Raw genomic sequence first — 144,179 nt, 5'->3', positions numbered from 1 at the left:
TGCAGCACGAATGCAGAGCCACAAAAAAAACATTTCTTTTTCCGAACTGCCCCGGACCAAATCCATCTTTGCCAGAAAGGCCTGTGCTCCAGCCAAATCCTGTGCTCCAGACTACAGCCTCCACTAGGCAGGCAGGGAGACAGGAAGCCCGTTTCCTGTCATGCGCAGAGGGGCCGGACAGAAAGTAATGTTCTAGTTGCAGCGTGGCGAGCGCCGCGCTGCAACTAGAACGTTACTTTCTGAAATAGGAGCGCATGGGAGCTGCGACTTCAGAAAGAAATCATCGGACGTCTTTCTGAAGAGCCGGCGGAAGGGGCAATGCATTGCACCCTTTATGTTCTGCACGACTGTGCGCCTGCAACCATTCAATCATCCCTTATGCTGGCCATGGCTGAGCCTGTATCAAGGCTAACATGTCTTTTGTCATCGTGGCACTTTTCATAGCTGCCTACGGGTGATGTGCTTTTTCTCATTTGCATTGTTGTGTTTGGGTCACTAAGAAAGCCATCCATGCGGCTGCTCCTGCTATGGCACCTCGCAGCTATGCTATGCTTTGGAAGTCGGCTTCCACTAGTGTGATCTCATGACAGGGGAATGTATAGTTTCCCCTGCCTCTATGGTGGGGTGTGGAAGTAGGGAGGTGTGCCGCGAGGCATGACTCCAGGTATTTCCCTTTGACTTTGGCTGTCTATGCTTCCCATGTGCCTCCCTTTCCCACATCTTATACTACTGGGCCCATGCACAACAATCAATTGAAGGTGGGCACCTCGTAACTGCAGTTGAACCCGTTGGTGGAATACATTGCCACTGTTGATAGTTACCCATCTACAATTCGATATATTTGTATCATTTGGCATAACATGAACGTTGATCTCTGCATAGCTTCTTTAATTGCACTCCTTGTCCTTTCACTCTATGCCAGCTTTTCATGTATACTTACAATACCTAAATGAAATACATGCATATGGCATTGTTACTCTGTATGTTTCTGTGAAATATCCAAATCCAAGTCTTTTTTTTTACGGAAGACTGCCAGACTAGATGGCTAATTATTAAGTCAGAAAGTTCGTGTAGAGTGCCATCGCTGCATTGGATTTGCAAGATGTATAACAGGCTTGGAATGACCGCTAAGATTAAAATGTGTTAGCAAGTATTTTTCATGAAAATATGTTCTATCTGCATTTTGAAACAATAGTATTCCATTTTTTAGCCCTGTGGAACTCTCCGATTAGTCAGTCAGAATGGTACTGATAAACAAACTGACGTGCAACTGCAACTATCTGACACAAGGTGGCAATAGCACACTGTGACATAAAAGAAATGTCAAGACTGTTTTCCAAGTACTAAAACACCACTCTTTTTCGGGCTACATGTTCTCACATAATTATGTTCTGCAAGTTATTATCGCCGAAACTAAAGCGGTACAGTGATTAAAGAGTCACTGGGCAATGCATTAGTAGGTTTTCTTTAGGAGTGAATGACTAATTGCTTAATACAATAACCTCAGCAGCCCATTCCATTTACACGTATAAATAATTTGTTTTTGTATTTATTCCATTTAGTTCTATTGCCTGTGAGTGCATTGCCTTAATTGCTTTAATACTGTCAGTGCTCTAGATTTTCATTATGCTCTAATTTTCCTTGTCATATATATCACCGTATTTTTTCTTTCTTCTTTGTAAATTACAGTGTGTTGCTTAACATTCCTGGGACGTGTTCTACCGCCCACCACCTCCCAGTGTAACAAAGTGGCTCTCCTCACCGCCTGACGCATGGCCACATCAATAACATATGCCAGAAAATACACTTGCCAATAGAAATCTTACCATGCACACGAAAAGTACCGGAAAACTGATAAAGGAGACACCACAAATCTACAAAAATAGTCAATTCTCATAAATGTGGTATTAGTATTATATATTTTTATAGCCAACACTGTACATGTCATAGAGTAAAACATTGGAAGCTCCACCTCACTGAGGAGGCCCAACAAGGCGGAAACACGTGTCTGGGGTTGCTGATGGTACTCTTGTTCAAAGGAGCTTTGCCTGGCATTTCAGTGCTGGACTGGCCTTGTGGGCGGGACAAAGACTGATATGCAAATAGTTATTCCTCCTTTGTGAAAATTACAGTGAGCAAAAAGTGATGGCTGCGGACTCTCAAAGTGGGAAAAAAACCCCACAGAACTGGTTATCATGGCATGTTCTTTTAGGGAGGTGCGCCTGCTACCCTTTTTTGTATTTTTGGAAGCGATTAACGTAACACATTATTGAGTAAATATTATTTATTATTATTATTATTATTATTATTATTATTATTATTATTATTATTATTATCACTATTAAGATGGGGGTACACACAAGCAGGTGTGGTCAACTGGATGAGACCGCTGATACCGACCAATCAATTCCATGCAATTCTGATCTGTCTGCACACTCGGCAGAGTCTGATTGGAGAGTCACCCAAATCTTGAACGAACACCCCGATTACTGGACCTTCCGCAGCACACAGGCAGTGAAAGGTCCAGTGAGATCATCGCAATCTCGTGACTAGATGAACAGAATCAGGACCTTCTCCCTCTCTGTCTGTTTTGCCTCCGTGGAACTGGGAATGATTGGATGATTCGCTGCATGGAGGGTCAGTGCGAGTCTGTGAGGTGTCCATAGAGCGTTGGTGGCCGGGCCCTCCCTACTGAGCATCACACGTAGAGCTTAGAAATGGTCATGTCATGGGCAAAACTGACCAGCGGAATCACGGGGTCAGGCTCAGTATGAGCAAAGTTATGAGAGTGTTTATGTTCGTCCTAATTTACATCGGGCATCATTCAAGGCCTGCACTTATGAAGGTTACATTTGACAAACCATAGCTCTGCTTTGAAGTGTTGATGGATCTGGTTTATGTGTGGCTGGATGTGATTCGAGTTTTGTGCAAAACAAGAGGTCCCAAGGGACACAGCGATCATTAGAACAAGCATTGACAAAGCCAATAGTTTTTGTATTTGCCTTTGTTTATTGTAATTCACAGTTGTAGGTACATTTGCAGTAAATGCTGGGGACCTACTTGCCCAATATTTCCAAACATGTCTGCAAGTTAGTTTTTGGAGACAATTAACACTAGTAAGAGACCCAGTAGAAAGATTCATTTTCACTGTGTCATACTGGCATCCTTTTACTATTTCTATTAATAATCTTAGGGGCCAGCAAACACTAACTTGCCAACATGTTCGGAACTGTTTGGGCAAGCATGGTGATTTTAAGGGTGATCTAGAGTTACGGTGGTGGGAGGAAGAAATGGTGATCTAAGTTGGGAGGCTACAATGGTTGCATTTGGTGGGGATAGGCAAGAGTGATGTATGGTGCGTATGGTAGGGTGGGTGGTCAGTGGTGAGGCGGAGACGGTAGTTTTGGAGTCGAGTCAGGGGGTAGTGGTAAAGAGGGGTAGAGTATAGACAGGCACTGTAGGGCAAGTGGATAGGCAGGACTGGGGTAGGGTGGCGCTTTGTGGGGGTTAGAGAAGTGTGAGGCAGGTGGATGGGTGGGGGGTAGAGACGGGGTAGCCATGGCAGGTATAGTGAGGGGAGTTGTATGGTGAGAGGGGGAATAGATGGGTAAAATAGGGTGGTTGCTGGGACAGGGGGGAGGATGGGTAGATAGGTTAGAGGCATGGATAGTCTGGGTGGCGGTAGAGAGGTGTGGGTTAGAGTGGGTGAGGATAGTAGGGGCAGGATGCGAGGGGTTAGTGTGCCTGAGGAGGAAGGGGTGGGTGGGTGTCTGTATTGGGGGTGAGGATGAAAGGTAGCTGGGGTATCCAGTCAGGATGTGTAAAATAAAACTATACTTATATTTCTTTTGCTCCTCATGTTTCTATAATGATTCATACATTATCATGGTTCTTTTTTTTTTTCTTAAATGAATGTACTTTTCAAGGCACTGCTATAGAGCTTCTATCAAATCTCTTGAAACCCACACCTTAACAAATACTTATATTAACTATAGCTGGGAAGATATGTGGCCAGGACCTGGGCCCAAATCCCATTTTCAACATGTAAGCAAAGTATGTGATTCTGAGCAAATCAGTTAATCTCACTGTGCCAAAGATGGGAGTCGCTACAAGTGATTTAGTGTGTAGCTTTTGCTATTAAAACAACTTGGCCCTCATTACAACCCAGGCGTTAAGGGGTTAACGGCACCGTAAAAGGTGGCGGCGCCGTTAAACCCTTAACGCCTGATTACGAGGTACCTTTTCGGGTTGGAGACTTTAACGCCTGCTTTTTGCAAGCGTTAAAACCAACTCGCAAAGGGACCTTGGTGCTAAGTACGGATCCGCAATTTGCGACACCGTACTTAGCGCTTTCCCCATTCCCATTGAGCCCTATGGGGCAAAAATGGGAATGGGGAAGGGCCATGGCGGCATGGGGAATTTCCGCCCCGCCAACCTCGGAATGGGGTGGTAATTCTCCATTCCGCTATGGCGGAGTCGGTAAGTTACCGGCATGGACCATGGTGCTATTAGCACCATGGTCCAACGCCAGGGTCATAATGAGGGCCCTTCTCTCCTGGTCTGTGCACAATAATTATAGTGACCATTCATGTATTGCATCACACTTATTTGCCTCTTATCTTACACATGGAAACCTCTTTTAATGTCACTTACAATAATACCCTGGAGTATCAATGACTCATGAATGCTATTTTCTGTGTTGTGCCATCTCATGATGTCAATACATACGTCATTTTCTACATGAGGGATTGAAGAGAAATCGAAACAATTCAGTGCCCTGTATGTCTCAGGAGGATGGCTCAGGAGCAACGTGCTCGCCTTGGACTACACGGAGCAGCACAGGTTCGATCCCAGTGTCTACGGTCGATATAAATAACCTATCATCTCATATGCATAACAGTCCTACATTTTTGCTTGGTTTTTTATGTTGTATGCTAATACCTTTTCCACTAATCTTACCACAAACGTGGAATGAGGAGTAAGGTGGGCAGAGGTGGGAATGATGCCATGTGAACCGTGCCCACCACAAAGAGTAGGTGTGTTAGGTTGCCCTCAGTAAAATCTGCAGCGCAAACCATTAGGAAGATTTGGTTAGAAGTTAGGTCATCCATCTATAAGCTCATTGTTTCACTGATGCATCCATCCTGTGTTCCTCAGTTGGTTTCAATCAGGATTTTGAGAGTTTATAGGTGACTTTTCTTTTTAGGCACCCTTGTTACCTCATATAGCATGAATATTAATTTAGTATTATTTCTGGCACTCCTTCCTCCCAAAGCCTGACAACTTTTAAACATCACAATAATGGTGACAAAACTGGGCAAAACACGACTTTGATTGATCGACGTCTTTGAGAGATGCCTGTATTAGGCTGATAGATTCCACTTTTATTTGAATCACTCAAGACTACACCATTATACTGAGCTTTTGGTTGGAATCTCTGATTTTAATGCATCCCTGTGCCATACTCCCGGGGCACAGGCTCAGAAAAGAAAAGGATGTGTGCAGAGAGTAAAAGAGAAGGTGTGAAAATATGATTGGAAAGGAGTGAGTATGCTTTTGGTGTTTTGCCTAAGGACTTGGTGACTACCCGGCGAATTTTGGAAAGAGTCTCTCTTCACTGCAGATTGTAGGAGGGAGTGGTCTACCTCCTGCACCGCTGCCATTGCCACTGCCACTCTTAAGCCTCACTCCACGCAGAGCACGCAGAGTGAGCAGAGTGTTTTGTGCTTTGCCTAAGAACTTTGTGACTACCTGGCGAATTTTGGAAGGAGTTTCTTTTCACTGCTGATTTTAGGAGGGAGTTGTCTACTTCCTGCATCACTGCTGCTGCCACTCTTAAGTCTCACTCCACGCGAAGCGTGCAGAGTGAGCAGAATGTTTTGTGTTTGGTGCTTGGAGCTGCAACTGCAAATATCAACGGAGAATCAACATTAACACCAGCATCAACGGTTGCGACTGCTTTTTCGGCAAGACACACCAACGTGGTAAGCACACTAAAAGGGAAAGCTCTCCTTCCTTTCTGTGGCTCTTTTTTGCACAACTATAAAGTGTCGAGCTAACGGACCCATTGCAGCAGGGGCTGTTAAGTGCGCTGCAATGGCAGTGGACAGAGCTGGAATAGTTACCAAACCAATGGGGACACGCAGCAACACCAGTACTGCTACCTTAGCCGTGCACATCTGGTCAGCTCCAGCAGCCACACTGATCGTAGAGTGCCTCCTGGTACTCATGAGCTTGGCACTAAAGCTATTGTTATTGACTTGACTTATGAGGGTGGAGCTTCCAACAGCAACACCAAACTCATTTTAGGGTTGGCAACCACTTGTGAAATTGCCTATGAAATTTGAGTAGCTGGAGTGGGCGGGGCTAACTCGGGAGCTGTCCTCACCGATGTTGTTTCACCATCAAGAGTGGTTATTAATCCTACCCATGGAAGACTTTTCACATAGGGACAGTCGGAGATTCTGGCCCTGATATGAGCGATTTGTTATCTGCAACTAAAGTGATGGGGAAAATCGATTTGCTGATATCCACCTCTCCCCTGTTGCTTATCCAGACATTTTGTCTAATGTTTCTTTTTGAAAAATGGTGAATGCCCATGTTTGAGTGCACACCTCAACTGAGTTCATCAAGTTCACTAATCCTAATAATACAGGCATGCCTGAGACGTTTATTAATACAATCTTACCGCTTCCCGACTCACTTTCAAACACATCATATGTCAGTAATATAAGCATTTCAAGTGGCGATTCAGCCACTATGTCTGGGGTTTTAGAAAATCTACTAATTTTTATTTTTTATTATTTATTTTTATTTTTGTGTATAATCAAAAGAAAATGATTTTTTACAAAAGTAGTCATCATCAGTTTTGTCAATTGAAACGCTCTTATTTAGTCCTTTTGTAACTGAAAATCTTGCTTAGTCCCTTTGTATACCCTCAACCCGTCACCCTAGTTTCAGTTTTTAGTCTTTAGTTGGATGGCAAGAGAAGCTCTTTGTTGTTTCTGTCACTTCGAATCTTGAAGGGAAGATACCAAGGGCGACGGTACATTTAAGCTATTCAGTGTCGCTGTTATTTGTTGTAGGCTTTTGAAGGTTGCCAGTAACCAAGTTGTCTTATCGCCGCTCATCATTCTGTACCACCAGACTTCTTTGTTGTCTAGCAGAGGATTTAGCAAAAGATGTTTCATGTATGACATCCTGATCTTCCTTGTTCCAGTACAATTTAGGAGTAGGTGATGTATTGTTTCTTTTTTGTTTTCCTGATGGCAGAGTCTGCAGTTGTTGGTCAACGACTGGCCTCTTATTTCACGTATTTCATTGGTTGGCAGGAGATTCAAACGTGCTCTCAAGAGGAAGTTTCGTGCCATTCTGTTTGGAAATCTTTTAATGAAATGTTGATGTTCATTCAATTTTTTATATTAGGAGGAAGATGCTTGGTCAGTTTGTTGACTGAAGCTTTTTCCAGAGTATTGATTCAATCTTGCTCCTTCCATTTTTTTATGACTCTGGTTGTATTTTTTTCTAGTTCTTCTTCATCACTTTCCAAGAGTCGAAGGCGTTGGCAATTTTCGACTTTCCAAGATTGAAGCATTTTACAGGTTGAATTTTGCATTTCACTGTTTATCAGTTTGTATAGCAGTCGGCTCTTGGTTAGTAGACATTTTCTGAACAGCATAAACGAGCTGCAGTTTAAGCAACCCTCAAGGGAGAGGACCGCTCTCCAGAAATAAGCCTCTAACTTTAGCCAAAGTTCTCTAGGTAGATTAGGCATCGCTTCCGCTCCATAGATGAATGAAGGGACGACTTTCGATTTATAAAAATGTATTACCGGGATTGTTGAGAAGTGTCCAAATTTACTTTCAATTGCCTTTCCTTGGGTTGCTAGTTTTCTGATTTTAAATTGAAGTGTAGCTTGAGTGGCTGACTCCTGTTTAGAACTGTCCAGATTCATGCCGAGATATCTGATGGTTTTGACCCTCTCGATCTCGGCTGTATGCAGATGCCATTTGAATGGTTGTGTTCTTTTCGGAGATTTCTCTAGCATCATAATTTTAGTTTTCTCCTGGTTAATTTCTAAATTGTTTATTGCTGTATATTGCAATAAGTTGTCCAGTTGCCGTTGTAATCCTATGGGCGTGTGGTCCAGGAGTATCAAGTCGTCTGTGTACAGTAGTCGACTAATCTTATTCTTGCCAAGCTTTGGTGGAAACAAAAGGATATTGACTTCCGTTAATTGGTAGTCGCCTAAATAGGCCAAGAATAGTGCTGGAGATAGGGGACACCTCTGTTTTACTCCCCTGAGTGTGGGAATCGGTTCTGATACAGAGCCTTGTTGGTTGAGTCGCACTTTCATCTCTGCATTTGTATAGAGCACCATTATGGGCTCTAAGATTTCCTTTTGGCACTCCCAATCGATTAACTTGGTCCATAGGCGAGCCCTGTCCACCCGGTCAAATGCTTGTGTTAGATCTATTGACACTATGTAGAGTTTAGGACCGCCTTCCAACATCTTAAAATCTACTAATGTAGTTGCTCGCCAAGTCTGATGTCATCTTGATCTAATAAAGAGCTCAGGAACCCTCCAAATACAGCCACTGCAGGCACGTGTCTTGCTGTGGCTCAGTCCATATCTAAGGGTAATGGTTCTACTGATAATGCATTTACCAGTGCCCCCCATGCAGCGAAAAAAGGCAACTCTGTCTGGCTGGGTGAACAAGACTTGGTTAGGGCTTTACTTCAGAATAAATGCGTATTGCAAAATCCTTTTGTGGTAGAGACTGAGGGTGAATCTCTGAAACACAATGATTTGATCTCCACGTGTGCCTCACAAAGAGCAACTTATCAAAGGAATCAGGTGGAAACTGCTGGTTTAACAACTGTAGACAAGAAGAAGGGTCAAGAACTGCCCAACACACATCGAGAGGGGACCAGCAGCTCCAAGCGTATGTGTGATGCAGCACCAGTGTATTATCTCAGGCAACTGTTTACCACCCTTGTTTTCCCCCCAATTCTGATGTCTGCCTCTCCATCAGAACGAAAAACTGCTGTGACTGTTGAAGTCCAAACAGATGCACTCTCTTATATGGAACATCTAAATGTGCATTCTTCTGACATAGATACCGACACTAAGGTGAAGGCACTACAAGTTAGAAGTCTCTTTCGTAAGGCTTGGGGTGATTATTTGAACCGCTCACAAATAATGGATTTTTTTCAATCGATTATCCCATTACATACTGTTATGAGCAATGATATCCGAGTAGTACATCAATGTGAAGAGGAAGAGTTTGTTGCATCATTAGTTTAGGTCATCAAGGACGCCATGACTGATTGCATTTCAGATCACTGTCAACTATTCTTTCGAGTCAGTTATGACTGTTCGGTTGTGAAACGTAAGGGATTGTAAACTTGGGGAATGCAGTATTTTGTAGTCGACCGCATAACATAACCACTGTTAAAAAAGACAATTCTGCTAATATAATTTGTTCCTCTGGGCAGGCAGTTAACTCATCTGGCGTTAGATTCTCAAATGATCATTTCGCTCCACAAGGCTTGGTGGGTGTTAGGCAGAATCATATGCAGTACCCTTTGGGAACATCACACACACTTAAGACTACAAGTGACAGTATAAATTCACCTTTGGTACACGCCTGTACTACACAGTAAAGTCGTAGCGATGGCAGAGCAGCCAGACTTATCTCAAGAGTAAAGTGAGCAGTACCAATAGTTACACAAAGGACAGCAATTACTATGGTTCAAACAAACACTGACTCAAGGTTTCTGAGTAAAAGAATATACATTTATTTACACACCAGTTACAAAACAATTCACTAAAGTAAAGCAGAAAAATCACACTCTTAATATACTACATACCACCCAATAGATTCTGGACAAGTTAGGCTAAAAAATGAAGTGTGAGCAAAATAGCACTCCGGCAATTAAAACGGGAGGGAAAGCCAAGGGTAGACAAAAGTTGAGCAGCACCAACAAGTAAGCAAGCAGGGAAATCTAGAGAAGGGAACTACGGTGAGGAAATCAAATCAAGAGGCATGGGCCAAAGTCAATGGGCCAAAGTCTTTGCAGAGGATCACGCAGTTCAGAGTAGTTTGCGGTTAAGTCTTTGCCAAGAGTTTGGAACAAAGTTGGTCGGAAGAAAAGTTACTTTAAAGAATAGAGAAGGACAAGCCCTCGGATTGGCGAAAGATTTCAAACACTTTCACCGCGGTTGGACGGAACAAACAACCGTGTTTGAACAGTACCTTAAATGGAGAAGAAGGCTATAGATGAGGCTGACGTTCCTGGCAGGTCCATCAGGCTCACGGTTCCTGAAGCGACTGTCGGACTGACACGAAGTAGGAAGACTGGAGGGTCCTGCACTGCCCAGGGAAGAAACCAGCAAGCAGCAGAGCAAAGCAACAAATAAAAGGTGCGCTCCTTAAAACCCAAGCAGGGTCCAGTCCTCCTGGCTAACCGGTTCACTGTAGCTTTGCACAGCAAATTCAACCAGAGGAGGGAGGCCTGGCTTGCAGTATGGTGAACTGGTTGGTCCCACCAGCTCAAGGGCACAAGATTCCTTGCAGATCTTCCCTGTCGCCGAAGTGTGGAGTATCGGACCTGCAGCCGGGCTTCACCGGGAGGTTCAGTCATGGTAGAGTCCCAGAGACCTGCTTTTTATGCAGATTTCCCCCATTCAAACAGCCTGGTTGTCAATCACACAGCACGGTTGCTGTCCTGGTGGGACAGTCACCTAGCCAATCAAACAGGAGTGCACCTTGGGTTACCAAGGGAACCCATGGCAGGGGTTCTAAAACCCCTCCCTCACATCCTGCCTACCCAGACTTTCAGGCACCTAAGGAGGGCACTGTGTAGAAGCCTGCCAAAGGACCGTGAACAAAGGAACCAAACCTGGTTTAGCGCACATACTAAAACACGAGAAAGACCTTTACAAAAAGAACTGGCGAATAAACCTAGCCGGAACCAAATAATAGTAAATGTGGTCCAGCGGATTTAAGTTCGAGGCTACTAAGGTAGCCTAAAACACTACCAAGGCTATTTAAAATAACCGCAGTAGGAAAAATAGGGTAGATACCACTGACACCAGCCAAATCTTAATGAAAAAGGAATGAAACAATGTTCCAGGACAGACAGACGAAAAGGGATAACTATTAACCCTTTCCAATACTCTATATAAGATAGTTTGTACTGGGTCTGTGGTTTTTAAAAAAAAGACTAATAAAGTCAATGGCAACTTTACATGTTCTTGGAGACAGTAGTCAGTCCCAGAATATGGAGTTTGAAGTGGGAAGTCTGAAAAAAACAACCCTGTGTTACTGCACTAAAGGTGCTGTGTAACACACAGTAAAAAGATTATGCCTATGGAGTAGGTGAGGCTCCACGGTCTATGAACACAACAATGTTAAAAACACAAAGCAAAACACATGCAAGAGTGGGAAAAAAGGCTCACACTCTTACCAGGTGAAAAAAAAAAAATCTTAGAAATCCAGCAAAGCTGCTGAGGGACTCAGTAGGTAAGGGAAATTAGCCATTCTGGAGAATTCTCCCTAACAGTGGATATGGAGCACGTATTGATGGTGAAGCAAATCCTTGAGAATGGCTCGCTGAGATGCTAAAACAGAATAAGCAGCAGTCTTCATAGCTTCCCCTTTTTGTTTATGTGTTGGAACACCAGAGGTCATCAGCATTTGTATGAGCAAGATTGTCTCTTCGATCATATCGACAATCTTATTGTCATTGCCCTACAGGAGACCTGGCTGGTTGAACTCATGATATTGGATGGTTGGACTATTATTAAGAAACTGGCAATCAAAGGAAAGGTTGGTAGGCCTAACGGAGGTATGGTATTGTGTGTAACAAAACCCCTTGTGCTGATTGAAATACACTATAATTCTCCTAATATTCTCGCAGGTAAAATGATTTTTCTAGATGCAGAGATGAGAGAGGAAATTCTTCTCATTAATTTATATGATTCATGTATGCCGGACCACATGCCATTGTTATGCAAGAATGGGAGGCCTTGTTTAGCAAAGTGCCCTCTGCTCTACCGATTTTTGTGCATGGCGACTTTAATTCCAGGATTGCCAGAAATGTAAATACTGACAGTCAATTTAATGACACTTTCCTTTCCTTTCCAGTATCTAAATCTACGTCCCTCTCTCCCTCTACCTCCTCTTCCTCCTCCTCCTCTACCACTCATGGCCTGTCTGAGGCCATCTCTCCTCCTCCTTTCTCCTCCTTTCCCCTGTTCACCCCATACGAAATGTCTAGACAAGTCCAATCTATGAAATTCTCATCACAGCAGGTTCTCCCCTGCTCATCCAGAACAATCAAGGACCACATCGACACCCTTGCTCCAGCCTTGGCCAATTTCTGCAATCACTCCTTTGCCACTGGAACATTTCCCTGCTCCTTAAGCCCTCTATTGTGCTCCCTATCGCTCGATCTATATCACGCCTTTCCTGGGCAAACTCTTGGAAAAGCTGGCCATCTCCTAGCTTAATTTCCACACTGAATCTGTTGGTTGCCTCCATGACGACCAGTTTGGCTTCAGAGCTGCCAGAAGCACGGAAACTGCTCTCCTGAACACCTGTGAAGACTTGTTCTCCAATCTTGACTCTAATCTCCCTTCTGTCCTCATTCTCCTTGATCTATCCTCTGCTTTTGGCACGGCCAACCATGCCATCCTGCTCAATCATCTCTGGGACAACCTTGGTATTACTGATCAGGCCCTGGCCTGGTTGACCACCTTTCTCACCGACTGACCCTCTCAGGTCCAACTGGGCATTTCCTCTATTCTATCCCTCTCTCTTCTTGTTGTGTTCCCCAGGGGTCGAACTTCTATCCCTGGCTCTTCAACCACTACCTGGCACCTCTTGCCCACTGCATCACTACTTTCTGCTCCAATTTTCAATGTTATGAGGGTGAAACTCTGCTCTCTTTCAGTCTCCCCTCAGCCACCTCTGCTTCTTCTCTCATTTCAGACTGTTTGGAAGCAATTCAAGAATGGTGTGCTGCCAATGATCTCCGCCTTAATGCCAGTAAGACTGAGATCCTCCTCCTTTGGGAAACCTGCTCCCTCCTATCTTCTCTATGTCTGCTAACTCTGGGCCCTCTTCCTATTCCTTTGTGTGAGGCTAAGAACTATGGTGTCATCTTTGACTCTACCCTCTCCTTCTCTCCTCACATCTCTGACGTCTCTAAGAAGTCAAACTATCCGCTGCACCTCCTCAGAGGTATTGTTCCTTTTCTCACTTGCCCACAAAAGCTCACTGTCTCCAAAGCTCTGGTCCTATCTAGGCTGGACTATTGCAACAGCCTCTTTCTAAATCGTCCTGCCTCTACTCTTTGACCTTAACAATGTATCCAGGACAGACTTGTCCTTGGCCTCAAGCCCAGGGATCGTATCTCTCCAGCTCTGAAATCTCTTCACTGGCTCACAATGGCTGCAAGGATCAACATCAAGACCCTCTGCAATGTCCACAAGGCTTGCTGGGGCCTGGGACCACTCTATCTCCAACGCTCTCTTTGAAAACATCTTCCTTCTCCAGCTCTCTGCTCACCCACCTCCAAATCTGTGAAGGTCAGACGCTTCTCCAAGCAGAGAATTAGTGGCAGATCTATCTCCTCGGCTGGGGCCTCCCTCTGGAACAGCCTCCCTGCCTCTCTCAAACTTGAGCAGAACCACCTCCAGTTCTGGAGGCAACTCAAGACCTTCCTTTTCGCATTTACTTTCTCTCTTGCTCTCCCCTGCTAATGCACCTCACTGCTCCGAGCAGTGGTCACCTGGTCACCTTCTACACTCGGACCCAGGCTCCTGCATGTCCAGTTGCTCTTGCACTGCCTCCGGGCTCCCCAGCACTTAAGGGTCTGTATCTGCAACACCACAGTCCCTTCTTTCTGAACTTATCAGCCACCCGCTAGCTGCACTTGTGGGTTAACTGCATTTCCCCCTCTCACTCCTCCTGGCACTTCTCCCCTTCCCTCTTCCCTGCCCTTGCACAATCTGAATGACAAAAGGCATAGTAATATTTTTATTTTGTTCTCCCTTGTTTCCCGCTCCTTGTCTTGTCATGCACAGAAACATTTGCCTACAGGTGCATTACAAATGCAACATCATATTGTATCATAGGTTAGATTGTATCTGTCCCCGTGGAACCAGTTGGGCAACCCTGCCCTATTCAAAGGTGTTGGGTATGATCAATGGGGGGAAACCCTCGGACTGCCCGCCTCATTTTACCAGGACATCAATGAATAGCTGCAGCATTATTGACAACACCTTGGTGGCAAATGACCCCTTTCTGGCGGCTGACATGAGCATTTACCATTGAAATGAGAACGATCACTTTCCAATAATACTTAATCTCTTTGTTAGCCAGAAATAACTTGATTATAAGGTAAGCATTTTGCATCCCACTATTTGCTGAATATTTAAATATTTAAATGTTTAAATAACCCTTTGGACACTATTTTGTTGACTGGAAGTGGTTACTGTAATATCCCCTTTGACACTCAGGCCAGCAAATTCAAAAATACTAGAAAGTGGATTACATATACTGACCAAAGGAATAATCTAAAGAAAAATAATTAACAATGAAGAACTTTGACATAAAATAGGTGAGAAGCCTTTCTAGAAAAAAAGCAAGCTAAACTATGAGCAACCTATCGAAAATCATCAACCGGAATCAAGATTTATTTTTGCTCTCAACTACTTAAAAACTTTAACTACTTGTTGAGTTGGCGCAAAAGGGGGATACACATTCTTTTGGATCGTTAACGTTTTTATCTCAAGCAATCAAGATAATATTATAACCCCATTGCAGAAGACTCAGATTCATTTACTTTACCATAATTGAAGATTGGATTCGCCCAAAGTCCTTTAACTGGTTGCTTTTTCTGTATAAAATCGATATTGAGGGTACTGAGTCTCACATTCATACTTCTGGGACTCTTTTGATTAATTTAGCGTCCATTAGAGTAATGTGGACATCTACCAAAATGGAAGCAGCTGCTGCCACCCTGCAGAAGGTATTGTAAGGAAAGAATGGTATCAAAGCAAGACAGACACAAGTGGTCACAGTTCAATGGTGTTTATTAAACTGTAAAAATAGGAGAGATCAACCCCAATCTAATCCTAAATCTAAGATCGGAGCAAGTGGCGACCATAAAATAATAATAATACAGTCCTAGTGGAGTCTAGTCAAATAGAAAAAAGGCCAATACTAAGAAAAACCTATCGCCAGTCCTTAACTCTAAATATAAAATAGTGTGGGATAATGTTAACAAAGAAAGAAAGAAGTGTTCTCAAAAAGATAAATCAGGATGTTATAGCCAGGGTCTACTTTCCCTATGTTTGAAGCACAGGACAAGGCAGGACTCTCGAGCACAGCACACTTCTGGGCTTCTCTTGCCCACACTCACACTTCCTTTTCCAATATCAGGGCCTTCTGTACCCAAGTCTCTTTTATGCAGAGTCTCTTGCCCAGTGGTCGAAGTGTACGAAAAGAAGTAGTGGAACTATGTTCCCTACTGGCCTGCACCGCTCCCCACAGACCCCATTGCAGCACCCCCTCCCATGCACAATAAAACCCCCCAAACACATGTGCCTGCTCTTTAAGGAAACGTCCTGTGCAGTGCACTGAAAGTGCAAGTTTCAACTTCTTCCTACACTTTTATTTTAAAACTAAACCGTTCCAGAACGGTTTCTTTTTAAAATAAAAGTATAGGAATGGTAAAACTTAATTTAAAGAAGTACAGGAGCACCGCTCCTGACCGCTCCCGCCCACTTCGACCACTGCTCTTGCCTCAGAGGGTCTGATGTATCATAAACAACAAACAAAAAGTTCCTTCTTTAAATCTTCATGTTGGGTGATTACTCTCCACCCTAGGATCCACCTCAGCCGGGCTCCGATCCCTTTCCCAATTTTAGCCTCCCTCAATTGGGCTCCGACCTGCAACTCACTGTTGATATCCCTCAGTCGGGTTCACGTTAGTCATCAAAATGCAGTTCACTTAGCTTTTCAATTCACCACATGTCAAAGACGTTTGACTTTACAAGGGGATTTGACTTGAACTTTGTATGACCATTTTGACCTCTCTCGCTGGCCTCCCCTGGGGCCTCTTGGGTCTTGTAGTTTTCTCAGTTCAACATATCCACCTTGTTCAGGAGTGGGGCATTTGTTAGAGTCTTTCGAATGAGCGCCCACGCGGCGCCAGACTACTCTAACCCTAATACCTCGGTTGTTCACAAAAGACCTTTGTCTATTATCTTCTTTCCTTTACGTAAATGTTGCAACTGCATCCTTGAGTTTAACACCGTCCGGTCTACTATCAGTTTCCTCCGACTCACTGGCTGTGCTGGCTGTGCTGAACTCGGTTGCTTTTCTTCCGCTGGAGTCAAGGATGGTACCACAGTGGCAAGCATATGTTCCTGCCCTGGCTATCAGTGTGGGAGGGCCCTGTGTGCCCTTGACATCTGTCCCACCAATTGCCAGTTGTGATTCCATGTTTTATGGGTTCTTTTATCGAAGGCTTCATGGGTCTGGGTTGAAAAGAGCAAGGGCGAGTCCCTCCTTGTTGTCCATTCAGTTTCCACGTCCAATCTGCTCTGTTTGAACTGCTGTCCTCGAATAGTTGCTTTCTCATACATTTTGCTTTGCTCAAAGTGTTCTCTCGTGCTCCGCCTTTTATCCCTATGGGAAAGGGAAAGGGCAGTCAGGTGTGTGTAGTTATTGACAATTGCCTGACTCTGCCTGACCCTTCTGTTGGGACATGTCAGGTAAATGGCTCTGGTGTTAGTTCAGCATCTTAGGTGGTGTGAGAAAATGTTTGTGTTGGAAAAGGGGGGGTAGAGTTTTTAAATATCCTACGGGATAGGAAGGGGATAAAGATATCAGAAGGAAGGGTGTACTGCATCTCACCCATCGGTGTCCCACTTCCACGCCACAAAGACCCTCCAAACAGGTGATGCTTCCACACTGGTCCACCCCCAGGAACTGGATCCAATAGCGATGGCCATGTCCTGGCCACCTGGATGACAAATCCCCAGGGACTAGTAAGTGAGACACCTGCAGGTTTTTCCACAGTATTTAAAGATTTTGTATGAGTTGAGTGTCTAATCCTTTGTTAGGTGGTTTTACTCTGATGAAGTACAAAATATGTTTATTGTCTATCTGCAAGACTATTTTACCTAAAACAGCGAGTAAGAGCAGGAAGGCCACTGGTCAAAGTAAAACACACTGACATGGATTCGACAAAGTGATTCAAGAAAAAAATTAACTAACCATAAAGAGATACGTGCCCTGGCCCATTCGGAATCTGACCCCTCACAATATGCTATTGGCCAGAAGTTAATTATTCCATCACTATTTGGTAGAGTGTCAATGGTGGAGAAACTTATTTCAAACCACATAAACCAATGATACTCGCACATTTTGGAACATAATTAACGGGAATCATACTTGCCCTTACTAATTAATGGGGCTTCAGAGTCAGATTGGATTGCTTATATTAGCAGTGTGCTGGGAAGACAAGTACTGGGAGAGCCTAGTGTAGACTCTGTTTTGGGAGCCTGGACTTATTCTAAAAACAGAGAGGAGGTTGAAAAATTGATTAATTCAAGCAAAAACTCCCGAGCTTCAGGACCTGACGGTCTATGCAATTTGTTAATAAGAAGTGATTCCAACTTATGGGCAACTGTCCTGCATCAGCTTTTATTAGTATAGCGACTACTCAGTCTATCCCTCAATCTTGGCGTGATAGTATTTTAGTAGTCTAGTATTGAAGAAAGGGTCCCTTGCTGACCCCCGCAACTATCGTCTATCGTCTATCGTTCAATCGTTCTCCTTGAGGAACTCAGTCTTTGCGTTGAGGCTGAAAACATCATCCCATTGAACCAAATTGGTTATAGCAAGGGTTGCAGCACCACAACCAGCCCTTACAATGGTGATTCAGCAGGCATGGCTCATAGGCAACAGACCGGTCTATGTGGCATTCATAGACTACAGTGCTCCCTTTGACACTGTCAACAGAGCAAGACTCTGGGGGAAGCTACTTAGCTGGGGGATTCCTCCAGGCCTATTAAAAATGATTGTGATGTTGCAAGATCAGACTAGGGTCAAAGTGAGGTTGGAGGGTAATGGGGAGATGTCCAGTTGGATTTATACACAAAAGGGAGTTATGCAGGGTTGCACTTTGGTACCAATGCTTTTCAAACAATATTTATTCGACATGGGGAAAGCATTGGATCAGGCTTGCATAATGCCTAACGGGGTAATTCATGGAATCAGGCGCAGATGTAGCACACGTGGCGCAGAGAGGGAGCGTGCGCCAGCGTGCACCAGCCGCGTGCGCCAAACAGCATTTAGGCGCACCGCATATTCATGGATTTCCCAATCCATTTGCAGCTGTGGTGCAGTGAACATCCAGCAGCGCCAGTAACGCCCTCAAGAACGCCCCTTGTGCCAGAAAAATCCATAGAAATCCCCAAGTCGGCGCAAAGGACCTCTCTAACCCTGGCCAGCTTACAGCCCCCCTACACCATTATCGCAACCAACACCCCTGACCATGCCCCGCAGGCAGCCCACACTACAGGGGACCATCCAACACCCCTGGCCATGCCCCACAGGCAGCCCACACTATAGGGCACCACACTACAGGGCACCACACAACACCCCTAGCCATGGCCGCAGGCAGCCCACATGGCACCATGCACCTGCAAGCCCCGACTCATGACTCCCCCCAGTGATGGACACCTGCCAGCAGGCCTGACTCATGACCACCACCAGTGATGTGCACCTGCCAGCAGGCCCCGACTCATAACCTCCACCAGTGATGGGCACCTGCCAGCAGGCCCCGACTCATGACCCCCACCAGCGATGGGCACCTGCCTGCAGGCCCCGACTCATGTCCCACCACCAGTTATAGGCACCAACCATCAGGTCCTGACTCATGTCCCCCCCACCAGTGATGGACACCTGCCAGCAGGCCCTGACTCATGACCCCCACCAGTGATGGGCACTGGCCAGCAGGCATCGGATCATGACCCCCACCAATGATGGGAACCTGTCAGCAGGACCCGACTCATGTCCCCCCACCAGTGATGGGCACCTGCCAGCAGGCCCCAACTCAAGCACACATGAATGCACCCAAAGACATGCCCGACATGGCCACACCGCAGTGACACATGAGTGAGGCAATGCCGACTGACACATGCACCAAACAAATGAGAGCAGACAACACAAATATATTAACTGATTAAAATGATTTAAGAAACACAAATCTACCAAACGAAAAGCAACCATGACAACGAAAAATAAATGAATGTGAACTGAACAAAAATGCAAAATCCCAAAAATGGATGTGATGCAAAAAAAAGCATATCCTCAAAGTGGTCCATGTCCAGAGTTAAAAAATGAGAATCCAAAGGGAAAATCCTTCATGGGTGTAAAAAAAGAAAAGAAAAAAATCCACAGTACCTGAACTATTCACAATGAAACTCTGAGGGTCCATGATCCCAAAACAAAATGAAACTTACCAAAAAACCTACAGGAATACAACTATATAGAAAAAGTGGAGCAATGTCCGTGGACTCCAAATAAAAAAACAAAAAAAACAAAGGAAATCTAAGCCTAAATAACTATATACCATGGCGGCCGGCTAGTCCTACGTCTCTGCGTTCTTACCAAGAGTCTTGGCCAAGGCATAATCGAACTCTGAGTCTATGGCACGGAGGCGGGACTGGACTCTGTCCTCGAGGGCTCGCAGGGATGCTCACATGCTGTCCATCAACTCCCTGCGAGTCTCTTCGAGAAACTCTGCCTGCCTCAATGCCCACCCCATGGAGTTCTCCACTCTGACCATGGTGAACCATGCCCTCTCTGCCCACCGCCGCTCTGCATCCATTTGCTTGCCCATCTGCTGCCGCACGGAAGACACACATTGTCCAGGGTCCTTCTGCCCTTCGGCCGATGCCTGGCCCCGTGATGTTGTATGCCCGAGTCCGGATGCCTTCTACGTCAAGCCTGGTGCTGCTGCCTTGATGTCATCTGCCTGTGCCACCACGACTGCCTCCGGGTCGCTGACGACCCCCGGGGTTGTCGTGGATGTGCCCTGCTGGAAGTTGCCTGCACATCCTCCATTGCCAGGGATTCTGTTGCTTGGCTGACCACCTCTGCTGAACCTCCGACTCCCGACTGTGGAAGGGATGGGATCTCCACCAGCATGGCCGCGGTGAATGAGGCAGGACCACCGGGTGCCTTGGTGGCATCTGGGCTGGAAGATGGCATGGAGGACAACTGGCGCGTAGTGGGTGCAGAGGAGGAGAGGGTCACCAGAGGGGCCAGCACATGCAGGAACCCTGTGACAAGAAGCCATCCTAGCCAGTTCAGGATGGCACACAGCTGTTCGTAATGACGTGCGTGGGCCTGGCAGGAAGCACGCACATCATCATGAATCACGTGTGTGCTCATCGCGACACCGACTAGGACGGGCTCAACCTTGTCACGGATTGCCTGGTCCGCAGGTAGAGGAAGGTCAGTTGACTTGGATACATCCCGTACCGCGGATGGGCCTGGAATGAGGCATCCCTGCCCGTGCGGAGTGATGCAATCGCAGAATTAGGGACAGGATTACTCACAGACACCTCCGTGTTGACCTGTGCTGCCTCCTGCCCCTGTCCCTGGACTGCACCACTTGCACCAGTGGAATCAATTCCACCAGGCCCCATGTGTGGCTCTAATGCGGCCTCCTCGTCCTCCTCACCCACCACTGACATGTATGCCTCGACACCGTCTTCCCGATTGTCCTGCCGCTGTTGGGGCCCGCCTGCCCCTTCCACTGCCAAGGAGCTCACTTCCAGCCTTGCCCTCTTGGGCCTCCCCTTGGCAGCTGCGGCCGTGGCACCAGTCCACTTGCTCCTGGAAGATGACAAATGGTAGGAGGATGACTGGGTCCTGCATCTCCGCCGGGTGGAGTCATCCCCACCGCTTAGCTCCACAGCACCATCTGCGCCCTCTTGCTCAATCACCGCTGTAGATAGGGAAAGATTGAACACTCGCATCAGGTTATCAAACAATAGCCTGCTAGACACAAAGAAATTGCACATGAGTGTCACTGTCAAACGTCACCCACATCATTACCCTCCAAAACAAATGGGTCAGTGCAAGCACCACAAACAAGCATGGCACGTGCAACAGACATTTGCATACATGTCAGAGGCACTGTGTGGTAGTTAGCTCATATCAAACAGTCTACAGTCAGTATACATTAAATCAATGCTGTAGAGAGTACACAATTAATCATCTTTTAATATTGAATTACTTAGAAAGAATACAATTCAAATTTTTAAAAAAGTGGTGGGAGAATCCCATTCACTTCACATAATAAAACATTTATACACTGTCTAAAAACAGACAATTGGGTTGTGACACATGGATTTAAATGCAATCTGACAGAAAATATCTATTAGGCTATTGGTAGGTTTAATGATCTCTGCAGGAAACAGTTGCTACCTTGCCTTGATCTAAGGACCCTCTTATGGGGTAGTTATTTTATCAAACTAGTAGGTGTTGAACTAGTTAGGGAAGACTCAACATGTTTCAGTTCTCTGATTATTCTCAGAGCTTTCTTCAGGAGTGGTATCACTGTATCTAAATAGTTACAGTAAAAAACAGTAAAAAATAGCAAAGAACAGTAGCAGCAGGAAATGTTATAAGTACATATATCATTTGACAATTATTCATGTTGGCAGTGTTAGATGACACACTTGGATATTCTTTCTGTAGCTCTTGATATGGGACAAAGGAGACAAAAGAAGAAAATAAGCTATAAATGCTATGTGAACTTCTGCGATAGTTTGATTTTATCAGACAGTACTAGGTTAATTAATTACCTAGTCTTGTCAAGACGAGTAGTTGTTTTGGAGGTATGTTCCTGAATATAGCTGGGGTTTATCCTCTTGGTCTGTAGTGGACTCTAGATTGAGTTTCAAAACGACCTGCAGATTGTATTTGCATAGTTTAGTTAGCATATTAGCATGGAGGTTTGGCTCAAGCAATACAGTGCATGAGATAATACAGTAAAAGCTTTCCACTTGATTTGAGACTTTAAGTCTTTGTGGAGGGGGTCCATATGAGTAGAGACGCTTAGAAATTTTAAGAGTGATGAATCATTTGTCTATTAATACATTAGACACCAGATTGTGCCTGTCATAAACCGCAAAAAGGGTTTCATTAATGCCACTTATAGAGTTTGCTTTAGGCCAGTGTCTCTGATACTGTCTCTGATACTGTTAAAAGGACAAAAGTAGTCAGAATTGGCGCCGTAAATAGGCTTACCTTTCACGAGAAAAAACTTGACTGGGCGGTTGTATTCCCTAATCTATTTTCTTCTGCTTTACTCTTCAGTTTACTGCTGTCGTAGCGATCAGTGCAGGTTAATACATTTATGGCACTAGAAGGAATAGGAGAATGCATTATTTAAATAGTTTCTCCCTGCGTTCGTAATTCTACAGCGGGCTGTGTTTATATTTGTACATGAGTTAGACCATGTGTTTAATTTTAGAAAAACGCCCGTTCTATATAAACTATAGTTAGTTTTAACGAGCATGCGGGAAAACCGCGTTGTTTTAAACCGCACGAAATGTATAGTTACTAATATATTAAGGAGCAAAGGCTTACCTGGGTATTGTTTGGTCTGTTCACTCGTATTCCACAGCTGCCTCCACAAGCTGGGCTGCACGTCATTGTGATGGGTCGCCATCTTGGATGGGTGTAGTTATAAGGTATCGATAGTCCGTATTTCGTTTTTACTGTTTTGCTTCGTGATACACTAAATTGGCAAAATTGCCGTTTGCACTGAATTAGTTGGGTGAATAATCTAATTATATTGACGATTAATTATAGCAGTAGTTTCAAAGTGCTACTATGACTCTAACGTTGTGCTTCGTTGGTATAGCTTTGTTTTTGGCTAGTTAGCATATTGTGGCACCAGCAGTCAGATGTGAATATTAAGCATCTCTTTGGTCGGACCTGTATTAGATGTATGTAAGGGAGAGTGTCACAACTTTTATTAAAGTAATTTATATTGGTACATTGGCTATGAGTAAATCACAAGACCTACTTTTTATGTGGCTATTTAAGGATGGGCATGTTGTTACTATTAGGGTCAGCCTGAGTGTGTATAATACTTTTAGTGATATAGCAATAGACCTTTTACTCTCATCCTCATGAAATTTACGGGTTCATCGCTTGTAGTTAGATTTTATGCCATTCAGTGGCTTCGTTTAGCCGTCTTTGGTCACTTTTAGTTTGGGAGATGAATCTCTGTTCGACTGAAGTGTGTCTAAATGTGCTGGGCTGTTTGGCTGTACTCGCTCTTCCCCAACAAGCAGTCGGCAAGGAGAAGGTCGCGAGAAGCCGTATCATGTTTGGACACTGTTGAAAAACAGCTTATCATTGGATGTGGTCTTGTTATTTAGTGCTACCAGCCTCTGTTTTGATCCCACCAAAGGCCCTGCCCACGTCCCACACCGATTGGAGCACAATTGCTTCAAAACACACAGGCAGGCACACCGCACGCGCGCCGAAGTGTGTCTAAGTGTGCTGGGCTGTTTGGCTGTACTCGCTCTTCCCCAACAAGCAGTCGGCAAGGAGAAGGTTGCGAGAAGCCGTATCATGTTTGAACACTGTTAAAAAACAGCTTATAATTGGATGTGGACTTGTTATTTAGTGCTACCAGGTACTCGTTGGAATTAGTGAACTTACCGACTAAAGAGGATATTGTATCGTGCACTTTGTGCACGACAGCTACTGTCTCCCTCTTACTGCTTTCTGGCTCCTGACTTCCCCTTTTTTTTTGTTTGCAGCCTCTGTTTCGATCCCGCCGAAGGCCCCGCCCACGTCCCGCACCGATGCTTCAAAACACACAGGCACGCGCACCGCACGTGCACCGAAGTGTGTGTGCTGGGCTGTCTGGCTGTTCGGCGGGTCGACAGGGAGACAGGTAAATCTTGTGGGAAGCCTTTAGAAATGAACAAGAGGCTTATGTGAATGTAAACAAAGTGATTTCCTTATGCTGGTTTCTACAACTGTTTAGTGCAATAAATTGACCATTTGTTTTTCTGTTTAGTCAATGTTGGGGTTGTAACTCTAAGTGGGTAATATTTCACCCCAAAATTTGCAGGTGTAAATTGGAGTGCTTAACTACAAACAACCACCACGTGTTGCCTATTAGAAAGCAAAATGATGGTAAATTTACGTAGCAGTAAAAGTCTTGCCGAAGGGAACTCTCATATAGGGATGAATGCCACAAACCCGGTGTTGCTACATGACTCTGATGTAGAATTAAACCCAATTGCACCACAAGTATCTGTGCACGATGATGGCAAAAATGATATGAACAACATCCCGTATAGCTTGCAACCATTGGCAACAGAACCCAATGACAATATAAAGGAATGGCCTTCAAATTCGCATTTTCAATGAATTAACTGCTTATGCAGTAGTAAATAGAACTCCTGACAGTGCAAAAATTACCACCGTAGCACTTAAAAAAAAAAAGACACTTGGGATCTCGGTATTTCCCAATCAAGATGATACACCTTATGCGGTACCAAAAATCATTTCAGATGTTTCTTTTCTGACTCCGGCACTAGTGAGTGAATGGGAGAAACGCTGTAGAATTTCTCTCACCCCGCATTCACCGGTAGTATTTCTACCTTCTGAAGTTGAACGAATATGCTTGCACAATTTACAAGAGGGTCATTCTATGCACTCCTTTGCTGGCACTGAACACTACCATCATGAAGGAGTGACAAGACCCTCCTGCAGCTTTCCCATATTTTGCAAAACATCTAATGGGAAAGGGCCTACTTCTGAACCCTCACAAATGATGAATGACATTTTTGATGAAGATATCTGTCATGAGGTAGGGGCGGGCTCTATCTCCAACAAAACTCCAGCATCTAAGACCCAGGGTCACAATGACGATGATGATTCATCCAATTTTCTGGTGATTTCTTCCTTACTAAATCTACTGGATAAGGGCCACGATTTAACTGATATGCAAATTAACTCCTTAAAGGAAGTGATGTTGTCCCTAACTAATAAGGTTTCTAAAATTGAGGGTATGTTGATAACGCAATCTGCTGTGCATTCAGAAAAACAAGAACTAGTGGATGCATGTCTATTGAAAGCTCTTTCATCCAATGCACATATGTGTAGAAATCAATATACCCAAACAATCGTATCTCCACAAATAGTGACCTCTGACTCACAAACCTATGCTAGAGCTGTTGCGGAAGGCCCAAAGGAGGTTGGCACTCCAATGGAATCACTTATGACAACTACCATAATGGTTGAAGTCAAGCAGAACTCACAGAGATTGGATGAGTTATTTTGCTTCATAACAAGACAGCATTTGGAATTGAAATTCGGTGGGGGGAGACTTGGGGAGTATGTAGATGCAATTGGTTCAATGCCAATGCCACAAGAGATAACACCAAATAGCCCCTCCTCATTGGTGAACGTTATCAACGAAGCCGAAGTAGATCAAATAAGAAGCAATTTTATAATTGCTGAAAATGGAGTGGTAGTGAATAGCGAGTGTGAGGACAACGATTCTGAAGAGCCACAGACAATATTTATGTCTCGTAAAATGAAGCGTGCTCATAATAGGGCATTAAAAAGAGAAAATAAACATAAAAAAGAACTCAAATGTACAAATAACTCTGGACTCAAAAGAATTGAATAAGGAAAACAGCAATAAGTATAAGAAAAACAAAAAAATCGAGAAAAATGCTGAAGATATAGATGAGTCTCAATCACCTAATCCACCAACAGGATCTATAAATGAGTCAAGGATTGACTTGACGCAATTGAATGAAGAATCCAAGGCTGTCTTAAATGTGGTTCCATCTATCGGTACTCAGCCTCAAATAAAAAAAAGGGTTCCAATATGATGAAACCAAGGGATGATCAGGGGATAGGAGACCTATTGAATTCGGGTCAGTTGTCACAAGGCCGCCTATCGACCTTTTACCCACTCATTGAAAAAAAAACACGGTGAAAGGTCTGGTGAACAACCCCACAAGTAACACCGCCAACCTTCAATCTATAGAGGGTATTGAAAGTCACAGTATACATTCTGGTAATTCTACAGTAACAACTGAATGTGATGGGGGAATCAATCTTGAGGGAATGGGAGTGGCAGGTGTCAGGGAACCAAAAGAGAGTAAGTATCTTTCCCGAGGCAGTTCTGAATATGATGAAACTGAATATTCATTCAATAGAGATACAAGGTATTTCTTGGGTTGGTCTAGCGATCAGGCCATCAATGGGAAACAAAGGTTGAATAGATCCTTCCTGTTTAACATATTTAAGGAAAGTCCCCAATTAAGGACCCTTCATACGGATGATATTGAGTGGTTGAGACTGGCGAACCATAATAACCTCAGAATGATGTGTGCTCCACATTCTGCAATGATACTCAGGTTATTGTGGGAACACAGAGAATACTTTATTTCCTGTGGTCTAACACTTTATTTGTTTAGAACCATTGAGGAGGCAGAAGTATTTTTAAATGAAGTCTTAAAATCAGAGGAAGAAAGGAAAGTCACACAAGCCAACTCATTGGCTGTCCCTGCCCAAACTGTTGAACTAATATCTAAAATCTCAGAATTGGTGGGGGCAACTTCTAACATCTCTTGGTTAGCCCCTTTAATGACTTCCATTCTTGAATTCTCAACTAAACAAAATAAATCATAGACAAGTAATGACCCAGTCTCTATTACAAAGAGCCTCGAAATTCTGTCTTGGAATTGTTGTGGGAAAAGGAATTTAGAGAATTGGTCCTGTAATTATGTAGCAATGGGATCACCCACAATCGTCCTATTACAAGAAACTATGTGTGTCCGCGAGTTGAACATTGAGGTATTTTCTAATTTTTGCATACCGGCTGAAAAACGCTTAATTGGTCGTCCGTATGGGGGAATTGCTATACTTGTAAACTATGCTATAAATCATAAATCAAAGGTTGTTTATGCGAAAATTGGCATGTTGGCAATTGAGTTTTTCCCCATTGGTTTAACGACTTGTGTATTTTTAATCGTGTGTTTGTATATCAATCCCGCTAATTCCGCGATTGAGGCTGTATTTGATAATATGGATGAGCTACTTGAGGAGGCTATGGTCAGAAACCCAAACTATTTGATTGTCATCGGGGGCGACTTCAATGCTGTATGTTTACCATCAATGTCCAAGACAAACCTTAAGTATAAACCATCAATAGGTACCTCAGTAACAATGGGGAAGCGTTGGGTTTCCTATTTTAAAAAATGGAATATTCAATTGTTGGGCTATGAAGTTGGTCCTCACAAAGGGACCTGGAAGAGGGGGCTTCGAACTTCTTATATTGATTATTTTTTTGTCTCTTCTTCCTGCATGTCCATGGTAAACAATGTTTTAATCAATATGCAGACCCAGAGAGATCATAATCAAAGAGGTATAAGTATAAGTTGCGATTTAGCATCTCTGAACAAAGATGTTGCTTTGGGATTGGTGACCTCACATTGAGCGCAGACTTCTGTTGGTTGGCATCCAAAAATGTGTAGAGAACTTTCTTTTTTGGTTCAAAGAGATGTAATTCAGGTGTCTCATACTGTAGATCTGTTTCTAAATGCACTTAGTAGAGAAGAATGGAATTTGTATATAATGTAAGTACATTTTGAATATCTTGCACAAAAAGCTAAAATCCATTATTCGGAAATAGCGAAAGTTAAGAGGGAAAAAAATCGACTTCTACGTGCATTGAATCAGAGTCACTTGTACTATTCTAAATATTATGCTGCCAAAAATGTGATAAATAACAAATATAGGCATGAAATAAAATCCATAAAATTTAATACGAAACTTTCTGAGAACCAACAAATGATGAAGTATCTCATTACACATAATACCAGAAACACCTGGGCAATTTTGAATAACAAAAAAGGGGCGTTGGCGCATGATCTAGGTTCGCCAATTGCAGCTTCTACATGGATAGACTATTTCAAAAGCAAATATAGTCTTCCCTTGCAATTTGTAAATCGTAACTCTGGTATACTTAAAGACACTTGTAAGGAATGTATATCCTTTTCCATGAATGAAATTGTTGATGCAATTAATTCACTTAAGTATTCAAAGGCGGCCGGGCCCGATGGTTTGCCTGCTTGTATTTTAAAAGATGACCCCTATTTTTGGGGAGCCATTTTCTATACTAAGTTTGCTTACATACTTACGACCAACTCATTCCCGAGGTCATGGCTAAATGCCATTATCATTCCTTTATACAAGAAAGGCAATCTGAAATCACCATCAAATTTTAGGCCAATTGCATTGATGGATGCATCAGAAAAAGTTTTTTTCTATCATTTTACTACAGCGTCTTAAAAATGTTATAGAAACAAAGAACATATATTCCAAATTTCAAACAGGTTTTCGAAAGTACATGGGGACATCGCCAAATGCCTTTATCATTTCACACATTTTTGCTCAAACTAAAACACCTGACACCGGGGCAGTCTATATGGCAGCCTTAGACATGAGCAGTGCATTCGACACGGTTATAAGAGAATTATTATGGACAAAACTATTAAAACTTGGTTTCCCAAAAAGATTGGTCCAATTGGTTGCAATGTTACACAATCACACGACCTTCCAAATAAGGATTAACAAGGATGGCGTGCTCACATTTCCTGTTGCCACTGAGACAGGAGTTAAGCAAGGCTGCAACATGGCCGCCACATTGTTTAATTTGTATCTTTGTGATATGGATATGCTATGGAACGAAAGTGGTATGTATCCTGTAAAACTAGGGGATTTAAAAAATGTGTGGTTATGTTTCGCAGATGATATTTTATTGTTTGATCGAACCCCTAGTGGGTTACAATCAAAACTGGATACATTTTCAAAATTTGCAACATTCCACAATTTAATACCAAATGCCTCCAAATCACAAATTGTTGTCTTTCGAAATTATAAAAAAATCAAAACCTATAGCTGGCAACTGAATGGCAATGTATTTGAATGTGAAAACTCAATTCGTTATCTTGGGTACCCTCTAAATGTTCACTATTCTCTTAGATTTTGGCAATCATATTTAAAAATGAAGGTGCGTCCATTAGTATCTATGATGAAGGTTTTGATAAGAACTGTCTGTGAGTTTTCATTGTTACCATTGATTAACTTCTATTTGATGAAAGTCCAACCAATCCTCTTATATGGTTTGGACATGTGTCTTCTTGATGTGGGGGGCATATTAAATCAAATACAGGGAAATGTATAGAAAGATATTCTGGGACTATCTGCCTCGATCCCAAACTCAATTATTAGACACAAATTGGGTCTATCTTCTTTAGCAGCTAGATGGTCATGGAGGAAACTATCAAGATATGCAGATATCATGGCTCCTCACAAAAATTCCCTTTACCTTGATTTAAATGGGTCATTTGTTTCTCATAAATTACAGTCCATGAATAAATTTGATAATGAAATGAAGAACACCTTAGATGATTGTGATTGCACTATATTAGACCTTGTCAAGCAGCTTCCAAAGGTTAATAGGAACCTATATGATCATGATTGGTCTGCCACTTTGGATTGTAACAATTCCTATAAGTCATATTTGGAATATGCTACAAGACCACAATGAAGAGAGATTAGATCACCTTATCTGACCCAATGCCCTTCAAGTAAGATACGATGAGCATATTTGAGGTTTAAACTGAATCAATACCATACACTTGAAAGAATTCAACATTGGCGAATCATTGATAGTGTATCTACAAATCTGCACTGTTGTTTTTGTGACTGTGGTACTGTTGAAATTTTTAAACATCTTGTAGTTGACTGTTCCTTTTTCAAACAGGACAGAATTAACTTTCTGGGGACTTTTGCCCCAAAAGACACAGACATCTCGAAATCTTCTTTTTGGGAAAGATGTATGTATGGTGGGAGCATTGCACTCATCATATCGCTAGTATGCTTGTTGGGTAAAATTGAATCTGTATTGAAAATTGTAAATGACAACTTAACTGCTAAATGAATTTCTGTATATCAAATTATTGATCAACAAATTTTAGGTATGAATTTTGGCTAGGCTAAAAATATGATGTTGGTAAAGTAAATCTTATGTAATGTGATGATTAATGAATTTACCTTATGATTGCCTTCTTGTTGATTATAATTTTAAATGATCATGTTCTATAAAAATGTTTGTAAAAGTTTTCTTTTGTAAAACTATATACAAAATATTTTAAATAAAAAAAAACTTTAAAAAAACTACTCGTCTTGACAAGACTTTATGACCCAGGCGGTAAGTTACCGCCTGGGTCGTACCTTTACCACCATGGCGTAAACTACGTTTACGCCATGGTGGTTGGCGGACTTACCGCCCCATTCCGAGGTTGGCGGGGCGGTAAGTCCCCAATCCCCATTTACCCTTCCCCATTCCCATTTTTGCCCCATAGGGAATAATGGGAGTGGGGAAGGCGTTAATTACGCCACCGTAAATTACGGTGGCGTAATTAACATCAAGGTCCCTTAGCGCCATGGATTTTAACACCTGCTAAAAGCAGGTGTTAAAACCTCCATGGCGCTAAGGGACCTCGGAATCAGGCGGTAAGGGTCGGCGCTGTTTACGCCGCCATAAACCCCTTACCGCCTGAGTCGTAATGAGGCCCTAGGTAATTAATTAACCTAGTACTGTCTGATAAAATCAAACTATCGCAGAAGTTCACATAGCATTTATAGCTTATTTTCTTCTTTTGTCTCCTTTGACCCATATCAACAGCTACAGAAAGAATATCCAAGTGTGTCATCTAACACTGCCAACAGGAATAATGATCAAATGATATATGTACTTGTAACATTTCCTGCTGCTACTGTTCTTTGCTGTTTTTTACTGTTTTTTACTGTAACTATTTAGATACAGTGACACCACTCCTGAAGAAAGTTCTGAGAATAATCAGAGAACTGAAACATGTCGAGTCTTCCCTAACTAGGTCGACACCTACTAGTTTGATAAAATAACTACCCCATAAGAGGGTCCTTAGATCAGGGCAAGGTAGCAACTGTATCCTGCAGAGATCATTAAACCTACCAATAGCCTAATAGATATTTGCTATCAGATTGCATTTAAATCCATGTGTCACAACTAAATTGTCTGTTTTTAGACAGTGTGTAAATGTTTTATTATGTGAAGTGAATGGGATTCTCTCACCGCTTTTTTTTAAAATTTGAATTGTATTCTTTCAAAGTAATTGAATATTGAAAGATGATTCATTTTGTACTCCCTACAGCATTGATTTAATGTATACTGACTGTAGACTATTTGATATGAGCTAACTACCTCCTACGTCTATAATACTGCCTCACCCGATAAAAGGTAGAGCTACTACTTAAGTAGTAATATTGGGGTTCCCCCTTTTTCTGTGCAGAGGCACTGTGTGTACATCAGAAGGGGAGCTGGACCTTACATGCATTGTGGGACATGCACATCAAATGCACACACACCACCGGACAGTCATGCATCTGCCTATATCTACTTCCTGTCACAGAGCACACATCGGCAACTGTGCTGCATCAGTCAATCAGGCATTGAGATGGCCATGTATCATGCATCCATGACGTTTCCCAGTCACACACCCACCACTCACACACACGCACATGTACACCGTGCACGTCCATGAAGGTGAAATAAGGATCCATGTCTCACGCCACAGACATGGCCCAGTGCAGACACAGGCATGCAAACATGTGTGTATCATCACATGCTGGTGCTCATCATGCATTGCAACACAGACACCATGGATGTGGATCACACTTGACTGCACTCACATGCAGCACCATCATGTCCCAGCACACAGACATCCATACATGGGGCATGCTAACCATACGGCTGAGGTGCCCACTCCTGCCACACCTCAATATGCTCTACGCTGCAGATGAACACAAGGACACTTACCACTTGACTCCAGATGGGTCTGCAACTCGAGGACATGGAGGTGACGTACTGGGCGTGTGCGCTCCAGGACCCACATCTGTATGTTGGTCAATGGGTCCCGGCGCCCCACTTCTCCACAAGCCTGAACGAGGTGCCGAGCCTTGGTGTGGATCTTGGAGCTGAAGTCCTCCCAGCACCTCTGAACACATTGGTAGTCACGGGATGCCATCCCCTCCGCATTGATGGCATCCACCATGTCCGACCAGATCCTCCTCTGTCCTTCCTTGTCGCGGCGCGATGTCGAGAAGAGGGCATCATAATTCTCCAGGACTTGCTCCAACAGGATGTCAACTTAATTTGCAGTGAAGCTGACAGCCCTCTGCCTCTCTGCCAGGGGGTTGTCACTGGCCCCAGATGGTCTTTGGTCCAACATGGCAACCCCTGAGGCAGGTGTGGGTGGGCAACTGGGTCCTGGGGCTGGGCTGTGGAGCAATGGTACACCAGTCGGGAGTCTTCTGGGTCAGCAGAGGTTGTCTCAGGAACCGGATCCCTGTCAATGGCTTCTGTGCAGGCACCAAATTGCAGGGCACGTTGGCAGCAGGCAGGTTGACGGCAGCATATGGCTCATTGGAGGCTGCTCTGGGGGCAGGTAAATGGCCTTCTGGGCAGGAGCGTGGTCTTCCGTGTGTTGTTGCGTGGCCAGCTTTATGTAGAGTGAGTCCGCATGTGAAAAAACAGCACATGATCGTGTAATTCGAGGAAAGGCCCTTAGCGTGTAAGTGATGTAACGCGCGCGGCCGTAACCTTCAGCAGGGGTTAAAGGTTTGTGCGGGTAAACAGTTCGCTGTTTCGTCTTCTTGTGGGTTCACACGCGATTTCTTCACAGCACTTAAAGTTCATATTCTTTGGCGGGGCTTTGCCTACGCGCACAGCCACTTGTGTTTTTCGTTTCCACGCAAGGCAGACGGTGTGTCAGGTGTATTGACCCATTTTCGAGTTATTATGCTGCAACATTTGGTGCTGTGGGCTTAGAAAATCCAAGATGGCCGAAATGCCTACATTTGCGCCAGAATCCAGTAAGACCACGCAGTTTTTGCGGACACCAAAATGGTCACCTGACCTGCCACCCACCAGTGTGAGCGTGATGGGCCAGAAGCGCCATTAGTGAAACGTGGTGCCAAAGGAAAAACAGCAGTGCCTGTTAGCTCAAAAAGCGCTTTGAAATCACCTTTTTGTTTCTCTGAATGCAAGCTCAAAATGCCTATTCCAAACATTGCAAGATGTTCAAAAATCTTACTGAACACCAGCAGACGTCTGGTAGAATGAAGTCTTGTGTGCATACAAAATCTGGAAAGATTAAGAGCCTAGAATAATGTTCATAACAAAACTGGCTGAGCTGTGGATGTCAGCAGCTCAAGTGAATTGGATTTAAAGCCACCAAAAATCGAAATGTTTAAAATAAATGAGTGACCTACTTTTGAGTGTCACATAGGTTGCAACTGTTTAGATGTCATAGTTTTGAACTTAGAATCAGCGTTCTAGCTGCATGTGTAAAAATTGTAAGTTTGATTTGAATGAAGAAAAATTGAAACAAAAGTACCCTTTGGCTGAAGCCTGGCTTAAAGGGATTGAATTCTGCCCGGCAACTACCCCCGACCGGAGTTGAAACTTGCCCAGCAACTGCATTCACAGGCCTGGCCTGCCTTCTGCTGCCCCCACCAAAAGGAGATTACACCTCTCTGATTGAATCAGGGGAGGGGTACCGGGGACTGCAGGGAAACAGAACAATGAACTTCCCTTGGCTCAAAGTAATTGCTAAATCAGGAGGTTGTAAATGGCTTCCTCTTGGAAGGAACTGGGAGGGGCACTGCCTCTGTGAGCCAGCTGAGCTTGGAGGAAGTGGACAAACCAAAATTCCCCCATGTGCTTTGGGAACTTAACCACACCCATCTGGGCCAGAGCATAATTTTAAAAAGAGGGATAATTCATAGTACAAAATTGTCAAAATTATATAAATAATAGCGGAGTTGTGAGCCTGAGGTGTGAACCAGTCTGCACTGCCCACATCGTTTTGTCTGGAAGCAGCAGGAAGGTGCTATTTCTTCCCTACGACACAGCGGAGCTGTGAAGTGGAGTTGTGAGCCTGAGGTGTGAGCCAGTCTGCACTGCCCACATCGTTTTGTCCGGAAGCAGCAGGAAGGTGCCACGACACGGACCTCGAGGGGGAAAAAAGTTGTCAAGACGAGGGGAAAATCCGGCCCAAGGTTCCGTGCCTTGAGAGAGAGCCTGGAGATAAAGGGAGAAGCACGGACACTGAGATCGATTCGGAATCAGAAGCAGAGGGCTTGGAGAGTGACAACCAAACGGAGAGAGAACCGGAAGACTCTAATAAAGAAACGGATGGCGAGCAATTGAAAACAGGAGCTGGGGCCCTAAAGAAAAAGAGAAACAAAGGCAACACCCCAGCAAAAGCCAGAGCCCAAGGAATGAATAAGAGGATAACTAAGAGATCCGCAAAGCATGAAGGGTGGACGGAACAAAAAGCAAGAAAAGGTCCCAGCAGAGGTGGCCGTCTGCTACAAGGGCTCCCCAATCCCTTGTTGTCCTGCCCACTAAAAGCCTTATTTACACAACAACATAAAGGAAAACAGAGCATCGAGACAGAAATATCAGACGCAGAGATGCTGGAAATAGCAATTGAACCACAGCCCGCCCAAAAACATAGGAGGACAGAATCGCCAACAGCACCAACAGAAAAACTAGGGCATGTGGATCGCTCCAGGGAAGTCTGTGCCAGGATACCCACAAACAACGCAGGTAGGAATACGGAAAAAGCCAAAGGGGAGGAGAGTCCAAAGTGTAGACAAATGGACCAGAAGGGCCTCCCCATAAGGAGTCCAGAGAACAAACTGGCCCAAAGTCCGACTAAAGGGGGCCCACTAACAAGAGAAGAGATAGTGATCCTGGAAGATGACAAAGAGGAAGAGAGTGGAAAAGGGGTAGTGGCGGACTGTGAGCAGACGTCACAGACACTCAAGAATAAAGAGGACCGGTGGGCCTGGACAAAGCCCTACCTAACTAAGGGGCACCATAGTGTATCGTCATTAGCTAAAGAGGTTCAGCTAAAAATGAACAAAGACAACCACGCGAGGATGTGTGGACCCCCGAGAACGGTGGGAAATATTGATAGACATCAAGGATTAATAGAAGAAGGCCCCTCCATGGACCTTCAAACTCCATCGAGAAGATCAGAGAAAATACCAGCCTCTCCAAAAAAGAGACGACTCAGCGAAATTGCAGTGGCATTACAAAACAAATCACCCAATAAGAAACCAGATATGATGGCTATCATGTCAGCAATGACCATTGTGCTAGCACCTTTTTGTAAATTGTACGAAAGAATCAAGGAAAACGTACAAGATAACACAGCAATCCTATCAAATATGATGGAGAAATTGGCCCGGATGGAAACTCTCCTCCCAGCAACCGTAGAAAAAATGCTTATTCAAAAAAAGCAATGGGAAGCCAAAATCGACACTGTTGAGAAAAAAATGGACACCATGGGCTCCCAGGCCGGACAAACATCAATAAGATCCTCAGTACCAGGAGGCCTGCAGAACGGTCTCAAAACAGGCAGAAAATCCAGCCCAGAGGGAGTGGGACGGGGAGAATGCCATTCCAACTAGAAACCGACAAGAGGGTAAGAAACGACCAACCGGGAAAAACCTCCCATCATCCCCGACAACAGTAGACGACTTCCACGAATGTACAGACTTAATGAACATATCCACTTACTCGGAAAATGAGGTAGAGGAGCCAATGGAGCCACTGACAATTCTGGTTGGAAAAAAGGAGGGCACAGTAACAGGTGAAAATCTCACCGCAAAGGCCAACAAAGATAAGGAGGGGTCAATCAGGTTGGTGAACAGCGGAGCAATAAAGAGACTGGATCAGAGACCCGAGGACAAAAAGACCCAGAGCCGGGCAGTGAGACCAAGAAGCGGTTCGACCGATTCGATTGTGGCCAAAGAAGAGGCAGCCAGGCGGAGAACTCTGCGAAAAGATCGCCCAGCTAAAGGCGACCTAGAAAAGGAAAAAAAAGAGATACAAGTTTTTAAACTTGAACAAATGGAGAGAGACAAAAACTTTGTAATTCTAAACAGATCGACGGTGCTTCAAATCACAAAGAAAGTGAAAATTCTAAAAAATATCACAACGAAGGATCTGGTTTTGGTGGAACCCTATCATAGGGAAAAGAAGGCAAAAGCATTTCTCCATTTGAAAGAAGCGGCTATCAAGCACATTAATGAATCAGTTTATCAAGATTTAGTACAAATGGGGCTTCGTCTGACAGAAGTAAAAATGAGTAGCGGCAGTCAAGACCGGGAAGAGGAAAAGGCGGACAAACAAAAAATCTATTACCGTTATAGATCAAGAACTGAAGAGCTATACCGAGACAATCAAGGCTTTAAACCACAAGAGAGTCAAGAACCCCGCAGACGAGCATATCAAGAGAGGGGAGCAAAGTGCCCAATGGAAACAATGGAGAGAGGTGTCACTAACTCGACACAATTTGGTCACATAAAGGACCAGCCGGAGCAGAGTCGATATCTTAGTAGTAGGCATAGAGAAGACCAGAGACAAAGGGTCCTTCCTGGCAACTCTGACCGAGAACGCTGAGAGGAGAGGAGGAACCCCCCCAAAAATCCCAAAGAAAAAAGGAATTATGAAAAGCAACAACCGATGGGACCATGGAAATGGCTAATGTCGTGCTGGAATAAAAAAAACAGGCCAAATAGCAACGACCAGGGCCAGCTTGCAGCGACGACAACCTGGAGGAAAAAAGTAGCGAGCGACCCATAAAGGAAACATACTCTCTAGGTTCTTGGAATACGAGAGGCCACATGCACCTTACCACTCTGGAAGATGTGGACCTAAGCCAATTCAACATCATATGCCTACAAGAAACCTGGCTGACAAAACAACCAGCATTGGATGGGTTCTCAGTGGTGATCGCGCCAGCAGTTAAAGGCCTGCTGGGTAGACCGTCATCAGGTCTGTTAACCACGATAAAATCCGGCACAGGCCTAAGTGAACCCAAAATGTGGAAACAGTCATATGAAACACTGGTGATTGTGACCCAACAAACTCAGCGGAAGGCAAAGTCGGAAAATGTGTTCCAAAACAAGGTGGCCATAGTGAATTGTTATTGGAATCCACAGCAAACTTCTATCAAAACTTTCTGTGACAAAATGAGTGCCGTGATCGACCAGCTGTACGTAGAATTCGACAATATCGAATTGATCATCTGCGGTGATTATAATGCCAAATGCACGGAGATCGCGGCGGACCCCAAATGCCTTAAAAATCATAGGGGAACAATGGAGCCCACCGTAAAGAGAGGAAAGGCCTGGAATGAGGTCTTGAGGTCGAGAAGCATTCAAAATGTGGCGACACTGTTCACCAACCAAACGAACATACCGACATGGGAATGAAACGGCTCCAAAGCAACGCTGGACTATATTTTCGTGTCAAATGGCCTCACACATGGTCTAACAAGCTTCAACGTCGAAAAACCATCAATAGTGACCATAACCTATTGACCTGCTCATGGCAGACCACCAACTCGAAAGCCAAAACTTATGATTGGTCAATCGAAGCGAATTTGCAACAGACTCGGCTCAGACTGACAGAACAAGACATCTTAAAAATCAAGCGACGTTGGGAAATGCAAGGGATTAACCAGGCCACGATAAACAGCAAAGAAAGACCTAACTACTTGCCCTTGCTACTTGCCTTTCAAGTTAAGGGATCAAAGAGAGCAAAGACAACGGTGGATACGGCCCATACGTACGATAAAGAATTGGTAAATAAAAGAAAAGGGGTCCGGAGATTGCTAAGATTAGCAAAGAAATCCAACGAGACGGAGGATTGGGCGACTTGGCGCCTGGAACTAAAAAGGTACAAAAACTGGCTCAAACAGCATAGACCCATTCAATACCAAAGAGATGCAAAGAAGATGATGTCCAAACTATACTCAAAAAAACCGAGGGAATTCTGGACACTTATAAAAGATACGAAGGACAGCCAAAATGCCACCCCCGCAAATGCGGTATCCGAAGAAAGGTGGATCCAATATTCCAAGACTGAATTCCAGAGCCCTTTGGGAACCATGGAATTACACGCACATCTTTCGGAAACACCTTGGGTCGACCTGTCGAATACTGAAGAAATTGAAAAAGTAATTCGGAAACTGAAATCTTCCAGAGCCCCAGGCCCAGATGGGCTAACTAATATAGATTTAAAAATGTCACCGGTGGAATGGGCAGACTGGATCAGTAAGATATTTGAAGTATGCGGCAGAACGAGGATGCTCCCAGAATCCTGGCTAAGGGCAGTGATTGTCCCAATTTACAAAAAGGGCCCCAGACACGAACCAGCAAGTTACAGACCAATAGCCCTTTTGGACATCTTAGGGAAATTATATGCTACCTGTCTCCTAGAGCATTTCCGAGTCTGGGTGAAAGATACACAATCAACCTAATGGCTCTGAAAATGTTGACAGCCAAAGTCAAAGAAGGAGCACCAAAGGTGTTCTTGGCCTTTGTAGACCTCTCCAAGGCCTTTGATATGATTGACCGGCCCAGTTTGTGGGCGAAGTTACAAGGTTGGAAGTGCCCAGCAAAAATACTGGAACCCATAATGGCACTCAACATGGACACAAAAATGAGAGTGAAACTAAATCATCAAGGCGCACTCTCGGACGAAATTTTGGTGAGGCGAGGAGTCAAACAGGGCTGTCCCCTGGCGCCAGCGATTATCAACATTCAGAAGCCTAAATTCGAGGCTTCCCTCCAAAAATCGGGAAAATGGAGATCCCCCGCCTGCTATATGCTGACAATGTTATTCTTATAGATCAAACCAAAGTGGGCCTGCAAAGAAAACTATGCAACCTTGAAAGATACTTTGCGAAAAAACATCTAGAGATAAACAAAACCAAGACAAAAATTATGGTGATGGAGAAAGTGATCAGCAAAGGAACGAGAAAATCCAATCTGTTCCTTGACAACACCAACATTGAAATTGTCAACTCTGGGGAATGAATTGGACAGCTCCAAAACTGAAAAGAGCCTCCAAACTCAACTATGGGAAAAAGTAAAACGACTCACAGCGCAAACAAGAGCGATGGATCGAAAGTTCGGCAAATTTTCCCTGATACCGGCGATCACATTCTATAAAGCCAAGGTGGTACCGGCCTTAATCTATGGCATGGAGACATCGCTATACTTACCTCGCAATATCTGGAGTAAGCTGGAAGGGCATGTGTGGAAATCAGTGCTAGGTCTACCCAAATCTACCGCCATGCCAGCAATCAGGAGAGAGCTAGGCCTGGTGTCCTTGGCGTCAATGGTAGACCAAAGCGCTATGCGCCTTTATAGAAGAGTCATCATGGCCGACACGCTGCCCATCCTCAACACCTTTCGTGATGAAATAGAAAGCGGCAAGTGTGTCGCGTTGAAAAAATGGGTAACAACGAGAAGGGAAGACCTGGCAAAGATCGAATGTTCTGAGAAAGACCTAAAAGAAAACCCTGACCGAATCAAAAGAAAATCAGAAGACCTGGACTGGATTATCACTACTGAACAAGCGGTGAGGAACAAATTACTAAACCATCTGCCCCCCACTTTCAATAAGGCAAAAAACCATTAAAGTACTGTGCCAAGTTCCCTGAAAAGGGACTCAGAAATGTGATCATGAGAGCAAGACTCAATCTATTACCCACTAGAGGGATCATATCCATCAGAGGAGCCAGAACAGAGAAAGGATGTAGACTGTGCAAAAAGGACCAATCCATCGAAACCCTAAAGCACTTGGTGATAGAATGTACTAGCACAAAAGAAAGTAGGAATCTTTACCTCCCCCCGCTGGGCGACAATCTATGGATTTTCCAAATGGACGAGCTGTGGAATAGACTTATCTCAGGTGAGAACACAAAATGGTCCCAAGCTTTGGTGAAACTCATCGAATTGGTGTTCGACCAAATCGTGCAGCTCGATCCCAAAGGCAGTTCGCCATTGGATTTGGCCACAGCGGTAGGAAACAGGTCCGAGGTCTGGGACCAATGAAGAGTATACAAACGGCACGTTCCAGGCAGTGGGGAAGGTTTTCCGTGGACACTTTGCTCCATTTTTTGAGACTCATCTAAGGTCTGAGATTACTGTTTTTGACAAAACTTAGTTTTAACTGAGTAAAGCTCAATAAAAATAAATAAATAAATAAATACATCAAAATAATATCATTATTCCTGTGATTTTCTGTGCACATTTTTAGAGGTGCTAGGACTCTGTGGTATGTTCTGGGGGGTAGTAGCAGTAAATAGGGTATTACTCCAAATGTCTGTATGTTAAAAATCTGACACTTCATCATCTGATGCCCATATTCCTTGCGCACATTTGTGCAAATTCTGGAAAAATGTAGATATTGTGTTCTGGATGAAAAGGGCAGAAGTGGACACAACATCTTACAAAGACAGGTATCGGATGGTCTGGTGCTACAGAAAATATGTTAACTGGACAAATAATATTAGAAAAATTGTACATAGATAAATATGCATTTGAATCAAAAATAGATTTGTGCGCAAAGTGACAAGGGGAGGATTCTCTGACCCATAAACTTACCTCATGACAATGACACTCCATTTCCTTCCCCCAATCAAGGGAGAGAGGAGAATTTGGCCAATGATAAGTTGTGAGGGGCAGGCTTAGTTATGCCCACACACACACCCATTTTGGTGATGCAATTTCTGCTATAAGTAAGGATGGCAAGCCTTAGTGGGGAACTTCCAGATTCACTCATCACCTGAACATTGGCGGGACTCTCTGCACAAGAAAACCAGACTCCAGATTCCAGAACTTTGAAGCAGAGGGCCTACTGCAAGCTGAACTCTTCTCAGCTGGCCTTCCGATCTTGCAAACTGATTTTACCCCAGACTTCCAAGGGGCACATCAGAATAAAACAGCTGGGCTGTGCTGTTTCTGCTTCTTTGCCAAGAACTTTTGCTGGAACCAGAGACCCAGACCAGACCGCTGTGCCAAGACCAGACCAGACTGCTGTGCAGTGCCAATGGCAGACCAGACCAGACCAGACCGCTGTGCAGTGCCAGACCCAGACCAGAGGCCACGCTGTGAGCAGAACCAGTGGTGGCCTATTCCAGACCAAAATTAGGAGTGAGTATCCACTTGTCCAGAACTGCATAGAAATTGTGTGTCCATTCTATGATTTCAAAGCTGTGAAAGTGTCATTTGTCATTCTGAATCTTTACTTCATTTCAGAAAATCTACCTCCACAAAAGTCCGTATCTTTTGAACCGTATGGCCTAGAAGCGAGATTTAACTTTCATTTTAAAGCTAGGAACCTAAGCTTTCCAACGAACCTAATAGGACATCCCAACTCCTTAAAGTTCTCCCGTAATCACCACTTGTAAAAATAGCTTTTCTTGCTTTCCACTGCTGAAATTGGTTTTCACTCTGATAATCATTCCTGAATCATTGCTAGTGTTGACCTGAACTAATTCAAAGTAGCTATCACCTACCCTGAATCTCCAATAGGAAATTAAATTCTTTTTTAGGATATTTTTTAGTTCATTGCAAATCACATGTAAAACTATTTTTGACTGTTTAAAAGCATACCGGTTGCTCTAAGCTTGCTAGGGGGGAACTGAACTGCTTTTGATTGTATTCCTGAAAATCTGTGTACCCTCATTTCCATCTCTTCATATTGCATAGGGGAGAGTGAGTTGTCATAAAGAAAAAAGTGATCATCTTATCTATTGTTGAAAACATATCAGTTTATTTCTGTGCTGCATTCTTTCCATCATTGCTTTTCCTTGAAACCATACAAAGTATTCTCTGCTACCTTATCCTTTCTATACCAACTCCTAAGTAACCAAAGAATTGTGCTACTGTAATATTATCCACTGTTAATCACTGTCATATTCATAAGAGTGCTATCAAATATTAATTTATTCATAAAAGTGTGATATATATTGTTTAATTTTTCAAATAAATCTTTTAATTTGCAAAACAAACCTACTTCTTGGCTCAGTGAGGTCAGGGGGATTCAAAGAGAGGGGCGTTACATAAGGGTTCATCATCCAGATTTAAAAACTTGTCATAAAAATATATAAATAAGGGCTTCCATTGGGCATCTCAGACTAGGCATTGACTTAGTTGGAGTGCTGAATTGAAGTCACTTACAGGTGAGTCACGCATGCTTATTTTTCCCACTGTGGTTGCCCCTGTGTGTCTCGCACCCATTTTCAAGGCCAGAGTAGTCCGTGTGTTCCACACATAGTTTTCTTTGTGTCCCTGGGTGCCACAGCACACTGCAAGAGCTTTATTCCATGCACGTGGTCTTCCAGGGATTGCCTGGATGTTTATTATCATTCTTTGGGGTGCCTGAGCATTGCGCGACCCGTCTTTTATCACCAGGGGTCACAGACAGCCTTGTAGGAGCACAGGGGTGCATCTAACATCATGTACCCTGCCCCCTTCACCTCAATTGCCCAGGACAATTGTGTGCACCTCCCATTGGCAACATACCATCTGTGCCATGGTTGGGAGGCCACCAAAAGGGAAGGGCGGGAAAGCTGGGTGACCTCCCAAGGCTGGGCATGGTGGGGCATGTGGCCGGGGTGGCCAGGGAGTCCAGGAAGTCCAAGGAGGCCAAGGTGGACACGGAGGGGGTTGTGGCCAGGGTGTACCACTGGGACAGGATGTCCAGCAACTTGCTTGGAGAGCCATGCCACCACCCCAATCGCCTCAGGGAGATGCTGCTGCTGCAGTCAACCACAGTGCACATCTGACCCCACAGGCAATGTCATCTTTTGGCATGGGCCACCAGGAGGTGGAAGTTGCAGGTGCAGCTGTAGCAACCACCACCCAGGCTCAGCCAACACAGGCTGCCTTGGCACAGGACTCCCAGGCAGATTTTCAGGGCAGGCAGGCCAAATCACTGTGTCTAAGGTAGCAGTGACAATGGCACACGTTCCTGGGGCAGTTTTGACATCTGTTGCCCCAAGCAGCCAGGTGGTGGGAGCTGCATGGGCAGATGCAGCAGACACCACCCCGGAAGTGAGTCTGCCAGCCAGGACTGTGTCGGTCACAGCCCTTGGCACTGAGGCAGTTGTGCTGCTGGGTCCTGGCAACAGCACCCAGCAGATAATCACACAATCCAGGCCTTCCATCCTCATGCCAATTCCTACTCCCATTGGCCAGTCCACCATCGACACTGCCCCAACTGACCAGAGCAGCATTTGCCTCTCAGGGTCTGCACAACCGGCCAAGACGAGGATGTATGCTTCTGTGCAAGAGGCTGGGACCTCAGACACGGCATCGGCCTCCGGCACGGCAAAAAGAAACCTTTCAAATAAAGAGGAGCTAGACTTCCTTGTGGACTACATGTAGGCACACGACCATGATCAGCTGGTGGTCATACTATGCCTGCCCAGCGTCAGGTCCACTGGCAGTTCATTGCGGATGGTGTGAATGCAATGGGATATGAGAGACGCACAGCTCAGGATTGCTACAAGTGCTGAACTGAACTCTGACGTTGTGCAAAACAAAAGTGGACCTCTAATTACTCCCTGACTCTGGTGACTGGCAGTGAGCCACCACCAGAGGAGGATGAACTCACTCTGCATGAGGAAATCGCTGCAGAGTTCATTGATCGGAGACAGATCCAGGGAGTGGGAGGGACGCCGGATTATGACGCAACATCCGGTGAGTCTTGATGCATGTGTGTCCAGCCCATGTGTGTTTTGCTTGTGTGATGTGTTGTGATTGACTGTCAGTTCAGGCTATGTATTAATGAGTGACATGTGTGACACATGCAATGCTTTACTGATGCATGCTTGTCATCATGCAGTCTGCATGCACAGCATGTGCTGCACATGGGGGCAGTCCTCTTCACCACACATATACCCTACTTAAATGCAAGTCACTCGGCAGCCTCTCCTGTCCATGTACAGCTCACTGACATGTTTGCATATAGCCTGTTCCACTCAACACTCAGCCTATGTCGTCACATGACTGACAGCTATGTGAGGTCACCCTGCAAGCTGCTCCTCCTCACGGGCATGCTTCCTTGCCTCTCCACCACTGGACTACTGTAATGGGCTGGTCCCCTTTCCTGTGTACATGCAAACTTCCCTGTGCAACCCTGCCATACCAGTGCTGCGGGGTACATCCTTTATCCTTGATGCAGGGTGTCTCACTTGGACCGTGCAGATGGCACAGGCTCAGAGTGCACATGAGTGTTCATTCATGGACCATTGCATTCCCTGAAAGCCCCTATGGGTCCATGGCAGGCTACTCATTGTACAACATCTCCAGTATTTTATCCGTCTCATGGCATTTGGTCATCCATATCATGCTCACTCAGGATCACTTCATCATTATGCACATGTTTATGGTGTCCTTGTCTGTAACATGCACAGGCCTCCCTCTGTTACAGACACCCTACCTCCAGGCGACTGGTAATTGTGATGATTCCTCATGTGTCCTGCTTTCTGTCCCCCTTTAATCTGCTGCAGTCTCAGATATCTTAGATGATGCCATTTACACCATTTACACCTGCAAACACTGTCTGCAACTTCACAGTACTGTGGTCAGCCATTCAGAGCCATGCACTGGCTCCCTGCCATTCCCCGGGGGCGGGGGGATGCAGCGAATCCCTACAACCCAGTGCCAACACTTTGCACATGATGACTGCACTTGCTCTTACAGTGCCGTCATGTCACAAGATTGACATCACTACATTTCTGGTTCTGTTGATAGTTGAGGACATACACATGTGCTGCACTGCACCTATGCACTTCTGAGCCATGTTTCGCCCTTAAACATGCCTATTCACTTGTGTGTTGTCAAAGTGACCTGCCATGTATGTATCCATTTGCTTCCCTTCTCTGTATTTGAAGGCACTTGAGATGTTGCATCCTGTGACACATGTGCTTTCATTGATATTAATGTTCTTGTAGTGCATGTTGACATGCAGTTTGCATGTGTCATGGACACTTCTATTTGACTTACTGCTGTGGCTATTTGGAAATTGTGCCATGGCTATGCTACTTGCCATCTCTTTGTTGATATCTGTAATTTATGGCAATGATATAGGCCTACCAGAAGGTTGTGTGTGAGGCAGTTGATATGCAACATGCAGTACATGTGTGGGTTTCACATTTGACATGCATCCATGTCTGCTTTCAGGGTCCCCTTCCATTTCATTACCACTGCATGCATGCCAGAGTTTGTGTCGTGTGTGACATGGCTGCCTCATGTGTTGTCCCTCAATATTGTGTTGCATATGTGCGTGGTGTGTTCTGCTCACATGTATACTCATGTTTATTTTATTTTTTAACAGGTGATTGTTAGGAAAGATTTCATAATTGTAATTTTCCCTCCGTTTGTCAACCCCCAGACTTTACACTGCTGTTTAGACACCACTGACTGACATTGCCAGAGAGGCACAGCTTTCAGCTGTACTCCTCTGGGCTTTTGCTCACTTTTATGGGGAAACTGACATGCCCTTAAGACAGTCAGTACTAGGAGACTTTGTTTCCCTTAGTCCTTTCCTCATGTTGCAGCTTTTGTGCAACATGTAACAAGTGTGCAATGTATCTTACCATACAGCACAGTTGGGTCTATAATCATTTCCAAAGCCCCAAGATACTCTTGCTGGACTTTTTATGAACTGCATGGACAGGACTGGTGGAAGCTATGTTTTCGCATTATTTTTTAACCCTTTCCTGCCATGTTAACCAAGTTAACTGCATTTGGCACGAATAGGTGGTCTGGCTCCAAAATGGCAATGCCGCGAGATTCTTTGTCCTTCCTTTGGCCAGCTTGCCCCTTCACCTTCCCCAGGTCGAGTCGACCCGGGTCAGTCCTTATTTGGTCATGCACTTTCCCGCGAATTCCAATGCTTTTGCGGGCTTCTGCATGCCTGATGTGTGTGCCTCCAGGATGTGGGCTGGAACGTCTGTTCCAATACACATCCTGGGTGCCAGATAGTCTGGAGTGCCCTGAATGACTGGGACCACCGTGGTCTGTGATTGGTCCACGTATGGAGTGTGCATTTGTGAGCAGATATCCCATTGGATCCTCTCCGTTTTGGTGCAAAGGGAACTTTGGATAAAAGGAGGATGATACCACCAGGACCAGGTCGATCTCCTGAGTTCTCACTGAGCAAAGGATAGGATCCAAGTATCCTGAAACTGCGAAGCTGAATGGAGGGACCACTGGTGACCCGCTGGAAGGTGTGGCACCCTGAGCCCGCTGTCGTCCCGTGGGACCCCTCTGCATCTAGTCATCCTAAAAGGTCTGCGAAGACGCTTCGACCCATTGGAATAGTGGGACCAACTATTCTCGGCACCTTTATCAAACATTGCAAGTAAGCTTTCTCAGAAGTGTCCCTGGCCAACCAGTGGGCTGACCAGCTTACCCCGTTGCTTTGCTTTGTCTCTGCCACTGTTTCAAGGAGGCCCTCAAAACTTGGTGTACTGCTAGCTCTCTGTCCATGGCACCCTCACACCGAAAAGTAAACGCGGTTACCGTGTTGCCCTGCTGCGGCAACGTCCTTTGCAAGTCCACTGCATTTGTGACCCTCTTGCCCCTAAAGCCTGCTACTGTGAAACTGGGTCAATTCATCCACCTGGAGCGGAGAAATGACCACTGTCCCATTTGGGAATCATTGCTGTATCTCCGGAACTAAAAGGTGCGGAGAAATCCTTTTTGCCGCATTCGAAACTGCAAGCGAAGTGGCCTGAACTGTTAAACTTTGGGTCCACTTGTGTCGGGGACCGGTGAGTACTCAATACCCCAACCGGTGGCCCCTAGAACAAGGGCCCATTTTTACACACGAGTGGCCCTGGGGGCCCCTCTCCATTCCACTGCTATTGCGAAATAGCGACTCCATCCCGAAATCTCGAACTGCCTCTGCCTTCAAGTGGAGGTCCTTCTTAAATAGTGGGAACTTGTTCTGCATCGCCTCATCCATCTTCCTGAGCTGCAAGAGACCCCTGAAGAGACCCTGTTCTGCCCATTGGAACAACTGCATGCGTTTGCATTGCCTGTACTATTGAGCACAAGGCTCCTCTCTTCTTAGGGCTTGGACTGCCTCTTAGTTAGGTGTATTTTTGATGTTGAACTGGGCCTAAAGAATATCTGCACTGTCGACATATTTTGTGCATTTACCCCTTTAGACCCCAATGGTCTTGTATATATATATTGTATTGCTTGTGATGTATTGTTTTACTTAGTGTTACTGTGATTCGTTTGCTATGGTCTATGTTACTAAATGTGTATATATCTTTGATAGAACACCTGTCTGGAGTAATTTGTAAGTGTCCTTGCTTTGTGTGCTCATTGAGTTCCTTCAGTCACCCTCACCCCTCCTGAGAACTAGTTCTGACCACCTGCCATAGCTACCCTGATTGGTCTGGCTTGTCCAGAGGTTACCCTGTTCCAAGAAACTAGGCTGGCCTTCTGAACCTCTGCCCCTCCAGGTCAGAGTCCAGAAATCAATCTTAACAGTGATGATGCACCAGAAGCAGTGGAGGAGGAGATAGCAGACAGGGTGGAGGGTACAGGTCACCAACCATGCACCAGTGGTGGTCGTGGGGTGTTAGGCCATGAACATCCCTTGGTGCTCCAGGCCATCCTGTCCAGGCCTACATCTGGGTACGGCTCTGAGGATCTCTCTGACTCTGATGTTGAATTGGATGTTCATGAATCCATGCCGTCGAAGCTGGGTGTTTCTGCAATGGATTCTGTTCTGTCCGCCACACCTGCAGTGGGGGTAGACCACTCAAGGGGCCAGTCAGTGTTTGTATGTCGGCCTGTGGTTTTTACGTGTGCAGAGTCACACTCCACACCAGTAACTCCTGTTCCTGGGGCAGCAGATCGACGCAGGAATGCAGTCCTGCAGCTGCAGGCTGTGCTGGCACAGCAAGGACCACGTATCCTTGGGCCGCGCAGGTGTGGTGCCCAGCAACATCGTGGCGGTGAACCAGTAGTGAACACTGGGTGGGAGCAATCCATGTATGCCATTGCACAGCAACAGGGGGGAGCAATTGAGATGTTGGCTCAAGACATGGAACATGTGGCTGATTCCATTCTCCCCCCTGATAGGCAGGTGGATCTCCAGAAGCAGGCAACAGAGTCAACAGAGTGGTTAAAATGGGAAATGTATGCTACACTGTGGGTCCATGCATTTCCCATACTAACATGCATTGAATCACCCTGCAAACACACCCCCACAACACACACAACACACCCCCGCCCCAACATCCACCCACCCACTACTTGCCTTCTGAGACATGCTGTGTCCCTGCTGCACATGTTCACATTGACTTTCGTGATCGTGAACTGGCGCCGCTGGCTGTTTTTTTTCCCTTTGTTTTTTTATGCAGCTGCAGGGGTTTCCACCCAGCAAACACCACTCACAGTACTGTGTGGTGTGGTGAGCGGGGTGTTGTGGGGGACAACCCTGCAGCACCCACATTTTCTTTTATTTTTTGGAATTCCCTGAAATGCATGCCACCAAGGTTGCAGTTAGTATATAGTGGCACTGAGCACACTGGGGAAGTGTGCCACCCCGTAAAAATCCAGGACCAGGGCCTGCATTTTTGCAGGTGTTCCGGGCATGTATATTTGCCTACAGACTGAGAGGTGTGTAGTCATGATTGTCAACAACTGGTGTTGGCAGCGTGACTGTGTGGCCTGTGAGACACCCCCAAATATGGCAGTTGTCCGCTGAAATGACCCAGTGGCCAAAAAATGCAGAAAATTGAGCACCTTTTCCAAGGGGCTCAGTGTTTGGGAGCACAAGGTGGGTGATGTGAGGTCATCCTCCCACTCAATGACCAGGTCTGGGATGACATGAGGTGGAAACCTATACCTGCCATAGACCTGTTCATCAGGCATCCCAAAAAGGCTGGTCCTGGGTAAGAAAATTCGGGGCCTGGCTATCCTTCTCCTCCTGCGGTGTCCCACGATCACTGCTGCGAGGAATGGGACATTCATTGTAGCTGTATATGCTTGCTTGTTGTTTGTGCGTGCTTTTATGCCGGGCCACTTCCGCCTGCTTCCGCGTGGCGTACGTGTTTCCGGCTTTGTGCGTCTTTTGGCGTACGTGGGTTTGCGCTGTTCAATGCCATGAATATGTGTTTTTAGCACGTGTGTGGGTGCTGCAAGGGTTTCACTGCTGTACTTCCCCTGTTACGCCCCCATTGTCACGTGTTATTCCCCATTCCGCGTGTCCTGCCCCCTTTTTAGGTGTGTGCGCTGGAAGTTGTGCACCTTCACTGGGTGACTCACTCACAGCTTTCGGGATAACGCTGTGAAGTGTGCGCCCCGCGCGGATTCAGTGCAGGTCGCAGGTAAGCCATGCGTAGTGCCTTCCATGAATCGGTAAACGGGCGCACGCGTGCGTTTCGCATGCATGCGCTGCATTTCTCAAGCTTGTGCTATAGATTTCAGCACACAGTGATTCCATGAACTACCCCGAAAATTAGGAGTGGAGGTGGTACTGTGGCTAGGCTATGAAGATGATATTGTCCTCCTCGATTTGAACGTAGGAGGACTTCAGACTGCATTGAATAGTCTCCACACTTACTCGGCGCCCAATTCTTTAAAGATCAATACATCCAAAACAAAGATCATGCTTTTTTACTATAAATCCAAAAAGGCTGCAAGGAGGATGAATGGGGAGACTGTTGAGGTAGTCACGCAATAAACGTATCTTGGCATTACCCTGGACACTAAGCTTAAGAGCTACATCCAACTTGATTATCTTATTTTAAGAATGGCACATACAGTTGGTGGCATTAACTCCCTTTCATATAAAGGGGGAGACTACTCAGTTGGGATATTGACACATCTTATTCCACTAAAATTCTGCCTCTTATCACATATGCGGCTGAGATGTGGGCAGTAGAAAGTTTGGAAACAATTTCAAAATTGAAAATAATGACTCTAAAGAAAATGTGAAGGTCATCCTTTACTACATCTGAAATGTTCTATTCGGAGTTCAATATATTTCCAATAAAAGAATGTGTTATGTTTAATTTTCTAACTCTCTACTGGAAATTGGCTCATGTGGAAAAAAACACTCCCATGTATTGGCTATTTGAAATATTTGGCAGCAAATTTGCTTACATGCAGACCACTGTGTTTGCATTGATAATATTGGAAGCTGACAAGTGGATTCCCAGAATGCAGTGTGATGTTCTTTCGATTTCCTTGATCACATAAAAAGGAATAATGACATCTTTATTAAAATCTCTAGCCACTGAATGGCTGATTGTAAATCTTGCTTCCAAATCTACTGGAAAATATATATTAGAATGGTAGGTGTGTGATGCTGGAAATGTATTGGAGGGACAGGGCATCCATATCCTTATCCTTGTCCTGTACTCCCTTATCATGTATGTTCTGTGTTGTCTTCTGCACAGGGGTCCAATTGGGATTCCTGGCAATGCAGCTCTTCCTCTTTTTATATGCGGTGAATAGAGACCCCTGCGATACCCTTATGGCACCCATGTGTGGGGGTACAACCCTGTGCTCCTATTGTATGTTTTTGGGCAATTGTGTGTGGCTCACAGAGCAGGGTATGGGCTGGTGGCAGCTCTATGCTGAATTTGACAGGTGCTCTGAGTATCCTCCATTTTGGGATACCCATGCCCTGCCATAGGAATCAGTGAATTCCTGATAGAAGGCAAGATGGCCCCTGTGGCCTCTTGGTTTCTATTACCTGTTATCCTGTGTTCCCAAAGTCCTGGGAAGCCCTGACTCTGTCCCTTCCCCCAGACTGGCTGTTTGGTGGAAGAAGCAGATATGGTATTGTGGGGGAGTCCTGAACAGACTGGCTGGAGCTTTCACAGTGACATTATGTTGTGGGTACACCCTTGGGGTGGGACCTGCATGAATAGAGTGTGTAACCAATAGTCTATGCTATGGGTGTCTGGTATCTGTGTGGCTGACACAATGAATGTGACAGCCCTGCCCGAAACTGACATGAATGCAGTGTGATGTGGTGAAAGGCTGGGTGCTTGCCCCTATCCACATTTCTTGTTTTGGGTGTCTGGGTGGAAGAGAATGGCCTGGATGCACAAATGCCCTTCTGTCTGATTGACTGACTGAGCTTGGCTCAGCAGAGTGAATGAGGGATAGATGTTTATATCTGGGGACCTCTCACTTCCCAATTGGTTCAGAAGCTGAAGTTGAAACTTGAAGCTGCTTATTCATAAAGCCCAGCTGGGAGAGGTTTTGCTGCTTCTTCCCGTTGACAAAATCTAAAAGCTGTCAAATTTATCGAGGACTGATCCAAGAGAGGACCTGTCTAGGAGACCTCTCACCGAGCTATGAGCGAACATCATGCAGAAGCTGATCTTCATCGAGGCACCCTGGAAGCTAGTCCCAAAAGGCTGTCGACCAGAGACGGGGTCCGCTTAGAAATCCGATCGATCGTCGACGAGCCCTGGGAAGGTCGTAACTGCAGTTTGGATGCAAGTGTTCAGATTTCTTGGAGGAATCTCGACACCCTGTGACTCCTGATTTAAAGGGAGTCCACTCTCAAGAGATCTGTTGTCGATCCGTTGAAAAACTCATTTATATCATTTATATCAGGTTCATTGGGGTGGTTGAACATTTTGACCAGGAAACAGGACTATTTAAACATTAATGGACTGGGCTTGTTAATACTCTTTATTACCAATTGCCCTGGTGGGGGATCCTCACTCAGAATTGTGTCTAAGTAGCTAGAGAACCATTCTGCCATTGTTTTATCTTACGTGTCTTCCTTCCTATGATCTATGCTGATACACATTGTTATATGATGTGCATGCCATCATAACTGTCAGCAGTTGATGCGTTTTAAAGGAGACAATAGCTATTACCACATAGACTTTGTAGATATCTGCCATATTGCCAGACACAAAGTGTGTTATTAATTGATGTATATATCTTGAACCTTATTTATATATAGAGAACTGTGTAAGTACATACCATAGTATGTGGACATTCCTTTGTGTGGGGCTTGGGGACTGCACTGTACGTAAGAACCAGCCTGCATCACCTCCTGAGAGCTTAAGTCTTGGTTGCTCGTCCATTGCTACCCTTTAGAGAACCTTGGCTGGGGTGCTCTTTGCTTCTACTCTGCCATATAGAGGGCAAGAGTACAGATGCCCGCCTCCAACCTTTACAAGGTGGTCCCAGCATATTTAAAGCATTTTATTGGAAATGTTTTGGTTTGGAATTACATGGGTCTTATATTCAATGCTGTGAAGACATATGAGATCATTGGGCGATGGTACAGAATTCAGAAGAATTACAGATTTTGTCGCTTCTGTGGTGAACTTGAAATGGAGCCTGTTCCCCTTCTTTTCTGCATTTGTCCTGCATTGAATTTGTTTCGACATAGAACTATTAAAGCAGCAGGAGTGGACGCATATATTGCAACTGATGATGCCAGGTCGCTTTTTATCTCTGGGATTAATGAAGGCTGTATTATACATTTTACTAAATTCTGGAGAAACGTTTTCCAGATTTTGTTAATTTTGGAATAGGCATGCTTTAGACGAATGATGTGTTTAATTGTGATGAACTTGTATGCATTCAAAGTTATTAATTTTAACTGTATAATACCAATACAAAATAAAATAAAGAATCATTCAAGAGTACACCATTATACTGAGAATCACTGATTGTAATGCTTACCTGTGCCATACTCCCAGTGCTAAGGCTCAGAATAGAAAGGGATTTATGCAGAGAGTAAAAGAGAAGGTTGAATAATATGATTGGCAAGGGGTTGAGTAAGGAGAGCGACAAATAGAAATTGATACAAATAGATTGTGAGACAGAAAGAGTAAAGAGCAAGACACGCATAGAAAGTATGACAAGTGGTGAATTTCTGGACCTTAATGGATCTGAGTCCCGGCTCACTCAAAGTCTGCATTGGTGAGCACCTGCATTTCTTTGTTTCCATCTGAAGAACTGGCAAATTATAAGTGTTGCTTATGCGGTTGTAAGCCAAGTGGAAATAGTAATAATCTTTATTGTTGCTGACATTGAAAAAAATAATTCTCCTTTCTACAAAGCTTAATACAGTAACACCACTTAACACCAGAGAGTTAAACCGTCATACTTTCAAAGAAAAAATAGACATGATCAGTATTTTCTTTTGCCATTTGTTTGTACTTTATAAATAATACATTAAGGAGATAATGATATTAAAATATGTTTGCTGAGCTCAATTTGAAAGAAATGTGTGTAGAATAAGTTGTACATGTTGTTCTGTTACAGAGAATAATTTAGAGTAAATGGGCTAGGCGCAAAGTATGGATTTGTTCTGCACTCAGGAAAGCCCATGATTAAGACACAGCTAAGGGCTAAAATATGCAGCGCCTGGGATAAATACTGTTAATTAGGTCCAAGTCTAGAATTTGCAGGACCCTAAGCAGCGTAGTGATGTCACAGAAAAATATGTCACAGGGTGAGTTTTTCATATTCAAGAGTATAATGGGTAGTTACATTAAAACACGTTGCCAGGGGTAAACCAAGAGATAAACTGATGCAGGATATGTGAAGTATCTCTGTGAATGTTACATGTGTGGCACTATCAGGAGTGAGGCATTTTTGGAAGTAGTGGTCAGTGTCAGCTGAATCACTTGTAAAGACTTCTAATTTTGGCAGATAAGGCATAGTGAGATGAAATGATTTGCTCTGAAGCACACACTTTTGTTAAGTGGTGAATCTGGACTTTGAGACCAGTCTGCAACTCAGGCAAACCTATCTTCCCAGCTGTAGTTGGCATGAATATTGTTTGCAACAGACCTCTTTGCAGCTTAATTTTGAAAACGCCATCTGAATGTGCAATGCATTGCAATGCAAAAAAGTGGTGATTGTTTATTTACTAACTGAAGTCAAATGTTTCTTTTGCAGCAGTTTCATGATCATTTTAATTGTATCTTGATTATATTTGGCCATGTAAAACCAAATGAGGGAAATGAAGTCCATAAATCCTCAACTAAAGCATCAGGTGCTGCTAAGGTGGTGCCTTGCTGTAGTCAAGTGTGTTGCGTTTGATTTAACTACCATGAACAGGATGCACCACAAACTGCATATATAAATACCTTCTCATGTAATGGACAGCATCTGTCAAATGACGCCAATTTCACCAGGAACTGTGAACCTTTATGTAATTGCACAGGGCCAACATGTCCGAAGGCCCAAGGATGGGGTTCTGATGAATGGTATGTTAACAGCAAAACATGCGTAATGTCCCTTGTTTAATCAACACTTTCTAAAATATACCTGGAAAGTGGTGACCTGTAATGTCAAATGACACAGAACATAGCACAAGGTTTGCTTTAATCTGGCATTGTATTTCATTTAAATGATTCAAAACAATGCCAACTATGTTAACAATAGTTTTCAACAATATTCTGTTTTATCAAGCTGACTTCAAAAGTAAACACATCATAACAAAGTACACACACATTATAGTGCGGCCGTCACCACACAATACTTACGTTGAGTATTGAGTTCCATAGGAAAGCCACAAAATGGATTGCTAATTACTTTTGACTTGTATGATGGATTGGGCTGAATTTTTGCAAACAAAGTTGTACTCACGTGTTCCTCCCTCCCCCCAGAATGGAAATGTTGGAAAAGATCCATTAAAAATGAAAAAGGTTATTAAGAAAGTAAACAAACGCTGTTTTGGCTCAGTCCCCATTTATTTTCCCATAGAGAAACGGTCACATTTTTGTTCAAGCCCACAGCCAAAACCACTGCAGTAAGGAGAGAGACAAATATAAATGGGTACAAATAGATGGTGAGACACAAAGAGCAAAGAGCAAGACACGTATAGAAAGTTTGATAAGTGGAGAACTACGGAACCTGATAAGGTAAGTAGAATAGAAATGGTTCGGGGAGACCTTGCAGGGCCTTGGCATGAGAGCAATTTTTGTACCTAAAGGGTCTGAGTCCCGGCCCACTTAAACTCTTGATTGTGCATTTCGTTTTTTCCATCTAAAGAACTGTGCAAAGTACAAAGGTTCCTTATGCGGTTGTTAGCCAAGTGAGAATTGGTGATAATCTTTATAGTTGCTGATATGGCAAAAAAAACTCTCCTTTCTACAAGGCTTAATACGCTAACACCACAGAGTTATACCGTCATACTAAAAACGGACATGATCAGTATTTTATGTTGACATTTGTTTGTACTTTATAAATAGTAAATGAAGGAGGTAATGATATTAAAATATGATCTCTGAGCTCAATATGAAAGAAATGTGTGTAGAATAAGTTATACATGTTGTTCTGCTGCAGAGAATAATTTAGAGTAAATGGGCTAGGCACAAAGTATGGATTTGTTCTCCACTCAGGAAAGCCCATGATTAGGTTACAGCTAAGGGCTGAAACATACAGTTGGAAGTGAACGATTAAGAAACCACACGGAATGAGCCAGCAAGGGGTGCCTGGCAAGATGGCCAATTTTTTGTGTGCTTTTCCACAGAAAATATGTAGGGGCTGGGATAAATTCTGGTATCTAGGTCTGAGCCTACAATTTGCGGGACGCTAAGCGGCTGTTTTGCTCACCGAAATAACATTGCACGGATGTCTATGTATCTTATTATTTTCCTCAACACACTGAATAGGAAGGCAATGTACAGTTGGAATGCAAGAATTCACTAACTCTCAATTCGACGATAAACCTGGCTTTTGTATGGCCATTTATTAACTTAAATAAATGTTACAGAATAAAATGTAGAATTCGAAAAAAGGTTACATCTCCGTTGGCATAGTTGTGCACCAATTCATCCCTGCCAAGAATTTCACTGGACAGCTTCCTAAACCTGACTTGGAGTTGAGAGACAGCATAACTGGTCTGACCGGACCAGATCAGATTGAGGTCAGAGTTTTGATTGACACTTAAAATCCTATTGACCTCAGGAACATTTAAGACTCCAGTGGAGACTCCTGTAACTAGCAGGCAGATGTACATGCCTGCGTTAGTGTTAGTACACATGCTAAACAAGAGGGAAGTGCAGGCTAGTGAGGGTGGGGGTCTCAACACAAAGTAACATATACCCACTTAAGTAAAGGCATTTCTGGATTCCCCAGTATGAAATATGCTGTGGGCTTAGTATGTGACTTCAGGTACATACAATAACCGTACAGGGACATAAGGGTGTGTGGGCTTTCCATTCAATTAGTAGTTGGATTCATTTTGAGAATGCTATATGAATGCATGAATCAGCATTTGGGTGCTTCACTTATTTGCAGCCATGAGCTGCAGGCATGTTTTAAGATTTCATGTCCAATCACACAGTGTGATTTATTTGTGGGATTACATCCATTTTATATGTGAATTTCGAACACCATGGAAACCAACCATTCAATGTAAGTTTCTGTTTTTTCTGTGTCTCGCCTGCATTCAATATCTGCATACCCATCCTGCTGTTGCTATGTGCTTTCGTCTATTATCATGTGTATTTAATGGTCACACGTTATTGTTTTTCATTTTATTTAACATTGTCAGCGTTTAGAAAGACGCTGTGTCAAAAAGCGTGTCGGCTCAACGTACTGCAATGTCAGGCTGAAAGGATTTCAACCTAAGGCTAAACCTATTGCAATGTTTGCCTGAATGGACTGCAATGTCAAAATTCTAAATTGAATAAAACTCATAATCTCAGAATTACATTTTTACATTTGTGTGTCATTAGAATACTATTTCGAACTGCTTCATTTACCAGAATTATGGGTACAGCACATGTAACTACTGTAATGTTGCAGAATTACTTCTTTAGAACTAGATGCACTACTTCAGGAAAGCACAACATAACTCGACCCACTATTATAGATGTGTCAAGTTTTAAACTGTAACACCTTAAATTAAATACAATTATAGATGAGGGCTCTTGAAATGCACAGACTACTCTCCCTGGATAACATATATGGTCACTAGCTTTTTAAAAGTATGTATTTATTAACATTATTTGTATTCAGAGGTGTATGAATTGATGCATGGCTAGATTTGTCTTTGGTTAGTGGATGTGAGATGATGCCTTGGTAAAGCCAGATAATCCCACCACATGACAGATCCTGGTGGTATAGTCCTACATTATTCCTGTGAAAGCCATGCATTGGCATCATTTTTCAAGTACCCCCCTAATATGCCATATATTGCAGTCGTATACTTGACTACTCCCACAACATGCAGGGAAGTTACATATGTCTACCAAACCAAATTTTATGTCAGGCTGTGTCAACATATTCTAAAGTAACATGCACAGGTACCAGATATTTCCATAGTATGTCATGGAGCTGTCATCAGATTTCAGGTACCGCTAACTGCAAATGTCCAAGTAGCTCACGACTATTAGGCAGAATCATATGCAGTACCCTTTGGGAACACCACACACAATTAAGACTACAGGTGCAAGTACAAATTCACCTTTGGTACAAGCCTGTACTACACACTTAAGTGGTAGCGATGGCTGAGCAGCCAGACTTATCTCAAGAGTAAAGTGAGCAGTATCAGATGTTACACAAAGGACAACAATCACTATGGTTCAAACAAACACTGACTCAAGGTTTCTGAGTAAAAGAATATACATTTATTTACACATTCATTTGTAAAACAGTTCACTAAATAAAGCAGCAGAAAAATGACACTCTTAATATACTACACAACACCCAATGAATTCTGGACAAGTTAAGCTCAAAATGAAGTGTGAGCAAAATGGCACTCCAGCAATTTAAAAGGGAGGGAAAGACAAAGTTATACAAAATTAAGCAGCACCAACAAGTAAGTAGGCAGGGCAATCTAGAAAAAGCTTGCTACAATGAGGATTCAAATCAATAGGCCTGGGCCAATTTTAATGGTACAGAGACTTTCTAGAGGATAACACAGTTCAGAGTAGTTTGTGGTTACGTCTTTGCCAAGAGTTCGAAACAAAGTGGTCTGAAGAAAAGTTATTTAAAAGAGTAGAGAAGGACAAGCCCCCAGATTGGTGAAAGATTTCAAACACTTTCACTGTGGTCTGACGGAACAAACAACCGGGTTAGAACAGTTCCTTAAATGAAGAAGAAGGCTGTAGCTGAGGCAGAAGTTCCTGGTAGGTCCTGCAGGCTCATGGTTCCTGAATCGACTGTTGGATTGACACGAAGTAGGAAGACTGGATGGTCCTGCACTGCCCAGGAAAGAAACCAGCAGCAGAGCAAAGCAAAAATAAAAGGTGTGCTCCTTAAAACCCAACCAGGGTCCAAGCCTCCTGGCTATCCGGTTCACTGCAGCAATGCACAGCAAATTCAACCAGGGGAGGGAGGCCTTGCTTGGTGTTTGGTGAACTGGTTGGTCCCACGAGCTCAAGGGAAGACGATTCCTTGCAGATTTTCTCTGTCGTCGAAGTTTGGACATTCGGACCCTCAACAGGGCTTCACTGGAAGGTTTAATCGTGGTAGTGGTCCTCTTCTTTCAGCTTCTCTTCGGTTCTCTCGATCCAGTGGCGACTCTGCCTGCCTAGTCACAGAGACCTGCTTTTTATGCAGTTTTCCCCCATTCACACAGCCTGGCTGTCAATCACACAGCAGGGTGGCTGCCATGGCAGGACAGTCACCTAGCCAATCAAACCAGAGTGCAACTTGGGTTTCCAAGAGAAGCCTGTGCAGGGGGCCTAAAACCCCTCCTTCACATCCTGTCCCCCCAGACTTCAGGCGCCTAAGGAGGGCTTGTGTGCAGAAGCCCGCCAAAGGACGGCGAACAAAGGAACCAAACCTGGTTTGGCGCACAGATTTAAACACAAGAAAGACCTTTACAAAAATAAATGACGAATAAACCCAGCCAGAAACGGGTTGGGTAAATGGGGTCCAGCAGATTTAAGTTTGAGGCTACCAAGATAGCCTAAAACAGTACCAAGGTTATTTAAATAGACCGCGATAAGAAACATATAGTAGATACCACTGCCACCAGCCAAATCTTAAAGAAAGGGGAACAAAATAATGCTCCATGAGAGACAGACAAAAAGGGATAGCTGTTAACCCTTTCCAGTACTCTATGTAGGATAGTTTGTACTGGGTCTATGAATTTAAAAAGACTAATAAAGTCAATGGCAACTTTACATTTTCTGAGAGACAGTAGTCAGTCCCAGAATATGGAGTTTAAAGTGGGAAGTCTGAAAAAGACAACCCTGTGTCAAAACACATGTAAGAGTGGGAGAAAAGGCTCACACTCTTACCAGGTGAGAAAAATAAATCCTAGAAATCCAGCAAAGCTGCTGAGGGACTCAGTAGGTAAAGAAAATTAGCCATTCTGGAGAATTCTCCCTAACACCGACAGAATCTGTCTCTGACTGACACACACGCACACTGACACACACACACTGACATACACTGACACACACACACACAAACCCATAAAAGGAAATACACAGTCAGTAATGCCAAGGATCTATGCCGCCTCCTAAAAAGGCTGCTCTCTAAACATTGCCTATAAAATGGCATTCACTACAATTAAAAACCGACATCACAATAGGATTAAAATGATGCTTACTCGAACATCGCATCCCATGTGTGCCAACAATATGAGAGCATTCTATTGAGAACCAACACAGCAGCTTAATTGCATATTCTGTGGATAGGTTGCATCGCAGGAAATTCTATAATCAGGTTGTAGTCCACTTTATGCTTTCCAGAAGAGAAATACGCATTTGCATATCAATCTGGACCTAGCAACAATGGCAGTCCAGCATGGGAATTTTAAGTACTTCCCATTTGAACAGAAGTACCACCAGCATCCCCAGACACATGTTCCTGCGTTAGTGGATGAGGTGTGGCTGTGATGCTGTGTCTCTCTATGCACAGTGAGGTAGGGGGTCCACATCTGGATTATCCCTGAGATATTCTCCTTCTTGAAAGGTTTTCCTGTAATATTAGCTTGCCATACAATACACATTTAACAAACAGTCTGTTTTGGCATGTAATGGGACACCCTCAATAGCTAAGGAGGAGTGATGCACAGGAATTAAAGGAAGAGTCCATTTGACACAAGCCTCTTACCAGAATTCCTTCTGCATTCAGCTCCCAAACTCCTGTCTGCCAGCAGTTCAGATTAATTTGAAACCTTCCACCCATCACTTTCTTTGATTTTAGTCTCAACTGTGGGCATTTTTTGTTGCTGTTTTGGTATTATGTAATACACTGGCTAAATGCAAATTGCTTCAATTCTTAGAGGATCTTCCCAAGGTGGACACTCAACAAATGTCCCTTGCAGTGAAGAATTCTTCACTGATGAGTCTACGGCCATCTGATTTATTTTTCTTTTTCTTTATTGTGTTTTAGTTCAACATGAACTTTTCACAAATGTATATCAAAATAAAGCATTCTCTAGTCAGTGAAAATAGTAATTCCATCCAGTTAGAAAGTCAATAAAGAAGAGATCGACAAATTCTAATAAAGCGCTGAAGAAGGCGTGGCACCTTGTCGTAGGAGTTCGGACTCAAAGGCCAACCGGCATGCTGCAGACAGAGAGACAGTTTAACCAGAAAACCTTGCCCTGAAGTTCCTTTAAGCTGTCGGCAATGTGCATTTAGTATTTTGAATACATCTTAATGATACTACTACATGATGTAAGTACATAACTGAGGGAGTAGACATTACCTAAATAACATCCACGTTCTTCAATCGGAAGTTGCAATCAGGCACCTTTGACCTCCATTACAGGCAATATGTTTAGGAATATCTGCATAAAAATAGGCCTAGCAGATGGGCTAGGGAATTGGTATATATACCTTTGGGCCTTTCTATATGGAATGAAAAGCCCAGAGTAAGTACTCAAGGAAGATAACCCCCTGGTATAGTCATGGCAGCACACCCAGTCCCATTTTAGGGCTTTGTTTTCTAATGTTCTTAACAATTACCCCAGAGCATCAGAACAGTCAGGACACAAAGACAATTTTGAGAAAAATGGCCCATTTCTAACTCTAAACTCCAAAAGCGCCCAACAGGAGCCACTTGTCATTTCTGTCTTGTCTTATGGAGACACAGTATAGAGGCTGATCCATCGCACATTATTTTAACAGATTCCCTCTATTGATATTTAAAATAGTGCTTAAAGAAGTAAGGCCCAACTCAATTCTCATAGCCTGTATGGAGGTTGCCTTTGAAAGACTCCGGATATGTCACCATACATGGCCCTCCAGCTTATCGTCCCGATGATTGCAGCAGGGATAAGAACATTCTAAAGCATATGAGATACTTGTTACCAATGTTTGCCGGTGCAGTGTAACAATCCCTATCAAACTGTAGCCAGCGCTTGAGATAACACATTTCTTTATAGCCAACAAAATGGAAATGGAAATAATGGAAATGGCAGCCATACAATAGAAAAACGCCACAGAGATTGTGTTACAAGCTCAGCCAGGAAGGGAGAGAGAATTAACTCTTCTCAAAGGCAGCTGCTAGCCAACAAAAAATATATACAGTAAAAGACACAACAATAATTGCGTAGGGGCTAGGCAGATTATTTTACAAGCACACATTTTGTGTTGGTATGTGAATTGGATACTTTTAAGGGTTAGATGTCAAGAAAAGAAAAGGCTGCAACCTAGCACATGTGCTCCATTCTCTTTTGTATTTTAGATGAATTCAGAAATTGCATTAAATTGGAGGACAATCAACGCGTGCTTTGTTTTCTATTTCTACAGGAAAGCGATCATGCATGCAACCGCACATCCACTAGAAATACAACTGAGCGAAATGTGTGTTCTTATGATTTGTTTTAAATGTACTCACAGCTCCTCTGGCTGCTGTACAGTAAATTACAGGTACTTTCCTTGGAGGGCCTTAGACAATAGATTTGGTTAAATGGATGTCCTCCAATGGTACGCATAATTTAGCTAAACATTGCACAATGAAGCTTCTTTATTTCTGTCTGTCTGGTATGATAATAGCTTGAAAGTGGCATTCTTGAAAAAGAAAATAGCCATACACAAACGCATTTTATATTGGTGTTTCCATCCCCACGCAATATGGATGCCCCTCCTACAGGAGCTTCCAAGCGGAATACAGATGACTTTGAAGTTGTTTAAATAGATAATATGGAGAATCAGAAGTTTGTTATCCACTTTTGCATGGTAAAAAACAAAACACATCACAATTGTACCCACTTATTGAAACCTCTACGGACTTGTTATTTAAACTGGGCGGTAGGTTCAAGTGGAAAGGGAATACAGTAATGTTTTTCTCTTCCCATTGGATGGTCAAAAAAGATGCCAATTTTACTGCTGCTGCACATGCAAAGTGCTCTTGCTGCCTGGGAGTTGCAGTGCTTAACTTGTGTGGGTGTTTGCCAGGGCTCAGCCCTTGCACTTATTTTTGAGCCCCAGCACTCATTGTCATAAGCTCAGTTTGAATATGATGTGTTGTTTTGGAAACTTTGTCATTTTGTTTGTCAGTCAGTAGTAGCCACACGATAAGCAACAGCAGTTCTTACTGGCCACGTTTCTCTGCATGCTTGGCTGTCTCTTTGTAATTAATGAACCGAATGACCCTCATTGATGTGGCAGTGCTAGTTATCCATTTTCATGAATACCAATGAGTTGGAATGTTATAATCGTGGGCACCTGTACTGGTCCTGCCCTCACACTGCTTCCATCGTTCTGCCTGACATTGGTGCAGCTCTGCTACTTCAATAACCAGAATCAGTGCCACAGCAGGGTGGGCTGACAACAGCAGGACAGCCAGCAGCATTGACACTGGGGCAATGCTAGGGAAAGGCCATTGCTGAGGAGGCGTGCTTGTCCTGAGTGCAAATCTACACTAGAAGATCTGACTGCAGTGTTTGACAGGAAAGTTCATCTGTGGTGCAGTAATGATTTTGTGAGCATTTGTCCATAGCGCCAAAAAACCCAATGGTCCCAATAGGGAATGGGGATTAACCACCTTACCGCTACTCGTGATCCAGAGCAAATTGTGCCAGAATGAGTAGCGGTAGCGCTATTTACATTGGCAGTATTCCGATAGTATTACCGCTGGGATACCGCCAACCTCCTGGCACTTAGGGTTTTATTAGAATAGTCCTTTCTTAGTTCTCTTAGGTGTACGCTTTACATGGTATTTGTGTTAACATCATGATCGAGGACAGGGTGGAACAGACAGACACCATTCCCTCATGGTGCAATCAGAAGGAGCAAGTGTACAGATGTTCAGAGGGGTGTAGTATTTGGAGAGTGGTATCAAGGTTCAGGGGTGGTGTAACTGTAACCAGTCATTTGATGCTCAGGTAAGTGCAGAGAGATGCAACTCTCTCGGGTCATTCCCCAAGTGCAGTGTTTATGACACTAGTCCACGTTACAGAGGCAACTGCCACACACATTACTGGGTTTGACAGGGGCGTGTGAGAACCTGAGGCATATCAAGCAGACAGTTATCAAACAGCAAGGACAAAAGGAAAGGAGAGAGTGAGAGAGCAGAGGGATTGCTTAGCAGGGTAGAGGGAGAGAGAAGGAAGAGTAGAAGATGAAACAACTGGGTAGTTCATGGAAAGTAAGGTAATGAGTCCCCAAACAGGGGGCGGCAGGATGAATATCCCAGAGGTTGGCACCTGCTCACGATGAAGATCCCCTGGAACAAATCTCCATCAATAACTTGTTCACCTGAAGAAGGTCAGAGTAACATGATGAGATGGCTCTGGAGGCACAGCATTGAAGAATGAACATTAGCAGATAGGGAGCAAGCAGGCCTCACAAATCAAAGTGCACAATGCATACTTCCTATGACAGGACGCTGTCTGCCATGGCTAGCCAGTGGAGGACAATCAGTGGCAGGCAGATATGGTCCCAGGCCTTGACGTCAAGCATAATACTTGAACTTGTCCCAAATGAATTACACAGGGTGTGGATTACAAGCATGGAATTAGTAGCACTAGTGTAGACTGGGGAGTAACACAGCACGTGTAACATTGCACCTTTGTGTGATGTTGTGGAAGTGCACATTAATTGTGTGCATCAGGACTTGCAAGTCGGATTCCTTCACAATCACATGAATATGTGGCAGTAATAGAAGGGGGTAGTTAAACATCAAGGCAACATTCCTGCCTTGGAATGTGTGCGCATGGAGTGCGAACATGTGGGAAGGACTGAGTCAATGGCACAAGTAGGCTGCAGTGGAGGCAATAGGGACATGCAATTTTGTAAATGGCGCACAAGCCAAGGTCATTTTGCGGGCACCAGCCCAGGATGGCTGTGTGGCAGACATGTTGAATAAGGGTGTCAGTGTGTCACTAGGCACAGTGCAGAAGAGTAATCTGTCCTCATCATAGCACATTAATCATAATGAAAATGTTTCAAATATGTGTAGCAGCAGGCAAATGTATATGTCAAAGATGCATGGTAAAGGAATGGACGCCCGCATGATGCCACGGGTGGTGGCTGAAGTAGGGCAGAAGAAAGGACACACTATGGAGTATTCATGGAATATATTTTCAGGAATGACATAAGCAAGTCAACTGTCCGTTCATCGATCATCAAAATGAGGATGGAATGCATAACTGTGTGAAAAGCAAATGAGATATCAAGACATGGATGGATGCCACCATTCATCATGTGACCCTAGTGACTGTTGCTATGGACTGATACAATGCACACTGGTGTTCACATAAATTCACAAGAATGCCCTGCAGATCTTGGTTTTCCAGGCCTGGAGGCTTTATGCTGCAGTGTGCCTGGGTGTAATCTGCAGGCACTGCTTACTGTTTGCAGAAACATGGCTACTTTTGGTAGCCCTGATGTTTTGGTGGTGAACTGTGGAGGAGAGCGCTTGGGCTACATCAGTGCCCCAAGTTTGTTTTGTGTATTGAAGTTGTTCGTGGAAGACCTAATGCTTCTTTTCCCTAATGCAAAGGTGTTTTTTTTTTCTGAAATAATACCAAGAGCACAATGGAACTATCCCAATGTTTTCAATCCCCAGCAAAATATTGGAAGGTGCATTGTTAATAGAGGCATGGGTGTAGTTTTGCGACATGCTGAGATGTCAGTTTTCTCAAATGAGAACATTGTTTCACTTCATGTGCACTACTTTACTGGAGATTGCGTTTCGTTGTCCTTTCTTAGAAACACTTGTTTTTTTGGGAATATTAGGGATGCTTTGCAGAAGTTGATGTAAGTCAGTAATGAAGAAAATAAGAGAAAAAAATTAAAAAAAATATAAAACAAAAGGTGTTTCTTCAGTAGCACCTAAACATAAAATAAAAAAGGCTCTTTTCAGAGTCACCACTATAGGAAAGATCTCCTACCCTGGGTTAAATTTCTCTCCCCACCCCTTTGAATTGGCTGATTTATCCATGAACCCCGCGGTAGGTCGTGGATCGCACCTGCCACATTCGGGACTTTTGAGGATGGTAGGCATGGAAATGGGACTGTGGAGCCAGGGGATTGGTCAATAAGGTTTCCTGGGTGTGGTGTGCAAGGAGAGACTGTGGCAGAAGGTCTGTTTTCTGAGACGAGTACAGATTTCTATGGCTATGGCTGTGTCTTTCAGGAGGCAAAGTGTGTGGATTTCGGGGGACTCATGAAGCAGTGTGGAGTGGGTGCACATCTTGGATTCCCTCATGTGGATGTACACTGGTATGGAGTGCATAAAATGAAGTGGCTAGATTTGGTTCCGCTCTGTGCCACTTTGATGACGCAGCATCATCCAGCCATTATTATTGTTCATTGTGGAGGGAACAGTGTAGGCCATGTTACTGGAATCTCTCTGCAGTTTGCCATGAAGGAGACACTTAGTAAAATCATGGACATGTTTCCAAACTCTCGAGTAATTTTTTCGCGCATTGCTCAGAGACAGATGTGGCTGTGCTCTTCATCATTTGGTACGCAAATGGAGAAAGCCAGGTGCAATGTGAACAAGGCTTGTAGCACCAACATTTTCCACAGACATGGAGTCCATCTTACTGATGGTGGCAATCATCTTTTTTTGTGCAATATCCAAAATGTTCTGGAGCTGTTTTTCCAAGCCTAGAAAGCATATGTGCAGTAGGTATTTGCAGTTCAAAACTTCCAAGAACAAAAAGAAAAACCCCAAAAAGGCTCTTTTCAGAACCACCACCTTGTCCCAGAAAAGAATGTAGTGGTTTACATGTTGCCACACCCTGCAAGATTCAGAGGTCTGCAGACTACCGCGCTGTCTGCGGATTTCGCAGATGCGCAGGGGCCTGCACCATTTCATTGGCACTTCTATTTTTTAACCGTGAAAGGTGGCTCTGAAAAGAGACGTTTTTTTGGGGGGGTTTGTGTTTTGTGATTTTCTTTTTGATTTTTTAAACATGACACACATGCGAGTGGAGGGAAGGGAGGGTCGGGAGGGGGCAACAACCACAGGGATAAGACAGGGCAGATAGAGAGAGGAAGATGCTGGGTGCACCTGATTGAGGTAGGGGGCAGTTTCCTTTGTGGTCCCGGACTGCAGCTTTGAAATCAGTCCGGATCTGCTTACCCCTGCAGAGTACTGTGTTGCAGTACACCCATAGAACAGTGACCTTTCAAAGGTAAGGACTGACTGCATTGTGTATGGCCTGTGAGGCTGTTGAAGGGATCTACTGCCCCACAGGAGTGTGCCTTGTGGTGACATGAGCAGATGTCGAGGATGCTGTAGTGGAAGTCAACCTACTACCCTGTTCGAAGGGGACGACCCTCCAAACTGCTGCTTTATGGCTGGATCTCATGTGTCACCGTATGGAGGTAGTCTCATAACTGTACAGTACAGGTTTGCCATGACTGAGTACCATCAGGCACTCATCGCAGCGAACCTTGGCCGCACTATCCTTGGGCTTATTTCCAACGGTGGTAAAGAGCTTCCACACCCAAGACTCACGTTGGCAGGCGCTAATGGGGACTTCCACTACCTCATTCTCTTCATCCTCTTTTTCCTCCACTGCATCATCACGCCTGTTCCGCTTGCTATGCTCTTGGCGAGGTGATGAGGCAGAGGCAGCAGCAGAGCTAGATATGGATGCGATTATCCAAGTAAAAATAGCCTGGAACCAGAAACAGAGCAATCTGCAAAACAGCAGGAAAACAGAAATGCACTAAACAGCAACCTGCAGCAGTACTCCTGGAACTTTAGCAACACCAATGGCGATTGCAGCAAAGTGCTATGAACAGCAATCCAGCAATAGCAATGCAGCAGCAATCCAGCAGTAACAATGACAATGGCCGGTCTAGTGGCACAGCGAGTAGAGCGCTCGCTTTGACATCGGTGCAGAACTTGCTAACGCAGGTTCGAATCCCGGCAGGGCCAAACTCAGCCTTTCATCCTTCCGAGGTCGATAAATGAGCACCACAAACCGTGGGTAATAATAAGCAGCGCTCAGATACCTGAGGGTTCGTAGCGCTATATAAATGCCAAATTATTTTTTATTTATGCTCTGTTATGGAAATCCAAAAACAGAATGAGGAGCAGCGCTGAGGTGTGGCCTTTAACAGGGGTCCTGGGCAGTGCTTCAGGGACAGTTGTGCACTCTGTGGACACTTCCAACCACAAGCTGGGATCAAAAAGTTCCAGAAAGTGTCCAGATGGCTAGGGGCATAGTCTAGGATGTCTGCAAGGGTGAGGTTTCACACTACATCAGCTTGGATTGGCCCAAAAAGCACTTTTTGGGAGTTCGGGGGCCCAGACCCTGTTCGTGAATAAGGGCCTACGCTGAGCATGGGTGCGGTCACATGACGACGTCTCAAACATTTGCGAATGGGATGGGTGTCTGTAGGACAGATCTTGCGCGAGTTGCATAGGGCGCATTTGCATAGGTGTCCTACGGACAGGGTTGGGGTCCTCAAACTAATTAAACGTGTGACACACATGCTGCAGACAGTTTCAAACAGGCACAGTGTTCGTAGGCCCCAGGGGATGAGATGCGCATGCTCCCAGGTGTTCGCCGGATAAGGGTGGTGTCCCTGAAGTAATTAAAGTATGTCACCACTTTGCAGATATGCTGGACAGGCCCATTGTTCATTTGACCTGGGGGAAGAGATGCGCATGCACCCAGGTGTTTGCCGGACATAGGTGGGGTCCCCGACCTAATTAATGTATGTCACTGCTTTGCGGACATGCTAGACAGGCCCGCTGTTCATAGGACCCAGGGAAGTGATGCGCATGCCCCGAAGTGTCTGCTGGACAAGGCAGGGGTCCCTGAACTAAAAAAGTACGCCACAACTTTGTACACATGACGGACAGGAGCATTGTCCGTAGGACACAGGGAATGTGATGCGCATGTTCCCCAAGTGTCCGAAGGACAGGTGTATGGTCTGCGAAGTAATTAAAGGTACAACACATGTTTGAGGTCATGGAGACAGGCAGGCAGGCCTACGGACACCTCAATTTTGAATGCAGATTTTGTGGACAGGCGCAGTGTCTGTAGGACACCTCCATTTTGATTAATTGTGGATATCCCGTGCAGTTGCGTGCTCCGCGCAGTGAAAACAGGGATTTAAAAAAAGAAAACACAAAAGACACACAGTAACAATGCAGGCATAGAACTTTATTTACACTCAGAAATACACAGAATTAGGAAAAGGAAGTGGTAGCAGAAATGGAAACATAAATCAGTGATTTAGGGTTTTCCACAGTTGAGACTCAGGAGGCGGCAGGGATTAAGATCTCCTAGTAACATATTTGTTTACAGGGAATTTGTGGGGATGGTTGGCTGGGATCGGGGGAAGCGGTACAGGTGAAGGTGGGGCAGTAATGTTTAATTTTCTCCATGATGTGCCCCTGTACAACATTTTTAATTTGACAAAAGTGTTCAGCAATTGCTCCATATTTGCATCCTTGCTGTCTAGTTTATTTTTAATAATGTTTGTTTCATTTTCTATGTGCTCATGGACTATTGGAGGAGTTGCTGTTTCTGGGCTTCTGTCATCATTTCCTGTATGTACTGTCAAAGAAAATAATATGTTTGAGGTACATGAGAAGCAATGTGTATTAATTGTCTTACTTTTCAAACTGCACTGTGTACCATTGGAGTTACTGTCTTCGCTAATTTCATCACGAGGAACATTTTCTTCCAGCCAAGGAGCTTGCCATTGCTGTGTAAAAAAAGTGAAAACTGTTTTACTACTAATGTACATAGAATAGACTGCACAGTTATAAGAAAATATATAGTGTACTTATCACTTTGTAGTACAGTTGTGCTATGAGTACTTTCCACTTGTTCCGCTGACAATTGCTTCTCAGTTTGTATGTAATGCAGCAATGAGGTAATACTGTTGGAAGCAGAGGTTATTATTGTGATTGGACATTCCATTATGTTGCACTTTTTTCATTGCTGCTTTTTTAAATACAGAGTTTGTAGATCCATTTCATTTTTTTCTGTTAGAATTCACTTATGTGTTGGTCTTTACCAATGTTCTGTTTCTTTGCTGTATGCTACCATAATGTGAAAGAACCCCTGCACTATTAGGCAGTGTGAATGCTGCCCGATACCTGTGAACAGTCGCATGGTCCGCTGGCCCTGTGGCTATTAGAGTTGGAGCAAGGTGTTCAGTATGTTGTATGGTACATGTATACACATTAGGTAAACACCGATGAAATTCAGTGAAAGAACTTTGTTAAAGCGTTATGGTTAAATTGCACTAATAAAAATCTATCAAATCCAGTGGAAAAATGTTGTTAAAGGGACATTTTAGTTAGTTTGCACTAATAAGAACTTATGCATATTAAGGTTACAAGTAAAATTGAAAAACCCTAGAAATGTGCCAGTTACGGTAAGCTAAGCAACCATAACTCGCACCACCTCCATGCATTGCTAAGACTAACACCGTTGATATTAAAGATGACATCACACATGTCATTGATGACATCACTGATGCCATTCACATGTCTGGTTCCTTCTTTTTTGTTAAATAACACATCTAGGCCAGGAGATTTTCTTCACTGACAGTTAGAAACTGAAAATTCAAAAGGTACTGGGCCTCATTACAAGTTTGCCAGTCCGGGAACTACGGTACTGGTAAGCTTGCCGGTACCGTAGATCCTGGACTGGCAAACTACGAGTTGGGCTCGCAGGTGCCTTTCTGCCCACCAGGTCTGACCTGGCAGGCAGAGCAGCACCCGCAAGCACAGCATGTCAGATGCACCGGCACCGTTATAAACGGTGTCAGTGCATCAGACCTCCCCATACCCATTCAGCCCTATTGGGCCGAATGGGAATGGGGAGCATCTTTTTTCCGGGACCCGCAAATGGGCAATTACCGGGTCTGGCAGGGCCGTAAGGACCCAGTAATTGTCCAATCGCGGACGCTGGTAGAAAAATGGTAGCGGCGGCAACCAAGCCTGTATTACAGGCATGGCTACTGGCAATGTCATAATGAGGCCTACTGTATTTGTAGATGATATCCTTTTCAAATGTTCTTACAGTACTTTCCTTATGGTTCAGTTGCATCTTGTGATGCACACACATAGGGAAAGCAGAGGCGTAGACAGGGTAGGGCCTGACCGGGAAAGACCTGCCAAAAACATAAATGCCCAATCAACTGCACTGTGTGGGCATTTGCAGATGTTAATGTTACTGTGGTGGGCTTAACTACATATGCCTCAGGCCCAACCTTTTAGACGATCCTGGCTGCACCTCTGAGGGGAAGAAGCATGCCTAAAACGCATCTATCATTTCTGTAAATCAAGATAACCATTTAGGTTATGAACAATTTCTGATGATACTGCTTCTCTTTTGGGTAACTTTATATTCTCTCTATGCCACAGATTTGTATGCATTGTGGTCTTTTTATGTTTTGTTTGTAGCAGTAAATGTTTGTAGTAAGTGATGCTTTATTAGCTAGTTATGACATGTTGCAAAGTATGCAAAAGTCTGATAAGGAAGCATTCACCATTTTATTATCCAACATTATAAAAATTGCACCTCTATGGTGCATGCTGCAGCCAATTCCAATGTTTCTGTATGAGTATTGTTGCTGTACTAGAAAGAATACTGGAATTAAATGTTGTTTATATACATTATATGAGATTGCTAAGAACTCCACAGTGGAATTTATTTTGTAAGCATGACTTTTTTGAATGTTTTACTTTTGCTACGTTAACATTGGTAAATATAGTGTTAGGTTAATTTCTAGGTCTACTTTCATTATGCATCTTTTTTTACTTTTATTTTTTGAAAGAGGGGGCTTACTTTTGAAGAGGAGGAGCCGAATACCTCTACCAGGAGTCCCGCCCCTATTCTACCTATATGTTGGAAGCCAGAAATTGTGACATGCACAATGCCGATAATGATCCCAATACCACAAAAGATCTTTGGAAGAAGATATCTATTGAGAAAGCCCTATAAGATGTACCTGCATAGAGATGACAGCAGATTAGGGGAGATCCCTGAAGAAGTGTGAAGCAGTGAATGCAAGAGGTTGGTGACATCACAAGAAATGTGAGTGACACACTGATAAGGATGATTAGAGAAGATAATGCATAAACCTTATGGAAACTGCTGACAAAATAAGGGATGGAGTAACCTTTCATGTGCGAAATGAAGATTGCACATGCGAAGAACACTGAAGAAAATATAAGTCACTTTATAACTGTACAGATGCTGCAATGCAAATAGAGTAGTAATCATTAAGGCTGGCTATACGTAGTGAATAGACTGCAGGAGTTGCAACCAATATATATATATATATATATATATATATATATATATATATATATATATATAATATATATCAGTGAAAAAAACTTTGTTAAAGGGACGTTATGGTTAAGTTGTGCTACTAAAAACCTATGAAATTCAGTGAAAAAACTTTGTTAAAGGGACGTTATGGTTCCAAGTAAAACCGAAAAACCCTTGAAATTCGCCAGTTATGGTAAGCTAAGCAACCATAACTCGTGCCACCACCGTGCACTACTAAGACTAACACCCAGACATCAAAGATGACATCACAAATGTCATTGATGACATCACTGATGACATCACATGTGTATGTACTTCTCATGAAATATGTGTAGAAGGGATTCTTATTATGTTGCGAAAAAGTGTCAAGAATCATTGCAAGAAATATACCCTAATAAGTGCATTGAACGATGCATTGATATAAATAGCATCCTATTATGGGGTTCTATCTAGTATACTAAGCTACTCATACAGAAACATAACATTGTGTGCAGCGTACAAGATGAAGGTATGATATTCGTAATGTTAATATGTTGAATAATGAAATGATAATTGTTTTCTTAATAGATTTTTGTGTACTGTGAAATATGTAATAAGTAGCTAATAAAACCCATGTATTACATAATTGCATTACTATAGACAAAACACAAAGACACAAGAACACATACCAATATGGGTATATACAGGGAAAGTGAAGTTAGCAAAAAAGCACAAGTAGTAGCAGAAACAATTCATAACTTAACTGATTAGTTTCATGCAAATAAATGATTGCTCTGTTTCAAAGCTGCTATTTACCCTATGTATATGTATCACTTGATGTGATTGGACCCTAAGGAAAGTAGTGTGAGTACAATGTATACAAATATGACCATATACAGGGAAAGTACAGCCATAAAAAAAAACAACAGAACTATCAGAAAGTGCTCATAAATCTAGTGATTATCTTTATGCACAAAAAGGATTGCTGTCTTTCAAGCTTGTGTTTTCCCATATGTATATGTTTCATATGATGTGACTGTATTCTAAGGGAATTACTGTAAGAACCTACTAGAAGGATACGTCTACAAATAAAATAAAATTCTTAGTTTCTGACTGTTACTGAAGAAAACCATGTGGCCTAGATATGTCAGCAAAAGAAAAAATAGTGAGCCAGACATGTGATGTCATCAGTGATGTCATCAATGACATTTGTGATGTCATCTTTGATGTCCTGGGTGTTAGTCTTAGCAGTGCACGGTGGTGGCACGAGTTATGGTTGCTTAGCTTACCATAACTGGCGAATTTCAAGGGTTTTTCGGTTTTACTTGGAACCATAACGTCCCTTAAACAAAGTTTTTTCACTGAATTTCATAGGTTTTTAGTAGCACAACTTAACCATAACGTCCCTTTAACAAAGTTTTTTTCACTGAATTTCATAGGTTTTTAGTAGCAGAACTTAACCATAACGTCCCTTTAACAAAGTTTTTTTCACTGAATTTCATAGGTTTTTAGTAGCGCAACTTAACCATAACGTCCCTTTAACAAAGTTTTTTTCACTGAATTTCATAGGTTTTTAGCAGCGCAACTTAACCATAACGTCCCTTTAACAAAGTTGTTTTCACTGAATTTCATAGGTTTTTAGTAGCGCAACTTAACCATAACGTCCCTTTAACAAAGTTTTTTCACGGAATTTCATAGGTTTTTAGTAGCAAAACTTAACAATAATGACTTTCACTTTATATACATGTCATATGGAACTGACTAGATCTCTTCTTATGAACTTGATGTCCGCGAAATTATTTAATGTTCGCGGACATGTTCGGAGAACAGTACCACTACCTAAAAACTTTGGGGGGGGGTATGTTTGATTGTTATATCATAATATAAGAACATTTAACAAATTCAAAAAGCAGCACACAAACACATTATAATTAGTAATACATAAGAAATCTAACCCATATATGTAACACACTAACCATTCATTTAAATGCAATATGTTTTGAAATGGAATATACCACAAGAACATAAATTGGCTTCCAACATAATTACCTCACAGACACAACAGAACTGAGAACAAGACCAGACCCACTGAATACATAGGACTTATCTTACCAGAAATAGTAAGTGTACTTCATGTTACTCATATATTTATAAACTTTTTGTATTAGATTAAAAAATATATTATCTTTTCTTTTTTTTTCTCACAGAAATGTCTAGTACTCTGGAATGGCTAGAGAACAATTTCCCACATGAAGAAATGTCACAAGATAGTGAAACTAATGGTAAACACTTTATAATATAAACCATTTAAATATTATTATTTTGTATACATTTAACATATATATATTTTTTTATACAGAGTATAACAAAATAGAAACTACCTCTGAAGAAGCTGTTATGGAAAACATGCTTGACAACATAAAAGAAAAAATTGATTTACTGTTGACCAATTTTAATAATTTAAAAACTTTTGTTGAAGATCATTTTAAAACAAAAACTTCATACCATTGCCCCACATGTACTTGTCCCTCCTCACCATATCCCAGCCAATTATCCCCAAACCCTCTCCATAATCCAAAAAGTTTTGATGAGATTTCCATCCCTTCCTCACCTAATACCAATCATGTTGAAACCCCAAATTCTCCTGTTTTTGTTTCTGTTTCTGCCTCACCTTCTCTGTCATAAATTATTAATATATGTTAAATAAACTTTAATTTTTATATTGTATTGTGAACAGTTTCCGTTTTTTTTTAAAAACAATAAAAGTGTCCGCGGACAGTGCGAGTGTTCTGAAATGTTCGTACATAAACGAAAATGGAGGTGTCCTAAAGAACACCACACCTGTTCGTACTGTTCGCTAGCAAGTTGAAACTGTTCTAAGAACACACGTGGTGTCCTGAAATGTTCGTAAAGAAACAAAAATTAAAGTGTTCTAAAGAACACTATATCTGTCCTTAATGTTCGCTATCAACTTAAAACTGTCCTAAGAACACAATTGGTGTCCTGAAATGTTCCTACATAAACTAAATTACACGTGTCCTGAACAACAGTACAACTGTTCCTAGTGTTCGCTACCAAGTTTAAACTGTTCTAAGAACACACGCGGTGTCCTGAAATATTCGTTTCACGTGTGACGCACTTTTAATTACTTCAGAACCCGAACAGTGTCCGTAGGACATCAATGCGCATGCGCTAACCAATCTCCGTGCACTTGGTGTCCTGCGGACAGGCGCTTCCTTCGCAGACTAGTTCGCAAACAGATCATATGACCGCGCCCACGCTCATCGTGTGTCCTGAAATGCGGACACTGTTCGTGTCCCCGAACAATTTAAAAGTACATTTTCAGTTAATCCATAATATTATTCAATAAAATCTCACCATGCCACAAGTCCCACATAGCAATCTTGACTTTCTATATACATTTTGAAACTTTCCGATCCTTTTTTTGGGTTCGATCTGTCCGCGCACAGTGCGCATGTCCGCAGACCGCGCACAAGCACCCCTATAAAAAACCACGCCCAAGAGCTTATTCCCATTGTGTTTCTGGCTATTCTTCAGAACACAGTGATTTTTGCTGCCACCTGCAGACTACACCATCATCGAGATGGCATCCTTGGCTGCTGAACTGCCACTTGGTGCTGCACCTGCTTCAGCACCACCACCACCCCCTCCACCACCACCTCCTCCCCAAGGGCCTGAAGAGGGGAACAGGAGTGAGGATGCGGAGGAGCAAGAAGAGGATGATGAGAATGAGGTCTAGGAAATCCCTACTACCCGCACTAGGCGTGAGTCTTGGGTGTGGCGGTTATTTACCATTCATGGGAATGGTCCTAAGGCTCGTGCGAACCATGTTACCTGCAATGAGTGCAAAATGATACTCAGTCGCGGGAAGCACGGTAACTACAGCTTTGGGACCACTACTATGAAGCGACACCTGAGGTCATTTCACTCTGGGGCTATTCGCAGGGTTGTACCTTGTGAAGAACGTAGCAGGTTGATTTCCTCTACTTCATCCTCTGTTTCTGATCCTGTCACCACAAGGACCACCTCTGTGGGACAGCGTCTTTCTGAAGCTGCCTCACAGGCCATACAGAATGCTGATGACCCTTACCTTTCGAGGGTCACATTTGTATGTATGTACTGTGACACAGTACTCTGCAGGGGGGAGCGACTTCGGAGTGCTTTCGAGACTATCGTCTCAGAGCACGAGAAGACCTGCTCACTACCGAAATAAAACCCACTCTACATCTTCCTCTCTCAGCTCGCCCTTCCTTATCCCTGTGGTTGGTGTCCCCCCCTTTACCCTCCTTTACCCTCCTCTCCTACTGTGTCGTGTCTGAAAAACCAAAAGAAATACAAAATTACAAAAATCAAAAAAAAATAAGGCTCTTTTCAGAGCCGCCTTTCCCAGTTAAAAAATAGAAGTGAAAATAAATGAAGCAGGGCTCTTTGTATTTTTTAGAAGTCCGCGAACAGTTCGCGAACATTAAAAAAATTGGGTTACTACTCCATCACAAACATTGTAATTTTCTCTGGAAAGAAGTGGTGGCTCTGAAAAGAGCCTTTGGGTGGTGTTTGTAAGTCAAAAATTGTAAATGCTTAACATCTACTTCAAAATCGTTGTTGTAATTCCAAAAAAGGTCGCAATGCATTTTGTACATTTCTCAGAAAAATCTGATTGCCAGCATAAGTAAGATGGACTCCATCTCTGCGAAAAATGTATGTACTACAAAACATAATATTTTCATTGTGAAAAGAAGACATGCCAAAATCTCTTAGAAAGCCACAAACAGCCTTATTAACATTGCGCCTTGCTTTTTCCATTTGTGGACCAAATGAAGAAGAACAAAGCCACATTTGTCTCTGCGCAATCCGTGACAATATCACTTGCGAAATTAGGAAACATGTCCATAACCTTCCTCAGTCCTTCTTTCATAGCAAATTGCAAAAAAATTCCAGTCACATGCCCTAAACTGTTCCCTCCACAATGAATTACAATTATGTCTGGATGTTGCTCTGTCTCCAAAGTAGCACAGAGAGGTAGCAAGTCCAACCACTTCATTCCACGTACTCCATGCCAGTGTACTTCCACAAGTGGGAATCCAAGATCTACAGCTACTCCACAGCTTTCTTCATGCACCTTCAACCAATGTATCCACGAATCTCCTAAAATCCAAACAATCTGTTTTCTGAAACACACAGCCATAGCTATCTTTTGTTCTCTCAGCAAAAAGAGTATCTCAGAAAATCTCTCCTGGCACAACACACCCACCAAACTTTCCTGACCAATCCCTTTCAGTGCTTATTCTCATTTGCATGACTTCTGAACCCAAAAATCCCCGGATGTAACTCCCGATGTCCTGGAACTACCGCCATGTCCGCGGACATATCGTAACATGAACAGCCCTTCTACCATTTCCACTACACTCTCTCTGCCATTCCCTCATTGGATGTACCTCAAAAATCACATGACCATGCACCAATCACATTCAAGACCTCTACATCTAACTGCATCAGCATAGATCAGCACTGCAAATGTACTCTGAATCTCTCTGAGTACAAGTGTCATATCATTGGCAAGCAGCATCTACCACAAATACTGTACAAGTCTTTAAGATTTCTACTTGCAGCTCCACGCATATCCATATGCATGAACACAAACTTCAGGTATGCATATTTTCTGTATAGTACATGACATAGCTCTCAACCATTTTTGTTTTACAGGCGGGTGAAATCACCCGATTTTGTTTTTAGCGGGTGAGACGCCCATTGGAATGAATGGGCGTCCAGGAGGCTTGGCGGGTGAGTCTGCCCAAAACAAGGCGTATGACAACCGCCAAAAGCGTGTGACTTGAGAGCTATGGTAGATGAACACATTTTCAAACAGACTTTTACCTTGTAAATTCTGTTAAATGAATTTACTGTACTTTTTTCAATTTCCTAAAATCAACTACCACTTATACACCTTTATACTTTTTACTTTCTTTAAACACACACACTCAAATCATGTTAAACTAACATTTTTTAAATGAAATATATAGACTACATATATTCAAACAAAATTGCATGCAAACACAATCTATGTTTAAACCTTTATAAAAATACTTATACAATTTCATATTTTTTGTTTTTATTTATTTATTGACTTAATTACTTTAAATTAGGCATGACATTGAGGCGCTATTACCTAGAACAGTTAACTTACAGAAATAGTGGTATTCACTAATATATTATAAATTTCACAAGACATAGTAAAGATATTTTATTTTTGCTACAGTCATTCAATACAATTTGTTCATTAAGTACATATCATATACACTGAACTAATGCAATGTATTTTATGTAAATAAATTAGTTTAATGGTTTTACAGAAGGCACTGAGGATTTCAATTAAAAAAATCAATATCTAAATTAACAGCAGTGCTATATACAAACAAAGTTACTAATTTGAAGCTTTTACAGTTGCAGTGAAGACCAGTTTCCTGAAAAGAAGCAGCCGAATTCGAAGAAGAAAGAAAAACTAAGAAGTTACCTGTTAATTTTAAAAAAAAGTAAGTAAAATATCACCATAATATTTATATTATTAATCGAATATACTATAACATTAATACCAGCTATTTTGGTTTCTTAAAATAGAGATTTAGTACCATTTTGTCCAAAAATTTCCATGTCGTAAACAGCGATTTACAACCAGAATGGCCCACAAATGTCTATTTTTGGACACACAAATTAGCCAACTGAACCACTACAATTTTCATATTATAGAACAAACAACTGTTTTATTTGTATACATTAGATTTACTATTTGTACTTTTCTACACCACTAACTTACTTTTTTTTGTCATCTGAACCCCAGTTTAGTGACACATAAATTCAAGAATACCTATCCCTACTAGTTTTAGTTCCCAATACACAATCACACACCATTACATACATCTTTATCATCTTACTCAAACACTCATGCACACAGCACACATACATTCCAGAACACCCCAACCCATATCTTCTTTATTTTTTTCAACAGACCCTAAAGAATGCCTACCAAAAGACAACTCCGTAGAAAGCAACGCAAAATTAGAGCAAATGAAAATAAAGGAGTCCAACATAAGTATCCATCTCTAGCAGACCTTGTAAAAAAAGTTGAAACAAAACAGCTAATACAATCATTTAATGAAACACAAGAAGTTTCAAGTACAACAACTTCGCTTCCTCTATCAAAATTTAAAACAAACCAAAAAACAATTAACAGAAAATCAGCTATCAGTACAGATAAAACTACTTATTCAAATTTTAATATAGTGCAAAGTAAGCATACCAAGAAAAGTATTTTAGCCAAAATATACCGTCACAAAGTCCTTCAAAATCTTATAAAAACAAGAGAGAAATCAGGTTCAAAGCTTAAAACCTATCGTAGGAAATTAATCTTAGAAGCATTGATGGACAGTGCAATTCTTCTCAAAAGAAATGTATTTATTTTACTGTTAAACAAAATGAAACCACTAACAAAACTAATAACTAAATTACAAAAAAAACTTCTCAATAAGCGAAATGTCAACAGAAAGATCTTCTTAAGTATCTGCGGAGGTGAATGGAATCACACTACGAGCACAGAACCATATTTTAATGAAGAAGCGTACAAACAAAAGCAAAGTAATACAATTGCCATAAATAGCAGTGGTCGAGGTTATGAAAAAGTGAATAATACCACAATGGAACAAGAAGTACTCCTTACAAAAATATGCCCTGAAAATTACCCCTCCATTCAACTGAATCAGAACGTCTAGTGTACAAATGGCCATGCACGTCAATGTGTAACATTCCCAAACAATGTTTCAAATCTTTACACCAATTCCTCAATAAATATGTAAAAAGCAAAGACAAAATCAAAATTAAATTACTGCAAAATATAGATACCTGTCCAGTGCGCAAGTACACAGGACTACAAGGACATTCATTGGCCTGCATTACAGGACCTACTTGTAAAACCACTTTCCATGATATCTAAAGGATATCAACACATCATTCAACTATAAGCAATCTAGTCTATAAACTATACTATGCTAAAATTCCTGCTTTAGCACTAGCAAAGTTAAATAACATCCTTCTACATGGTACAGCAAAAGACCTACTTGAAGAAATTCACTATACCCAGAAAAAATAAGTGAAAGCCATTTAGAGAATGAAATAGCTTTAAACCAATTAAGCAACAATTCTACACATGGCAACCTTTTGCTAAACACATACAAAAAAGAAATACTAAAATTTAAAAGTACATCAGCTGAAGTACCAAACCATGTATGTGTATGTTGCCGTAGAATTTTTTATAAAAGTAACACAAAAACTGTGGACCTATCATACAAAATAGAAGATAATGAAGATTCTAAATGGTTTGAATTAGCTCTCTACCTTCTAGCAGAAAACAAATATGAAATAACTGAGCCCTTAATACTTTGCAGTTATTGCACCACAAAACTTGACAACAACCAAACTCCTTCACGTTCTATCACAAATAATTTGGAATTATACCCAGTACCAAAACCTCTACAACAACTTAATTTATATGAGAGCATCATAATTCAAACAGTACACCCATTTCAAGCAATAATACGCCTTCAACCAAAAACAGCAAAATTACCTCCCTCTGAATTGGTAAAAGGCATTCGTGGAAAAGTAGTTTATTTACCATTAAATCTAAAAGAAAATGTGCATACTCTAGGACTGCAACGTCCAATGCACCAATCTTTAATTATATTAGTAAATGGAGTACCTACAAAAGACAAAAAAATATGGCAACAGCTGGTAGATTTATATAAAGTTAGACAAGCCTTCCAATATCTCAAAGAGAATAATGAATATTACAAAGAAATTAATATTGAAGAAAACTTGAAAGATACAACTGAAATAATTCAAGAAACACAAGAAGCTGGTCAATTTGAGCTACTAGATCCTGCTACAATATCAAATACTTTAGACCAGTATACAATTCATCCTTTGCACTGTAATGACACTGTACAAGATGTACTGGAAACTTACCAAATGCGTCAAACAAAAGGATCGCCAATCAGTATATGGGAAAAAAATATAGAAGCATGTGCTTTTCCTCTACTCTTTCCTACTGGAAAGGAGGAAGGTATGATGATAGACCTATTCAAATATCAGCTTCAGAATGCCGCTCATTACGGATGTATTCTGAAGATCCCAGATTTAGACAAAATGTGGAATACATATTCCACCTACTCTTTGAAAGTGAACTAGCAACTTTATGTTACGGAGTTGCACACATATTAAAATCAGGATCACACTTTCAAAATATGACAGCTACACAATTATTAGAGAAAGTGCAACAAAAGGATGAGGTTTTACAATCAAATATTACTAATCTATTAGCAAATATGCGTGGTACTAAAGAGTACTGGTTTCGTCGTCATGGAGATGTACGTTGTATGATCAGAAACCTTTGCCCACCCACTTGGTTTGTTACATTAAGTTGTGCAGAATATGCGTGGGAAGATTTACATGATTTCCTACGCATATCAAATAAAAACAAAACAAACATAGATATTCTAACACCTGGAGAACTTTGTTCTTTGGATCCTGTTCATGTTTCAAGATATTTTCACCATCGCTTCATTGCTATGCTACATTTTATTTGTAATAAAACTGTTCCTCCCGTTGGAGAAGTGCAACACTTCTTTTGGAGAAAAGAATACCAAGCCAGAGGAGCACCACATATCCACATGCTTTTATGGATTAAAGATGCTCCTAAATTTGGTCAAGACAGTGATGCCACTGTTTTACAGTTTATTGAAAAATATGTCACTTGTCAAATTCCATCAGAAGCCACAAATAGTAATCTTTGTGCACAAATTTTACAATTTCAAAGACACAAATGTGGAAAATATTGTCGTCGCAAACACAAAAACAAAGGCAAATACTACACCAAATGCCGATTTGGTTTCCCTAGACCAGTTACAAATACAGGTCAAGTAAACAACCTCATGTCTTCAGTTAGATATACTGTTAAAGGAAAGTCACCTAATAATACATATTACATAAAAAGAAAAGAAGAAGAAAAATATATCAATGATTATAATGCAATCATTGCCCACTTATGGAATGCAAACATAGATGTGCAGTACATTGCAGACAATTCTACTGCAGTTGCACGATATGTCACAGCATACTTAACTAAAGAAGAAAAAACAGAGCTCCAAGACCTCTGGAATGACCTGTCATCAGATAAAACAGTATCTCAGAAATTATACAGCTTGGGCATAAAAATGCTCACCCATAGAGAATGTGGATCTTATGAAGCAGCTGATTGTTTAACTAGTACTTCATTGTATGGTAAATCTGAAAATATAGTATGGCTAAGTCTTGGTCCAGCTAAATCTAGAAAAAGAGTTCTAAAATCATATGAAGATATAAAAACAATAGCCAAACATGATCCCAACAGCCAAGACATTTTAAAAAAACAATTTATTGGACACATACTACCCAAACAGAAGTAATACTTTGGAAAACATGTGTCTATACCAAATAGCCCAAAATTACACATACAAAAATAATATGAAACCCGATGAAAAAAAAGGTAAATATAGAGTGACAAACTGTGAAGGCAGCTTAGTTAAACTCACTAAACCAAATTTAATTAATCATATCAAACTGTCATTGAAGACTCCTCAACATAAAGAAGTATATTAAATGTCCCTGCTACAACTCTTCAAACCATGGAGAAAAGAAGAACAATTACTAGATAACTATGACTCATATGAGGATGCTTTCAAAGCAAATGAAAGCACTATAACTGATGTAAACTTTACACAGTACAAAATAATGTTGCACAATGAACAGCAACACGAAGAAGAACTCCAAGCCCAACTAGATAAGGATACTCCTGACAGTAGTCAACCTTCTGTAACAGGAAGCCAAGAACCACTGAGAGAACCACTAATAACAAATGAGGCAGAATTAGCTATGATAGAAGTAGAAAACACCATGTGTCAGTATGAAGATAAGGAAGACTTAACTATACTACAATCAAAACTAAACAATGAGCAAAGTAGCATTTTTCAAGAAATAACAAAACAAATTGCACATGGTGTAAAACATGAAAATAAAGAATGTTCCTGCCATAATTATAAACCTATACTACTGTACGTCAGTGGTGAAACTGGTTCTGGCAAAACATTCCTAATCAAAATCATTAGTAAGTTCCTACAACAATTGACAAACAACAAACTGTCAGCTGTTGTCACTGCCCCAACAGGTTTAGCTGCCTACAACATAGGTGGTGTTACATTACACCGATTACTACTATTACCAGTAGAACACCAGAACAAATTAGACTATTACAAACTTTCTGCAGAAGCTGCAATGGAATTATGCAGAGTATTGAAACAAATGAAAATGCTACTAATAGATGAAGTGAGCATGGTCTCCAACCTGATGTTAGCTTTGATTCACCTCAGATTACAAGAAGTACTCAAAACAGACTATTAAGAGCTCTTTGCAGGAAAACACATTATTGTTTTTGGAGATCTGCTTCAATTAACACCAGTAAAAGGTGAACCTATTTTTAAAACATTAGGGAACAAACTCTGCCGTAAAACTGTTGGCAGCATTGGAAATGTCAACCTTTGGCAACATTTCCAATACAGAGAATTAAGAGAAAACATGCGCCAATCTGCAGATCTCACTTATGCCAACATTTCAAAAAGTTTGAGAGTTGGTATACTTTCTAAAGAAGCAGAAGCAACATTGAAATCCCGGCACATTAATGCACTTTATGGCGATAATGCATGTGCTACAGATGTTATGGAACAATTGGCCCACAAAAATGTCAATTGTATGGCCTTAATGCCAACTCTTGCAAGCTGTTTCAAATTCAATGAAATCATGCTAAGTAAAGAAATGCAACCAATAATGGAAATTAGCGCCACAGACAAACTAGATGTACATGGTATGACACTACCCATGTGTGACCAAGCCACAACAAGACTAAATAATTTAGAAAAATCAATCTCAAACACAGCAGGCTTAGAAAAGATGTTAAAATTATCCTTAAATTGCAGAGTAATGCTTAAACGTAACCTTGACGTGGACCAAGGACTAGTTAATGGAGCACTGGGTACAGTTGTTGGCTTTCAAACATACCCACGTGACAACAAAATTCAGTTTGTCAATATACTCTTTGACAAACTTTCAGAAGTAAAACGGATAGGACGCTCAAAAGCTAGATTCCTTCTCTTCAAAGATATGTATGTACGCAGAGAACAATCTTCTCTAACTCTTGCATACACAGTCACGATTCATAAATCACAAGGTCTTACCCTAGACAAAGCAATGATAGATATTGGTAACACAGTCTTTAAAGAAGGAATGAGCTACATAGCACTATCACGCTTATGTACACTTGACGGTCTATTTCTAATCAACTTTGATGCAAGTAAAGTAAACACTGATATTCCTTGCATTTTAGAATATAATAGACTTCGCTCAGTATACACTCCCCATCTAAACACATATTCTGTTCCACAAAAACTAAAACGTTGAAAAAGAAAACTAAATCAAACTGAAATGCAACAGGACGTCACTGGAAATCCTCCAAAGAGAGTAAAAGAAACTAATACTCCATCAAGTACCACAGACAAAAAAGAATCAATTAGAGAAAGTAAACCAGGTACTTCTTTAAAGAAGGAAGACAAACTCCAAAAAAAGCAGTTAGATACAGAACTACCTGAACCATTTAAATGCTCAAATATAGTTGGTGTAAATTGCTATGCAAATGTAGCAATGACTATTCTATTTCAATTACCACCAATTGTTGACAACATTTTCTTACACAGTACAAACCTATTGTGTTTACAAATGTTAGTACTTCACAGAAATGCACCAAACAATCCTGACAACACATATAGTGTTTTTGGAATAAGACGACAATTGGACTACTGTGCTGGAATGGTGAAATTCACTGTAAACTCACAGGAAGATCCACAAGAATTTCTAATGTACTTACTACAAGTACTGGAAAACAAAAACATACCTATAAATGAAATCTTTCAGATTTCATACATGTGGAAACATACATGCACTCTCTGCAACAATGTGACACAAGAAGAAATCCCCAATGAACGCTTCATATATATATCAATACCAAATTGTGAATCCATTCAATTTCAGCAACTTGTACAAAATGCAAACCATGGTAGATTATGCTCTACCTGCAATTCAGAAAATCGCTCCACGTTACTAATACAAACACATAGTAAATACGTAATACTAATGCTTCTAAGTTACAATGCAGATGGTACCAAAAACAACTGCAAGCTGACTGGATTCACACATGGTCAAATATCACTTGGTAAGAAAACCTTCACAACAATAGGTATAATCTACCACGCAGGAGCCACAACCAATTCAGGGCACTACACTGCATACATAAAAAAGAAATGTGGATGGTTTGAATGTAATGATAGTACCATTACTCTAAAGCAGAGATTACCAGCAACTCTTACAAACGCTTATTTAAAGTTCTTAAAACCAAAATTTGATAAATAAACTGTATTTAAACCTTTCAGTATATTTGTGTTACAAAAATATAAACTGTTAGAATACTCCAAAACCTATCTAACTGCTCAAAGATTCTACAACAACTAATCAGATGAATGAATACAACTAAATTAGACCAAAAAATACACAGTTAGAATACGCCAATTGGTATCTAACTGTCCCAAAATTATAAATGTGTGCCAAAGTAATATAAACTGTTAGAATACTCCAAAAGCTATCTAACACTCAAAGATTATCAAAGATTAAGATTATAGCAATATCCAAATAGGTAAATGAAAACCACTACTATATATTAAAAAAATAGACAGTTAGAATACGCCAATTGGTATCTAACTGCTCCAAAATTTTATAATATCAAAACAAATGAAGAATCTGTTACTGTTCCAAAACAAATACAACAAAGCAAAGTATAAAGCATTAGCCAGAAACAACAAGTAAACACTGAAAAATAACAAACAAATAAACTGTAGCATAACAGAAAAAGGGTTTTTTTTAAATCCAACATGGATTTTTTTTTCTCCCACAGACCCAATGATTTTAGCAACAAATACAGAAACTGAGCAAATTGCACAGTACTCTGATTTGTACTCTACTACATATGAGGGTCGAAAAAAAATAAAAGTATATTGCTTATACAATGTAATAAGTCATTACAAAATACTAATACTAACATGCTATTTTCTTTTATCACAGAAATGAAGAAAAAAAACATGGACTCCCATTACTAGACCAAACAGTAAGTATACAATAATAAGGACAACCATAGCAGCACATCACATCCATAGTATCTAATACCTTTGTTCCTTATACATTTGTTTTTCACCAAAACTTATAAACAAATATGAATGTGATATGCTGTGGTGGTTGTTGCCAGGGCATAGAGTCTTGGATGCATGGCCAAATGGCCATGCAACCAAGACTCTATGCCCTGGCAACGACCACCGCAGCATATCACATCCATAGAGTCAAACATTTCAACTATGATCTATGGGAAACTTTTAATGTCAGCGAACAATGTGAGTGTTCTTAGAACACTTTGAGCTTGCCAGCGAACAATACGGACACCGTTTTCAGGACACCCCCTACGAACATTTCAGAACAACGCGATAGTTCTTAGAACACTTTCAACTTAACAACGAACAATACGGACACCGTCCTAAGGACACCCCCTACGAACATTCCAAGACACCGGGAGTGTTCTCAAAAACGTCTTCAGAACACCCCCATCTTGTTTATTTGCGAACAATTCAGGACACCGCGAGTGTTCTTAGGACACATTCAACTTGACAGAGAACAATACGGACAGCGTCCTCAGGACACCCCCTACGAACATTCCAGGACACCGGGAGTGTTCTTAGAAGCGTCTTCAGAACACCACCATCTTGTTTATTTGCGAACATTTCAGGACACTGCGAGTGTTCTTAGGACACATTCAACTTGACAAAGAACAATACGGACAGCGTCCTCAGGACACCCCCTACGAACACTCCCCGGACACCGCGAGTGTTCTTAGAAGCGTCTTCAAAACACCGCCATTTTGTTTATTTGCGAACATTTCAGGACACCGCGAGTGTTCTTAGGACAGACTCAACTTGACAGAGAACAATACGGACAGCCTCCTCAGGACACCCCCTACGAACACTCCCCGGACACCGCGAGTGTTCTCAGAAGCATCTTCATAACACCCCCATTTTGTTTATTTGCGAACATTTCAGGACACCGCGAGTGTTCTTAGGACAGACTCAACTTGACAGAGAACAATAAGGACAGCCTCCTCAGGACACCCCCTACGAACACTCCCCGGACACCGCAAGTGTTCTCAGAAGCGTCTTCATAACACCCCCATTTTGTTTATTTGCAAACATTTCAGGACACCGCGCGTGTTCTTGGAACACATTCAACTTGACAGAGAACAATACGGACAGTGTCCTCAGTACACCACCTACGAACACTCCCCGGACACCGCGAGTGTTCTTAGAACAGTTTCACTTTGCTTGCGAACAAAACGGACACATTTTGACTCCTTAGAACACCCCCTAGTCAGTTTATTTAGAAAATTTCAGAACACCCATGATGTCCGCAAACAAATCGAACACAAAAAGAACGTCTAACACATAAAAAACACAACTTTCATCCTATCTCACACACATCTCAAATTTTGAACAAAGTTTCACCGCGCTGTCCGGGACGTCCGCGAATCCAATATGGCGGGTGCTACCAAAAAATCTGAGGCGCTTCACGCTCCATGCCGTCCAATCAGCGAACACTTTGCATGTCCCCGATCATCACGCAAGACGATTGGCCAATCAGGACACTTTCCGCGGAGCGAACAGGGAAGTGTATCCGCAAACCGAACACAGATATCACACATTTTTTTTAACCTACTTTTTGGTCATTTTAAAAAAAAAATACTGGACGAATTTTCACCAAATTTGCAAAAGCATGCTTTCGGGACCAAGCCGCTGATCCTGATCCAAATTTGGTGGATATCCATCCAGCGGTGTGGGCTGTAGACGCGAGCAACATTTTTTTCCCATTCACTCTATGGAGAGTGACTATAATGTATACAAATATGAGCATATAGAGTAATAAAAACTAAAAACTAAAACTATGACAAAGTGCTGATACCATAATGATTATCTTCATGCACAGAAAGGATTCCTCTCTTTCAAGCCTGTATCTTCCGCTACGTTCATGTTTCATATATGATGTGACAGGAACCCAAGTCTACAAATATAGTACCTTTTCAACTTTTACTTCCTGACTGTTACTGCAGAAAACTATGTGGCTTCGATATGTCAGTAAAGGATAAAAAGGGAAAGCCAGCCATGTGATGTCATCAGTGATTTCATCAATGACATTTGCGATGTCATCTTTGATGTCCTGGGTGTTAGTCTTAGCAGTGCATGGTGTTGGCGCGAGTTATTTTACATAGTTTACCATAACTTGCTATTTTCAGGGGTCTTTCGCCTGTACTTAGAACCATAACGTCCTTTAAACAAACTTTTTTTAATATCACGCAAACAATATACAAACATGGCTTGCAACAACCAACTTCTACAGATGGCTTTACACAGAATGTTGCAAAGTAAGAATTTATGCTCGTTCACAGTGAAGGTCAGCTGCTTCATTTTTTTCTCTGGCCCCGGAGAGGCTCACGAAGCAGACTATAAGGTTGTATTGTGTTTTGACCTTGACAGACAGAGATTGGGATGAAAGACTTCTCTTGAAGGAGTATTGCTAAAACGTAAGAGAAGATAAAGATGACATTTCTGAACGAAACCACTTTTACATATTATATCACTATGCAAAAGATTGTTGGCACACACAGAGTCGTATTTTCAGACTGCACCACTCGTAGACAATGGAAATTGCAATTGTACTGTAAGTAACCCTTTACATTACTTTATACCAAATATAATTACAATAGCGTAGCATTAAAGACCGCTGAAGTTGAACTTGTTCGTTGAAAGTGGCATAATGTTTTCTACTGCGTACTATCACCGCCGAATTGATCCCCTGTCGTTTAGAGGGCTCTTAAAAAGGCAGACGACACAGAGTGGGTTAATAGAAATAATGTAACCGGTCTATAGGCGGTCAAATGCTCTACTCGCTGTGCCACTTTACTGTAGCCTGTCAAGTGGCACAGCGAGTACAGCGCTCGCTTTGACATCCGTGCACAGCTTTCTAACGCAAGTTCGAATCCAGGCAAGCCCAAACTCAGCCTTTCATCCTTCCATGGTCGATAAATGAGCACCACACACCGTGGTTAATAATAAGCACCGCTTAGATACCTCACATTTCTTAGCGCTATATGAATGGGAAAATATTATTTTGTTATTATTAACATACTCTGTTGCACTATCTTCGATAGCAAATAGTTTCACGCCCTAATAAATAAAATGATGATTTTTAATGAAGATCGGCTGGTGAGACTAATTTATGTTTTTTAAAACAGGTACGTGGCCCCGTTTTGTCTATGTCACAATTTACAGACTCCAGCGGATGGGGTCTTCAACTGCCAGGTGCAAGTCCAAATATGCAACTTCATGACCCTTACCATTTTATGGGACAATCGCCAAGGACCAATATGCCCTTACGCAGTACTAGTGGCTACAAACAACATACCAACCAATACGGTGGTCTAATGGCTCGTTGTTGGAGCAACCTTCCGATTATCAGAGAGACCATTTACTGCTTTTATCATAAACCAACAGCCTATCTAGCGCAAAGGAACAACGCGCGGCTCCAAATAAACTTTTGCTGAACGACAGCAAAGACAATAGCAAATCGCTGAATATTCACTAAACATTTCATTTGAAATAAATGTACTTTACCAAGTGTACAATCCTGCTGTTTACTTTTAAACCACAGTTTCATATTCCGAATTGTGACGCACTGAGTTGTAACCTGATCTAACACTCTCTGTACCGCAAAGGAACATCGCGTGTCTCAACATGAACTTTTGCGGATCGACAACAAAGACAAATGCAAGTTGCTGAATATTCTCTAAACATTTGATGTCAAATAAATGTACTTTACAACATTTACAATCTTGCTCTTTGCTTTTAAATCACAGTTTCATATTCTGAATTGTGGCGCGCTGTGTTGTGACATAATGTGTGTTGTCTTCCGGGTTCTGTGTAAAGTCGCGTAGTACTGGAGACGACTGGGCGCGTTTCATTACGCACCCTGTAACGTCACGGAGAGAGGCGGGGAATATGAATGCTTTGATAATATCAGGCTTAGTGGTGGGAGATATGATTTAGTGTCGCAAAAAAAAGCAAGTCAGCCAGGTCAATAGTGCCAGTCATAGGATTATCACATAATGTCGACGCACACCAGCCGGATTTATCGTTTCTTTAGTGGACAAAATGTCGGTTGACGCCCCTAGGAAATTGTACTATTAGCGGACAAAAGGAGTGCTCTTAAAACACTTTCACCCTCACAACGAACAATACAAACAACGTTCTCATAACACCCCCATTTTGTGTAATTGCAACCATTTCGGGACACTGCGAGTGTTCTTACAACACATTCAACTGGACAAATTACAATACGGACAGCGTCCTGAGGACACCCCTAGTTTGTGTATTTACGAACAATTAAGTACACTGCCAGTGTTCATAGCTCATTTTTACCTTCCTTGCGAACAAAAATGACACATACTCCGTCCTCTAAACACCCCACCATTTAGTTTATTTACAAAATGTCAGAACAGCCGTGTTCTCCGCGGACAAATCGAACGCAACAAAAACGTCTAGCACATAAAAAAACAAAGCATTGAACCTATCTCATACTCCCCACCCTCCCCAAACACTCTTACACACCAACACACGGCACTAAATACAATTTTTTATCCACGTTTCACTGCGCTGTACGCGGTCGACTGAGAATACAAGATGGCGGGTGCCACAGAAAATCTGACGCGCTCCACGCCCCTCACCGTCCAATCAGCGAACACGTCGCATGTCCGCGGACATGACGCAAGCCCACGGGCCAATCGGGGTGCTGTCCGCGGAGCGAACAGGGAAGTCCGTCCGCAAAGCGAACGCAGATATCACTAATTTTTTTGCCTTACATTTTAGTCATTTTTTAAAAAACTACTGGACGGATTTACACCAAATTTACAAAAGCACGCTTTTGGGACCAGGCCGCCGCTCCTGCCGCAAATTTGGTGTAAATTCGTCCAGCGGTTCGGGCTGTAGCCGTGCGCAAAGTTTTTTCCCATTATGTCTATGGGAAAAAAAAAAGTTTTGGGACCCCCCCTATAACTTTGCCCCCCCTGGACGAATCCTCACCAAACTTTGCAGACGAATTCAGAGTGACCCAACTACTTATTTTGCAAAGTTTGGTGAGGATCCGTCCAGGGAGAGCGAAGTTATAAGCCGCCCAAAAAGTGCTCTTCCTATAGAAACAGCAACTTAACCATAACTACATGGCCACTACCGTGGCCATGTAATATGTATGTATAGAGGCTGGATGTCCGATGTCACAACTTTAATAAGCCAGGACCCATGAACGAGATTGCCTGAGAGTGTGGTGCAGTAGAGAAAAACAGCTGAAAATCAAGGAAGGATCGAGAAGGCTGTCTGGCCCAGTGTCAAGAACTGGTTATCTACTCAAGGAGATAAAAAGAACATGAGAAACGAGGTGAGCTCCTGTTAAGGTACGACGGAAACACTATGAATGCCACGTTTTACTAATTTAATATAATTAAATGCAAAGAAAGGAGCTCAAACAAAGTTTCCTGTCACTTGGGATGGATGGAAATAGAAAATGGGCAAGCGGCATCGAGACTTGAAGATAAGAATGTGCTCACACTCTATTCGATTCTCAGGAGCAGTGATACTTTGCAAGGACGTGTTCAAAGACAATTCGAATAGCAGACACAATGAGTGATGATGGATGGTGGGCTAATTGGGTGGGGACGCATGGTCAAGTCCACCCACAAGCCCCTGGGGTACAAGCTTGTGTGCTGTTAGTGAGTCGAATATTCCAGAAGGGTACAAGCGCACCAACCAATTATAGAGGGCCATGTATTGAAGAGCCCTATAGTTTCAGAGCCAATGGTGTGTTGTGTATCTAACAAATATTGAGGATGACTTGCATAAGGGGTGGGCATAAGTTGCCCACCTGACTATAGAGACCCAATCACAGTCCACAGGAAGTATACAGAAAGTATACGTAGATGTTGCCCGTAGACCTATCACAATCCCAAGTAGGTTTTCTTAGTTTGCCACATATTATAATGTCATGATTGACGAGTTTTTGCTATCTAAGGATGTTTTTTCATGTGATGCTTAGAGATTATGCTCTGAGACGTCCATTGATGTCCATTGAAACTCCCTGCTTTAGACAATTGAAATTAAAACAGATTACATTTTGCCAACTTCCTGAGTCGGTCTGATTATTGGTGTGAGAGTTATTCAGCACCACAATCCACGTAATGATGTGCTTCCTCATTTGAAAAGGACCTAATGGTTCATTTTGATGAGTGCTGACTGGTTTAGTTTGGTTGAGGGAGGTTACTAGCTGTTCTGTTTGAATGTTTTATTTGTATATGGCTTGTTCTTATTTTTTCTGCTCTATATTTTCTTTGTTTTCTACAGAGTTACTTTTTAGTAGGCATCTGTTGTGTCTGCTGTAAAAAAGAAGGTGTGTATTTGAAAGTTGTTGAATGTTTATAAATGTGTTATTGTACAAAAATGATGGGTGTGTAGGTGTGATTGTAGAGGGATGAAAAAGAGCGCTGTGCGATTGTGTATTGGGATGGTAGGTGTGGTTGGGAAGGTTGAAAGAGTAAGCGGGTGTATCGGTGTAATCGGTTTGGATAAATATGACATTGAATTTCGGGCGGTGTTGTATAAAATAAGTGTATTTATGTGATGGGCAGAGGTGAACATTATGCTTGTGGCATGGAGTTTATTGAAAGGGAGGGCCTGGTTAGCAGACCATGCTTTCTGAGGTGGATTAGCTGCATAATTTTATTATAAATAAAAATCAATAAGGTATTTTGACTGGGCCTAGTAAGATCGTATTTTTTTTTGTTAGCCCCTGCTTCCTCTCCCTTTGCCTGGTCGCGCTCTGAAACACTTGTGTATGCGCACAATATAAAATAAATATCATTTCATTTCATTTTACACCCTTTCCAGGTGGAAACCCACTGCACACCGAACATGAGTCGCAGGTATCAACAAGTACCTGCTGTGGATTTGTAGCAATCACAACATTCTATCTTATATTGGTTACAGTAATCAAAATCCACCTAAGCTTCAGTGTGCACTGTCACTTCGTGACCCCTTCCTGTTTCTCAGGGATCTCAATGATCCTATAGTTGTTTTTTCTCAATTGATTTTCTCCCTCTCCATCGCTGACTTCAAGCCTTCCAACCTTCCCACAGAGTTGTAAACCGCATGGATGAATGTGTCTTACTTAGTTTCAACCATCAATATTCACGATCCAATATCCACAAGGGTTTAGTTATTGAGCCCAGCATAAATGAGTGCGTTTACTTTTGGTAATCAACTGTGATCCCTACAATGTTTTCTCTGCTCTTCTTAGCTTTTGAGCTATGGCCTCACATCACCTCAGCAACATATGCGTAATCTCCCTCTGTCTGACCCTTGCCTTCTGCATACAAAGTAATCTTACTTCCTCCATTACGGTGACCTCCTTTTTTATGGAGAGCCCAGATTGGTGACTCCTACCTCCACTCCTTCTATTTTATCCCTGTACTTCTGTATTCTCAAACCTGGACCATAAATTCACTGATTCACCTTGTAAATACAAAGAGGGTACAGGGATTCAGTGTGTTCACTGGATCCATAAAGCTTTGTATCTGAGGTAGTGTAAGATCTACCCCTGATAAAGGCTTAGCCCTTTCCCCAAGATAATAGGTTGTATACAAATTGACCTTTTCACAATTGACCTCGGGAGAATTGACCTCAGGAGAACTGACCTAATTTAGAAGGTCAATTACGACATATTTGCGTGGGGAAAGTCCCCGCAACCTACCACCTAATCCAAAAACCCCCACAACCTCCCACCCAATCCCCTTATATTATTTATAATCCAAAACCAACCCAATACCTATATAAAATAACTAAAATAATATAAAGGTCAATTGTTCAGAAGGGGTATTAAGACCACTATAATTAGGTCAATTGTGCAAAAGGTCAATTGTAAAAGGTCAATTTGGGTAATACCAGATAATATACTTCTTCCTGGTCTCCGATTCTAGTATTTTGAACTATATTTCCTCCTGCTAGTTTGCCTGGCATTTTGGAATGCAGGTCTCCACCAGTCTACTTGTGGGCAACTCTGTTCCTGATAGATGTTGATGTTGTGTTCACTCATTCCTCCCTGTGCTACCCTTGGAGTGTTCTAATAGCTTCCTGTCCAGCCGTTTCAAGGTCTTTTCCTCAGGATACACTGCATCCCTAAATGTCTTATTATCCATTCTGTTTTCCTTTGCTTGATCCTTTGATTATCCTTTTTTATTTGATGTCATGTACACTCTATCCAAGTCCCGGAAGGATAATGTGAGTTAACATGGCTGGCCCATAGTTCATCCTCCAGGGTTGCTTCTAAATCATCTGGTGATATATTTAACCCCTTAAGTCCTCCTTGCTCTTGCTTGTGGCATCTTTAACCCGTCCAATGAACAGTGACCTCCGATATTCCACAAACTGGACCTCCCACATGCTGGTGCAGCTCGCTTCTATCACTAAAGCCATAAATCCATCAAACACCCCACAGTTGCGCCTCTTTTTATGGGTATTACCATTTGGTAGTCAACTTCAGCATTGGCTTTGCTTCAATATAAACCCAGGGGGTACAGCAACAATCAGCAAGCAACATAGAAGGGGGACTTGAAAATCACAAAAGCTAGAACATTGTATCTAGAAATAAACAAACAAAGAATCTATGAGCAACTGGGGTCTGATATTGTGCTTTAAATCTTGATCGTTGGTGTCCACCTAAGCTCATGCTCATTCTCCTTAGAACCCACATGGTTATGGCCACATAGATATATTAATTACACTTTTAGCTAGCCACCAAGTTATTTACTTCCCACCTCATTTAATCTCCTTCTCTATTGCTCATTTTCCTTTCTTTTGCTACGACATTCTCTTGCTACCCCGACCTCAGAAGAAAAGCCCTGCTCACCCCAAATTCTGATAGCTGCTTCTGTGTATTTCCTTCAGGTAACTGCCCCATGACTCTAAAATTCATCTAACCCCTTGACGGTGCCCACATCAGAAGGATCTGCCTGCACCTTCCAGGCTATCAGAGGGAGAAAAGGGAGCAACATTAGACATCTTGACAGATGACAACAGTGAGGGACCAACAGGGAAGTTCTTGTGGATGTGACCTGGACTGCCAGCACATATTACATCTGACCCTCATAGTTATGTCCTCCAGAAGAAGTGTCTGAACATAATCCTGCCATTTTGACCCTTCCCAGAGATGGGCTCTAGTGTGGAGAGGCTAGTAGGGACGTCATGTCACCAAAATGGCAGGGTCAAGCGGAAGTGACATCACACAACCCTTGACCCACGGATGACATCACAGCAAGAGATGTCATTTGACCCCCCAGCCCAAAGTGACATCACAGGAAGTGATGGTACATTCACATCAGATTTTCAGATGTGTCTTGCAACCGTGTTTCCGGGCACTCTGATTTCAGCCAGATATAGAGGGAGGCATGATTTGTCCATGGTCACACGTTTGGGGTATGTCATTTTCCAGATTCAACCTGGGGTCTCTATGTAAAACATACATAATGCAGTATTTGTAACAGGTTAATCGAAATATATAACACAGGCTACTGCAAGTGTATGAAACATCTATAGATCAACGGGACAGAGAATTATTAGTTATCTGTGACATTGCTTTGTTAAACTGGCCAAAAAAGCAGTGACTTGCAATATATGCCAGTATAAAAAACAATATGTGCTGGCTGTGCCCATCGATTTCCATTCTGGCTCCACCAACATATGCTAGTATTCCCATATAAGACCATACTCATGTTCTCTTTAAGATGTTTTTATAGTATCATTACTGGCACTGACAACAAACCTGTCTCACCGATATATGCCAGTACTCCTATGTAAAAACATACTCCCATTGGTTTGGCCATTAAAAGTGACATGTCACAATATGAAAACCTGTCCAAACTGGTAGATTTTCAGTTAATAAAAAGTCATACTACAGTAGAAAATATACAGACCGCTACACCAGAACATCAGTCTAGCGAGGTAGCACTACTTATCATGCTTGCTTTTTCAAAGATGGTGAGTAATAAATGTCATGCCACAGTAAGCAATGGACAGACTGACTCCACCAAAATGCAGTCTAGCCAGGTAATAACACACATGAACTTGGCTCTACCCAAAAATACCAGTAAAACTTCCAAAGTCAATAAAGGATGCATCAACATTTTCCAGTGATCCACAGTCTCACAGGGCCTTACACAGCCATGCACACATGCATCCCTTTTCCCCCACTGGTCACCATATATTGACAGGGTGGCCAACTGTCACATTTTGTGTGGGACTGTCCTGCAAAACAGCTCAGGTCTCATTTTCTGCAGACCACCTCTCCGGGACGCCAAAAGTCCAGCTTTTGCTTATTGCGGCTGAGAGGGGGTCTGCAGGAACCACCCTGTCAAGTCGGCCTTTAAAGTGCGTACAGTTTCATGTGAAAGTTGGAATCCGGCAGCAGTGCAGAGCATTACAATGGGAGAAATTAGACACTGATGGGAGGGAGGACAGCTATATGCAGGGGCTTTTCTCCCTCAAGAAGTGTGAATGGGGTTGATAAGAAATGGGAAGAGAGTATAATGCAACATGCTGTGTTAAATAATGAGGATAGGCTCACATTAATTTTCTTGGTGCTACTGTGACCTTTACAGAATGGCGGAAAATAAATTAAAGCCATACTATGATTTGCTCAACATATTTTTATGACTATAAAGTCTATGAAAGGCTACTTTATTATGTAATGTGGGTTATTTTCAAGTCTTTGCTATAAAGTATTATTTAGGCACATGAAACTCAAAACAAAACCTTAATAAATATTGATATCAACTAAACGTGGGACATATGTGTTAAATTGATCTAATTGTTCACATCCCAGTTTCTCCATTTAACCGGAGTGTGTGATCCAGGGCAAATCATTTAATCTCACCATGTCTTATCTGGAGCCTCCGTGAGCGATTCAGTTCCCAGATTATGTTAATATATCATGCTATTATAAGAACAAAGCTTAGTTACTGTAGAGTTGCTCCTTATATTATAATAGTGCCATTCATATATTTCTTACCACAGTTATTCGCCACTCGGCCTTATTATGGCAGTATCTTGGAATGTCACTTCCCAGGTTGCCGCTAAGTATCAAAGACTAAAGCTACTCCTTGTAATGCGCTTTTCTGAGAGGTCACTTCTGTTGGTTTCAATGCATGTACACATTAGGAGGTTTGCATGTATTTTGCCCCATAGAGCCTGGTAGAGCTCAAATAGTTGAGTTTCCTGCTTGTATAGCGGTCCTACAGTTTTGTGATTGTTTTGGTTCTGTGGATGTGTTAAAATGCCACCTGAAACTAATGTCCCCAAGATAGTTGATCGGGCATGCAAATTATGTTGTATGCAATTACGCGCAGTGCAATCCACTTCTGATGCGCTATCATGTCCAAAGTGTCCTGCGAAATCATTTTGGAAAGTTGGCCACCTTACGTTGAAGAGGATAACAATGTTTACATGGTTGTGGTGAGAATTGCCAATAGGCTTGAAAACAAGGAACATACTGCAGTCCACGGCATACATGAAGACAGGAATCAACAGAACCAGTGGACAACTAAGTCATAAAACTGAGAGAAATGGCAGACTTATGTGGATACAATGCATGGAAGACGATTCAAGACATGGTGATGATGCAGTAACGCATGCAGCAAATTTACATAGAAAAAAAGATGCAATGCTTGGCAAATAATTTGGATTGCCAAGGCTTCTGAAGTAATGACCTCCAGGTGAAAAGAACTCTCAGTAACAATGCCAATGAGTGAAGTGCATGTATTACAGTTTAGGAGAACATCGCAGAAAAGCAAATCGGAATAGCAGACTCAAAGGTAAGATGACAGAGCCATTGAGATGTCACAGTGGTGGCAATAGTAAGCATTTGACGAATGACCATCGTTGCCCAGCGAGATACAACAAATGTGGAAATTGCAGTAAATGGGATATTTTGCTAAAATATGCAGGAAGAGAGAATGAAAAGTGGTGGCTGTCAATGTGGAAACAAGGTTGACCGTAGAGTATCTGTCAGATGAGGAAGAGTCCACAGTGTTGGCAGTAGGATTTGCTGGGTCTAGGAATAAGAAACCACAAGGAAGCGTAAAGATTGATGGTAGCCTGACCCCAGTCATGGTGGACTCTGAATCAGACTTAAACATAATGCCAATCGAAACTTTCAAAAGAATGCTGGGACTAGAAAATTGGCAAAGTGAAAAGGGCCAGAGAAAGCCTCACAGCCTATGAAGGAGCAGCAGCAAAACTACTAGGATATGAAACATGTCAACTGGAAATCAAAGGTCGCTTGGCAGTAATCAAGGTATGCTTCCCAGGAGGATCATTTAACGGCAACGTGCGCGCCTTGGAAGCAAGACGACACAAAGCAACACAGGTTCGATCCCCGGGTCTGCGCTTAGGTACCTCTGGGTGTTTAAGCGCGTTATAATTAAGACAAAAAAAAAGAAAACAATTACACAACTGAAAAAATTAACAATTCCTGTAACAGCGCATCGATGCCCGCGGGCTGTGTGATCGCTTTAAAAATGCAAAAATAAAAAAAATGCTTTGTAAAAATGGGCCTGGGATTACTATAGTATGATGACCAGGTGACTGTGGACATGAAGCTTGATCCCAGGAATGAGGCGCAAGTGCTGACAATAGTAAGTTAGCCTGCGATCAAATAGTGATGAATCCCTACTCACTATTTTCCAAAACACTGTCATGTGTCAAGCAATATATACATCACACAAAGATAAAAGCTGCATAATACCTGTGAAACACTAAGTTCTCCCAGTTCCAGCTCCGGCCATGCACGTTCTGATGGACTAGTTAGAGAAACTGTAGAGTCTTCTGAATGGCTGCACCCAGTGGTAATCGAAAGCCTTGAGAATATGAACTGACTGCATAGTTCAAATTAGGAGATTCACATTGATAGTTATCCTTAATTGACCAGCAATCAATTGATCCTGTTGCTGAAGAATGCTTCAGTATTCTGAACACGTGATATGAAGGACGCACATCATCACATAGAATTGCATAAATCATCAGCACCACTGCAGAATTCATCACACTATTCAGCACCTTCCAATTTGGCCTAACATCTGCTGCATCCGTTTTTCAAAGAATGATGGATTCCATATTACCGAATGAATCAAATGTCTTCCACAATGGCATCTTGATATATGAAATTGACCGAGATGCCCACATCCCTTGGAAAAAGTGCTGCATGAACTGCAGAGTGTAGGCATAAAGCTAAAGAAAGAAAAGGGAATTTTCCAAACCGACAGCATAGAGTACCTGTGCAACGCCATCATGTTTCAAGGCAATACATCAAAACTGACCCTTATAAGCACCAACTCTGAAGCACCAATTCCAAACATCAGAAAGAATGGAGATCCTTTTAGGAGTGAATATTATGCCAAGCGTGTCCCCTCATTCATGGCTGGACAGCACAGCAACAAGGCACCTTTTAGGAGGTCATGAAAATGTTTTCAGATGCCTCTTGTCTCCAACCGTTAATTCCAGTCTGGGACATATATATCACTATAGATGTCAGTGCATACGGACTGCAGTTACTTTGACAAAAAAGTTCAAAGACCAAGAATTTGCCTCCATAGCCCTGACACAGGCAGAGAAAAGTTATTCAACCTTAGGAACAGCGATGCTTCCCTGTGCCTGTGCTGCAGGGGTGGACTGGTCTATAGTGATTTCTGGAGATTTCCCAGGAGGCCTCTGCACCCTGGGCCTTTTTTGTGTGGTAACCTATTTATTTCCAAATGTTCTCATAGGAAAAGTGTTGGGCTTGCTGAAAATGTCTATTATGGGACTACTTTGAAAATGATTTCCATGGCCTCTCTTTGTTCCCAGTCGACCCTTGCTGTGCTGTAGCACATTTCCATACCTATGTGTGGGAACTATCTTAGTAATAGATCACAGACACTTAATTCACCATCTGAGAGTAAATCTTCAGGAGTACATCTTCACACTACTTCATATTCCGGGATGGTAAATCTTGCAAGCCGATTGTCGGACAAGAATGCCTTGTAAAATGGACAGTGAAAATACCTTCCAGAAAGAGAAGGGTGCTGTGGCCTCATTGAATCAAGGCTGTAAAGAAGGGGCACACACACATTAAGCAAACAACATTGGGTTGAAAAAAGGAAATTGGATAAACCCATGGGAAAATTAGAAATGTCAAATGGATTGCGGGACAAGATGTCAATCTCAGAAACACTATGCCCTACAGGAAGATATCTTCATAACGGTTCATAGAAAAATAATTACTGTTTTGAGGTAGATGGTACCTCCACAAGGAGCAAGGCATTTCATAACAAGTAAGGCATATGCAAGACATCTATGAACATCACTAACTAAAATAAATGCCAAAGAGGCTAATTAGTGGCAAAGGACAGGGATAGACATTGACAAGCACACGCAACTTAGGCAATCACCCACCAGTGATCAATACTGAAATACCTTCAGGTGTGTGGGAAAAAGTTGTATTAGGCTTGTTGGGGCCAGTGGAGGTGATGAATCCAAAAACCAAGTAGTGGATGGTCATTGAGGATTATCAGTCCAAATGGACCAAACTGGATTTCATTCCTGACATAACCAAAAGAACAGTCATCAGGACAATGGGTTGGAATTAACGTCAGCTCAATTGGAGAATTGATTGGCTAAGAACAAGATCCAGCAGAGAAAGTCTAATTTCTTCCACCCCTAAGCCAATGGTCAGCTGGAGAAGGCCACGAGCTGCCATCAAGTTTAGATCCATGCGAAACGTCTTCAGAAGATGTGGTGATACATCACCTCACTCCGAATACCGTGACAGGACTGTCCCCATTGCTTTTGATGAAAGGTTGAACAGATGAATCCTCTCCTATACTGACATGGCTGAGGTTAAATAGGACCAAAATTAACAAAAACAGTGGTATGATGAGAGGATGACCATGAACAGAAGAAATGTTACTGAAGGAGACCTAAGGAAAATGATAATACGCATTCAATGTTGCCACTTGCCCAATTTGGACAATGACAATTTAAGCTGTCGTTTATACGAATGTGGAAGACAGCTTGTAACCTTGAAACACCTTGTGGTCTATTGTACATATAAAGAATTTAATGGGGATATATGCACCCTAGGATACTGATTTATCGAGATCCTCCTTTTGGGAGAGATGTATGTATGGTAGCAGTACGCGGTTGCTCTTGGCACTAGCACGTATATTATGTAAAATTGATGTAGAAATCTCAAAGAAAAATGAACATATGGTTTTGCAAATGGGTAGTGCAGAGCAAGATAAACGGTGAAGCTAGTATAACCTTGGTAATGATGTAATTGAATTGATTCAGTGTACCAATTTTGTTATGGTTTGTTGAATTTAAATGAATTTTAGTGTTGGATGCTGGCCGAAAACTTATAAGAGGAAGATTGTATATTTATAAAATCTAATTTGATTGACTCCAATGAAATGTAACAACTTCCATCGCTCTTTCTAAGTGATGTTGTAAAAGTTATAAAATGTATGAAGAAACTATAAACAACTTTTTAATAAAAAAAAATGATAATGAACAACACATATCTTCTCACGGAATTCAAGTTTAGCCCTCCTGATAACAGAGGACTCAATCATACACTGGCAGAGGGTGGATGCAGGTGGAATATAGAACAGTAGCTACATTATGAAAGTGACAACTCAGCATACCAAGACATATTTTCTTTTGAGCAACAATTGCAATATGAATGCTTCAATGTTATGTTATGTTGTGTTATTTGGCATTCTTATAGCGCTTATGGTATGATCTCAAAACTCTGTGGTTTGAATGCCTTCAGGGACCATAGTCCAGGTCAGTGGAGGGGGTAAGGTACTAAATAGCACTTGGGTGCACTCAGTATATGTGCAACCAGTGCAGTTTACGTGGTGTGTAGCTGCATTCTAATGCTAGGCATGGTCCAGTGATTGTGTGAGATCAGTAGAATGTTTGCAGCAAGGCCGTTGACCTTGGTATCTGGATTCTGGCAGTGGTGGAGCTTATGTATGAGATTTTGTGTGCAGCTAGGCTGAATTTTTACATGGGTCTAGCTGCATTCTATTGTTGTTGGTGTAGAGGGGAGCGTGAGCATATTGGTATGTTTTAGTGTCTGTGCAAATTGGTGGGAGGCCCCTATTTCTGATTACCTTCTGGTGCCTGCTGAGCTGAACGTATCTATTCTAGAGGTTCGGAGCATTAGATTTCCGAGAGAGATTATCTGTCTAGTGTGGAGTTTGTTCTGATTACCGAGCTTGAGGTTGTCTTTCCCTGCTTGGCAATGTATCGGTGTTGTTGCCCAATTCCTTGTCTTTATTGTGTTAAGTGAATTGCAGGTCTATGGGTGTCCCAGAGTCTCGTTGAGTCTGACATTGTTTATTGGATGATATCTTCTCATTGTACAGTTACATCCAGTTCTGTCAGACTTACAAGTACTAACTAGATTCAATCACTAATGCTCAGTGCACCCAAGGTCCAGCATCAGAGACTATGGCCACCCCTGTGTCTTGTTGAGTCTGCAGTTGCTTACAGGATGTCACCTTCTCAGTGTGCATTTACTTCAGTTCTGTTCTATCGGATATACAAGTACATCCTAGGAATGAACACTGGTAGTCAGTGAACCTGGAGGTTCAGCAACAGATCAGGCTGTGTTGTAAGTGCTGTGTATGACTGGCATTGTTACATGCAGCAGGGGTTTGAGTGTTCCTGACCTGGTGTCACTTGCAGGAGCTTGCCTTGCCAGATTCAGAGCACATTCCCTTGAGCTGGAACAGAGTCGGTCCATTTCTGACACTGGGATATAAGTGCCACGGGTCCCATTTTCCGGGTCCCGGGTAATTGTTTACAGCGAGTGGATGGGTATTCCTGTCATAGTTTATGGTTTGAATTGTGGAATTATATTGCATCATTGTCCCTTGCAAGAGCTAAGAGTGCTAGGGAGCTCATCTGCATGGAGTGCTTGGTGCATATTCGCAAGGGACAAAAGTGCAAGTCCAACAAAAGCATAGTTGATACTGCGCCTGTGTGAAGAAGTTCATGGCGTCCATTATCAGGCAGATCAGGGTAACAAGACTTGATCAGAGACCACCTTGTATACCCGGTGGATGAAGAGATCTGGCCCAGCCATATTGTTTGAAACAGGCTCTTGGATTTTACTTCTGCACATTCTTTCCCAGATACGTAAGATTGACATGGGTTAAAATGTTCAGGCCCAACCGTATTGTTTGAAAATAAGTGCCACTAGGCTATGGGTTTGTAGTTCTGCGCATGAATTCAAAGATAAGTAAGATTGACAAAGGTAGACATCTCCTGGACTGATAACGCTGTGCATGCTTGGAGGAAGATAATGATTAAGCTCAATCTTGATGAAGAACATATGTGCTATTAGGACTCGGGTTTGGAGTCAAGGGTATTTGTTTTCAGATAGATAGATAGAGATAACATCTCCTGGTCTTAGATTCTGGTGCATGCCTGGTCGAGGACAATCAGTGAGCTCAGTCATAGCGTAAGAGCACAAGTGTTATTATGTCTCAGGCATTACGATTGTAACATGGTTTGGGGTGGCATGGTTAGCGGATTGGTGCACGGTAGCAGAAGGGCCATTGTTGCTGAGCCAGCAGCTTCCTAGTATTGAAATAAATTGATCACCAGTGCCGGCTTGCATGTCCTGATTGTTCCTCCCTCCCCGCATTAATGTGGTTCCAGCCATTTCTGGCCTTTTCTGGCCCAAACCAGTCCCTTACATGATTTAAGGAAAGAGACAGGTTTTGGGTGCTTTCTGGAAAGCCATGTTGTCTTGGCTGTGTGAAATGTGAGCAGGCTGTGAGTTGGCGCCAGGGTTGAGTAGGTGGACCATCCAATCCTGGGTGAATTTGAGGTGGGAGCCACTAGGAGGAGGGCTGTGCTTGACCTTAGGGTGCGGGTTGGGAGGTAGGGCATAATCTTTTCATGTAGGTATTTGAGGCCGGCTTTGTGCAACTCTCGGTGAGTAATGCACACGATTTTGAAGGTGGCCCTTTGTCCAATTGGGAGCCAGTGTAGTTTGTAGAGAGCTAATGAGAGGTGATCCCTTTGTCCCGCTGCAAGAAGCAGTCTGGCAGCCGCGTTTTTGACTCTTTGGAGTTTGTTTAGTTGGTGGGCCAGTGCCAAAGGTAGAGAGAGTTCACATAGACAAGTTTGGACATGACAATGGACATAAATGCGGCCCGTCTATTAGGGTAGGTAAGGCAAGGCAAGATGCCTAAGGTGGTGGTGACAGGATTTGGATACATTATTTATGTGGTGAGATAGGGCTAGGGCTGAGTCTATTGTGCAGCTAAGGTTTTTAAAGGTAGTGGGGGGGGGTAGGCAGGTTTCCAATGGCAACGGTTGCAGGAATAGAGCTGTGTTGCCGCACACCATGATCTCTGTTTCCCTGGGTTCAGAAGGAGATGGTTACTTGTCATCCAGAGGTCAATATCTGTGAGGCCGAAGGTCACAGGTCGATTTGGGAATTCTCAGGATTTGTGTATGGTTGGTGTAGTTATAGCAGGTGAGGTTGGGAGAGCAGATGATCCCTGACCGAGGGGTCATGTAAAGGTTGAAGAGAAGGGGTGAGAGGCAGGCACCTGGCGGAACTCCAGTGTTCATAGGACGCACCGTCAAGAGGGTAGGGGGGAGGAGGGTGATTTGCTGTCTGCTCGTGTAAGCAATTTCATTTAAGGTGATTCGTTTGATTTTTTTGTTTATATATATATATATATATAGCTTGCCACACCTGGGCTTTTCTAAATACATTCCAAGGCCAGCTCGTTGGCCTCTACTTTCCAAAGAGATGAACGAGGATCATTGCGTTTCCTAAGCACAGGGATTTTGCCTGATGTCAGTTGTAGATGTGGATAGTCTCGAATTGCAGTCCTGGAAACAGAAAGAATGTAGGGCATCCACCTCTTAAGAGGGGGGGAGGGTGGAAGAGCCACGGTGGTGGAGTCACGGCCGGTAAGTGGCAGGTTTACAAAAGGTGTCGCACAACTCTCACGGCACTTCATGCTGCGTCTACTGAAGTGTTAACGTTGTTTCGCAGGCTGTCTGTGGATGTGTTCACGCTTCATTAAATGTAATTAATGAAAGCAATCGACTTTCTTACCTCTCTGCTACACTTTTTTTTTACCTTTTGAGCGGATTTCCTTCCTGGAGCCAGGTTGCATAACCACACTTCAAGGTGCACATCAGAATTAATTTATATTTTCACATGAAAGGAATACAAAGAAAAGGCATTGTTCAACTATGAATCCTACACGTACGCATTCTGGGTATGTACTGTCTGTTATGCAGTTTTTACTCTGTCCCTTCGTGTTTAGCCGGTGGGCTCCATTTCATTTGTCGCATGAAACAACTGAAAATCCACAAGATGGCAGTAGAATCATAGATTTTATGAGCACAGAAGGCGTATGCAAGGTTTAGGTAACTTTAGCAAGTATTTTAAAGACAAGTAGCAATGTTTTTGCCATCTTTTGAATGATGCGTCGGTACCTTGATGCACAGTAACACTTCAGCGAATGTGTCTGGTATCATACATGATGATGTGAAGATCGCGTTGCGCCGCTGGTATTTAAACAGCGTGCCACGCCTGTTAGATGCAGGTGATATGGTAATCTGATATGTAAGTGTGTGATGGATTCATGTGAAGACTGAAGAGAGGCTGTTTTCTAACTCTCACTTGGAGTCAATACTTCTATGTAGCGTCGTTAATCATGTAGCACCATCAAGTTTAACTGCTTCTCTCTTTTCTCTCACTCCGCCCATCTGATCGGAAAATCCAAGATAATTCACAGTCTATTTATCAGAAAGGAAATCTAAGGTTAATAGTGTGGTTGCAAAAAAATAAGTACCATATTCACATGAGGGTACTGCTTCTGTAAGATTCGGCCATGTTGAGTTTCAGAAGACAGAAAAGGGCTCCACAATTAACCAGTTAGAGCACTTGTAATTAAGATTTTAGTAAAATGGTGATTTTCTGAGATTTCAGAAACCCATGGAAGGGGGACAATATTATTAAACCATTTACTTTGCTAAACCTTTGCTGAAAAAACAAAGCGAAAAAAGGCTTTTAATTTAGGAAATGTTATCTAGGAACACAAAAGCCTTCATTATGAGGTAGGCATATTTCCAAATGTTAATACTACATACACTAATTACTGTTAACTTATGTGAATTTCTGGAAATCTCTCTATCCCTGAGAACTTCGCCAGGTTGGAGTTAATAACCAATGTGGATTTCTAGAATTATTTAAGGCTGTATTTCAGGAAACACACCTGTCTTATTTTTCTCATTCTGTTCCCCTCCATGTGTACCCTCATTATGAGGCTTCACATGAGTTCTGCATAATAGCGTATCATGCTGCTCCTCTGCACATTTTTGACATGCACAAGATGGTCCATTTTGATGCTTTTGTGCATTAAAATGCAAAGATAATGTGAAGGTAGGCATCAGAGATGCCCACATTTTCAACCTGTAGTGTTGTCCTCATAAGAAAAAAATGTATTTTACAGCATTGGGATTCCCTATAGTACAGGAAAAATAAAGTTAACTTCTAGGTAGAGTTTTTTTTAATGTTTATTTTCACCTCGTTGTTTGAGATGCAAATTGGAAATAAACTATTAGGTATTTGACTCATAATTGCATGTGTTATTCCTACGAAATTCAGTGATTTCAGCAGGCAAATAATCAGGGGCACGGGAAGAGCACGAAAAGCAGGCATTTCGGGCATTTTGGTGTTGGACTGCCCTTGTGGGCGGGACATAGACTGATATGCAAATGAGTATTTCTCTTTTGTTAAAAGTAGAGTGAGCAAAAAGCAATGGCTGCAGACTCTCAAAGTGGTAAATAACCACAGAATCGGATATCATGCCATGTTTTTTCTACAGAGGGGCGCCTGCTTCCTTTTTTGTGTTTTTTCAAGGAACCTGGGGTTGGTCACCCTAAGTTACCTGGGGGAACCCAGATGTGGGCCCCTTGCTCACTGTGCTCAGAGAGGCACAGCTCCACCTCAATGATGAGGCCCAACAAGGCTGAAACAGGAGTCTGAGGTTGCTGTTGGTATTCTTGTTCAAAGGAGGATTGCCTGCAATTTGGGTGTTGGACTGCCCTTGTGGGCGGGACAAAGACTGAAATGCAAATGGATATTCCTCCCTTGTGAAAAATACAGTGAGCCGAAAGTGATGGCTGCGGACTCTCATAGTGGGAAATAACCACAGAACAGGTTATCATGCCATGTTCTTTCTAGAGAGGGGCGCCTGCTACCTTTTTTGTGTTTTTTCAAGGAAACTGGGGTTGGTCACCCTAAGTTACCTGGGGCAACCCAGAAGTGAACCCCTTGCTCACTGTGCTCAGAGAGGCACAGCTCCATCTCACTGATGAGGCCCAACAAGGCTGAAACATGTGTCTGGGATTGCTGTTGGTACTCTTGTTCAAAGGAGGATTGCCTGGCATTTCGGTGTTGGACTGCCCTTGTGGGCAGGTTGAAGACTGATCTGCAAATGGGTATTCCACCGTTGTGAAAAGTACAGTGTGCAACAACTGATGGCTGCGGACTCTCAAAGTGGGAAATAACCACAGAACAGGTTATAATGCCATGGTTCTTTCTAGAGAGGGGTGCCTGCTACCTTTTTTGTGTTTTTTCAAGGACCCTGGTTTTGGTCACCCCAAGTTACCTGGTGGAACCCAGACGTGAACCCCTTGCTCACTGTGCTCAGAGAGACACAGCTCCACCTCACTGATGAGGCCCAACAAGGCTGAAACACGTGTCTGGGGTTGCTGGTGATACTCTTGTTCAAAAGAGGATTGTCTGGTATTTCAGTGTTGGACTGCCCTTGTGGGCAGGACAAAGACTGATATGTAAATGGGTATTCCTCGTTTGTGAAATCTACAGTGAGCAAAAAGTGATGGCTGGGGGCTCTCAAAGTGGGAAATAACCACAGAACAGGTTATCATGCCATGTTCTTTCTAGAGAGGGGTGCCTGCTACCTTTTTTGTATTATTTGAACATGCTACCTGTTTTTCTTTTACTGCCATATCTACAATGAGGACAAAGCAGACAGGTAGGCGAAAAGTAACCCCAAGGAACCAAATATGACATAGGACATTATCCACGTGGCAATTGTGTGATGTGTGTTAAAACTATGAAAACAGAATTAGTAGACATTGGAACCAAAAATGTCAATTTATGATATTCTACCCATGTGGCCTGAGATATGTAAGAGGAACAAAGAGAGCAGAAAAAACCAGGATGATCAAACACAAAATTTGTTTGAGGAATCATATAATCACCCCGTTGTTGAAACACTTTGTACAGTTGAACCATAAACCAGAACATTTCAAATTGGTAATTCTGCAAAATATACAAGGGACCCCTCATCAGAAATTCATAACCCAAATCGATGACGTAGTGCTTAATGATAGCATCCGATGGGAAAGGTTAACAAGCTAATAATTCCCTTTTCTATTCAAACCTCACGGAACAATGTATCTCTGAGCATAGGCAATAGATCAAAAACAAAGAGGTGATGGCTGGAAGGTTTAGAATGAATCTTGACCTCTGGCATTGCTCTGGGCAACCCTCCAGACCACCGTTCTTCGCCTGCCAAGCCATTACAGAAGGGAAAGACCAGATGCAAGTCAGGCTTGGTCCCACCCCAAAAAGGGCAGTCCAGCCCGAACTGCTAGGTCACATCCCTTCTGCACGAGACCACAAGCATCCCCAAACCGCCTTGTTGGGCCTCATCAGTGAGGAGTAGCTTGGGTCTCTAAGCCGAGCAGGCACGGGACACACGTCTGGGCATACCTGTCCCATTCGAGGTGACAAAGCAAAAACAAAGAGGTGATGGCTGGAAGATTTAGAATGAATCTTAACCTCTGGCCTTGCTCTGGGCAACCCCCCAGACCATCTTTCTTCGCCTGCCAAGCCATTACAGAAGGGGAAGACCATATGCAAATCAGACTTGGTCCCACCCCAAAAAGGGCAGTCCAGCCCAAACTGCTAGGCCACATCCCTTCTGCAGGAGACCACAAACATCTCCAAACATGTTTCGGCCTTTTTTAGCCTCATCAGTGAGGAGTAGCTTGGGTCTCTAGGCCCAGCAGGCACGGGACCCACGTCTGGGCATACCCGTCCCACTCGGGGTGACAAAGCAAAAACAAAGAGGTGATCCCTGAAACGTTTAGAATGAATCTTAACCTCTGGCATTGCTCTGGCCACCCTACAGAACATCATTCTTCGCCTGCCAAGCCATTACAGAAGGGGAAAGACCATATGCAAATCAGGCTTGGTCCCACCCCAAAAAAAACAGTCCAGCCCGAACTGCTAGGTCACATCCCTTCTGCACGAGACCACAAGCATCCCCAAACATGTTTCGGCCTTGTTGGGCCTCATCAGTGAGGAGTAGCTTGGGTCTCTAGGCCCAGCAGGCACGGGACCCACGTCTGGGCATACCCGTCCCACTCGGGGTGACAAAGCACATGTCTGTGGTTGCTTGTGTTTCCATGCAGAGGGGACCTGGCCTAGCAGTTCGGGCTGGGCTGCTACCATTGGTGGCAGTACCTGACTAATTTGCATATGGCTGGACCCCTTTTGCAATGACGCAGATGGGCTCAAATACGGTGGTGTGGAAGGTTGCCCAGAGCAATGCCAATGGTTCAGATTAATTCAAAACCTTCCACCCATCACTTTTGTGCTTACAGTTTGTCTCACTATGTGAGAGAGTGTATGCCCAGACGTGGGTCCCTTGCTCGTTGCGCCATAGGGAACCAAGCTGCACCTCACTGAGGATGCCCAACAAGGCTGAAACATGTCTGAGGTTGCTTGTGTTTCCGTGCAGAGAGGACCTGGCCTAGCAGTTCGGGCTGGGCTGCTACCATTGGTGGCAGTACCTGACTGGTTTGCATATGGCTGGACCCCATTTGCAATGGCGCAGACGGGCTAAAAAACGGTGGTGTGGAAGGTTGCCCAAAGAAAAAATGCCAGTGATTCAGATTCATTCAAAACCTTCCACCCATCACTTTTGTGCTTACAGTTTGTCTCACTATGTGAGAGAGGGTATGCCCAGACGTGGGTCCCTTGCTCGCTGCGCCATAGGGAACCAAGCTGTACCTCACCGAGGAGACCCAACAAGGCTGAAACATGTCTGGGGTTGCTTGTGTATCCATGCAGAGGGGATCTGGCCTTGAAGTTCAGGCTGGGCTGCTACCATTGGTGGCACTACCTGACTTATTTGTATATGGCTGGACCCCTTTTGCAATGGCGCAGACGGGCTAAAAAACGGTGGTGTGAAAGGTGGCCCAGAGCAATGCCAGTGGTTCATATTCATTCAAAACCTTCCACCCATCACTTTTGTGCTTACAGTTTGTCTCACTACGTGAGAGAGGGTATGCCCAGACGTGGGTCCCTTGCTTGCTGCGCCATAGGGAACCAAGCTGTACCTCACCGAGGAGGCCCAACAAGGCTGAAACATGTCTGGGGTTGCTTGTGTTTCCATGCAGAGGGGACCTGGCCTAGCAGTTCGTGCTGGGCTGTCACCATTGGTGGCAGTACCTGACTGATTTGCATATGGCTGGACCCTTTTTGCAATGGCGCAGACGGGCTAAAAAACAATGGTGTGGAAGGTTGCCCAGAGCAATGCCAGTGGTTCAGATTCATTCAAAACCTTCCACCCATCACTTTTGTGCTTACAGTTTGTCTCACTATGTGAGAGAGGGTATGCCCAGGCGTGGGTCCCTTGCTCGCTGCGCCATAGGGAACCAAGCTGCACCTCACTGAGGAGGCCCAACAAGGCTGAAACATGTCTGGGGTTGCTTGTGTTTCCGTGCAGAGGGGACATGGCCTAGCAGTTTGTGCTGGGCTGCTACCATTGGTGGCAGTACCTGACTGATTTGCATATGGATGGACCCCTTTTGCAATGGCGCAGACGGGCTAAAAACGGTGGTGTGGAAGGTTGCCAGAGCAATGCCAGTGGTTCAGATTCATTCAAAACCTTCCACCCATCACTTCTGTGCTTATAGTTCGTCTCACTATGTGAGAGAAGGCATTCCCAGACGTGGGTCCCTTGCTCATTGCGCCGTAGGGAACCAAGCTGCACCTCACTGAGGAGGCTCAACAAGGCTGACACATGTCTGGGGTTGCTTGTGTTTCCATGCAGAGAGGACCTGGCCTTGCAGTTCGGGCTGGGCTGCTACCATTGGTGGCACTACCTGACTTATTTGTATATGGCTGGACCCCTTTTGCAATGGCGCAGACGGGCTAATAAACGGTGGTGTGGAAGGTTGCCCAGAGCAATGCCAGTGGTTCAGATTCATTCAAAACCTTCCACCCATCACTTTTGTGCTTACAGTTTGTCTCACTATGTGAGAGAGGGTATGCCCAGACGTGGGTCCCTTGCTTGCTGCGCCATAGGGAACCAAGCTGTACATCACCGAGGAGGCCCAACAAGGCTGAAACATGTCTGGGGTTGCTTGTGTTTCCATGCAGAGGGGACCTGGCCTAGCAGTTTGTGCTGGGCTGTCACCATTGGTGGCAGTACCTGACTGATTTGCATATGGCTGGACCCTTTTTGCAATGGCGCAGACGGGCTAAAAAACAATGGTGTGGAAGGTTGCCCAGAGCAATGCCAGTGGTTCAGATTCATTCAAAACCTTCCACCCATCACTTTTGTGCTTACAGTTTGTCTCACTATGTGAGAGAGGGTATGCCCAGGCGTGGGTCCCTTGCTCGCTGCGCCATAGGGAACCAAGCTGCACCTCACTGAGGAGGCCCAGCAAGGCTGAAACATGTCTGGGGTTGCTTGTGTTTCCGTGCAGAGGGGACATGGCCTAGCAGTTTGTGCTGGGCTGCTACCATTGGTGGCAGTACCTGACTGATTTGCATATGGATGGACCCCTTTTGCAATGGCGCAGACGGGCTAAAAACGGTGGTGTGGAAGATTGCCAGAGCAATGCCAGTGGTTCAGATTCATTCAAAACCTTCCACCCATCACTTCTGTGCTTATAGTTCGTCTCACTATGTGAGAGAAGGCATTCCCAGACGTGGGTCCCTTGCTCATTGCGCCGTAGGGAACCAAGCTGCACCTCACTGAGGAGGCTCAACAAGGCTGACACATGTCTGGGGTTGCTTGTGTTTCCATGCAGAGGGGACCTGGCCTTGCAGTTCGGGCTGGGCTGCTACCATTGGTGGCACTACCTGACTTATTTGTATATGGCTGGACCCCTTTTGCAATGGCGCAGACGGGCTAAAAAACGGTGGTGTGGAAGGTTGCCCAGAGCAATGCCAGTGGTTCAGATTCGATCAAAACCTTCCACCCATCACTTTTGTGCTTACAGTTTGTCTCACTATGTGAGAGAGGGTATGCCCAGACATGGGTCCCTTGCTCGCTGCGCCATTGGAAACCAAGCTGCACCTCACTGAGGAGGCCCAACAAGGCTGAAACATGTCTGGGGTTGCTTGTGTTTCCGTGCAGAGGGGACCTGGCCTAGCAGTTCATGCTGGGCTGCTACCATTGGTGGCAGTACCTGACTGATTTGCATATGGCTGGACCCTTTTTGCAATGGCACAGACGGGCTAAAAAACAATGGTGTGGAAGGTTGCCAGAGCAATGCCAGTGGTTCAGATTAATTCAAAACCTTCCACCCATCACTTTTGTGCTTACAGTTTGTCTCACTATGTGAGAGAGGGTATGCCCAGACGTGGGTCCCTTGCTCGCTGCGCCATAGGGAACCAAGCTGCACCTCACTGAGGAGGCCCAACAAGGCTGAAACATGTCTGGGGTTGCTTGTGTTTCCGTGCAGAGGGGACCTGATCTAGCAGTTCGAGCTGGTCTGCTACCATTGGTGGCAGTACCTGACTGATTTGCACATGGCAGGGCCCCTTTTGCAATGGCGCAGATGGGCTAAAAAAGGGTGGTGTGGAAGGTTGCCCAGAGCAATGCCAGTGGTTCAGATTCATTCAAAACCTTCCACCCATCACTTTTGTGCTTACAGTTTGTCTCACTATGTGAGAGAGGGTATGCCCAGACGTGGGTCCCTTGATTGCTGCGCCATAGGGAACCAAGCTGTACCTCACCGAGGAGGCCCAACATGGCTGAAACATGTCTGGGTTTGCTTGTGTATCCTTGCAGAGGGGACCTGGCCTAGCAGTTCGGGCTGGGCTGCTACCATTGGTGGCAGTACCTGACTGATTGGCATATTGCTGGACCCCTTTTGCAATGGCGCAGACGGGCTAAAAAACGGTGGTGTGGAACGTTGCCCAGAGCAATGCCAGTGGTTCAGATTCATTCAAAACCTTCCACCCATCACTTTTGTGCTTACAGTTTGTCTCACTATGTGAGAGAGGGTGTGCCCAGACGTGGGTCCCTTGCTTGCTGCGCCATGGGAACCAAGCTGCACCTCACTGAGGAGGCCCAACAAGGCTGAAACATGTCTGGGGTTGCTTGTGTTTCTGTGCACAGGGGACCTGGCCTAGCAGTTCGTGCTGGGCTGCTACCATTGGTGGCAGTACCTGACGGATTTGTATAAGGCTGGACCCCTTTTGCAATGGCACAGACGGGCTAAAAAACGGTGGTGTGGAAGGTTGCCCAGAGCAATGCCAGTGGTTCAGATTCATTCAAAACCTTACACCCATCACTTTTGTGCTTACAGTTTGTCTCACTATGTGAGAGAGGGTATGTCCAAACGTGGGTCCCTTGCTCGCTGCGCCATAGGGAACCAAGCTGCACCTCACTGAGGAGACTCAACAAGGCTGAAACATGTCTGGGTTTGCTTATGTTTTTGTGCAGAGGGGACCTGGCCTAGCAGTTCGGGCTGGGCTGATACCATTGGTGACAGTACCTGACTGATTTGCATATGGCTGGACCCATTTTGCAATGGCGCAGACGGACTAAAAATCGGTGGTTTCGAAGGTTGCCCAGAGCAATGCCCGTGGTTCAGATTCATTCAAACCCTTCCACCCATCACTTTTGTGCTTACAGTTTGTCTCACTATGTGAGAGAGGGTATGCCCAGACATGGGTCCCTTGCTCGCTGCGCCATAGGGAACCAAGCAACACCTCGCTGAGGAGGTCCAACAAGGCTGAAACATGTCTGGGTTTGCTTGTGTTTTTGTGCAGAGGGGACCTGGCCTAGCAGTTCGGGCTGGGCTGTTACCATTGGTGACAGTACCTGACTTATTTGCATATGGCTGGACCCATTTTGGCGCAGACGGGCTAAAAAACGGTGGTGTCGAAGGTTGCCCTGAGCAATGCCTGTGGTTCAGATTCATTCAAACCCTTCCACCCATCAATTTTGTGTTTACACTTTGTCTCACTATGTGAGAGAGGGTATGCCCAGACATGGGTCCCTTGCTCGCTGTGCCATAGGGAACCAAGCAACACCTTGCTGAGGAGGCCCAACAAGGCTGAAACATGTCTGGGGTTGCTTGTGTTTCCGTGCAGAGCGGCCTGATCTAGCAGTTCGAGCTGGTCTGCTTCCATTGGTTGCAGTACCTGACTGATTTGCACATGGCTGGACCCCTTTTGCAATGGCACAGACGGGCTAAAAAACAATGGTGTGGAAGGTTGCCCAGAGCAATGCCAGTGGTTCAGATTCAATCAAAACCTTACACCCATCACTTTTGTGCTTACAGTTTGTCTCACTATGTGAGAGAGGGTATGCCCAGACGTGGGACCCTTGCTCGCTGCGCCATAGGGAACCAAGCTGCACCACACTGAGGAGGCTCAACAAGGCTGAAACATGTCTGGGTTTGCTTGTGTTTTTGTGCAGAGGGGATCTGGCCTAGCAGTTCGGGCTGGGCTGTTACCATTGGTGACAGTACCTGACTGATTTGCATATGGCTGGACCCATTTTGCAATGGCGCAGACGGACTAAAAATCGGTGGTGTCGAAGGTTGCCCAGAGCAATGCCCGTGGTTCAGATTCATTCAAACCCTTCGACCCATCACTTTTGTGCTTACAGTTTGTCTCACTCACTATGTGAGAGAGGGTATGCCCAGACATGGGTCCCTTGCTCGCTGCGCCATAGGGAACCAAGCAACACCTCGCTGAGGAGGTCCAACAAGGCTGAAACATGTCTGGGGTTGTTTGTGTTTCCGTGCAGAGCGGACCTGATCTAGCAGTTCGAGCTGGGCTTCTACCATTGGTGGCAGTACCTGACTGATTTGCATATGGCTGTACCCCTTTTGCAATGGCGCAGACGGGCTAAAAAGTGGTGGTGTTGAAGGTTGCCCAGGGAAATGCCAGTGGTTCAGATTCATTCAAAACCTTCCACCCATCACTTTTGTGCTTACAGTTTGTCTCACTATGTGAGAGAGGGTATGCCCAGATGTGGGTCCCTTGCTCGCTGCACCATAGGGAACCGAGCTGCACCTCACTGAGGAGGCCCAACAAGGCTGAAACATGTCTGGGGTTGCTTGTGTTTCCGTGCAGAGGGGACCTGGCCTAGCAGTTCGAGCTGGGCTGCTACCATTGGTGGCAGTACCTCACTGATTTGCATATGGCTGGACCCCTTTTGCAATGGCACAGACAGGCTAAAAAACGGTGGTGTGGAAGGTTGCCCAGAGCAATGCCAGTGGTTCAGATTTATTCAAAACGTTCCACCCATCACGTTTGTGCTTACACATAGGCAATAGATACCATCACTTCTGTGAGAAGTATTTGGTACTCACTTTAATAAAGCCTACCCCTTGGGAAAAGTGGGAAATGAAGAAGGGAAATTGTTAGAGTTGAAATAAAATTAAAGGTTTTACGTGGTGGTTAAGCCAATACCGAACTAGAAAGCCCAGTGATTTTGTAGTCCGATCTCGGAGGCTAGTGATGCTTCCTTTTCTTCAAAGGATATGTCATAGTGAAGTTTCCTTAAAAGAATGAGGAGTGGTCGACAAGTTAGCTATGTAGCGGTAAGCTGATTGAGTCAGAGGGTATGGTTTAGATACATTTTTATTTTTAAGAAAAGTAGCGTGTTTCCAAATTCCAAGCACTAAAAACATAGTATGAATGTTTTCTGACCTGTGGAATGGTTTTTACATTGAGGCATTACAAGTGGCATTTGCTGAAAACACTTTTTTGGTAAAAATAAACACGTTTGTATTACATTTTTTAATTTAAAATAAATGGTTGTGTATTGCATTTTTGAATTTATAAATTATATAACTATCATTCAGAAATGTGCAATGTTCAGAAAAACAAAATAATGTTGCATATCCTTAAATAAGATGAAATGCTTCATGTGACTAAGCTGTAGGGAACCCAACTTGATTTACGTTCTGTAGTAGTTTGTATGCATATTGCTCATGCACATAAAAACATCTTCTTAGTCTATTTGCACGCTTCTATTAATGTACCATGCAAACAGGTTACAGATGCCCTCTGCGACCCGAAAAAACAGGGGATATGGCACAAAGGTTTGTTTAGGCCCATACCCAAAAGCAATAGTTATGTTACTGATAACACATTCTGGCATTAGAAGCAGAATGTAAAACAGTGTAGATTCTCTACTAATTCGAACATATATATTTTTTATATTTACAGTTCTCAAATAACTTTTCACAATTAAAAAAATGCATATCAAATTTGACATCACATCATGAAATAACGTATTTTCTCTCATAACCTTACCTAAAACATTTCAATATCTTATTATTTAAAACATTTTACACTTATCACTTAATAAAATGGAATAACGGTCAGCTGAGTAAAAAACAAACAACGTTATGTAAAAATAATATAAAATCTAAGTTAACACTAAAACATCCCAAATCTCTATGTTAACTAGATTTTACAACCACAGGAGTAGAGAGGACCTCTTGAATAAAATGTATAGCTGCCAGTGACCATTTAAACGATTTATCAACAAAAATACATTGCCAAAACCATCCCGGATATACTGTGTTATAATCTTTCAAAATATGCACTAAATACAGTTGCTGGTGGGTTACCAGAGAGGAGCATTCTACAACCAAGTGACCAATTGTTTCTGCAACATTATCTTGTTTACAAAACCTACATATCCTAACATTCCTGAGTATCCCTCCTGTCGCTCCTAGCATTTCAATAGTAGGAAATAGGTTCATTCAGAGGCGTAAACACTGAGCCTGCCAGAACTCCTCCAAACATTTGATCAGGTAATGAGGCATAATGTTATTTGGCCTAACACCCAACAACAATCCTAAAAATAAGTGGTACTCATTATCATATCACTAGGGAAAAATGTCAGAGTTTCCTACTTATATGGCTTGCCTGGGACACTAGTGCCGTGATTCTTCTCCTCTTACCGGCAAATAATGCACTCTTATTTTTTTTTACCATAAACCCCAAGTAAGTAAACAATTCTACTTTCTCCAGGGAGATCTTATTTAACACCCAATTGAACTTTCCTCGTTCTTTCCCAGCTCACTGTTGATAAGTCAATATTTTAGATTTCTCAACATTTATCGATAAACCATTTTACCTGGTATATTTCTCTAAAGCCATGATTTGGTGCTGCAATCCGATAGGGGTGTTATCCATGAGGACAATATCGTCTGCATAAAGTAGATAATTGAGGCGATTTTAATCAATTTTTTGTGGAAAACATTGACCATCAGTCAAGGCCTCCCCAATGTCTGCGATAAATAGGCTAACCAGAATTGGCGCAAGCAAACATGCTTGTTTCAGGCCTCTTTCCATTCAAAAGGGCACGGACAGACACCCTGTTCTGTCCAACCCAACTGGAATAGAGGTTTTAGAAAGTAGACCCATTATGGCTAGTAAGCCAGATGGACACCACCATTTATCCGGTTGAGTCATTGGCACATATTGTTATTGGATGAAGATCTTAAAAAGCATTTAGGAGAGAAACCAGTAGTTATCTTCAAAAGAGCAGAGACACTGGAAAAAAAAACTCAGCCCATCCCATTTACCCAGTGAAAATATCCAACCAGTATTAACATGGTTACAACCACCGAGGACAGGCTTCTCCAAATGTGGAATATGTACTATGTGCAAATATGCACACACAAATATACAAATATTTACTGACTCACAAGGAACAAGGTTTCAAATTAAGGACTCGATTAACTGTAAATTTAAATATGTGGTTTATGGATTGGTTTGTATATGTAACCAAGTATACATTGGTTGTACTATTGGAGAATTAAGAACTAGAATTAGGGAACATATTGCGTCAATTGGTAATCCAGATTCCAAACTGCCGTTCACCCAACACTGGCAAGCAATGAATCAAATGGAGAACAAGACCTAAGATTCATTGGTCTGAAAAGAATAACATTGTGCAAAAGAGGTGAAGACAGGGAATGCCTATTAAGGCAAACAAAAGCACACATCATATGCAAGATGCGCGCAACTGAGTTCGGTTTGAACACTGATCATGAAATGGGTTCTTTAATATTAGGTTCTTTAATGACCAAAAAATGTGCGGATATGAGAACCCAATATCGACATAGAATTAGATCAAACTGACAATTCTATAATCAGGCATGATGATGCCCTCAGGATTAAGTTCATGTTTAACACATCACAAGCATCTTTGATTGATTCAAAAAGGCTTACATCACCTGCATCAACTAGATAACTGTCATTATTAACTCAGAATGAAATGGGATAGGCTAAAGAGTATACAGGTTGATTAATCACAGGCACTTATTGACTAAATGGCCAAATAACGAAAGGATCCAAAAAGTAATCATGTAGATGGTCCACAATGATATCAAATCAAGGCCAATCCACGCAAAAAACAAACAAGAAGTAACACGAAACACATAATAATGAATACGACACATATCAAAAATACATTTGTTTGTAATAAAAAAAAATCATTTAAAAATCCTGTTATAAATATAGACTTGAATTACTATATAAATGGGGGCCATGGGGATGCCTACCAGTGTTGTAGGTAGCTATGCATTGTCGTGGCAACGTGATTATTAGACACACATAGAAACATGCATCACGTGACAAGGATAGCAAGTTTAAAAAGAGCTCCCAAAATGGCAGACACGCTGGTTCATGCAGACGCGGGTCACTAATAAGGCTGTTACTGGAGCTATCAGGCAAGTGGTTCTTTCCTTATTCACGAAAAGTTGTGGGAACATGTGAGAGGGGTATCTAAATAATAATGCACAGTCAATTTAAAGACTTTTATGTTTTAACTCAGGTGAATAATACAACATGCCACTTGGTTAATATCCTTTTTGAAAAGAATAAAATGTAGGATGTATATAGATGGGATATGGCTTGCACAAAACTTGCCACATTCCCTTAGAATAAAAGAATATGAGATCTTATTATCTTGTACAAACAAACACATTTGTTAAGATGGGAACTATGCCGGTTATGAGTGGACAGCGAAGATCAAATAATATGCTCCAGCACGTCGATCACACAATGTGAGTATTGCACAGACTACGATTGCTTGATAAATAACATATGCAATAGAGATAGTAAGTCCATAGGTAAAACTGCATTGCAATTGAGCTACTATCAAGCTATTAAGTTGCCTAAATAAATATGGGAATCATACTTAGATTTGCTATCCACTTAGGATTGAAAGTAAACTACTAACACGATATCAAACTCTTTGTCTCTCTTCCCTTACCAATCCTACCTACTACCAACCCTGACTTTCTGTCTGTCTATCCACTTTATGATAAATGTTTACAAACAAGCTGATACATGGCTTATTTGAACACATGTTAAACGAAAAGGGCCTGTTGAACATAAATATATAACTGGATATATAACTGGTTTAACCCAGCAATTTCCAGTCCAATTTTGACCATAAACCATTTTGGATTAATACCAATTTAGGCGCCAGACCATAATACTAAGAATATGAAATTTGTATGTATGAAGGAAGGGGCAATCCTTCTCTGTGTTCTAAAGAGTGACAGACATCAATTATTTAAAGTCTCAGTCATGAGGCTCCAGTCTTCATACCCCATGCCTAATTTGTGGCCCCCATTCATCTAGTTTTGCCCACAGTTTGTTTCTAGGCACTGTGTTGAAAGCCATGGAGAAGTCAATAAAAGCCACACAGTGTTTCTTTTCATAATAAGGCTTCTTTCTTTAATAACTCACGTATAAACCCATTTATCTCTATTCCTACTCCTCTACAAAATCCTGTTTGGAACATGGCCATCTTTCTAGTCTTAATTGACCACCTTCTTACTTCAGATGGCACCAACCCAGTGAACATTTTTGCTGGACTATCCAACAGGGATATTGGCCTGTAGTAACTGGTACTAGCCTCAAACCTTTTTTAAATATTGGGACAATTACTGAAGTTAGCCTTGATGACTGGAAACATGTTTTCCCTTAATTTAACCTTAAAGATACATTTTAACACCTCCACCCAAATCTTTGGGTTGTTCTTCAGAGAAATCATAGCTAAACCATCTGGACCTGGTGCCATGGACTTTTACTTTTCCTTATCAGATCGTGATGGTCTTCTGTATCCCACTCAAAAGACCACAGAATGTTGTTGTGGTCACTCCCGCCACTTAGAATAAAATTACCAGTATCAGCCTTATAAATTGATTAGAAGTAGTCTTTCCAAGATTCTTCCAGCATTGGATTTACTTGTACACCTGTGTGGGATGCATCATTACCTTTAATTAAATTCCAAAAATCGTAACAGCTTTTACTCTTTAACACTTCTAACATTTCACATGCTTGAGTGTTTAATGGTATCAATAAATGTGAAGCGAGTGTTTGTAGGACGCCTTTGCTTGTTTTTCACTAATGGAATCCTCTTTGTTTAAGGCATTTCGGGCCTTGCATACCCCTCTATTTTTTTTAGCAATATCACACTGTCATATTTATGTTTATGTAATACACTTAGGGATTTGTTTTAGGCAATTTCTCATAAATACCCCCCATACCTCTTGATAATCAATACTTTTAAACTGATCAGAGAAAATGTCTATATATGTACTAGAGGACAAGATTGTGTTGAAAGTTGTCATCCTGTATTCGTTCCACCGAACCCTGTTTGCCCCCGTATTTACTTCCAAAGCATAGGCATACCGAAGAAGGCTCTCGAGGCCGATACTTTTTTTTAAAAAGGGAAATGGTCGCTGACCTGTGTTTCTTCCATGGGCAACTCAGATATTTCTAATTAGATGTCCTCATACACATAACAATAGTCCAGAATATTACTCTGGGGTCCCCTTCCCCAGGTATTATGTGGTACTTCATCCCCCTTGATGTTGCCATTTAATATACACATTCCTCAGATTGCTCCCCTTTTTCAGGAAGCCTTCTCGGCCCTTGTGGATTTTCTCTCTCTCGGCCAGTCTATACAATTAAGGTCCCCACACAAGATCACTGAATTCATTCCGAACTGATACCAACTAAACAAAATATCTTCCATAGAGTCTAGGAACACCTATAATTCAATCTTGTGAGGATTGCAATAGATGTTCAAAAGGAGAGTATCAATCCTTCCTGGGAACCGTACATTAATCCACAAGAGCTTTGTTGCTTGCACAAAAGAATTTGGCACTGCAAAGCTCACAGCCTTATCCCATAATATGTTGGATAAACCTATCAAAAGGCCAGGAGATGGCCACCCCTTTTCACCCCTAATAGAAGGCGATAATAAAACAGTGAAACCATCCACAATTGGCGCCTCCGTCAACCATGTTTCTCGGAGGCAAAACAAATTGACACTTAGTAAATCAGCACTCTTCTTCTGAAAAAAATGCTGTAATCCTCTAGAATTCTATGAAAAAAACCATCTCAGTTTTTATCCTCCCACCAAGTCCTCTTTTAGCGTGGCCTTGCATTCAGATTAGCTGCTACCCAAGCCCATTCAGATCTTCCCTCGGGTGCATCCTGCTCGTTATCCATGTTGTACATTTGTTGGGCTTGCAAGCTGTACCTGAGGCACTTTATCATCAACTAGCTGGGGTATCTGGTGTTGCTTGTTTCTATGATCCATTGATGTCTCATGTGCCCTGGAGGATGTTGCTCTTGTCCTCATGTCAGCAAGTCTTGCTTCAGTTTGCTCTGGCATCTCATTTGCCCTGGACAAAGTTGCTCTTGTCTTCTGGTCGGCAAGTCGTGCTGCTGTTTGTTGTTGTCTTTCAGAGGCTCTTGATATTGATTTTCGCTTTACATCAGATGGAGCTTTTCCAAGTGATGTTCATTTTGTGTGCGTCATGTTTCAGTCACTCTATGGCTTCAGCTAATTAGAGAAAATTTCCAAGAAAGATTGATTGATTGTACTCTCTTCTCATAAATGAACTTAAGCAATCTGTAACTTTGCCTTTCCCCTATTTGGAGTGACGTGATCAAAAACAATGTACATTTTTCATTTATTCCCTTTAAAAATGCTTTAATAAACACTTTCGAAATGTATACAGTAGTAATGAATTTCAAAGGAATAACCAACACAACAAACATTTTGCTTCAGACACTTTTCCAAATTTTAGTACATACTGTAGTGAATCGGGGTGAGCATCAGTCAATGAGGGTGTCTACGGAGTGAATTTTTTGCATCCAAACATAGACTACAATCTTGCCCCAGGAAAATGAGAAATCCATTCAAAATTTGGTAGCAGTGGGTTCAACTGTGTGGATTTGTATATTCGGACAAACATACACATAAACATCCAAAACTGGTTTTGCATATAAGATCTTTGCATCCAAACATAGACCATGATCTTGCCCCAGACAAAAGAGGAATCAAACATACACACACACCTACATACATTGAGCTTTATATATTACATTTTGCGTTAGGCCACATTTGAACAACCTGCTGAAGACCATCCAGGGAGGAACTCGTTTTGTCTAGGTGTAGTGGTTTAGGTGGCGGAAGTTTGTAAAAATCATAACCACGTCTGCCTCAGCCAAAACACCTAGTTACTCACAAAACTAGATTTAAAGTGTACTATAATCTTGTCCAAATTTAATTTATTTCAAAGTTCAAAACAACCAATGTCATTAGGTGACAGGTTAGCTAAGGCCTGTGCATTCCTTAAGATGGATAACGCCCTTATTCTATTTAAGATCACATGCTCCCGGTCCACCAGTAGCTTTTGAAGCACCAATTTGCACAAACATTATCGCACATTCTCCTCCATCACCTCAACCTTCTTACTAAGTACCCCTCTTGATTTCGGGTGCAACTGCAGGCTGGCTTTTCTACATTCCTCTAAAATCGAAACGTGGCAGCCTTCAGATTTAAACTATTCTTCTCCATTTGAGGCAAGTACCCCTTCTGTAACAGTCTTGCAGCTCTACCCTCCTCCTCTTCATCTCCCTTTTCCCATCGATCTTTCTCCTCAAACCTTACCCAGTGTTTTTTTTCCAAAGCACAAGTTTTGTCATTTAAGTTCCATTGCACTGGTAGAGCGCCTCACAGCCACTCATCATCTTTGCGGGTACACAAATTGAAACATCTGTCACCTCAATAGGTAAATTGTCAAGCTAGGAGTCATTACTCTCTCCCTCCACCACCTCACCAGCCACTGTCTGCACCATCTCCCCTTCTGCCTCTCCACGGGTTCCTTGTCTGTTTCCTTTACTTACTGCAACTCTATCAGAGGGGCGAAGTGGAAGCTAAGCAGACAAATTATTAATAAATTGTGGAGCCCTCCTTTGCATGTTTTTCTTAAGCCCCCTTTTTTTTGATTTAGGGGCTATCACTTTCCTTGATAAAAGACCACCTCTTTTCTTAGCTTTCTTCTGTTTAAACATGTCAAACTTTCTCTTTGGTAAATCTCAATGATTTCAACTCTTTGAGCACTCCCCTTGTCCCTCTCTGTGTCAGATGCTTGGATAATTTTGTTAATTAGGTCCTCTGATACTTGTACTATAGTTGGTGATATGGGTGACAGGGCCTCAGCGCCATTTACCACAACCCCCTGTGGGTAACAGAATTATCTGCCGCCTCAAAAAGGCCACTAGGTCTTAAACTCTCAATCCTCATATCCTCATTTGCCTCATCCACCTCAGCCACACTGACCTTTCTACCCTCCACATTCAAATGGCCCTTTTTTACTCCTTGTATATAGTCTAATTAATAGTATTATAATATTATTAATATTAATCAGTGATCTCTTTTAGTAGGTGTTTACAGGCAACTAGAAAGTAGTTGCATGACTCGTCCAAGATCTTAAGGTCTTCTTCCTCACTCTGTCGAACAGATGTTTGCAAACCTGCTTCCCCCAAACCCCTACCTATCTCTTTTGCTGAGTAATAGATATTTCTTTACTTTTGGAGATCAGAATCGAGGCTATGGGTGCAGATAGATTGTCAACATCTACACCTCTCCGACCGGTTATGCATGCTCTCAAAGAAGGCTGCTTTGGAGGCCTGAAGAGGCCTAATATTTTCAATTGGTTTTTCAATTGTCCTGTGGATCTGCACGACTGTAATAATTAGTCTGCACTGGCCCTGACCATCCTTCAAAGACCCTTTCCTTATCTCAGCCACATTCTGCTTGTCAACTGCCTTCAGAGTCTCTTCTTTGTGAGTGGTTGGTAATCCTTCAGCTTCTACTTCCTTAACCTCGGCTGTGAGGCATTTGATCAAGATTTTATTTCTTAGCCCTACCACCATCGTAAAACATGCCATAGAATAACAGTAAAGGTGGGTCAAAGTCAGGTAGATAGAAACAAAATGGCAGGAGGCAGTGGAAAGAATGAAGCTAAAGCTTTTACATGGTTCTTGTTTTTCTTAAAAAGCCATAACATCCAAGCAAATGAGTAAGCTGCCAGCCACCTCTAACTTCCAGACTCTGCTCCTGCTTTGAAGATTGAAGTACCTCAGCTCCTTCCCTTTGATTCAGCTCCAAACCACTCCAGACACACCCAAAACACTGTGCACTCACCTCGAATGATGGAGCTTTTGTAGAGCCTCCTTCCAGCAACAAAAGAAAGAGACAACATGCTTGTTGAGTCCTCCCTCGGTTGACTTGAAAATAGTTAATAGAATGCCATCCTCACCCAACACACTGTGCGCACATAATAATTATTGCTACTCAACAACCATCTTCCAATTGTTTGTTGGAAGGCCAGCAACTACTTTTTTCCAGAAGAATTGCACGCCAGTAGGATTCGAGCCTTCTGACTCTCTGTCCAGCAGGCTCTTACAACACATTCAGCCGGGGGCCGTGGGGTTTCCGTGGACCAAGGGGGCTGTCCTGTCCAAGGCAGCTGCTCTGCACTGGAGAGGCTGTCCTACAGCGGGAGCCAATGATGGGGTGCCATATGCACTCACTGCCACGCTTCCTGGACTCCCCTTCCACCCAAGCTCACCTTTTCCCAGTGGTAGTGGCCCCCTCCATGAGGAATACACTTTCAAAAGGAAGAACTTGTTGTGATCGCCATGCTGTGAGCCAGCGTTCCTCACTCCTTACCCCTTGCATGGCTTCACTTCGAGCGGGTGGCTGTTGGAACTGTTAGAGGAAAAAACCCAAGAACCACTGAGTGTCAAGTCACAAATTTCCATGCCAAATTTGGACAGCAATAGAAGAAGAGAAGGCTTTACTTGACATCAAGTCAGCCTGATTTATTGAATAACTCCCAATTAACATTATGTATTTGAAAATACACAGGTTAGTCAGAGCACCAGGGGACCACTTCGGTGGTGATAGTGCACAGTACAAATATCCTTTAACATTAACATTAACATAACATCAAATCATCAAACTTCTGGTAAAATTGGGTCATCGTAGAGCTCCACTTGACTTGTCCATACCATTCCCTTAACTAGCACCATTGCATACAATCAAAGGCCTTTTCAGCACCAAGAGCAACCTTTAACCAGTCCTCTCTGTTCCCTTGTGCCCTTTCCATCAGATAACACAGAAGCAGGGTATTTGCTGAATTGAGGCTGTGATTAACAAACCTAACCTCACACAAGTTTATTAACGTGTGTTTAAAATGCCCTGAATTCTTATCCAACGCTATTGGCAAGTTTAAATGTGAAATTGGGTGATTACAGTTTATTACATGGGATCCTTGTCCATTCTGGTAATCAGTAAAGGAACAGCCTCCAGAGAAGTGCTCCAGTACCCCTCTGAAATAAGGCATGTATCCTATCAATGAATATAATAGGTCCAACCAAAGTTGTAGCCTCCCCTCACAAATGATGTCAACCCAGAATAAAACTAATAAAACATTCCTATTCAACCACTGCTACATCTACCCATGAAATATACAGTGCCTTTGAGGACTTGACAAATTAATGCACCTAACAGGATTTTCACTCCTCTTCATAACTGACAATCACTGCCTCTCATTCCATATAATTAAATAAGAAGCTCAATTTGTCTCATCCTAATTTCTTTCTTCGTAATTTTATTTGGCTCCAAAAGAGAGAGGTAGATCATATATTGGTACACAATCCGTTATCTAACCTGTGCACTATTAAACTGAGCTTGTTAGTAACATATCTGAGTGCAAGCAACTTAATGGTATTCTACAGGTAAATTGATTAATTTTAAGATTATGTTTTCTTACAAGAAAAAATAGTTGACTTTCCTCTTACATTGCACCAAGACCATTCCAAACAACAGATTAAAGCATCTCATTCACACTTTTTAGTGAAGAGAATACATCATAAAATTGATCACTGTACAGTATATTATGGAATATTGAGCATACATATTTATTGGGATGTACTTTGTGTGGTCATTAGTAATTTAAAGTGTTAACTATCAAACCTTTGGCCCCACACATTGTGCAATTAAAATTAACTCATGGTCCATGTATTTAGTGCCTGATTAGCAAATTCACACTTTGAGCTGATCAGTAGCAATCAGGTGATAAACCTCAATGCTAGTTGAACCTTTAATTTCACTGGTACTGAACTGGATATGTCTGTGGGACTCAAATGTGCAGACGGGATTTTTAGTCCCAAACAGCAACAAAGGCTTATCCATGACAGAAGCACCCTACAATCTCAGTATGACTAGCCCTGAAATGGAGACCAAATGCAAATGGGATCCACCCAATGGTAGTGCAGTTGGGAGGACCCCAAGGAAATTAGTGCCAAAGGAAATGGAATCTACCCTAGAGTAACAAATGCAGGCAACACATCACAGAGGCTGTGAGGAGAAATAGGATGATAAAAGGGCCAGTAAGCTTAAGAGACTAGCACCACATTCCAGGGGAATGAGAAATGGACCTGGACACAGGCTATCCTAGCCAAGTAACCCAAGAAAAAGGACAAAAGTAATCATGAATTAGTCCACACCAGTGCAAGAAAGAACACATCTTTATCTGGCTAAACAAGATAGAGGGCTTCTTTTGGCACACTGTCTTGAGTTTGAGCCCCTCTTGCCATATGGAATATATACGCTTAGAATTGGGGCGGACCTCTTTAAGGGGTATGGGTCTAAGTGCAAGAGGTTGTTTCTATATGAACATTAAGTCCAGTTCTTTATGACAACTTTGATATGCCTGGGTGAAGGCTGTGATAGGGAAGCAGTTTTTAGGGTCATTATTATATGACTTTGAATTATGATCTTTGCTGAAATCGATTGGAATCCAAATGTTGGTAAAGGAACCCCCTATGCAGTACTGAACAAGGTTTTCATGGGGCGATTAAACAGATGGGTCTGGTGTAATAGGGTGAAGCCCGCGGGGAAAGGGCGCGGGGTGTTTGCGTCCCGCAGGGGGACTTTGTCTAGCCCAGGAGGGCCTTCGTTCTTTGGCCACGCCCCCCCCACCTTAAAGGCACGGACACTCAAGCCCGCCGGGTGAAGCCCGCGGGGAAAGGGCGCGGGGTGTTTGCGTCCCGCAGGGGGACTTTGTCTAGCCCAGGAGGGCCTTCGTTCTTTGGCCACGCCCCCCCCACCTTAAAGGCACGGACACTCAAGCCCGCCGGGTGAAGCCCGCGGGGAAAGGGCGCGGGGTGTTTGCGTCCCGCAGGGGGACTTTGTCTAGCCCAGGAGGGCCTTCGTTCTTTGGCCACGCCCCCCCCACCTTAAAGGCACGGACACTCAAGCCCGCCGGGTGAAGCCCGCGGGGAAAGGGCGCGGGGTGTTTGCGTCCCGCAGGGGGACTTTGTCTAGCCCAGGAGGGCCTTCGTTCTTTGGCCACGCCCCCCCACCTTAAAGGCACGGACACTCAAGCCCGCCGGGTGAAGCCCGCGGGGAAAGGGCGCGGGGTGTTTGCGTCCCGCAGGGGGACTTTGTCTAGCCCAGGAGGGCCTTCGTTCTTTGGCCACGCCCCCCCCACCTTAAAGGCACGGACACTCAAGCCCGCCGGGTGAAGCCCGCGGGGAAAGGGCGCGGGGTGTTTGCGTCCCGCAGGGGGACTTTGTCTAGCCCAGGAGGGCCTTCGTTCTTTGGCCACGCCCCCCCCCACCTTAAAGGCACGGACACTCAAGCCCGCCGGGTGAAGCCCGCGGGGAAAGGGCGCGGGGTGTTTGCGTCCCGCAGGGGGACTTTGTCTAGGCCAGGAGGGCCTTCGTTCTTTGGCCACGCCCCCCCCACCTTAAAGGCACGGACACTCAAGCCCGCCGGGTGAAGCCCGCGGGGAAAGGGCGCGGGGTGTTTGCGTCCCGCAGGGGGACTTTGTCTAGCCCAGGAGGGCCTTCGTTCTTTGGCCACGCCCCCCCCACCTTAAAGGCACGGACACTCAAGCCCGCCGGGTGAAGCCCGCGGGGAAAGGGCGCGGGGTGTTTGCGTCCCGCAGGGGGACTTTGTCTAGCCCAGGAGGGCCTTCGTTCTTTGGCCACGCCCCCCCCACCTTAAAGGCACGGACACTCAAGCCCGCCGGGTGAAGCCCGCGGGGTGTTTGCGTCCCGCAGGGGTGTTCGCGGACCGCTGAGGGAGAGCGTTGCATTCCATGTTTGCTTGTTGAGATATTACTCCAATACTGAACAGAGGGAGGTTGGAGTTTGAAGCTGCTGCTCACCGCCGCTCATCGTATGGAAGCTGTTGCCGTCTGCTGTTTGTAAAGGAGGTAACCTAGGTGTCAATTCCTTACTGGCGCCTTTTTTGCCCTATTTCTGAATCAATTGTCTGGGCCCTTATGCCGGATCACCTTGCCCAACCCACTGGGGGGACCCCAACCCTTGCACCCCTTGTGTTTTTTGGACCTGAGCTCGGCCCGGGCCCCCCTACCGGAGCCAAGAGGAAATTCAGACAGCTAAAGAGGTCTCGGATAGCGGGTCCCTTAGCTGCCTCGATGACACATTGCGCACCAGGAACCACCCATGAGGCCACAGCACCCGCAATCCTTGGGGATACCCACTTCCTGCTCAATGAGATCCGTCATCTTCTGGATAGTCCAAGGGTAGAGCCCTCCCTCTTACCTGTACGGAATCGGGTTGTTTTACCCTCTGGGCCCCGGCTGGACTCTCCTATTTCATCTGTTTTGGCTGCGGGGGACAGACTGACATTAACTGCCCAAACTGTCCAAAGGGGCAATTCCTCCTCAAGCTCCCACAATAGCTCCCACAATAGTTCGTGGAGCGATATACTTTCATCTACTAGTCTAGGGGGTAGCTCCGCCCTTGGTGTGTCCCCTTCACGGTCGGTTGAGGTCCCCATCCAAAACAATACATTTGCTGAGAGTAACCATGAGCCCAAATTGACCTCTGACCAACCTACCGAGGAAGCGCCCTTGCAAAGGGGGTGTGGGTGTACCCAAGTACTGGTGGAATTGGCCATCATTAAGGATCTGTTATACACTTTGCTAGAGGCTCAAAAGAAGGGAGATGGAACTGTTCAAGTGGAGGAGCCCAGGATCAACACTCCAGCTGACGAAAGGCACACGCCCCCACTCCTGGAATGTCCCCCAGTTTGTCTTCCTGTAGAGGTCCCCTTGGTTTTGTCCACCCCCAACGGGACTGCCATTGACCGAATACAGGCACAGGGCTCTGCCCCCATGGTCTCCGAATGTATCGAACCCAAAGTCCAGGGTCCAAGGAAATCGGGGGCTCAATTAAAGTTGCTGGAATTAGGAAGTTCCAATCATAAAATAGTCTTTCTTCAGGGGGTGCCCAAACTGGCAGCAGACAAGCCAGAGCCAAGGGACGCCTTACTTAACAAATGCCTGTTCTGGCTAAATACCACTGGAGGCTGCCCGTTTGTACGAAGAGAGGCTTTGGCAGGGTGCAGCAGAATTACCAGCATGGGCAAAAACTCCCTGGACAGCATTAAATTGACTTTTTGGGACCATCGTATAGCATATAGGGTTTGGGGAGGTCGTGGTCGGGCTGGCAAGTTATTGAAGAGTGGGATTTCAATCAGTATGCCCCCTTTCCTCAGCCCTGTCACCCCTGTTAGATCTGCCATAGTAAAGACCGGGGTCTTCCCTAGTAACAGCTTCCTTTCAGGTGCTAATTTGACTGTCTTGGGCCCGAGGCGCTATGGGTGTTGGAGGAGGCATGGGGATGGTGGGACCTGATTTTGGCCCTAAAGATCTGCTTATGGTTTCCATTGGAGGGGGTGGATTGCTCGTACTGCCCTGTTCTTTTCTCTGTGGCTGATTCTATGCAACGCTGTATCAGAACTGCATTTTTTATTTTTTTAGTAATGTTTTTGAAGGATGTACTTTGATGGTCATTTTTCTTTGTCCGAATAAAGTTGTTTGACTTGACTTGTAATAGCTATATCGATTTATCGAAGCTAAAGGGTTACGAGACTGTGGCCAAAGTGGTGCATAGATATAGGAAGACACAGCCCTTTCTCCTATTGTGTCCTGATGAGAAAAAAGAAACATACAGCTTGACGTAGAGGAACAACAAACAGACAGCTCAGTAGAACTGAACTGGACGAGCATTTCTCAACCCGCCCCTAGTGGATTGTACATTTTAAGGAGAGGGAACACACATCTGCATAAATCACATTGTTTCATTTTGGGGGCAGTACTAACATGGTGATTGTGAGTTTGTCCTCAGGCCCCTATAGAATTCTATATGTTGTCCACTGGGATTGGATGCCCCATTTCTTGGAACACAAAGCATACCAGCCTTTCATAACATCATAACGCTACGCAACCCTGCCCCTCAATGACATCAACATGTGCTAACCGACATAAAACTCTACATACACATGGGTTGGCACCCTTCAATGTGCGAGGGCGTAACCAGCTCAATACTAATTGTACCTTTGAGATGAAGACAGCGCGAGCGAAACTTCCCACCGCGCCTGACCAATGAGGAGCCACACAGACATCAGCCAGGTTAAGAACATCGCGACACACCCAGTCCAGTCCTTCTGATTGGATCCCTCTGGCCTCATCCTCTGCACCTGCCTGCACCGGTTCGGCCATGCTACCTCCTCAATGCCCTTATCACAAAACTATGCCAACTGTGCTTGAAAAAACATGCATGCCACCGTTGCTGGATTCTAGTTTGCTCTATTTAATTCTTTAATCTTGTCTGGGCTTGCACGTCCAGGACGCTGAGTCCTTCACGTTATCGGCTGAGCAAGCTCCCGTTTGGAGTGATATTCCATTCCTGTGAAAATAACTCCCTTGCAACTATTAATTGAATACTGTCAGCCATCTGCTGCCATTCTAACCTTCGCTACTCTAGAATTCAGCTAACTTTAAAATCCAAACACAGCTATAATGAAGCTAGCCGTCTTTAATATGGCTGACTGAAAATGCATTTCTACCACAGGCAGGCAAATATATGGCTGCCCTATTGATCACATACAAATACTTACTCCTCTACCTAGCAACACTAAATCTATATATTAAATAAAACCCCATCTTTTTGCCCTTCTACCTACCTCTATATAAGTGCTAAAGCAACTGCCCTGTAAAAGGTATGATTTTGTGCGTGTGTTTTTCTGCACAACGCCAGCCTCCTGACTTTTGCTTGACTGTGTGTACCCTAAATGCACTGTGACGTCACTGCTCCCGATGTCACTGACCATGTGGCCCTTAAGTCACCACACCACTCTGGTAGTTTGTACATGCCCCCCTCGTGTGGACGTTGGATCTGCGTGTTTACATATCTTTGGATATTCAAACTTATTTGTGGATTAGAGCAGTGGGATTAGGGTGGGTTGGATGTCTATACGACATGTGTCAAGAAAAAGGCAAAAATTAAGTGCAATGCAAATATGCACTGATGTATTGGTAAATGCCAATGAAGAGACTACCTGAATGGAACTGTTGGAGAGCATTGTTGGCTCTAAAGCAGTCGAACTGTGTTCACATGTTAAGTGAAAGTTTAAAATTGTTGCCATATGGATGCTCTGATTTCAGATTTAAAATGAAGGCATATATGGAATTGATAAAATGCATTTGGTGCCATTAACTGTTGCTGGAATTTCTAATGAATATTAACATACACAATGCTTGGGGCACTTAAACATTACTTTAAATGTAGTTTCCTTAATTAATTAGTTTAACTGTCAGCGCTTTGTATTGCTAAAGAGGCACAATGAGCTCTGTGCTCATGGAACGTTATATAGGGTCAACTGCAGAAATCAAAACTCAGCTATAATGCTTTGCAGGTTTTCAACTACCTGCAAAGAAGGAACCTTGGGGCACTTTAAAATAAAAGTGATTGTTTTGTAGTAGATTCAGAGAGGACATATTAGTTTCAATATAGCATGTTCTGTTGGTGAAGACAGCACAGTAACAGAAAAGATTGTTCCATGGTATGATTAAAAGTAGACACTTAAGAAACATCAAGTTCTGTTTCTTTTCAATGGGTTAGTGTCCGGAGAACAGAACATTTGTATCACACCTTGTTATGTGGTCAGTCGTGCATTAGTGTGGGTAGTAAAAATATTTCACATCATAGATGCAATTCCGTAACTAAAACAAAATGATGTTGCTCTTTATGGCTGAGTATGTATGGAATCCTGTAGAGTGGGATGCCCATGTGAAATGTTATATACAAATGTGGAGTTCGACGAACAACACAGTTGTCTGTGAAGAAATGTCTTGTTTAACCTGTATATAGCTGACCTCTTTTCGCGTTTGCTGGAGAATGCAAACTGCCCCCCGAGGTTTGGTAGTGTCCCTATTGTTGCTATGCTGTGTGCCGACGATTTGGTCATGTTTGATCAGACACTTACAGGCATGAGGATTATGCTCAACAAACTTGCAGTATATGTCCATCAGTATGAACTGGTTATTAACTTGGACAAGACTAATATTATGTTGACATCAAGGAAGAAAGTCAACAGAGTCAGGATGGATACACTGTTGGGCACTATCAACTATGTCCCATCGTACCCGTATCTGGGTCTGGAGTTGAGCATCCTGTGTGGTTATAACCATATCATCAACAGTAATACGAAAAGGGCAAACAATGAATGTTCCAACTACCCAAGTTCACAAAAGAACATGGTGGAAACTCAGCCGCATGCTTCTTTACCTTTTACAAACAGTGCCTTTACCACACAGTTCTTTATGGGCTTGAGGCTTTGGCCATGCAGGATTTCTCCTAGCTAAACAAGATGGAGGACTTATTTTGACACAGTTACTGGCCTCATTACGAGGTTGGAGGTAGCCTTGCTGGTAAGAGCAGCAAGGCTCCTCCACACCGGCATGAACGCCTGGCACCCACGAATGGGCAATTACCATGGTATTCTGACCCCACCGGACCCGGTAATTGCCCTTTTGGGGTGCCGGTGCCGATAGATCCCCATTCCCATTTCAGCCCCATAAGGCTCAATGGGAATGGGGATACCTGTAGCACCGGCACTGTTCACAACGGTGCCGGTGCTACAGGCATGCTGTGCTCGAGGGTGCTTTTCATGCAAGGCACCCGCGGCACAACTCGTAATTTGCCGGTCTGGATATAATGGTACTAGTAAGCTTATCGGTACCGTTGTGTCCGGACCGGAAACCTTGTAATGAGGCCTACTGTCTTGAGTTTGAGCCCCTCCTGCACTATGGAATATATGTGCTTAGAACTGGGGCTGACCTCTTTAAGGGGTATGGCCCTTAGGGCAAGAGGTTGTTTCTATATGAAAATTAAGTCCAGTCCTTTATGCCAACTTTTCATATGCCTGGGTGAAGGCTGTGATATGGAAGTGGTCTATGGGGAGTCATAATTATATGACTTTAAATCACGATATATTTGCTGAAATTGATTGGAATTCACATTTTGGTAAAGGAATCCACTATGCAGTACTGAAAGAGGTTTTCACGGGGCACTTCAACAGATGGTACTGGTTTAATAACAATATCCATTTATCGAAGCTAGAGGGTTACGTGGCTGTGACCAAAGTGGTTAATAGATATAAGAAGACACAGTATTATTTAGTATTCATATTAATCAACTGCCTATATTGTCTGTGTGCCGTCCTCGGCTGAAAATAGCCGCAGAGGAGGCTCGCTTTTGCTGAATATATAAAAACCCAGACAAAAAATAGGCAGCTAAACATATCTTGACCCAGTGTGGTGCTATGGGACCAACAAATATGTGTAATTGGGGCCGTCTAGTTCACAGGTATGAGGCAATTACATCTGGGACCTTTTGGGATTACTGCCTCAATAGGTACTCTATCTCCTCGCAGATAGCCTTATACCGGGTTTGGCTCCAAGTGATGAAGTTGTGGCTTCCTTAGTCATTATTGTATCAATAGGTTGTAGTAAATGTATTTTATTTATTTATTTATTTTTTATTCAATTGCAAAGCAATAGGTTGTAGTAACTGTAATTAATTAACTAACCCATTGGGTTTGAATGAAATGGATGAATTGTTTGTTTTTATTGTTTCATAGTGCTTGGGTCTATTACCAAGTTTGTTTTGAAGCTGGAACTTTTTTATGTTTTCTATGTTGAACATTTTATGTTTTTACGTTGGTGTTGTACCGATGTACAGGTGATAACTCAGATGAATTGTATCTTGAAAGTAAAATGTTCTGTAAAGTTCAATTTGAACTAATCACAATAAAGATTATCATTAATACTATTATTATTATTATTATTATTATTATTATTATTATTATTATTATTATTACAAAGGAAGTAACATGTTGAGACCACTGACTGTGCTCTTTGGAAGTAACTCAAACTCCATGAAGAAAGTGTCACAGAATGTTAAACTCTTGAAATGTTAAAGTCTACAACTAAAACCTTTTTTGTGCATTTTTCGGTTTGTGATGATTGAGTTATCTCGTGTCTTGTTTCTCCATTAAGTTGAAAAGCTATAGGCAACACTTACTCTGTGTCCCTTAAATGCCTGTGGAAATTGTGAGAGAAAAAACGAGAGGCTTAAAAATCTCCAACAAAATGACTTCTGTCAGAGCTTAGTGTATTGGTTTCATACCAACGGTGCATTGTTCTGAGGCTCAGAACTATTGAAAAAAATACAAGGTTGGCTACTAAGTGGCGTTGTGACACGTGTGACTTACTAAATGGCCTACTTACATTATACAATACAAGAGTATTTTCCTTAATCTTTTAAATCTACCATAATATTAATGATATGTGGTAGACATAGTTCAAGGGACAACGCAAATAGGAAAACAGTGGCAGTCATGTGGTGGAGAATCAGAGTATTTGTGATGCATCTTTCTTCCTGTCAAGAACGTTTTTTCAAACTCTCCTGTTTTACCTAACACGAAGAAGAGTTCATCAACCATGATATGATGATATGATATGATATGGCATTTATAACGCACCTATACACAAGTGTTTCAAGGCGCGACGAGGCAAGGGAGGGGGAACAAGGGAAGACAGACAACGGCCAAGTGTCATTCAGATCGCGCAAGTGCATGGGCGGGGGGAAAGGGAAAAGTGCAAGGGGGAGGGGAGAGGGGAAGTGCAGTACATAGGATAGTAGAATAACAAGATAGTAACGGCCAGAAGGCGCCAAGTGCAGGGTAAGTGGAGATAAGTGCTGGTAGGGGACTGTAGGGCTGCAGAAAACAGTCCCCAGGTACAAGGGTTGCCAGGGAGGCAGTGCGGGTGTGCAGCTGGCAGGGCCTGGGCCCGAGAACAGAAGGGTGGCCAGGTAACCAGTGCAGTATCAGCCAGGAATTCAGCAGGGGAGAGGGGGAGAGAAAGCAGAAGCAAAGAGGAAGGTTTTGAGGTGCTTCCGGAACCGGAGATGGTCCTCTTCAAGTTTAAGGGAGGCAGGAAGGCTGTTCCAGAGGGAGGCCCTTGCCGACGACAGAGATCTACCGCCCACTCGTTGCTTGGAGAAGCGACTGACCCTGAGGGAGTTGGAGGCGGATGAGCAAAGAGCTCGAGAAGGAAGATATTTAGGAAGACAGAGTTGAAGATATTTTGGCCCCAGGCCCCAGAAGGCCTTGTGAACAATGCAGAGGGTTTTGAACTTAATCCTCACAGCCACTGGGAGCCAGTGCAGAGATTTCAGTCCTGGAGAGATACGATCCCTGGGCTTGAGGCAAAGGACAAGTCCCGCAGTCCTGTTTTGGATAAGTTGCAGAGGGTGGAGCGTAGAGGCAGGCAGTTTCAGATAGAGGCTGTTACAGTAGTCCAGCTTAGAGAGAACCAGGGCTCTGGAGACAGTGAGCTTCTGGGGGAAGGAGAGGAAAGGGAGAATACCTCTGAGGAGGTGCAGCTGGTATTGTGACTTCTTAGAGACGTCAGAGATGTGAGGAGAGAAGGAGAGTGTGGAGTCGAAGATGACCCCGAGGTTTTTAGCCTTGCAGGTGGGGGCAGGAAGAGGGCCAAGAGAGGCCGGCCAGAGAGCAACAGGGAAAGAGGGAGTGGGTGTGCCGATGAGTAGAATCTCAGTCTTACTGGCATTAAGGCAGAGGTCATTTGCGGCACACCACTCCTAGATAGCAGACAGACATTCAGAGATGAAAGAGGGAGAGGAGGAGGCCGAGGGTAGCCTGAAAATGAGCTGGGTATCATCCGCATAACACTGAAAATTGGGGCAGAGAGCGGCAATGCGGTGGGCCAAGAGTGCCAGGTATTGGTTGAACAGCCAGGGGGAGAGGTTAGATCCCTGGGGGACACCACAGGTAGAGAAAAAGATCTCAGAGAGGAAGGACCCAAGTTGGACCTGGGAGGGTCGGTCAGAGAGGAAAGAAGTCAGCCACGCCAAAGCCTGACCAGTGATACCCAGATTATCACGGAGACGGTTGAGCAGGGTGGCATGGTTAATAGTGTCAAAGGCAGAAGAGAGATCAAGCAGAATGAGGACGCAGGGGGTGTTAGAGTCGAGGTTGGAGAGCAGGTCTTCACGGATGTTCAGGAGAGCAGTTTCCGTGCTTCTGGCAGCTCTGAAGCCAGACTGATGATCATGAAGACAACCAACAAATTCAGTGTGGAGATTTAGCTGGGAGATGGCTAGTTTCTCAAGGAGCTTGCCCAGAAAAGGAGTGATGGAGATTGGGCGATAGTTAGCCGGACAGGAGGGGTCGGCAGAGGGTTTCTTAAGCAAGGGGTGCACAAGGGAGTGCTTCAGGGGGAATGGGAAGATTTCAGTGGCAAAGGAGTGATTGCAGTAATCGGCCAGGGCTGGAGCCAGGGAGTCATTGTGGTCCTTTATAGTTTTGGAGGAACAGGGGTGAACCTGTTTTGACGAGACTTTCATAGATCGGACTTGTCTAGAAACCTTGTCTGCGGAGAACAGGGGAAAGGCAGAGAAGGAGGGAGGAGGGGTGGCTGCAGGAAGGCCAGAGGGAGAGCAGGGAGTGGGGGGAGTGGGAGGATAGGAGGAGAGAGAGGACAGGGTGTCCTGAGTTTTAGAGATGAAGTGAGAAGCCAGTACCGTGCAGGGGGCCTGGGAGGGGAAAGGAGAGGTAGAGACTGCAGCAGGATTGGCCAGTTCCTTGCAGATTTTAAAGAGTTCAGCCGAGTTGTTAGATGCCGCAGAGACGCGGGCTTGGATGTGAGCTCTCTTCTTAGTAAGGACAGAGAGCCGGTATTGCCTTTGCAGCAAGCGGCAGGCCAGTTTGTCAGAGGATGTAAATGAAGCACGCAATTTCCTCTCGGCAACCCTACACTTGCATTTGAGGGTGACGTTTTATCCTTCTGAGGTTGATAAATTGAGGACCATGCGGCGGGTAATTATATCAGCTGTTATTACAGTGCTTTCATGCCCTAGAGTGAGCTAGTGCTAAATAAAAACTGCTATTATTATCATTATTTGTATTATTATGCACTCCAGGGTAATGGTTCTATCTTGGTTATGCTCCCCTAGGGTAATGGTTCTATCTTGGTTAATGCGCTCCCAGGATAATGGTTCTATCTTGGTTATGCTCCCTTAGTGTAATGGTTCTATCTTGGTTATTTGCCCCCAGGGTAATGGTTCTATTTTGTTTATGCTCCCCTAGAGTAGTGGTCTATCTTGGTTAGGCTCCCCCAGGGTAATGGTTCTATCTTGGGTATGCTCCCCCAGGGTAATGGTTCGCTCTTGGGTATGCTCCCCAGGGTAATGGTGCTATCTTTGGTATGCTCCTTCAGGGTAATGGTTCTATCCTGGTTATGCTCCTCCAGGGAAATGGTTCTATCCTGGTTATGCTCCTCCAGGGTAATGGTTCTATCTTGGTTATGCTCCCCTAGGGTAATGGTTCTATCTTGGTTATTTGGCCCTAGGGTAATGGTTATATCTTGGTTATGCCCCCCCAGGGTAGATGTTCTATCTTGGTTATGCACTCCACGGTAATGGTTCTATCCTGTTTATGCTCCTCCAGGGTATTGGTTCTATCTTTGGTATGCTCCTCCAGGGTAATGGTTCTATCTTGGGTATGCTCCCCCAGGGTATTGGTTCTATCTTGGGTATGCTCCCCCAGGGTATTGGTTCTATCTTTGGTATGCTCCTCCAGGGTAATGGTTCTATTTTGGTTATGCCCCCTACGGTAATGGTTCTATCCTGGTGATGCTACCCCTAGCCCCCAGGATAATGGTTCCATTATCCTCAGGGGCGTAGGAGACACTTTGAAAAGCCCCCTGATCGACATGAAAAAGGACAACCCTGTAAAATATGACAAATATCATAGACTGCCATACCTATCATAATGTCAGATGCCAGATCCCAGCTGCCATCAAATATTTGAGCTATCACCACAAATCTCAATGCCATTATCTGAAACATGGCTGCATGACAACAAAGCCTGCACCAGGGACCCGTTACACACTACCACCAGTCTTCAAAAGACACAGCATGCGGGCATGATGCTTAAGGTACATGAAAATATACTCCTAATCCCCCCTGGAAACTCATGAAATAGTTGATAAACACTGCACCTAAAATGGGGAATGCGCAAAGCTACTTATTCCATTGAAACAAAGGTGCAGTTTTCCCTAAAAAATCAGAAAATCACAAATTTCAAAAACCTCAAACTCATTCTTGTCATCCACTAGACATGAAGGTATGGGTTTTCGTGGATGACCACAAGAATCAAACTCGACAGTTTTGACTTACAAGACATGAAAAGTTGGATGGATGTTCCAGGTTCTGTGGAAATGCACATTGAAAATCACAAGCTTGGTGTGCTCGTCTCCACAAACAGACTATAAAAGCAAGGAATTAGAAGGAAAACACCGTGCTAACATGCAAATCGTGTGTCTCAAAGAATTAGAATGGGCCAATACTAGAGAGGTTTCATTACTATCGGCCATAGCTTTCATTAACTTTTGAACGTCATACTTTGCAAAACATATACTGTGACATCCGTGGTTCATCCAAAAAATATTAAACACAAAAAGCAAAGTTTGAAGTTCATTAACCGGTGGCTGAAACCCATAGATGTCCAGAAAGTTTTTACCTAAGTTGCAGGATGCCCACATATATTCAATGTAACCTTTGTAAATGTTGAATGAGGGTGAGGAAACTCTTCCCTGGGATACAATACCTTCCAATTGGACTGTGCAGCATTTTCAAAACATGTACTGGTCCTAATTGAAGGCAACCGAAATATGAGAGGACATACTTAACCCTGAATGCTGTATTTGTTTCTACCCAAAATTGGGAGATATGCTGCAAACCCCAACAATAATTTATGTTATAGGAAAAACATGTAAGTGAAAAATCTTAACCAAATACATTTGTGACAATACCTATTCTGTCGGTAACCCTTTCACGTGAAAAAATGTACACGTTTAAAAAAAGAGATAAAGAGTTTGAAATGGTTAACTCTTGAGGCACAGCCTGCACACAAGCACTTAGGGTTAAACATATGGATTTACTAGAGTCGTAGGTTCACGTGGACAGCAGGTACACAGGAAACAGGTAAGTTACATATGGGTCAGGTTCTTATCTAGGGAGACATCCACCGGTCCCTCATTTCCTCAGCTCCAGTCCCAACTGACACTTGATAGAATCTTAAGAATTCTTACATCTAAACATTCCATATTCAAATTAACTTAAGTACATACACACTCACAGGTCAGGGAAAGGCAAGGAAAGACAGGTGTAAAACACAGGTGTAAAACACAACAGAGTTCTACTTTGGTACACACTGCAAGCGCAGTACGATACTGATGTACATTTTGGCGATGTACACTGTGGCCCTCTTTGGCTACCAGAATGACTGGTGTATTATTTCCATAGTTGCTGTAACACCACCATAACCACCACAGTAACCAGGAACAAAAAGAGCACGCCCAGAAAACAGTAACCCATACTCCTTGATTAATTTCATGTACAGTGGCACCAATGTTGTATCCTGTATGAATGCATGTTTATGCAGCTGTCTGGGTGAGAGATGCCACAGCTGGATTGATGGATGGAACCTTGGGTGTGTGATGCCTGAGAGGTATGTGGATGCCAGTTGGGAAACGGTGTGTCGGGTGTTTGGATGGTCTGATGGGTGTGGTCCTCATTAACTGGGCAATAGAAGCTAGTGATGTGACACAATGTAATTATGTCCATAATGAAAAAGCATGTGGTAATGGGTGTTGATGCCTCAGCATTTGCAACATCTGCACATCCATAGGTGACACACTGACAATTGTAAGAACATTAGTGTGTCAGTAAATGATGTAATCTTAAAAATTATCATGTTGATAAATGGCATCATGATTATGGGTGTTGATAAGTGACATGTCAATGAGTGCCATTATGTTTATAGGGGTCAATGGTAGCCATGTAAATAAATGACATCTGTAATGGTGTTAACACTTGAAATGCCAATTAAGTCTATTAGTATAATACCTCACTCATGCAATGCATCTTCCCAAGCACTCTAAACACAGGAGTAGTCCATCCTCATCTCAAAACACATACCTTGGACCCACAAGATCCCATGAACTAACAACGGATCAATAGCCTCACACTCATTGGAAAAATCTTTGAGAAGTCAAACTCTATGACCAGATCATCCGGCATGGCCTGCCCGGCGATCACCATTCAGATTTCAAACCAGAATTTAGCAGTGATTCACAATTCAAGGTCATATATGATGCTTTTGAAATCATGGAACAGGATGGCACATGCCTCAGAGCCCTCTGCAGCCTCACTGCTGCATTCAGCTTTCTTAAGTGGTTTGCATCTTATCTCTCAGACAGATACTAAGTCATTCAGATGGGCACTTCAAGTAATAAGACTGACAAGTGACCATCAGTTTCACAAGGCTCAATCAACTTCCCAGTGATCTCCAATATATGCAGGCATTGGGAACACTTTCTAATGGCCCAGGCACCCTCTACCAACACACAGAAAAACCCCTTCTAAACCTAAAAGTCATCAGTGATATCCAAGACATTGCATGGCTCAGAAATCTCGCACCTTCATCTAAGCCTGGATTAAAAGCACATGCCACAGCTCAATCCCACAAAGATGGAATTCATCCTACTTGGTCAGCCATCAAAGCAGTATAACCCGTCTCCTCCCTCCAGAGGATTTCAGAACAATTGCCCAGGCCATGGTAATCCCCCATATCAAAAGGGGTATATGCCCTCCTTATTGGTTATCCACCTGTGGCATGACACAAAATGGAAAACAAGAAATAGGACAGCATCTCTCCCACCCTGAAAGAGTTGCACTGGCATTAAATCCCAGTCAAGGGTATCACCCCATAATTTTGCAGCCCAGAATTCTGAATCCCAAAATGCCAAATATTTTACAGCACATTTCAGTGTATATGCTGGTGTGGGTTTGGGTAATATATAATTTGAGGGGAGTCTATGCATGGATTACAGGGGGTCTCCCACTGCATGTAATTGTGCTGAAAGTTGTGGGAAAGAAAATGCGGACATTGTGGGCTCGGGATTCTTTTTTTCGCAATATTCACACAGAGCCCTCTTCAAGACTGTCTGAATTGCCAATTCGGCAACCACGACTGGCAAAACGTCCTACCTGCTTGAAAAACTCTAGTTCAGGTTGGTTGCATTCCTTTAGGTGCTAGGCCAGTGTAGGGCTCGAGACAAAACCGGCACACAAGCAAACAATCAACAGACTTTCTCTTGCTACACCCCTGCCTTCCAGAACAGCATCCCAGTGGCAATATGGACTGCACCTGCACCAATGCTCTTGCAGTTCAGGCAGGAACTGAAGACCGTACTGCAGTCTATTCCTAGGTGCCACCCAGGAGCTCCTGCATCACATCCCGCTCTATTGGTTATGGGTGACATTATGTGAAATGCCAATACAATGACAGAAATGGGAAGCATGATGTCAATAAATATCATGTTAATAAATTACATTGGTCCGCATTCCAAGTTTGCCGGTCTGGAAACTATGGTGCCAGTAAGCTTACCGGCACTGTTGTTTCTGGACCGGCAAACTATGCGTCTGCCTGCCGGAGCCGCTGTGCCCGACTGGTCGGAGCCTGCCGGACACAGTGGCCACGGTAGGCAGACTGTCACAGAAGCACCAGCACCATTATTAACGTTGATGGTGCTTCCATGGTCCCCATTTCCCATGGAGTGGGGACTTACAATTTACCGCCGGCTGACTTTCCGGAACGCTGGGGTTGTAATACCCTGGTGTTTCCGGCAAGTCTGGCGGCGGTACATTTTTACGAGTCTAGGGCAACCCGCCAGCAATACCGGCACGGTTACTGTCGGACTCGTATGAGGTAATGAGGGCCATTGTGATTATGGGTGTTAATAGATAACATGTCGGTAAACGACATTATGTTTGTGGGTGTCCACAAATGGCATGGGGATAAATGCCATTTATTGGTTCTCAATTCATGGCATGCTGTTGAATGACAAAGTTATAAACAACACTGCCTTGTGAACACGCACGTGCTATGATAGACCCTTAGATAAGGGGGTAAACAATACATTATTTGCCAATAAATGACATAGTTATAAAAATACATTCAGCATCATAATGGGTTTGGTGATAAATTGGTAGTAAATCCAGCAATCTACTGCCAAAAACGATTATGGTTATTGCTGCTGGGTGTCAAGGCTTTCCAAGTGGCGGCACAGTGCTCTTAGGCAAGGAGGATGATTTACCTAGAGCTTCTTGATAGAGGTAAATCTTCCACCTTGCAGTTAAAACTCATACGATGGCAGTGTTGTGATGTGGCAGTAAAGTGCTGGTAACATAATTACTGCCACTTCAACGTCACTTTTTGCTGCACCACCAAACTCTAATACAACCACATTGTCTTGTCAATTGATGACATGTTAATAAATTAGATTATGTTTGTCATTTTCAATAATCAGTACAAGACATTTGTGCAGGTGCCAATGAGTGATATGTAAAAAAGAAAAAACAATAATTACATTGGTCCTCATTACGATTTCTAGGGTGTGGAAAAAAGCTGTGGTCATTCTCTTACTGCCCCTTGTCCACACCACATTGTGATTGTGGCAGCAAAGTGGAGAACATACCCTTGCCTGGAGGTATCTCCCCCGCTTTAATTGCAATACATGGGGGTATTACCTCAGGCAGAATTACCACTGACAATAATTCCTTCAAATTTCCCATCGATCCTATGAAATCTAAGACTGGGGGTTAAATCTGCCATCACCCCATAGGTTATCTGGGGGAAATCTGACAGGCTGTAATGAGGTCCATTGTATTCAAGGACATCAATACCTGTCAGAGCGTCAAGTATCAACAATGAGAAGTGCACATATAACTAACAGGCTGATGAATGACATGGTGTTGAAATGGTAAATGGCTGTTCCATAAGACAATGTTGAGAAATGTTTACATAAGGTTAAATGACAAAATACCATATATGATACCAAAGCGATTTTTTGTTAAACTACAGAGCATATGCAGGGGATTCCTATGGTACGGAACTAGGAACA

This window comes from Ambystoma mexicanum, chromosome 12 (genome assembly GCF_040938575.1).
Source record: "Ambystoma mexicanum isolate Mex_15411 chromosome 12, UKY_AmexF1_1, whole genome shotgun sequence".
Taxonomy (NCBI): domain Eukaryota; kingdom Metazoa; phylum Chordata; class Amphibia; order Caudata; family Ambystomatidae; genus Ambystoma; species Ambystoma mexicanum.
This window is presented reverse-complemented; position numbering follows the sequence as displayed.